The 126,941-nt window shown below is 48.0% G+C and overlaps 3 protein-coding genes across 6 annotated transcripts in view; 1 reads left to right on the forward strand and 2 right to left on the reverse strand.

The window, feature by feature from the left end:
* CLU (clusterin) overlaps positions 1–5,257 on the forward strand; it is a 17,035-nt gene extending 11,778 nt beyond the window's left edge. For both annotated transcript variants that reach the window (XM_036104424.2, XM_036104423.1), the window contains exons 6-9: positions 313–417; positions 3,439–3,668; positions 4,593–4,768; positions 5,008–5,257. In XM_036104424.2, the coding sequence (XP_035960317.1) occupies positions 313–417; positions 3,439–3,668; positions 4,593–4,768; positions 5,008–5,017 (521 nt within the window). In that variant the 3' untranslated portion in view covers positions 5,018–5,257. The remainder of the gene's footprint in view (positions 1–312; positions 418–3,438; positions 3,669–4,592; positions 4,769–5,007) is intronic.
* A 7,837-nt stretch (positions 5,258–13,094) lies between these two features.
* LOC118543406 (L-gulonolactone oxidase) lies at positions 13,095–44,420 on the reverse strand. 2 transcript variants are annotated; one of them, XM_078069489.1, is made up of 13 exons: positions 44,070–44,420; positions 43,042–43,143; positions 42,110–42,194; positions 40,701–40,826; positions 38,668–38,762; positions 35,324–35,414; positions 32,524–32,709; positions 22,797–22,904; positions 21,802–21,878; positions 17,112–17,261; positions 16,118–16,282; positions 14,584–14,674; positions 13,095–13,816 (listed from the first exon to the last, which is right to left on the reverse strand). In XM_078069489.1, the coding sequence occupies exons 2-13, from the start codon at positions 43,137–43,139 to the stop codon at positions 13,688–13,690; spliced, it is 1,401 nt and encodes a 466-aa protein (XP_077925615.1). In that variant the 5' UTR covers positions 43,140–43,143; positions 44,070–44,420; the 3' UTR covers positions 13,095–13,687. The 2 variants fall into 2 exon arrangements, with proteins under 2 accessions (XP_077925615.1, XP_035960322.1); XM_036104429.2 differs by lacking the exon at positions 42,110–42,194 and having other exon boundaries at positions 44,070–44,415.
* Positions 44,421–46,598: 2,178 nt separating this feature from the next.
* EPHX2 (epoxide hydrolase 2) lies at positions 46,599–118,434 on the reverse strand. 2 transcript variants are annotated; one of them, XM_036104426.2, is made up of 19 exons: positions 118,241–118,434; positions 104,092–104,176; positions 97,487–97,646; positions 96,056–96,246; positions 94,457–94,579; positions 91,218–91,292; positions 87,807–87,902; positions 86,964–87,042; positions 84,057–84,091; positions 78,961–78,987; positions 76,704–76,789; positions 72,916–73,027; positions 60,776–60,850; positions 58,760–58,793; positions 56,753–56,855; positions 55,775–55,844; positions 51,700–51,780; positions 50,000–50,058; positions 46,599–49,822 (listed from the first exon to the last, which is right to left on the reverse strand). In XM_036104426.2, exons 1-19 carry the CDS (start codon positions 118,336–118,338, stop codon positions 49,744–49,746), a joined length of 1,668 nt encoding a protein of 555 aa, XP_035960319.1. In that variant the 5' UTR covers positions 118,339–118,434; the 3' UTR covers positions 46,599–49,743. The 2 variants fall into 2 exon arrangements, with proteins under 2 accessions (XP_035960319.1, XP_035960321.1); XM_036104428.2 differs by lacking the exon at positions 104,092–104,176 and having other exon boundaries at positions 118,241–118,424.
* Between the last annotated feature and the right edge of the window lie 8,507 nt (positions 118,435–126,941).

Here is a 126,941-nt window from a genome sequence, read left to right on the forward strand (position 1 = left end):
TCAGATGCCAAAGAGAACGGCATATAGCTATGGCAGTGTGGAGGCAGGAAGGGCTCATCGGATGGAGATGGTGGGAGGTGAGGTCACACCTAACTGAGGGAGCCCCGGGAACCCCCTCCTGTCCCTCTGCAGGGAGCCCTGATCAGAGAGGCCTAGGTCTGCAGGCAGACAACCCATTCCCAACCTGCTCTGCCCACAGAAGCATCTCAAAGAGGCAAACAGTAGTGTGGAAGGGGTCGGAGGGGAGGCCCATTCCTATATTGCTCTGTGTGGTCCCTCAGCATGACGCCCTCTTCCCTCGTGTGTCTCCAGAAGAGAACCAGGACGGCGCCGTGTGCAAGGAGATCCGTCACAACTCCACTGGGTGCCTGAAGATGAAGGACCAGTGTGAAAAGTGCCAGGAGATCTTGTCTATGGGTGAGTCGGGGAGCCTTGGATCCCTGGTACCTCACCGGGGCTCCCTTTATGGGGTCAGGCACATGGGACTTGAAATTCCAGCTCCGCTGACTTCTAGCTGTGGCACTGGGGGGAGGGGGCTCCTTGGCCGTGCTCCATGTGGGCCCTCATCTGTAGACAAGGGCTAAGAGGTAGGGTTGTCCCTGAAATTGGGAGACATCTTTTTTTGATTTCCCCAGCTACTCTCTTCCCAAGGGCCATGCCGGGTAGACCTCCCTATTTTTTTCTGCAGATGATGGATTTTTAGATAATATGTATTCTGTTTAACAAACTCTTACCATGTTGGTACTGTTGTAAACACTTTGCAAACATTTACTCATTTCCTCAGAATGACCCTGAGTTGGGTACAGTGACTGTCCCTATCTTACCGAGGTGAAAAAGCTCATAGTCACAAGAAGGTTGAGTAACTTCCCAAGATGATAGGACACCCATATGTTGGAGAGCTAAGTGTATGGGATGTGTTCTTAACCAGTGTTTGGTGTTCTGTCCCCAGAACACGTGGATCACAGGTGCCTTAACTTCCCAGCAAAATACCCTTTGGTTGGTCGGTCCCCAAAGCAAGGGAAATATAGTTGACCCTTGAACAGCGAGGGGGTGAGGGGAGGCGATAACATAAACCATCTGTTAACATGCATTTCATATGTAACGTGTATCATATACTATATTCTTATATTCTTAAAGTAAGCTAGAGAAAAAACGTTATTAAGAAAATTATAAGAGAAAACTATGTTTACAGTACCATACTGTAAAGAACTGCGTATAAGCGCACATAGTTCAAACCATGTTATTTGAGGGTCAACCGTACTTCCTTTTAGGGCATCCCTCAGCTTTATCAGATCTCTTCATTGGCTCATTTCTTCCTACTTTGAGTAATAGCTATGAAAGCATCTGGAATGGTTCCTGGCACACAGCAGTCTCTGCTCGGAAAGAGTTAATTGTTTCCCTTGGATGTGGCAGATCGATCTTGTGGCTTTGCTCTTACTTAATACGTTTGGGTTTGCCAGGGCAAGCCTTTGGAGTCTAGTTAAATATTCCTAGCCTCACTCCTATAAGTTTTGAAGCCACTGCGAAATAAATACAAGTGTGGGGGGAAGGGCTGATGTATGAAGTGCAGGTGAGTCCTCAACCCAGCCTCCCGGGCTTTGTCCATCAACTACCATAGTTAGAGAAGCATCAAGTGTGCGGTTCCCCACCACCGGAGAGTCACGCGTCGGGCCAGAAGAAGAGAGACATAGATGCCCCTGCTCAAATCGGCGCCCCGAGCCCTGATCTTAACGGTCACTGATCCCAGCTTACCCACACTGCCTTCTCTTCACCGAGAGAGAGTTACCGCCTCTTATTTCAGGCGCGGGCCTCCAAATGAACACGCACTGCCCGAACGTTCTAGACCAGGGTTTCTCAGCTTTGGCGCTGTTGGCATTTTGGACTGGATTGCTTTTTTTTTTTTTTTTAAGATTTTATTTACTTATTTGAGAGAGAGAGGGAGAGAGAGAGTGCGTGCACGAGTAGGGGAGGGGCAGAGGGAGAGGGAGAAACAGGCTCCCCCCTGAGCAGGCCTCCCCCATCCACCCCGGACACGGGGTTTGATCCCAGGACCCCGGGATCATGACCTGAGCCGAAGGCAGATGCTTAACCACCTGAGCCACCCAGGCGCCCCCCGACTGGGTCACTTTTATCGTGAGGGGCTCTCCTGTGCGCTGTGGGATGTTTAGCAGCACCCCTGGCCTCTACCCACGAGGCACCCGTAGCCTCCCCACCACACCAGTCGTGACAACCAAAACTATTTTCAGACCTTGTCAAATATGCCCCTGGGGCAGCAGAGCCCCCGGTTGAGATCCACTGCTCTAGATGGAGTCTCAGTTCTCAATGACTTTTCTCACTTTTTAATTTTTCCCTGGTGAAAGAGTTAAGATTATTCATTGTATTATCTTTTCAACCTGGCTTTTATTTCTTGCCCCACCTAACATTTTTGAGATTTTAATACAAATACACTATAATCATTTATGGTAATCCTTTATAGTAAATGCAGTGTGCAAAGATCTGTTTTCCCCTGACTTGCTAGGGTTTGATGTACCATCCTTGAGATATTTTTTGAAAAAAATCAGGGAAAGAAAATCAGTAGTTTTTAAAGAGATAGTGGGTAGTTGCCAGCTCTTATTGATCAGACAACCTGCAGTGGGCATTGCAGGACCCAAAGCAGTCCCCTGTGTCTTCTCTGCCCCCCTGGTGAGCTGGGTGACCAGCCATGATGGGCAGATGGACCAAGGATCCTGGCCAGCTCTCTATGTCATGGACTGTTGGCACTAGATTTTTAGCTTTGCAGATATGCTCAAAAGACAGGCTTGGAGAATTTTCCAGAGCCACAGACTCAGAGGAGGAAGAACCTAGGTTTAGGAGTTAAAGCTCTGGATTCAATCCTGGCCCCATAAATCATTCTATGTCTTTAAGCAAGTGATTTACTTTTGTGGACCTCAATTTCATCCCTGGTAATACTTAAGGTAGAAGAGATGTGATTATTGGAGAGAGTGGATATCCACAGCACCTGAGTCGTGTGTGGTACCTAGTTTCTCTCCGGAAATGATCCCTCGGGGGACTAGCACAGCGAGAGTAGCTCCAGGTCTGAGCACGTAGACTGAGAGCAGTGTTTCTCAAAGTGTGGTCAACGTCCTTTCACCAGTCTCCAAGGAGGTAAGGGCCTTGCACCCAAAGGTGAATCAGTGATGTCACTAAGGACACTGGTTAGTCCAGGTGCCAATGTTTTCCAGAGCAAGACTTTGTCGATGAAGGAAGCTGCGTGTCGATTTACATCCTGGGGCGAGCTCTGTATTTTGTTACAGACTGATGACACACGGCACGTGGCTGGGCATTTAGAGTATCTCCGCTTTGGGTCCTGGCTCCATGAACTGATTCCCATTCATGTTTTTATCCTTTTTTAGCCTTCCCTTCACATTTCTGCCTTGTTTTTTCCCCATCTCCGGGCAGACTGTTCTTCCAGCAACCCCGCTCAGGCCCAGCTGCGACAGGAACTTAATAATTCCCTCCAGATTGCCGAGAAGTTCACCAGGCTGTACGACGAGCTCCTGCAGTCCTATCAGGAGAAGATGTTCAACACGTCCTCCCTGCTGAAGCAGCTGAATGAGCAGTTTAGTTGGGTGTCCCAGCTGGCTAATCTCACTCAAAGTGAAGACCCATTCTATCTCCAGGTCACGACGGTGAGTCACGTCCTGGCCACACACTGAAGCTCGGTGGGGCGGGTGTGGTCTGGCGGCGATGTGACCCTCCCCTGGAAGCAAAATGGGAGGAAGATATTCAAGGGGGCACTTAAGCTTTGGATCGAGCATTTGCCATATGGCAGGAAACATAAAAACTTTGAAGTACACTGATGCATGGAAGCCTCATCTCCCAGTGAGGTGTAGAATGCCATGACCCCATTTTTTTTTTTTTTAGAAAGGGGCAAAGGGAAAGGGAGAAAAAGAACCTTAAGCAAGCTCCATGCCCCAGCGTGGAGCCCAAGGTGGGGCTCGATCTCACGACCCCGAGATCATGACCTGAGCCGAAATCAAGAGTCAGATGCCAACAGGCACCCAGGTGCCCCCATTGTGACCCCATTCATGGTTGAAGAAAGTGAGAGATTCAACAGCTTGCCCTAGGTTTAAGAACTGACAGGTGGCTCACCTAGGCATTTGAAACTGTCTGCCTGGCTGAAAAGCCTGTGCTTTTCCCACGAGGGTGCCTCGCTGCCCTGCGCCACATAGCTTGGCTCATGAATTGGTGCGTTATCCTCTACCAGTAATAGAAAGCCTCTCTCTAGTGCTGGGAACCTTTTTTTTTGTTTTTCTTTCCCCGATTCCTTTTCTGCCACTGGCCCAGCCAGGGGCTGCCCAAAGAAAACATGGTGGCTTAAAAACCACTTTTCCTCTGGGAGTGCTCCCCATGGGCTGGTCATTTGCAGATAGGATTGACTCCTACAAACAAGTGTCTCTGAATTAGGGCCCTCCTGCTCATGGAATGTTACGGATGTCAAACTGAGTAAAAAGCAAAGGGGTCACCTGTCCACATCTGAGGCTGTCTTTTGTTGCAAAAGGAGTCCATTTTGACCAATATTTCAGTCCTTCTCTTACCCTTTTTCCTCCTAGGTGGGGTCCCAGACTTCTGACTCCAGCGTTCCCACTGGGGTCACTAAGGTGGTTGTGAAGCTCTTCGATTCCGACCCCATCACTGTGATGATCCCAGAAGACGTCTCCAGGAACAATCCTAAATTTATGGAGACTGTGGCAGAGAAAGCCCTTCAGGAATACCGCCACAAGAACCGGTGAGTAGGCAGGCCTCAGCTGTGCTCCCTCCCTGCCCAGCAGGGCCCTGGGACCCAGAAAAAAGGCCACGCAGATCCAGCCTGGGAACGATTGCTCCTATAGCCAGAGCCCAGGCACGAAGCCAGAAAAATCTCTGGAAATTCTAATTTTCCTTTGGAGGATGTTCTTTCTTTGTTGAGAAGCATTTATCCGTGAGTGTCCAGCCCTCACCTTCCATTCTCCTCCATTTTGTTTTCAGGGAGGAATGAGATGTGACCACTGCCTCTCCAAATAGGGGGCTGCCTGAGTTCCGTTGCCCCCGAGATGAGCAATAGGCCCCTAGAGAGAGCTCCGCATGTCACCGAGTGGACCGGGCCTTGCCTCGAGGCCCTTCTGTCCCCTCACCCAGCCTTTCCTCCCTCCGGACTCCGCACCGTAACGCCGCGTTCGCTGATCATGGGAAGAACTCCTGTGTGCCACTAACTCAATAAAACCGCCAGTAATCTGAACGCTCTGGGGTGTCCTGCTTTTATACTGGGTTTTTCCATCTCCCATGCGCCTTCATTTTGGTATGGAAAAAAAAAGTAGAAAAGAAAAGCACTAGCTAAGATGGTATAAGGACTATCATGTAATTGAGAATAAAAGGAGTGCGACAAAGTTAAACCAAGGATTTCTTGCTTTTAGGAGCAGAAATGTGTTCTTAATGGCCAAGTAAAATACATTTCTGAAAAGTGAATCTTGTCCATTCCATTATAAAACGGTTGCTGTATTCTGATTAGGGTGGGTGAGATCTCCTGAAGGAACACATTGAAAATAAGATTGAAGAAGCAATAATAGGGGCTCCTGGGTGGCTCAGATGGTTAAGTGTCTGCCTTCAGCTCGGGTCATGATCTCGGGGTCCTGGGATCGAGCCCTGCATCGGGCTCCCTGCTGAGCGGGAAGCCTGCTTCTCCCTCTGCCTCTGCCTCTCCCCCTGTTTGTGCTCTCTCTCTCTCTCTCTCTCTCTGTCAAATAAAAAAAGAAGAAGAAGAAGAGATAATAAGGCATTCTGGGTATTTTAATACCCAGTTGGCATTTTCTTAATGGAATCTATTGCCCCCCAAAGACAAAATGAGGCAATTTCCTTTTTACTTGTAAGGGTTTGGAATTCCTGTGACACCTTCCTGACTGTGGCATTGTTTGTCTGCTGTCAGTCCATAAAACCTTCCTATCTTGCCCTCGACCACAATTTCTCGTCTACTTGGATTTTTCCTGGTGGCGTATTTACCACTTAGTCGATATAGCCGGGCTGCAGTACCCCGTGCTGCCAGAAGATGGCCCTGCCTAATCGTGGTTCTTCCCCCAACATTAAGTTAGGAAGCCTTACCATCTCTGAGTGTTTTCTTTTTTTTTTTTTAAGATTTTATTTATTTGACAGCAAGAGACACAGCGAGAGAGGGAACACAAGCAGGCGGAGTGGGAGAGGGAGAAGCAGGCTCCCCGCTGAGCAGGGAGCCCGATGCGGGGCTCGATCCCAGGACTCTGGGATCATGACCTGAGTCGAAGGCAGACGCTTAATGACTGAGCCACCCAGGCGCCCCTTCTGAGTGTTTTCTAACTATAGAATTCTTTTCATCAAATATACCTCACATGAAGAAAACACATCCGGCTGCATTCCAGGTTTGTAGCAAAGTCCACATATTAATTAAACGCTTAGAATGTTCTTAGGTCACTGTTCCTCATCTTTAAGTTCTAAGTACCTCTGCCACACAAGTAACACTCCAAGGCTGAGCTCATCAGAGAAGCTGCTATTTTCATATTGCTCTCAAGGAAATTCAGAATCAAGTTAGTATGAGTCACTTAATGACATATATTAATTAGGGGCATGGGTTCAGAAGGCGTTTGCTTAAATGACCATCTTTGTAAGTCATACATCACATTAATGTCACATCCTTATTTCAAAATTTACTTTTTATTTTCTGATTATGTCACTAGCTTCTGGCAGCCACTCTATCCAAATGTTGCTTCTTTTTATGCAATCTACTTCACACTGTCCTAGGCTAGCACCTTAAAAGACAGACTAAAGCTGACTCCAAAGTTTGCTGGGAGCCCATGTGTCTATCCTCTTTTCCCTTTTGCTCAGTGGCCTTGTTGAGGGTGCTTGGATGTCTCTCCATCCCTGACAGGAGTCCTAGCCTGAGGCACTACAGACCAAGGCAGGGCACAAGATCACCAAGGTGCAGGGCTCAGATGTGCGTGGGGAATTCTGGCAGGGAGACGATGGCTAATGAGCCCTTGGTTTCTGGCCTCTAGGAAGCTCGTGGCAAAGGGGGAGCGGCGCTTGATGTTCTCAGAAGAGAGGGCTTGGCACCTGACTAGCAAGGGGGGAGTGCCACCAACCCTGCGGTTAGACCCTATGGTGACCCTCGGTGTCCTTCTGCCAGAAAATTGTAATAAAAAATAATCTCTGCTCACTGCATGGTGAAATGACACCAGAATTACGCAGTGTATGGCTTGTGCAACTGTACCAGTCCCCCTGGGCCAGCCAAAGCACTTCTACCACCTGAGCCAATTGTTTCATGTCATCTCATTAGGTCCCACAGTTACTCTCCAGGCAGGGGTTATTTCCCCCACATTACAAAGGCTTCCAGGAGTAGCTTTCATTAGAAAAGCAGAAGGCCTAGATGAGAGAACATTGACCATTGTTCCTCATGGCCCCCAGAGGCTACTGAAGGGGACCTCAGGTTGCCACCCTTCACTGTGAAGTGGCGGGGAATAGGGGAGGGGAGGGAGCCAGGAAGCTGCCCATGTGTGCAGAGCAGAGCTCACCACTAAGTGGTGGGGTTGGGGGTGAATGAAAGGCCATTTGGCTCAGGCTTCACTTTCCCAAAGGGCCTCCAGATGGGCTTCGACATCATCCCCACTGGGGTTACACTTTGGTCATGAAGTTCTAGTGACAGGATCAAAGGAAAATGCTCATCATTTAACAGTACCACTGTCTCATCCAGAGCGGGCTGGAGGCTTCGATGCTGGCAGGGGCTTAAGGAGGACACAGGGGCTGCTCTCCAAGGGTGCCCAAGTGAAGTTCAAAGCCAGCCCAGGGAGACCATCATCTGGCAGTAGCAGTCTTGGTGGTCAGAGCAAGATACCACCCCACCTCAGATAACCTCAGGCAGCTTGAGCAGGGAGAGTGGCGGGGCGGAGGGTCCAGAGCCAGACCGTGCCCCTTCCCACTCTGCTCTGGACTCTCAGAACCCGGGGTGCAGGGGTGTGTGGGAGGGGAGTGTGTGAGAGGGTAGAGTGTGCCCCTCACCTCCTTCGCCCCCACCTCTGATGGGGGAGGGGAAGAGTTTTGATTACGATGTTAGTTGACATTCTAAAGTAAATAAAACCGCCTGTTTTCTGAACTGTGATGTTTCCAGGAAGTAGAACAGTGTGATTGAGATGTGATTTAGTGATGGGAACAGTCCTTAGAATGAATACGATTATTTCATGTTTGTGCCCCTAAATGAGTTGAAACTCCACAATGGACAGATTCCAGGAGCTCTTAGCCACAATCAAGCACGAGGCTCAGACTGGAGCCCAGACCTGGAGTGTGCCGGGGAGAGGGCATTAGCAGTGAGGGTGCAGAGAGAATGGGGACCATTTATTCACAATCGTGCGGCTGGAAAGTGGCAGAGTTGGGACCGAACTCGGGTCTAATTCCGGGGCTCGCGGGGACCTCACCACCACCTTTTAGCTGCTCGGGCCTCCCACCTTAATCTCCTATCCAGACCCAGCATTGCCTGTCATTTGCTAGCTGTAAGAGAGCAGCTCGGCAAACCCAGGAAATATTAAATAGTTCTAAAGACAGCGTGGGAAGGACTTGGGTCGGCAGATCTTATTGATAGAACCGATGGTAACCAATGATTGGCAAATCAGTTAGTGCACAATCTGTTAAAGCCGGACCTCAGGGAACAAATGGACAAGGTGAATAATGGACTCTCCATATGCCTCTGGGATATTCTCAACCCCTTGGTCATAATCCTCCTCGTTTATGACATGGCTCAGAGCAGGGTGGGCAACAGCAGCTGGGCCGGTTCCCTGATGGTCCACAGTTGCCTTCAGCCCATCTGGGTCACTCCAGGGTCAGGGAGGCACTTACTCAGGCTAGGAAGGGGACGGAGAGGATAACCCCATTACCGGCCTGCCCTCATTTGTTGCCTCCAGCAACCCAGGAAGCAAAGACGCTGACTTTGAACTAGTACCAGACATGCGCCCACAACCTCCTCTTGATCTCAGTCCCTCTCTGGTACCCAATTCAGTAAAAACTAATACCTGACTCAGTCTGACCTCAAAGAAGGCACGTGTCGCAGGGGTGGGGTGACGGGTGGACCACCTACTTCATTCAGCCTTATATCCACAAGAAGACTTTGGACCTCTTTGCGTATGACTTCACGTATATAAAATCAGAGATGAGTTAACAGCGTCAAAGGACGGTATTCATTCGCCAAACTCAAGCCTGCATCCAATCGCCAGCCCACCTGCATGGAGTGCACAAGCTGTTGGCCTTTAAAATAATAGCCTGCAATGATCTTGAACCCAGGACAGCGTTAGTCAGCTCTGCGTGTGTAAAGACATTCATTTGTGGATGTCAAAAGTGAAAAAAAAAAAACACATTTTGATAATTTTCTGGAAATGTCTAGATGTCACTTGATCTTCTGAAAGGCCCTGCCACATGGGGGAGAAAACCAGGGTCAAAACCAAGATAAGGCAGTCTTTACAGCTTTGCTCAGACCCTGCCTTATTGCATTGCTTCCCTTTTAGTCCGGGGGGGGGGGGTCCCTCAAGACCCTTGGGATTAGGGTGCTTGTAGCTATTTTTCCAGCTTCCACTCTCCCTTCCTTGGATAGCTCTTGCCTTTGGCCTCATTTTAGTAACTGGAGACCTACAAGTGAGATCTTCCTTGTAGGGTGCCCAGATACCTCTTCTAAATTTGAAACCTAGGGTTGCATAGAGAACCCTTCCCTCTCAGCAACCCCCCAGTGGCTCCCTTCCCTCAGGGTCTGCTCCCTTCCCTGTGGCGTTCCTGGCCCCTTTAAAGTTGGGGACTAGCCCCACACCCCTGTGTAGGCCAGGCACAGGCTGCTTTGTTTCCACCTGGGTACCTTGGCTGGTTCCGGACAGCTGCCACCAGGGGACGCCATGAGTCCCTGTTCTGTGGCTGACTGTGCGTGCCGACCCTGCGAGAAGGACCAGTTCTGTTGCAGCTCTATCGGCCAGGCGGCCAGGCGGGTGGGCTTCGCTGTCCCCTCCCTCAAGTCAGCCCTACCTATGCACCCCCTTGTCTATCTTCTTGCCCCTGTCCGTGCAGGTGGCCAGGTTGACTCAGCCAATTTGGCGTTATCCCCGTGCAGAGACTCCTGCAAGTGAAGTGAGGGGGCATCTGTCTTGGGCCTTTAAATGTCTCACATCTTTGCATTTGGGGAGACTTTCTGGGCGGAGGTGCATCCTTCTGAGACCCCCAGAGCTCACGCGGACCCCTCCCATTCTCAGCTGTGCCCCTGTGGGGCGAGGGGCCAGGTGGCCACCCCGAGGGGAGAAGCCGCCCACAGTTCAATTACTCCACTTGGTAAGATTTGCACCTTTTCTTTTGGCTGGTGAGCTCGCACCCCAAATTTAACCTTGAGAGCCCTCATGGCCCAACGGTGGCCCTGATGTTGTGCTGTAATGTAGCTTCCCAGGGGCCCAAGGGAGACGCCATTCCTCAACCTTCCATCTGTCTCTTGAGATGGTGTGGGCAATCACCGTCCACTGTTAGAAGCCCAGCGTCAGAGCACAGGTTTGGGGCCTCAGCACCCGTGATTTTCCAAATCTCTTGAGATGAGAGTGTTTGCCACCGAAGGCAGAGCTGGCTTCTGCGACCTGAGGCTTCCACTGGGAGAGAAGAGAGGCCAGCCAGTGGGAATCTGAGACAGAAGCAGCAAGGAGAAAATCGGGAAGGAGAGAAAAAGTGGCTCTGTATCAGCAATGCCCTCAGGAGCCCAATTTATGGCTTGCGGGACACAACGTTCAATATCGAAAGGATTCTGCAATGATAATTTTTTGGGAAGGGTGACCTTCAGGCATCAGAAGATCCCAAATCAAAGGAAGAGTAAATTATATTCATCAAAAGCCTGAGCCAGAAAAGACATCTGAGTTCTCGGGTAATTAGAAAGTCTATTTCCACAACATTCTTTTGCCCTAGCATTCCAGAACTTGAAGTTTTACTGCATCTCAAGGTTTCAGACTTAAGACATTGCGCTGTGTGTCCCTCAGTATGGGTACTTCTCCCGCTGGGGTCAATGTGAGCTGCCAGAAGACCCCAGAACAAACGTGCCACTCTTTCCTAGAGCGGAAATGTCATTTAAAGATTTGGAAAGTAAAATATTACTCAAAACTTTAAAACACAGTTACATAATGAAATAGAACGAAACATCTGTAGATTTTAGAAATGAAATTCAAAAAAATAAAATTCAAAAAAAAAATAGAAATGAAATTCAAACTCTCAAAAATGTAGGGCTGCAAGACAGACCTCAGTTGAAAGGTTTGAAGACGCTGCTTTTCCTAACTTGCTGTGTGATGTTGGACAAATTTCTTCACCTCTCTGAGCCTAGGTTTCCTCCTCTGTAGAACCTGAGAGTGATTGGATTTCCAAAGCCTCAGAGTTTTGCCTGCTATGCTTTTCTTTTTATTAACTTTACTCATTCCTTATGTATCAGTCAGCGTCCTATGGAGAAACAGAACCAGTGCACAGTTCATACCCATTCAAGAAGTCAGCTATTGGGGCGCCTGGGCGGCTCAGTCGTTAAGCGTCTGCCTTCGGCTCAGGTCATAATCCCGGGGTCCTGGGATCGAGCCCCGCATCGGGCTCCCTGCTCGGTGGGGAGCCTGCTTCTCCCTCTCCCACTCCCCCTGCTTGTGTTCCTGCTCTATCTCTCTGTCAAATAAATAAAAAAAATCTTAAAAAAAAAAAAAAAAAAAAAAAGAAGTCAGCTATTATTTTCCCAAGCCTGAAATCCGTGGGGCAGCCCCACAGTCTGGAAACTCAGAAACTCTTGAGGCAGAATTCATTCTTCTTCCAGAAACCTCAATTTTTGCTTTTAAGTCTTTCAACTGATTGCACAAGGCCCACCCACGTTTTCGAGGGTAACTTCCTTTACGTCAAGTCACTTGATTGTAGGTATTAACCACATGTACAAAACATCTTCAGATCAATACCTAGATTAAATAACTCAGTATTGGAGTCTAGTTGACAACATAAAACGAGCTGTCACGCCTGTCATACACACTTGGGGGGGCCAGGGAGGGCATGACCTGTGTGGTGCTCAGAAGGACCCTAAGCTTAATTCAACCATCACCACCGTCCATCTCCAGAACTTTCTCATTGTCCACGACTGAAACTCTGTCCCCAGTAACTCCCCACTCCCTCACCACCAGCCCCCTGCAACCCCCATTCCCACTTTCCAGCTCTATGAATCTATGCTAAGTGGGATCACAGTGTCTTTTTGTGCCTGGTTTATTTCATTTAGCATGATGCCCACGAGGTTCATCCATCTTGTAGCCTATGTCAACATTTCCTTCCTTTTCAAGTTTGACCACTACTCTGTGTGTAGACTACCCATTCTACTTATGCATTCATCTGTGCACAGTTGGCTTGCTTCTTCCTTTTGACAACTGTGAATAATGCTGAACATGCTGTACAAATCTGTCTTCAAGTCCCTACTTTCAGTTTTTCTGGGCATATACCCAGGAGTGGAATTGCTGGATCATGTGGTAACTCTGGTTTAATTTTCTGAGCACCCGCCATACTGTTTTCCAGAATGGCTGTGCCAGGTTATGTTCCCACCAGTGAAGCCCAACAGTTCTTCCCACGTCCTTCACACTTGTTTTTTTTTAAATAATAATGATCCTAATGGGTATAAAGTGATATCTCATTGTTTTGTTTACACTTCCTTAATGATTAGTGATGTGGAGCATCTTTTCTTGTGCTCATGGGCCATTTGGAAATCTTCGGTGACGTGTTTATTCAAGTCCTTTGCCCATTTAAACATTTTTGTTGTTGAATTTTGAGATTAGAGTATCAATTTCTTGAGGCCAGGAACTGTTTTACTGTCCTGCCAATTCCCCAAAGCACTTGACACCCTAGTAGATATTCAGTGAATATTCACAAAAGAATGGCCACAGAGGGTGATAGGTCAGAGGCCAATTGAAACTAAATTTGTAAAAGGATATGAAGAACATTTTCCAGGCAGGCCCAAGACCATTACCTCTGGAGGGAAGCCAGGAAACGAGTGAGGCTCCTGTTCCCAAAGAATAACGTGGAGATGAAGAGATGGGGGGCAGAGAGTGAATAATTCTTGGTCTTTATTTAAAGAAGGCGAGGAGTAGGCCCACTCCCCACACATCCCCTGAAATAGACGTTTGAAGGTCAGGTGATGGAAGTCAGGTGGACAGACAGAAACTGGAAGAGGGCAGCCCCAGAGCACTTAAGAAACCCTCAAAGGTGTAGGAGGAGGAGCATAGTACACACGACAGCTGTGCCCAAACACATGTTATTAGGGGCCCGGGAGTCACAGACCCCTAGCTGGAAGGCGGGACCCGTGAATGACCAAATCCCCAACCTCTTAAGCGTAACATTTTGGGGTTTCTCTATTTTCTGGGAAAACAGAATGTGGTGACTGTAGGTTCAGGAAAAGGGACTGCCGCATATAAATGAAGTCCATGGAGACTTGGGTGCTCTTTGCGTGGGCTTGTTGTGAAGATATAGAAATTAGGAAAACAAGGAGCCCTGCGCAGATCCAGGCTCATGGCTGGGGGTTGGTCGGCAGCAGAGGGCCCGCAGAGAGAGGTCTGCTCCCCTCCAGGCCCGTGGGACGTTGAGCCTTCAGCCTCACTGGAGGTGGGCCTGAGGGATGAGATGGGGTGGGCTCATTTCTGCTTCAGTAGAACACCTTCTCCAGATACGCATTCAGGAACATCCCGGTGGGGTCCAGCTTCTCTCGGATGGCACAGAACTTCGAAAAGGCTGGGTACATTTTCTCAAAGTCCTTCCGGGTGCAGTTGTGGGCCTGTGGAAGCAACCAGACACAACTGGCCTTATTCCCTGGGGCTGGCATCTCAGTGGGGCTGCAACCGGGCAACCCTGGGTCTGTACGCCTGCATACATGACACTCCTATCCCCGGACACACGCGTGCGTGCACTCACGCACACATGCAGGCAGGCATGCAAAATGCACCCCTACCTACCCGTACACGCGTGTGTGCACACACATACCCAGGCACAGGCGTGCATGTGCGTGTGCACACACATAATGTAGAGACCCAAACAGGAGAGAGGAAGTTCTGGGAAGGTAAAGAAGGAAGGTGTTACAGTGTTTACATGAAACTCTGCATTCCCTTTGGCACCCCACAGTGTGACAGTGGAGAGGGCTCTGGTCCCAATTCTTCTGCTAATTAGTAAGTCAGTCTCATCATCTCTGAGAGACTCTCAGTTCCCTATCTGTTAAAGGGGTTCACGGACTCCTGCCTTATCCTGCTCATGGGGTTTCTGTGGGAATCAAAGGCAATTTAGGATGAGAAATTTCTCTGAACACTCCAAGGGAGTTGTCCCCAAGTACACCAAGTACTGAGCTGTTGGAACATGGATGCAGGGGGCAGCTGGGTCTGGGTAATGCGGTGGAACCCTTCCTTCCCGTGACTCGCTCAGCCCCTGGATCCCAACTTCTGAGCCTTGGGCAGGCCGAGGACCAGGGAAGAGAGGCACCCTCTGGGAACCCCCAGCTCACAGCAGCTGCCCGGCCGAGGGCCCCGTGAGACTCTCGCTGGCAAATCCTACCTTGGCCCAGTGGGGCCTGCCCCCGACCTTCTTCATGATGGTCTCGTAGGTCAGCCAGTAGTCCAGCCGGGGCACGTCCTTGCCATAGGGCCTGGTGGGGAGCAGAAGGAGGTGAGGCCCTGTCCCTGCCCTGAGCATCCCAGCACAGTGATGTGGCACCTTCTCCCTGCCAGGCCCAGCATGTGGTATAGAGATCAAGCCGGTGGCTCGGCCCACAGGACATGGACAGCAGTGCAACCTGAGGGTTTTTGCTCATTGCTCATCACCAGAGGGATTTCATAAAGGGTTGCTTTCTCTCACATGTTTTATAGCTGGCATTGAAAATTACCATGAGTTTAAATATACATACACAAGAACACATCTTTATGGTATAACATATAAAATATGCCATCTTCTTTTTTAATGCCATGGAAATCTTCCTTCCTTCCTTCCTTCCTTTCTTTGAGAGTAAGAGAGAAAATGGGGGAAGGGCAGAGGGAGAGGGAGAGGAGAGAAAATCTCAAGCAGGCTCACTGAGCACGGAGCCCGACTCGGGGCTCGATCTCACAACCCTGAGATCATGACCTGAGCCCAAATCAAGAGTTAGACGCTTAACCGACTGAGCCACCCAGGCGCCCCTACATGTGCCGTCCTTTTGACAAAGCCTAGGAATCTCCGAATCCCCTCATTTGATGTACGGATAGCATGGCCATATCACCTAGTCCGTCAGTCCTCACTGCCCATCAACCAAGTCAGACTTACTGACAGAAAAAGTCTAAGTCAAAACTTCTTAAAATTCAAATAAACACGATGCATACCCATGGCAACTTTCTCACTTCTGATTTGCATTCACAGGTACGGAGAAGACAGATAGAGGGACAGACAGGTAAGGTTGAGCCAGAAGTCTGTCCCTGAGTCAAGGAAGCTGCTTCCCACTCAATGCATCTTTCCAAAACTCTCTTTTCTGGCTTTTCATGACACCTTTCTGGAACAGTGCATTCTTAAATCTTCCCTTAGGCATCCTCTAGGTTTGAGGTTTTTACAAGCTGGAGAAATACATCATAGTAAGATTCAAGCTGGGCGAAAGCTATTTTTTCTTTTGCGAGGTCAGAAGAGGGCTATTATCAATGACAGGTGGGAAGAGGAGGCAGAAGGAAGACACATTTTACAGGACATTTTTTAAGAGATGAACTTCTTAAACTGTGCACGAGTCGGTAAGCCTTCTCCTGGAGACTGCTACGTACAACTAACTAGGAAAAAGATAATGCCGCTGTGAGCGTTGGGTATCTGCACAGCACCTGGAGGTGGTGGTCCGGATGGGCAACTGCATCCAGGTAGACAGCTCGAATGGAGCATGATCCTCTTTTCTGCTAAACCTAAACCTGGCCTCAGAATCCTTCTCAACACAGCGTTCCAGGCTCTCAGAACCATCAACCAGTGTAAGCACACGAGATCGCATGCCTGAAAGATGGGTGAGGAGAGGGGTCCTTCCAAAGTGGAGGGGCTGCCTCCCGCACCCCAGCCCCAGCCCCACCGCTCCCAGTGAGCCGGTCACCTGTACATGATGATGTTCATGTAGCAGCTGTCCCTCTGGAAGCAGGGGCTTAGCAGGATGTCATCCCCGCGGGTGAAGCGGACCTCCACGGGGTAGTGGGCCACCATCTTGGGGTGGGCCTCCAGCATGGCCTTCAGTTCCAGCAAGGCGTCCTTGGTCTTCTCTCTGCACTCGGCCGGGGGGACAGAACCCAGACCTCAGGGAGGGGTCTCCAGGAGCCCTCACACAGGGCTCTGCCAGGCCCCCCAGCCCGCGCCGGGGACGGGGGCTCCCTTCGTGGAAGGAGGCCCACGCCGGTGGCTGCTAAGGAGAGCCTGAGAATGTGTCTCCTGGGAAGCTGCTACGGCTCCTGGTTCGGCCCTGGACCCCCACCCAGTCACGGGCTCCCCTTGGGTGTCTGGCCACAGCTGTCCCACACCCCAGGCCTCTTCCTTTTCTGACAAAGTCAGTCCGATTCTAATACTTCCACTTGTTCTAATATCCCCCCTGGGACAGTAATGCCTCAGGCCTTCAACACAGTGACAGGGGCATCCCCTAAGGCCTGGGCACCATCACCCCCTTTTCCTGGAGAGAGATAGAGAGAGGGGACCAGTCTGAGACAAAGCTGTCATGAGTTCTGGGGCTATAGACCTAGCTTAGGTCCTCACCGGGCATCCCTCCAACAGCAGAGTACCTGCCCCTAGCATGCCAGGCGGGCTCTGTCCAGAAGCTGGGCAGGAAGGCCCACACTCCAAGCCCATATGCTGGGACCCACCCCCGGGGCTGGAGAGGGACTGACAGGAGAACAGAGGGCATTCTGTGACTGGTGTCCCCTCACAGGAAGAACGGCTGGGTACAAGGGTGCCAGAAGGGGACTCAGCCTCCAGTGCGCCCCCTACTGATAATGGGTAGGACTGGGAACCTGGCTGACAGTGTATGTGCCGGGGCTGTGGCGAGGACCCAAGGGGGTCTCTTCGACCCCGACCCCCTGCAGCCTGGCCCACACAGTCCCCACCTGGGGATGGCCCAGTCCTGGACGTGCTGCTTGAAACGGCACTCGTAGCTGAAGATCTTGTAGCTGAGGTTGCTGCTCTCCTTCTTCCTGGTGAACAGGAGCCAGAAGAAGCAGCGATTGATCCAGCCCACGAGGCCCGGCAGGAAGGAGCTGGAGGGGCAGCACAGAGGGGCAATTAATAATCATATTATCGGGGCGCCTGGGTGGCTCAGTCGGTTAAGCGTCTGCCTTCTGCTCAGGTCATGATCCCGGGGTGCTGGGATCGAGTCCCGCATCGGGCTCCCTGCTCAGTGGGGAGCCTGCTTCTCCCTGTCCCTGCTTGTGCGCTCTGAAAAATAAAATCTTTTAAAAAAAGATAATCCTATTATCCAGCATTTAGTGAGTCCCAGCGGTGTGCTTACAAACCATGGGCTGAGTTCCTTACAAACCTCCTCTACGGACTCTGTCGCTTCCCCTTCTCCGGAGCTCAGAAACCTTCCTGGGGACACAGATGTGGCCCCACGTCACCCTCCCAACCCTGCTAGGAGCCCGTTCTGGATGGCCCACAGGCATGCCCTACTCTGTCACTGACGACTAGCTTGTTTTCAGTGTTTGGGTTTTTTTTTTTCATTCTTAATTGTGGTAAAAAATACGTTAACATTAAATTCACCATCTTAGCCATTTTTAAGTATGATGCTGAGCAGTGTTAATTATATTCATGTTGTTGTGGAGTGAATCTCTGGAATCTTGCAAAAGCTGAAATTCTGTCCCCAGTAAACAACTCCCCATGCCCCTGTCCCCCTGCCCCTGGCAACCCCCATTCTGCTTTCTGCGTCCATGAATTTGACTGCTCTCGGGGCCTCACACAAGTGCAATCGTACAGTATTTGCCTTTTGCTCCGGGCTTCTTTCCCTCAGCATCTTGTCCTCCAGGTTCATCCATGTATGTAGCCTGTGTCACAACTTCCTTCCTTTTTAAGGCCGAGTAACATGCCATTGTAAGTAGAGACCACGTGTCGGACCCGTGGGCTGCCTCCACCCTTTGGCTAATGTGAATAATGCTGCTGTGAACATGGGTGTGCAAATCTCTCTTTAAGTTTCTGCTTTCAATTCTTTTAGATACATACCCAAAGGGAACACAGGCCCTGAGGCTGATTGTGGGGGCCTGTCCAGGCACCCCATTCATGAACCCAGTTCCTGCTCGCTCGGGCTCCTGCGAGCTGAACTGGCTCGAATCACGTTGGTGGTAGTTCATGCCCTCCTGGAGTCACTCAAGACTCCTGGTCACAAGGCTTGGTCTGGCTTCTCCCTGCCTGTGGGTGGCTTCTGCTTAGAGGTACCCTCTCCAGACACCTGTCCCTGTCCCTTGTCGCTTCCCTGCCATCTCATTGCCTGTCAAAAATCCATCCCAGCTGCTCAGAGCACCTCGCGGGGGGTACAGATAACAGCAGACTCAGGGCCTTTGCATCCTGCCCCTTGGGTGGGGCACCAGAAGCTATTGTGAGAAGGGAGGGAAGTAAGGTCTAGGGAACACCTTTCATGCAGACTCGATATTGACTCCTCCAAACAACCCAACTGTTGCTGGAGGCTCTACTTTATATATGGGTAAGCCACAGCTCAGAGAGGCTGAGTGATTTACCCAGAGTCACACAGCAGGAATATGAAGGGGTGAGGATCAGAGTCCAGGTCCACTTGAATCCATAGCTCATGCTCCTCCCATGGTCCCAAGCTGCCAAGTTTCCTGGGACTCAGAAAGGGTACCTGGGTACATGCTGCAGGGCGGGGTGGGAGAAGGATGTCGTCTGTTTCAAGGCAGATGCTCTCTGGTGTCTCAGAGGCCACCTGGCCGTGGTGGGGCTTCCAATGGCCTCTGGGCACAGGGTATTCTAACCAGAGGAGCTGAGCTTGGCCTCAGCCCTGGCTCACCCTCCAGGGACCTGTTCCCAACGGACAGCCTGCCCTTTTGTCCTGGTCAGCTCTGGCCACCACCATCACTCCTACAGTGGACCATCACTGAACTCCTCAAAGACAGGCCCCAAGCTTTTCAACTGGCACTTCTTTCTTTCTTTCTTTCTTTCTTGTTTAAGATTTTATTTATCCATTTGACAGAGAGAGAGCACAAGCAGGGGGAGCGGCAGGCAGAGGGAGAGGGAGAAGCAGGCTCCCTGCTGAGCAGGGAGCCCGACGTGGGGCTCGATCCCAGGACCCTGGGATCATGACCTGAGCCAAAAGCAGTCGCCCAACCGACTGAGCCCCCCAGGCACCCCTTTATTTGGTGTTTCTTACACAGATATCCCGGAGCCTCCCCTAAGTGCCAGGCACTGTTTGGGGCACTGGGGACCGAGTGTGATGGGACAGGCAGGGTCCCCACCCTTGCAGGGACACAGTGAGTCTTGTTGAAAGCAGCCATTAAACCACCAAGTACAATCTGTTATTCACTTCTCATTCCCGCCCCTTCGGGCACACAGCTTAGTGAGCGCCGCAGAGCTGCCAGGGTGAGACGGGTGGACAGGTTTCCAGAAGCAGCTAAGCCAGAGCCACATGGGCTGAGCTCGGAGGCTGCGAAGCTCTCACAGAGCATCCACTCAGGCCCGGAAAGGGCAGCAGTGATTTAGAGCCCAACTTATTTGGGTGCTCACTGGGCTCAGGCTCCCCGGACACACACATAGAAAGCTGCTGAGAGGCCATGATGGAAAGTGGAGAGAAAGCCTCACCCAGCATTTTCCACACGCTCCCATCCATATTCTGCTGGAGCAGTGGCCCCCAGGCGGGCTTCTTCACGGCTCCCTGTCCCTTCCCTGCTCAGATGCAATGAGTCCTGGCTTGCATTTCACTCTCTAACACCTTCCAAGCAGTTAGTCACCCTAGCGTGGGTCCCAGGCGGTGTCACCTGCAGCTCCCCCACCCCAGGGGAGGCCAACTCTTCCCCAGATGCCCGGATGCAGACCTACGGTGCCGAAGGTCTCAGCTGCGTCCAGCATCTAGGACTGACAAGAACTCCAGCTAGTTCCGCGCGTCCTGTCATCAGTCCCACCCTTGATGGGCTTTTATGCCCTTTTGTTAGGGAAGGATTTCTTAATAAGACACAGAAGTCCCCAAGGTGAAAGAAGAGATGGCTAAATTTCACTATATTAACATTAAATACATCTACACATCAAAAAAAGAAAAAGCCATAAAAGTGAAAGACAACACAAACAGGGAGATGGTGCAACACAAAAACTGAGTGCCCAAAATATATCAATAAAACCCTACAGGACAGTAAAAAAAAAAAAAGTAGCCACCAAATTTTTTAAAAGGGCAAAATACATAAATAGGTGCTTCACAGGCGAGAAATCCGAAGGATCAATAAAATGAAAAACTGTGCACCCGTACGAGTAAGCATGGAAATAAGAATTCAAAATCACAGTAAGATACTATTTAATACATGTCACATGAAAATGTAAAAGCCTGACAATTCCAATTTTGACTGGCTTGCGGAGCACAGAGAATCTGTTAGTGCCCAGCGAGGTAACTTGGTATAACCACTTGGGAGAACAATTGGATTTGGGAGAACAATTGGATCTGATTAAGGCTGAAGATACACTCGATGGCCCAGGAATTCCACTGGTGAGTATTCCACGCATGACAAATTCCACTCAGGACAAAAAAAAGAAAAAGGGGCACCAGGAGCAATAGTCGAGACTGTTCACAGTAATATCGTTTGTAACGGAAAAAAAATAATCCTGGAAACAACCCAAATAGAATCTGAGTATGGATAAACACATCATGAACAGTGTAATATGAGTAATTAATAGCTATCCATATCAACATGGGTAATTGTCACTATTGAAGCTGAATTACCAAATTAAATTATTTCAGGATTCATAAAACTAAAAAGCAAGGGAATGATAAGCATGAAGTTCAGGGCGGTGATTACTTCTTGGTAATCCCTTGGAGGCTGTGATTTGGGACTTCACAAAGAGCTCTCCAATTTTATTTGTGTTGTTTCATTTCTTAAGCTGGTGGTAACCACATGGGTGCTTATTACATGATTTTTTATACTTTATGTTTTCTGTATTATTTTGCATGTATAAACTATTTCAAAAAATTATAAGATGCCATTCCATGTCTTGGCTGGATGCAAAGTTACCATTCAAGGCCCCATGAAACCTTCCCCATCACTCAGAGTTCCATGTCTACTGGCAGACACGGGGCCTGAGCATAAGCACAGATTTTAGGCTGGGAAGGAGGTAGAAAATAGGACAATATGAGAACATTTACATCATCTGGGGGCCAGATAGTGGAGCCTGAGCATTGGTATTTTTTAAAAAGCTTCTCAGGTGATTTGAATGTACAGGCAGGGTTGAAAATCACTGATCTAGACCCAGGACACAGAACCAACTTACATGCATAAAGGCCAGGGTGTCATTCTTCTTTTTTTTTTTAAGATTTTATTTATTTGTCAAGAGAGCACAAAGCAGGGGGAGTGGCAGGCAGAGAGGCAGAAGCAGACTCCCCGCTGAACAGGCAGCCCGTTGTGAGACTTGATCCCAGGACCCTGCAATCATAACCTGAGCCGAAGGCAGCCATTTAACCGACTGAGCCACCCGAGCTGAAGGCAGCTGCTTAATCAACTGAGCCACCCAGGTGTCCCCAGGGTGTCATTCTTCTGATGGACCACATCCTCAATAGCATATAGCAGATACTGGAAAAAGGTACCCTTGCATTCCTACCTGACCCAGAGCAGGAACTCCAGTAAATAGAATCCGATGGCATAGTCCCAAAACCAGCTGGCAGAAGAGGAGGGGGGCTGGGAAGAAAAATCTGTGATCAGTTCAGGGCCAGAGCTCAGCTGCCTTCATATATATATAAATTATACATATACATATACATATACATATACATTTAAATTTTAGTTAACATAGAATGCATTATTGGTTTCTGGAGTAGGAATCAGTGGCTGCCTTCTGACCTATGCATCACAGTGTCCCCTTGAGAGAGATGTGTCCCAGGAGTGGCTGCATGTGTGTGTTTGCGGGGGGGTGACCCACCTATCAGGACAATTGAGAGGCTCACTTCTTGGTGACACAGCCAAATCTCATGCCCCTTTCATTTTATGTGTATTTATGTATGTATTTATTCTGCACAAGACAAAGATGTACATCTGTCCCTCCTCTTCTGGGCCCATGAGGCAGGTGTCCAGCGAACCCCTTGCCAGCCCCTAACACACAATGAGTGTCATTGCTTTTGCTTGACTTGTCCCATGAACATTCATCCTAAGTGATGGCTTTGTGTTCTGCCAAGAAGCAGCCCATTTGCTAAGGGGAGAGACAAAACTATTGATTCCTTCACTTGTCCGGTTGGGGGTGGGAAAGATGGGGATGTTGGAGGGAAGGTGGAGGTGTATTAGGTGGTTAGAGGTATAGCCCAGCTGCTTTGAACTCATCTTATCCTATCCTGTCCTGCCAATACTTCTTCCCTCTCCCACATCTAGGCTGTCCCTTGACCTCACTCCTACACATCCCTACCTGTGGTCACATTGCACCCTTATGGGCCAACTTTCCTTCCTCCTTCCACCCTCCCACCTTTTCTGTTTCTGTCCTCATGCTCAGTAATGTTCACTCTTGCTTTCCCTCTCACACCTCACTGATCATCGGGACAATGACAAATGTCAGCCACCCTGGGGACTGCAGGCTCTGTGTAAGGATGGGAATGATGCTGTTGCTACCTTGTTGGTGTGGTCCTGGTAGATGACGCTGACGTTCTCGCTGTGCGGGAACCACAGGAAGCGAAAATATTCAGATTTCTTCAGGTGGCTGTCCAGGTTGTTAAGAACCTGACCTCGGCAGGAGAAAGGGAAGACTGTGTTAGTTACAGGATGATGGTGGGAAAGTACTGGGAGTCAGGGCCTGGGGGTGCTTCAGTTTCTCCCCGTCAAGAGAAAATACTTAAAATTGTCCTAACATTGTCAACTGACATGGAATGTGGCTTGTAATATGCCGGACATTAAAATGGTCCTTTTGCATGTTGACTTCCCCAATCAGCTCAGAGGATAGAAATGATTTCTTATTTGTCTTGGCTGGAACAATTCCTAGCCATATGAGTTTGGGCGAGGCACCTAACATCCCTGTGCCTCAGGTTCCTCATCTATAAAATGGGACTAATACCCATACCCATGTTGGGACTGGTATGAAGATGAAACTCACTAATGGTGTCACAAACATGGTAAGCACTGTACAGGTGTAAGCTGCTGCTGCTGCTGCCCTCGTATTGTCATCATTGTCATCATCATCATCCTTGTCACCATCATCCTTTATCCCCATGATGCCTAACACATCACAGGTCCTTAATAAAACGAACAGAAGAATCCTGCTCTACTATGACTCATCATTGCACTCCTGGAGATGACACCACGGAGCAAACCATGTCTCCCTAAAACCCATCAAGCAGACACAGGACAATTTCTGAGACAAGGGTAGATAGACTGGGGCTTTGACAGGGAGCTGGGAGGTTGAGGAAAAGCACCACTGGTCTTGGAGTAAGTTCTGGATTTGCGCCCTGGTCTGCAGCTTACTAGCTGCATGACCTTGAAGGAGCCATGTACCCTGAACTTTGGTTTTCCCATCAATAACAGGTGAGCATTTGTGCAACGAAATGACAATCTACATCAAAGCTCCTAAGTACAGTGACTACCATGTGGCATGTGCCCAAGGAACAGTTTGGTTCTGGATTTGATCAATGCTGGGACACACACATCGATATACCAAGTCCTATTCCCCCAAAATTCCCTAGCTGTAACTTACAGAAGCCCTTTGAGGCCTGTGGGTTGCATCTCCTCATCTGTAGAATGAATACAGTAATACCTTTCCTTCCTTCCTTCTAGGGCTGTTGTGAGGAGCACGGGAAATCATGGATTTAAAAGCACTTTATAAGCTGGAAACTCAACATGTGAGTGAGGGAGGACAGAGTGTCAGGAAAAACAGGAAAAAAAACAAAACTTATTGACCAAACACACTGTGGGGAATTTGGTACCTAGCATAGACAAATGGCTGGATCCAATCATGCGTCAATACAGTGTCTAAAGAGTTTGGTGAGCTTGAGAGAGGCTGGCCACATCTGATCAGCAAGGAAGGTGAAATCAAGATGAAGCACTGAGATGAACCCATCTAGAACTTAAGTTTGGCGTGTCTGAGAGCAGTGGAACTTTGGAATTCTGGGTCTTTGTCATGACTGTCAGGGAGGCCCCCTGACTTGCTAACCAGTGCATGGTACAGCCAGGGATACAAGGATGGGTGGACGATTGTTGCATTCAAGTGGCGTGGCTGTCATCCTAACCCTCCCCCACCCCACTCCGACTCCAACCTGTTGGTCCCCTGTCGTATTTCTTCAAATGTCTCCCCAGCTTCCTCTTATGACCCACTGCCGCTGCTGTGATGTAGTACACGCCCTTCTTAGCTGTCACCCATACTCTTGCCCTGGCCTCATAATATCCCCCCTTTCTCATCTCTCCAGACAACATCTCCAGAGAACATCCAAAGCACAGCTCAGAAATCCCCAGCAGCTCTCGATTTCCTACAGAATAAAACCCACACAACTTTGTGCAGCGTCTGTGACCTCCGTCCACGAACACTGTCCAATACAACGGCCACTGGCCACAAGTGGCCATTGAGCACCTGAAAAGTGACTTACCTGAATTGCGATGTATATAACTGAAATGTTCCTCATAAAGCCATCTCCTCCCATTCTAAGTGGCTTCTACCTATATTGCATCCATCCCAGAACTGTACTGTAGTTATTGAAGCTTCCATCTGTCTCTGAAATTGGGCAACATTCTCTTGTATGTCAGGGACTATCTCATCCAGCTTTGGCTCCCCCTGCTAGAGCAGAGATCAGCAAAATTTTTTGTAAAGAACCAGATAGGAAATATCTTAGGCTTTGGGGGCCATATGGTCTCTGTTGCAACTATTGAACTCTGCCGTGGCAGCGTGAAAGCAGCCACAGACAATACATTAACAATGAGCGTGGCTGTATGCCAATAAAACTTTATTTACAGAAACAGGCAGTGAGACAGATTTGCCTGTGAGCTGTAGTTTCTCAATCCCTTGCCTTAAGCTGCCAGCACAATGCCTTGCACAGAAAATGTTGGAGTACCCTATCCCTCCGTATTTGAAGAGGAAGGCCTTTTCTGCTATGCTGAAGGCCCAGGAAAAGTTTAGGATGAAATCCCAGGGCCCCCGTCGCTATCACTTCCATCCTGACAGGGTGTTGGACCCATGGTCCACAGGCTCTCAGGTAGGAAGCCTCTGGGCAGAGCTGATTTTCCCCCTGGGAGAGCCAGGAACACAGCCTGCTGGCTTGGCCTGGAGGATGTGGCTGGGACACTGGAAAGGAGAAAACCCCCCAACTCCTCATGGTTTGCATCCCGGACCCTCCCACTCTATTGCCCAGAATCCCAGCAGTAAATGTAATGGCATTTTCAGCTTCCTACCGAGAATGGAGTGATGAAGAGTCAAACCCCCATTACATTTTGTGCCTCTCCCTGCCATTGTTTTCCTCCCTGCATGAGAGAAACAAGACTTATCTCCCCTGCCCCCCACTCACACACATAATTATAAGCTTCTAGAGGCATGAACCATTCATAATCAAGCTCTGGACTCTCCGTCGCCCCTAACTGAGCCCGAAGTGGCTGCTGAATGGTGGTGGAATGGTGACCCCCACCCCTACACACACACTGTAAATTAAACTCTCTCCTTCAGGACCCACAAACCATCCTAACTGGAGGAGGATGGTCCCTAGGATCATCGACTTCCTTGATCTGACTTGTGTTTCCTGGGAGCACTATCACAACCATCTGGGTCCCAAAGGAATCCTCCCTTGGCACATTACTGACATGAAGGGTTTTAGAGGTTCTGTCCCCCTCCCGCCCCCCCCCCCCCGATTTAGATGTTGTGGCACTGCTGAGTTGGCTTTTGGGAACTGGCTATCAGGCTGTGAGCAGAGGGCTCCAAGTTGACTGGGGTGGGGGGTGGGTCTCAGCCTCAGCGGACAGCCACGCCAGGGAGTGGCTGTCTTCCGGATGCTGCTGACCAGGTCGGTGACACGCTGGGACCAATCCTGCTTCCTGGGGTGCTCCAGGAGGGGGGATGTGGCAGCCAGCTGTCCTTATCACATCTCATTATGCTTTGGGGGGCATAAAGGGCAAAAAGGTTGACAACAATTTCGAAAATCTTCACGCCTTCTAACTGGTTGAGATCCCATATCGACCAAATGACAGGAGTCTAAAATGCTGAGACTTTGTCAGAAAAGCCGTGAAGGCTGCCCCTTTCTTGGCACCACGAAACTGGATGAGCCAACTTTCCCTGCCCCACCTGCCTGCATTTAGAAACACTGATTCCAACTCTCCCTGAGGCCCAGGAATGACCGTTTCCCCTCATATAGCTTTGAGCAGCATTCAGAAATCATGTTGTAATGTATTTAAGGGACTCAGTAATGTTGTATCTGAGATGGACCACCACACAGCATGGTGGGAGGAGATGGGGAAAATCCCAAGGAGGATGGATTTTTAATAAATTGCTAATCAACTGACCTTGAGTTACCTTGTACTGAGCAAGGCCATGTATTTTGTGGACGCTTGGGAACAAGAGGCCTCAGATAAAATCCCTGCCCTCCAGAAACGAATCACTGAGCAGCAGAAGGGGGGGGGGGGGACATTTCAAGAAGTGGTGACAATGTCCATAAGCAAAGCAGTGTGACCAGCACCCCTAGCCTAGAAAGTACAGCATTGACTGGGATTCTGGGCTCTACCCACACAGCAGGTGTCTCTGGGTAATATTCTCTGTGAGTAAAGTCAGAGAGAGGAGGCATTGGGGGTTCCTCTCTCTGACACTCTAAAGAAAAGCAAAGGCAGAGGGTTCACCTGCTGTGTTTCCTTGAGTCCTGACATCCCATGGGGACAGTGGAGCTCTTATCCCCACCACAAAGGTGCAGAATCCAAGCTCAGGGATGTGAGGGGACTTCTCCAGACCCAGACAGGGTCAGTGGAGACACCAGGCTTCAAACCTGGTGGTGTGACTTGGAGAGGTATTCCCAACCTCTACACCACACCCCTCATGCTGGGTGTATTTGGGCTCTTCTGAAGATCAAGGCTAGAAGACCCATGGTAGGTTATATTTATAGACACGTGCTGGATGGAAGGCAGGGAAGGAGGAGAAAAGGGAAGGAAAGACATGTAAGGGAAGGAAAAATGGTGGAGCAGCTAGCTCTTCAAACCTAACTTTATGCACAAGAAGCAATTGTCATTCTCCTTTGTCCTGGCTTCCTGTCATCCTACTCCTCAAATGCTCCTCCTTAGCTCAGGACCAGCCAACCTGGAGGCCTTGGCCACCAGGGACAAGCCCGTGCCCAGAGAGGACATGATGCGGGGGAGCTGCCCAGACATAGAGGTAAACACTCAGGGCAGCAGTCTGCCACCCCAATGGAGGTGGGACAGTTTCCGGGAACCTAAATGGCCAGAAATTATGGGGAGCAAGGCCCGTGTTGTGTGGCTCTCTATATCCACTTAGCTCTTCTTCCTAAACATTCAAAGCCTCTCGAAGGCGCCCTTTAAAGGCTGCTTTGAGTGGAGAGAGCAAAAGCAAATTGCATATGGGGCCATTTACTGCACACACCCCTTGGAATAAATCACAGGGCTGCAAATGCCACTGACCTTCTGTGGCAGTCCTTTGTTTCTGTCCTGAGAGTGTGGGGAAGGCTGTGGGCGGAATTTGATGGAAGCCGATGATGGGCTTCTCAGAGAGCCAGGCTGGCTCTGTAGCCCTGTAGTTCATAGAAAGGGGGAGATCCACAGAGAGCTTGCTGCTCCATGAGCCCTCTCGGGGTGAGCTGGGGTCTATGCGGGAGCTGTGGGGGTGTTCCTCACGGGGCTCGTGCCTTTCCCTGGGGGTAGGGCCCAAGCACTTGCTCCAAAGGAGAGAAACAATAATGCCAGAGGTGACCCTTGCCTCCAGGGTGTGGCGAGCGGATGGGGGGAGAGCTTCGCATCCAAGCACTGCTCTGACTTACAGAATGTCGGGGCTGAGAAAGACATTAGGGGCCATCTGCTTTGACCCTGCTTTTAAAAGGTAAAGAAATTGGGCACCCCAAATGTGAGGTATTTGCTCAGTCAGGGTGGCAGGGGACCCTATTCAAACAGGGTAGCAGCACAGCCAGATGGGGGCCCTGCCTCCCTCCCTGGAGACCTTTCATTACATCCTGTTGAGTGTTTACTGCTGTGTAACTGTGTGTGTGTTTATGTGTGTCTGTGTGCGCCTACTTTGTCTTTTAGGGGAGGAGACTGCAACTGCTATTTCTCATGTGTTATCATGGCTTTTCAAAATCAAAGAAGTTGGAAGCTATGAGAAGAATGTAGCCCATTGCCTAGAGTCATTTAGAATTTTCAAGGATGTAGTGTCTAAGTTAGAAGTCTCCATGTTGAGGTAAGTTGAAGGCAAAAAAATCCTTGAGCTCTCAACGACACAGAGGCCAGCCAGCGTGTGTGTGTGTGTGCGCGTGCATGCATGCACGTGCATATATGAGTGTGTTGGGGTAGGGGAGGACGGTCTGAGATAGGCTCCACTAGAACCAGGACTTGGCTGTAATCAATCTTAGTCAATCTCAGCTGGGTCAGAGGAGCAGCAGAAAGAGAACAGACCAGGTATCAGGAGACCAACCATCCACTCAGCTACAATATCCTAGTAGGAACCTGAGGGCCAGTCCTACTGGCAAAAAGCAGCATTTTTTTTTTTTATCTCTGGGTCAAAACCTTCAGCTTAACAATTAACAAGTGCTAACCTAAGTGAGAGGTAGGAAATTAGATTCAACAGTAGAGGACATTACAGCCCCTTTCTGCTTGAAAGCGGTCTGTGCTGCCCATCTCCCTTCCTCATTGGTGATGTTCATCCATCCCTTAACCTGCCCCATGCTCCCCACTGAAACCATCCTCACCAAGGTCAGCTACAGCCTCCCGATGACCAGACCAGTCAACACTCCAATTCCCCATGGCCTTGGACCCTGTTGACCGCTCCATCCCAGACACCGGGCATCCCTTGCCTCTGTGGTCATCTTCTCCTCATTGGCTTCATTCCTCTATAACCCGTCCTCCTCGGTCTCCTCCTTGACACCTTTCCATCTTCTTCTCCGCTCCCTTATCACCCAAATTCACTGTCTCTGGGTGATCTTGCCTACTCCATGACCACCTAGGGGGCTGAGGACCCCTACTTTGGCCTCTAGTGTGTCCATCCCACATTCATATATTGAAATCCTAACCTCCACTACCTCATAATAAGACTATATTTGGAGACAAGGACTTTAAAGAGGTAATCAAGGTTAAATGAGGTCATTGGGTGAACCCTAATCCAATATGACTAGTGTACTTATAAGAAGAGATTAGGACACAGATATGCATGGACAGGAGACCATGTGAGGACACGCAAAAAGATGACCATCTATAAGCCAAGGGGAGAGTCCCCACAAGGAACCAACGCTGTAACACACCTTGATCAGTCTGTGCTATTTGTTACCGCAGCCCTAGCAGACTAATACAACCCCTCAATCTCTACCTCCAGACTCTGCCTCCTGAGTTCCAAACATGCAAAGCCAGCTGCCTTCCCATACCTCCACTTGAGGCACCTCAAACCCGAGTTCCCAAACTAAACTCATCATCTCGCTCCCCATACCTGTTGTGCTTCCTGGATGCTCCACCTCAGTGGTAACACCATTTCTGCCTCCTGCCTCCGACTCCCTCAAACCCACACTCAGCTGCCAAGTCCTACTGGTTCCTCATCTTAAGTATCTCTTGAATTTGTGCCCTAAAAAAAGTGGGCTTGGCTCTGTATTTCAGCCCCTTGAGTACCTCTCCAGTCTATACCCACTCTACCTCATTCTCTTCCAAATCTCTCTCCCAGAGCATACTTTGGCCAAAGCGCTCTCTGCCAGGCTCCCTTGGGACTTGACAGTTGTTATGAACCATTTCTTTAGCTCCTGTCTGGGCCATCTGCACTGGCTACTGTCTTCAGTTTCAAGCCCTAGAGCAGGCTGCCTAGTCTGTTGGTCCTGGAGCCCCAGGTCCAACACACCTGTGCCTTTGTTAGCCATGTCAGCATATATGGTTAATCTCAGAGTGGGGACCAAGATGATCTATCTTTGTAACCTCCCCCTGCACACATTTCTGTAATTCACTGTTAAAAATGCTTTGGCTGAGAAGACTGGAATGCTTGGTTCAGAAGCAACAGGGATGAGGGAAGTTGGAGCATCCATGATCTCCTCTGCAGCCAGTCCAGGGGCAAGACAACCTGGAGGGTACAGAGGATGGATGGTGGCAGATGCCAAGGGTGGGGGGAGAAGCAGACTGCCACTGGGTCCATTGAGGAGAAGAAAGGGGTACCCAGGCTTCCCAGCTGAAGCCTGAGAAGAATGCGTGGGTTGTATCTCAGTGGGGGTCCGTGCCACATCTTGCTGTATGACCAGGATGGAGGGGTCACCCCTCTAAGTAGTACAGAAGGGAAAGCCTGAGAATACTAGAGGCAAGAGGGCTGGAGGGAAAATTGATCTTTGCAGTGGGTGCTCAGAATGTTATTCCATGGCCTTAGGAGTTAGCCCTAGTGTCATATGAGTCTCAAATGCTGACCCCACAGGAGGCCTCAATCAGTATGTCTGGCACTGAACAGAATGTAGGATGCTTTCTGAACCCTACTTGGAGTGAACAAGGGGTCTAGACCTGCCCTCTAGTAGTGGTCCGGAAGATTGTAGCTGGTTGAGGTAGGCCTAGGTGGCCCCAAAGATCTCAGAGTCTGGTTCCAGGCAGAGTCATGTGGACCTCCAGCCAGACCCTTGTGGGACTTCCTAGCCACACCTTGTCCCTGCCAAACAATTCCATGAAATGTCCTTGTCCCAAACTAGTCCTACTTTCTTGGGGCAAGGCATCAGGCAGTTCGCTTGCCAATTACTGTCCCATCAGGCTCACTATTGGTACTCCAGGGATCGATGCTGCCTCCCCTAGAGCCGTGGAATCACTTTTTTACCACCGACTGGGAGTTCTAGGGATAAATTCCCACCAAACACCATGCCTCTTAGTAGGGGACCTTCTGGATTTAAGGCCTTTGCCTTGTGGCTTCATGCATTAGAAATTCTGAGGTCAGGATTTTAGACCTGGTTCTAAGTAACAATATTTTCCTTTTATCACTGACCAGGTGCCACTGGGGGCATATTTTAATACTGAACTAGATAATTTATGTGTGTTATCTGATTTCATCCTCAGACTCAGTACTTTAAGGTAGATATTATTAAACTCTTGTTTTGGATGAGGAACTAGGGCTTAACAAGATTCAATGATAGGCTCAAGGTCACAGGTGAAAAGTGGCAGAGCCAGCATTCAAGGCCAAGTCAACTGGATCGCCAACCCCACCTTACCCACACTGGGTCAGTAGTGCTTACATCATTGCCTATTGCAACTGTGCAGAGGGTCTACTCATCTTGAATGATAAGGTGACCGTGGAGGAACTCAAAGACCAAGGAACTTGGAACCATAAATTTGAGTCCCATAGCTTAGTGATTACAAGGCATTTCAGCACTGCTGCCTGCTACCCATCCAGCCATGCATCCATCCGTGCATCTGTGCATCCATGCATCCAATTATCCATCCATCCATGCATCCATCCATCATCTATCCAGTCATCCAGTCAGCCAGCCAACCAACCAACATGCTTTTCATTCATTCCCAAAACATTACGGAGCACCTGGGTGGCTCAGTTGGTTAAGTGGCTGCCTTCGGCTCAGGTCATGATCCTGGGGTCCTGGGATCGAGCCTTGCGTCCGGCTCCCCACTCAGCGGAGAGCCTGCTTCTCCCTCTCCCTCTGCCTGCCACTCTGCCTACTTGTGCTCTCTCTCTATCTCTCTGTCAAATGAATAAATAAAATCTTTAAAAAAAAAAAACATTGCTGTGAGTCAGAAGTCATCCTTTCCGCCCTCCATCATCTAGATCCACATCCCCTGCATGTGACCTTAGGCAGCCAGCCAGACGGAAAATTAGCCCACCCACTTGGTTGTGAAGAAGCCATTGTAAAGAGATCCTGGGTACCTTCTATCGCTCAGTGCAGTTGAGAGTTAATGCCTTCTCAGAAGCAGTCAGCTCATGCCAGCACCGTATCTCCCCCCGCAAGTCTCTACCCAACCTCCCTTCTCGCCCAGACGTCTGCCAACCCCTTGCAGTTCCTGAGCTTCACTGACCTGCTCAGAAAGGGACCTGGCCACAGTATCCTTGGGCCAAGGAAGACCTAGAGAGGTCAGCCCACTCCCCTATTCAGGGGGCCTGCAGAGCCCCTCCCCCCCTCCCCTGGGGCTGTCAGTGGAGCACGGTCTATTGGTCAGCATCCTCCATTTATTTTCTGAGGTTGAGCGGTGGCGAACAAGACACCCATACCTCTTCCAGGGTTGAGGGGAAGGAGATCTCCTGCAAGTGGAACTGGGGCACACACTGCAGGGTGACGGTGAGGATCACTCCCAGGCAGCCCAGGTGCACCCTCGCCGCCTGGAACACCTCTGCGTTGCTGGACTCGGAGCACTCAAGAATGGTCCCGTCGGCCGTCAGCAGGGTCAGCGCCACCACCTAGCCATGGGAGAAGAGCACTCAGAACCAGGGGGGCATTTCCCGTAGACACCCTGCTCTCTCTATCCTGGAAGTGAGGCCACGTGGCGCCTATCCCCGGAAGATCAATGCCATCTGGCCACAGGGCTACGGGGCAAGGAAGGGTCTGGCATCAGCCCCCGTCTCTTAGCCTTGGCCCCCATTTCCAGAGGAATCCTCTTTTAGGACCCGTTAAGTACTTCTCCACATTCTGCTACCTGCTAATTCGGATGCAAATTGCTTTTGACATGTGTAGTTGGCTGCTGGGGGCTCGGGTGAGAGAACAGAGAAAGCTGAACGAATCCCAATTTACAGCGACCAAGACCAGAGGGGAGAAACTGGCAGAAATGGGGCACCATGGCCATCTGTAGGAGTGAGGGCATCAGAATGGTTTTTACAGAAACCAGATTCTGTCCACGATCCAGAGCTGTGAGAATTGGTCAGTGAAACCCCTCAGCAGGGTCCAGCAACAAATAAAGGTAGGCACTGCTTTACTCGCTGTGTGACCTTGGGCATGTTACCCAACCTCTCTGTTTCCTCATCTGTAAAATGAAGACAATAACTGTCTCAGAGACAGTGTAGGTAGTATCCAGCTGAGTCTCTGGTGTACAGTGGACACTGAAATGTCGATCCCCTCCCCTCGCCCCCAGCCACTGGTTAATATGTAAAACAAAACAGCGGGGCTCTCCAACTCCTTTCCAGGTGCTGGTCCTGCTCAGCTGAGCTTCCTAAGAAAAGGGGCCAGTAAATCTCATGCGCATTTTGATTTGTGGCCCTTCAGAATTATCCCATACTCTGCTGAACGTTTTTGTAGCAACTGCCATCAGCCCTGGATAGTAGACCAGGACTGTGGCCTAATCTTGGGGGCGGCTGTTGTCCGTCACCCCCAGTTACCACTGGGCTCTCTTGGGCAGTGAACCCAGCTTTGAAGAGGTCATGGCATGTCCACAGATGGCTCCAAGTACCTGGGAATCAGGTCCCACAAAGCCCAGCATGCTTTGCTGCAGCAGCTCTTGCCTATGGGCGGGGTCGAGCACGATGAACACAGGTGCCCTTGGTCAGTTTCCCCTTTCCTGGCTCACGCCCTTCCCTCAGGACACCCCTCACCTGCCTGGGGGTTCTGTGGGGCTTTCATGGTAGAAAGAGGGAGGAGAAGGACAAGAGCAACCAGAGTCCGTGCACAATGCTGATGAGAAAGCAAAGTGAAGTTTTAAGGCCAAGTGTGAATTAGGTTTCCCTCGTGGTGTTCAGGAAAACAAATACCCCCGAATCCCCCCCCCCCAAAATGAATCTCTTAGAAATTGCTTTTGGGCTGTTTTCCTTTGATCTCAGAGCTGCTCTGAGACCGGAGCACTTGGGACCCAGTCCCCAGAGGTCACATTCAGACAATGCTTGCTGGGGCGTCTGTCTACCTCAAGAGAGAGCCATACACCTGGGTAGTTGACTGGGGGTCACTTAAGTGATCCCCAGCAATCCTGAAATTTCTTCTACAGCACAGAGTGTGAGCTCCGGAAAGGGCCCTATCTTATTACACGCAAAACCCATCACAAATGTTTATTGAGCATTAACTGTGTACGCTCTTCTAATCACCCCAGATGCATTGCTGTTGTGACCATCCCCATTTTCCAGGTGAGCAAACTGAGGTAGCCAGGTAGAGACTTGCCCCAGGTCACACAGACCATACTGGTAGAGCTGGGATGCAAAACCCAGGCCCCAGTGCTTAGCCGTAATGCTCCAGGGGCCGGAGGTCCCACGGCCCACAGTGCAGATGAGCCCCTGCAGGTGGAAACAGAAGGCGAGCTGTGGAGTGCCGCCCGGGCACAGGGGATCTCTCCCGGCCCCGAAGGTGAGCGGCCAGCCTCCCCGTGCGCACGGCCGGGCCTGTTAGGAAGCCCCCCCAAAGGGAGGCTCCCGACACAGGAATCACGCACTGCCCTTGGCTCAGCCACGGAAGTAACATACGCCAGCTCCTTCGCTCCTCCTGGGTTGAGGATTGTTCTCTCCGAGTTACAGATGAAAACACGGAGGTCCAGAGGAGTTAAAAACTTGCCTACAGGTGCATGCCTTCTACACGTTGGGGGCAGGATTTGAACCCAGATCCGAGTCCAGAATCTGTGTTCATAACCAGTTCCCCAGACCGGACTCTCAATAAAGTTTAAGAAATGCTTTTCAATGGCGATCAGGGGCAGATCCGGGCCCACACAGGCTGGACTCCGCTCCAGGTAGCCCCCGCTCCGGTCCTGGCCCCTCCCCGACTTGCTACCCTGGGAAGACCTCTTGCCCTGTCTGGCTCCTGGCTCAGACCTTTCGCCCTGCTTGCCCTTTTCCACAGGGTGGCCAGGACGCTCCTGAGAGGCGGGGGGGTCTCATCACTTGTGTCCGTTGTGGACGACGAGGCTTAGAGGAGATAAAGTGGCTGGACGGCACCTGCCAAGTGTCTGTCAGAGGCAGGAACAAGGGTTGGCTTTGAGACCTACGTGGAGCTGAGACGGCACTGCCCATGGAGCCCCTGATTTCCCGGGAGCTGCCGGGAGGAGGTGTCCGTCCCATCCCCCACCCGCTGGCAGTCGTGGAGCAGCCAAGCAGGGGAACTCACCTGGGTGGCCAGGATGCCATGTTTGATCCCTGTGTTGTGCGTTCCGGACCCGATGACACCCCCTGCGGTCACGTCTGACACAGCTCCCAGGCTGGGCTCAACAGGAGGGAGCGAAAGGGACACAGGGGACCGGTTAGGCTTCCCTGGGACCATACCCACCCCCTCCACTGGGCTGCAGGACAAGGCCCCTCAGAGCAGAGTAATAGATTCATCCCTTGCCTAGGTTCTGACCCTGAAGGTACCATGACTTAGCTTGTCTGACTTGGTGGCCCTTCCCCTCTCTGAGCCTCAGCCTTATTTCAGTGGCCTGGTGGGGGCATGGTTCAGCTCTGAGGGGGGGCCTGTGTGTGCACAGGAGGACCAGAGTCCTGAAGGGGAGCAGGGGCGCCTCTAGAGGTGTGCTCTGGGGGCAGGAATTAGAAAGATGTGCCCAGCACTCAGGGTCAAGGGAAAAGAGTGATCAAAAATCTTACTTCCTGGGATGCCTGGGTGGCTCAGTCAGTTAAGCATCTGCCTTCGGCTCAGGTCGTGATCCCAGGGTCCTGGGATCGAGTCCCGCAGGGAACCTGCTTCTCCCTCTCTCTCTGCCTGCCACTCTCCCTGCTTGTGCTCTCTCCCTCTCTCTGACAAATAAATAAAATCTTAAAAAAAAAAAAATCTTACTTCTTAGGTGAGTCCTCTGAGACAACCCAGCCCTAGCTTAAAGGAGAAGGAAACTGGTATTTTACTAACGGCTCCCCCGGGTGCCTAGGGGTTGGGAGCATCATGTGCTACACAGTATCTTCACCACTTGAGAAATGGGCTCAGCAGCTGACGCCGTGTGCCCACCCCCTCACACACCCTGGCTCCCAGCACAGACCGAGGGCCCCTGAGTCGAAGTCCAGCCTCAGACCTTCCCATGGAGGCGGTGAGACCTGGGGGCCGTCCTGGCAGAACAGGAAGAACGGAGAAACCCAAGCCTCTCCAGCCTCCCCTTACTCACCCCCAGCACCACCTTTGTGTCTTGTCTTGTCTCTCTATCCACATGAGTTGGGTTACTTCATTTTTTTTTTTAAATAAAGATTTTATTTACTTATTTGAGAGAGACACAGAGCAGGAGCAGGGGGGAGGGGCAGAGGGAGAAGCAGGCTCCCCACTGAGTGCAGAGCCCAACGCGGGGCTCCATCCCGGGACCCTGAGATCATGACCTGAGCCAAAATCAGATGCTTAACCGACTGAGACACTCAGGCACCTGGAAAATACCAGAATGTTAAAAGAGGATCATGGAATCCTGCCCTAGGGAAATCCTCCAACTCGAGGAAAGTCATAGCACGAAGACATTCGTCACATTACGTAGAATTGTGACAACCTGAGAAGGACCTCAGTGCCCACAAAGGGGTGGCTAATGGAACTGCAATGTGTCTCCTCTTTTCCACGCAGCCTCCCAGACTAAAAAGCAATATGGAAACAGGTTTGTGACCACCCATGTTCAAATAAATAAATAAACTGGATTACGGCGAGGCCCTGAGGGAGAAAGGTCAAGGAAGGATGGATTACACTGGCCTCCGAGAGGCTGGAAATAACACGGCCAGGGGAAAGGTCATCTCCAACAAAACCTGAGGAGCGAGGCACTCCGCGGGCGCCTCGCCAGAAGGTCAACGAGCACGGACATTTACTGAGCAGTTCTGTGGGCCATCTTTAACTCCTCCAGGCCTCTGAGCGCCCTGTTTTAAGACCCATTTTCCAGGCCTGAGGCCCAGACAGGTCAAGGAACTTGACTAACAGCGAACAGTAAGATTTGCGCCCAGGCCGTCTGCTTCTGGAGCTGGGGTCCATACCACACTGCTGTCCTGCCTCCTCTGGTCCACCACATGGTGGAGTGTTCCAGAACTTTCCAGCTGTGTGACTTTGGTAAGCCACTTAGCTTCAGACCCCGGTTTCTTCCCCTGTAACTAGGCTTCTATTCCTCACCTGCCAAGCACCCAGCATGGGGCCTGCCTCAGCTCTGTTCTTCTCTTCAGCCCCCCAGCCACAGATACTCCTGGAGTCCCCAGAGCATCCTTGGAGCTGTCCACCCAGGCTCCTCTGCGGTACACAGGACAGGACATCCTAACTCCCTCTGAGTAGCAGAAGGGCCCCATGCAGGGAGCCACATGAGGAGGACTGGGTCCCCAGGGGGGAGAGACACACCATGAACAGGGCACAGAGATGCCAGAGTCCAGAAGCTAATGCCCATCGTTAATAGACCATGTCTCTTCCTGTTGTCACTGGTCACAGATTCTGTCCCACTATCTGCTCATCAGCCCCCGTGTGCCCCACACACTCCCCCCATCCTGGACTTTTGCTCGTGCTGGTCCCTCTGCCTGAATCCCTTCTTTCCTCTTTTTTTCTGGTTTAGGACTCAATCCAGAGGCCCCCTTCTGTGGGCTCCCTGATTCCTATCCCCTCACATGGTCTCCTGCCTGCCAAGGCTGAACCCAGGGCCTCCTAAGGGCCCCACAGTGCCCTGAACACTTCTCTGACATTGAACGTATTGTCTTACATTATGCTGATCATTTTGGATGTTGGTCTGCCCCTTGCCAGGAGTTCCTTGGGTTTTATTCGTCTTTGCCTCTTAAGGGCCTGAACAAGACCTACACATGGTAGATACCTCATAAATGTTTGAGTTGCCATGATCTTTGGATGGTTCCCAGAGTAAATAGGTGCAGCCATACCTCTGGGCCTGTGATAAGAGAGCTAAGGCAAATGGATCACCCACACTTAAAAATAGCAGGCTTCCATGGGTACAGTTTCCAGCTGCAAAGAGATTGCTACCCAACTATCCAAAACACCTGTCACCTTTTTCCAATGGTTGAAATTCTAAAGTTAGACATTCAATCCTTTGGCTATATTTGATGCTTATTTCAATGGAAATCCCGATATTTAAACCCGAGCAATCACTGACACGTTTGGCTAGAGACGAGTACAGCCATAGGTAAGTATATCCCAAAGTCCTGTGGCTCAGTCAGCATGCCCTTCTCTTCCTCTGTGCTTATTTTGCATACCCTTCTGTCTGGGTCCATGCAGTTGGTTACTGCAAGTTTTAAGAAAAATTTAATCCATAGTTTTTCCGCACCTTTACAAGAACTTTACTTAATGCTCGGTCCATCTCTGGCCTGTTTCTTTTTATTCTCGCATGACAGTCCCTGAACTCATGGGGGATGGGAGACAGGTACCCCATGGGGAAAGAACAGGGGTCCAGAGAAAGGGGGTGTGCCCTGCGAAGTGTTTCTCTCTCCTGCCAGATCCTTGAGTGTCCAGCCGAGACCAGGGCAAGGGGTGGTGGGCAGTGTTGGCCCACCAGGAATGGGAGAGGTGGTTCTTACTTGGACAAGGCCAGGCCGTGCTTGCCCAGCTGTGGGTGCAGGTCAGCCAGGAGGATGCCAGCCTCCACAGTCACCTGCTTCTTCTCTGTGTCCACCTGCAAGAGACCAGCATAGGCTGGGGTCAGCTAGGCTCTCACCCAGCCCCCACCTGGCAGCCAGTCCCACGAATATGAACATGTCTGTCCCAGCCTGTGGTCAGCTCAAGCTGAGTGTGGGCAGAGCCCTGGATTTGCTGGAATTTTGGGCATACAGTCATTCCCCCCTTATCTACAGGGCATACGTTCCACGACCCCTAGTGGATGCCTGAAACCACAGGTAACACTGACCTTTACATATACCTGTTTTTCCCTATATACTCATACCTATGATAAAGTTTAATTTATAAATTATGCACAGAGTAACAACTATAACTAAAAATAAAATAGAACAATTATACACTGTAATAAAAGTTACATCATTGTGGTTTCTCTTAAGGTATCTTATCATACTGTGCTCAGCCTTTTTTGTCCTGCAAGCATGTGAATGATAAAATGCCCACGTGATGAGCTGAAGTGAGGTGAAGGATGTAGGAATTGTGGATTAGGCTACTGTTGACCTTCTGATGATAGTCTTCTTGTCTTATGATCCCTCTGATCATCTGCTTTCAGATGGTGGTTTACAGCAGGTCTTTGAAACCACACAGAGCAAAACCATAGGTAAGGGGGGACTAGTGTGTTCTGTGGAAACCCTTCTTCTCGCAACGGAAGGAAATGAGGAGGAAGGAAGAGAAGGGGTTCGCTCAAAGTCACTGGCAGAGATGGACTAGCATTCAGGTCTCCCAACTGCCACAACTGTGCTCTACCCCAATCCCACGGCCCCCCAGACTAGGAAGGTGGGATTCCTACAGAACTGTGCAAAGTCACCAACTAAGGAGGGTCTAATCCTGCAGGGGCTTGCGTTTGCTAGATGGGAGTCCAAATTCTCCACTTGCTCTCCCGGGGAGGTCGAGGGCGAAGACAGGGGCCTGGAAGGGGACGGACAAGATTCCCGCCATGTGCAAGAAGGGCCCTAGAAGATTCCCCACAGCCCAGGGAGATAGGAGCAGATTCTCTTCTTTCACAGGGAGGAAACTCAAGTTTGGGCACTTTAAGTCACTCGCCCAAGGTCACACAAGCACCGGGGGTGGAATTGAGAGGAGAATCCACATCTGTGTGACTCCAAATCACATCCTCATCAGCTCACTGCACTGACCCTGAGCACAGAGCTGGGCAAAATCAATTGTGGGAGCCAACCCTCACTAATTAGCCATCAGAGTTCATTACTGCCATGACCGACATCTTGACCAGAACATTTTCTACAGCGTGGAGATCGTCAGCCTGAGCAAAGAAGGAAATAACAGAAAACCCAGAACCTCTGCTAGCAGGGCTGGGGGGGGCGGGCAGGAGTTTATCCGGCAAAAACTATAGCTCAGGGGAGCTGGCCCTGTGAAGGGAGAACAGGAGTGCTCCCAACGTGCAGGGCACCTGTCTGACCTCTACGCCCTGGCAGGTGCCTTCACCAAGTGCTAGCTGAATTGCACGGACACTATCTCAGCACCGTGCTGCTGGCCGACTCCTGAGTTTGTGCCCAGCTCTGCTACTGATTGGCTGTGCAACCCTAGGCAAGTCACTCACCCTCTCTGATCTTGTTTCCCCATATGTAAACAAGTTAAGTGTCAGTCCTTCTGGGTTTGTCATTGCAAATGCATCTTTGGGGGTCTGGCTTGTCATTTTTCTAGAGAAGCAGAGAGGGGGCCCTGACAGGAGTGGGTGAACATCCTGTGGCCACAAGGAAGCGCCCACACCTGACAAGAAGCCTGAGGAGGCCCACAGAGGGCTCTGGGGAGGGGTGAGATCACGGGGCCATCAGGAATTGGGGTGTCACTTTGGATTCAGGGACAGGGAATAGGATGAGGCCTGAGGGCAAAGGCTAAGGCATTTCCTGGGGCCTGGGGTGGAGGCTGAGGCTGCCAGGCTGGGGGCCAGCAGAGGTGGGGAGCTGAGGGCCCTGAGTACCTGGAGAACCCGGTTCATCTTGCCCATGTGGATCATGAAGCCATCAGTGCAGGCGATGTCGGAGGGCGAGTGGCCACCGCCCACCACCTTCACCCGCTTGTTCTGCTGCCTGGCCAGGGCCAGCACCTGCCAAGACCATACCAGAGTCAGCCCCCGCTCAGGCCTTTCTCCCTGAGGCAGCCGGAGACCTTGCAGGGCCCGCAGGGGGGCGGGCCGCCCAGGCTTTGCACCCCCAGGCCTCCAAGGCCCCTGCCCGGCTGGAGGCTGCTGTGCACTCCACTCCGGGAAAGGGAACCAGAGTGCAGGGCCAGGAAGTGAGCGGGATGGAGAACCAAGGGATCATCCTAAGGTGGGGCTCCCGTGCGCTCTCCCCGCTGCTGCTGGGCACAGCTGACCGCGTTCTTCTCCAGCACAAAACCTTCCAAGGGCACCCGAGTGCCTTCAGAATAAGGTCCCGGCTGCTCCTCTTGGCCTACTTGGGCTCAGCTGCCTCCTGGGCTGCAATGAAGGCTCCTGGGGGTGACAGGGGCTTAATTTGACTTGGTACCTGTGTCTACCCAGCCCCACTAGTCGCTAGTGATCACTGAGTGAACGAATAAATATGTGCCTGGTATCACTTAAATGAATGCATTCCCTTTCACCCTCACATCCCTGCTCAAAAAACCTCACATGTGGTCCACGGAACTCTGGTTTGACAACAGGTACCACAAGGGGTTCCATGAGCAAGTGAGATTGGGAAGTGCTCTGTCTTCACTAGCTCCTTTCTCCACCCACAATGCCTGTGGCATGTTTAAGGCTACAGGCTCTACAACGAAGAGATCTGTTTAACATCATCTTCCGTGAGCCCCCTTGACCACACAACGGTTTTAGGGCCCTACTAGCCCTCCAGGGAGATGTCGGCCCTCAGTGGCCTCAGCCTGTCAGGAATTCACAACTGTGTGAGCCAGCACAGCTGAGGGATGGCCTTGGCCTACGGCCATCTCAGCGTACCTCTAACTTTTCCCTCAGCTCAGAAGCCAGCCAGAAGGAAGCCCTCTGATCCCACCTTCCCAGCCTTCCTCTTCGGCCCTCCGCCCACTCATCCCCTCCAGGCATGTCTGTCCCCACCCCTGACCCGTCCCCTGAGTCCCCAGGCATGCTCCTCACTTTCCCTTGTTCGCAGTGCCCTTCCCCAGCCCCCTGTGGAGCTTTTATTCATTCTCCTGGGCCCAGCTCAACCACTTTTCCAGTGTGTAGCTCTTCCTGCGTAAGAAGGTGGGGGCTTTCAATCAGACAATCCCCCTGTGTGAATCCTGGCTCTGATACTTACTAATATGGGAAAATAACAAAGCCTCTGTTAGCCTCAGTTTACCCATCTGTGAAAGAGAATAATGGCGAGTGATTATAAATACGCAGTGAAGGAAACATACACAGGGACAGAGAACACTGGGGCCATACTGCATGCAGATAAGGTGGTGTGGGAATCCACTGAGGAGCTGAAGTTTACCCTGAGACCTAAAGGACGAAAAGGAGTTAGTTGTGTGAAAAGTGAAGGGACAGGCATTCCTGGCGGTGTTTGGAATAGCAAGTACAAAGGCCCCGAGGTAGGAAAAGGTTTGGTTTGTCTTATGAACAAAGGGTGAACCAAGGTCAGGTGATACATGGCCTTGGGAGTCGAGTTACAGTTTTACTCCACGAACAATAGGGAGCCTCTGAAGGGCTTGAAGCAGGGGAGTAGCCCCATCCAGCTTACATTTTAAGAAAGAAAACTACTTCTACTGATGTGGAAATTACATTCCAAGGAAGTAAGAACTGAAGCAGGGAGACCAGGGACAAGGCCACCGCAGGTCATGGTGGTTAAGGAAGGGATGGCGGATTGGGCATGGAGAGCGGCAATGGTGCCTTAGAGAAGGGGATGGATTCTGGAAGCTTCTGGGGCAAGACTTGCTGATGCCAGATAAGGGTAATGCCTCACTTCTTGGCCTCCAATTTGAGTAAGCAGGTGCCCCACGCAGAGACAGGCACAAAAGAGGTTTAAGTCAAAAACAAAAGAACACTGGAAGTGTAGTTTGGGGCATGGAGGTCTGTGATGACCTTGAGACACACAAGGAGAGCGCCCGGAGGAGAGGTCTGAGCTGGAAGTGCAATGCCCGCCATCACTGGTGAACCAGACAGTTGTAACGGGGCGCTGAAGCAGGGGAGGCCAGGGCCCGGACTGCAGCCGGCTTCGTGGAGCTCTCGCCTGGCCAGCGGTTCTGGGGTGGAGGGGGTGTGGGGGTGGGGGGTCCTAGCCCGGCACGTCCCCAGTCCCTGCCCCCTCTCCGGGGCAGGGCCTGGTCTCCAGCCGTAGATGCACACTCACCTCTCTGACCTCCTCCACGGATGTGGGCTGATAGTATATTTCTGGACAACAGCCATAGGTCCTAGCCCAGTTCTGGAACTTGACTCCTTTGTATCCATGGACCTGTGAGGGCAAGAAAGCTGGGAGGCCACAGATATGTGGCCGCGGGCTGCCCGGACGCCCTCCCACGCTCCCGCCATCATAGGACGGGAGGCTGGGGCCCGGGCGCCCAGCCAGGCTCCTCTGCCCTGGTCACCTCTCAGGGCCAGTGGGAAGATGCAACACGCGTCGGAAGCTCTGAAGCTGAGCAGCTACGTGCGGGGCTTCCTGTGATCTCCCTTGACCCCTCGCGGCCACGGGGGCGGATCACACGGGAAACATTGTCCGTTCTCAGTAGAAGGGACGGGGTCAGGGGTGGAGCCGGGAAAGTAGGCCGCAGGGCTCCTGTCCCCCGTCTGTCTGGGGCACCTCTCGGAGGGACCCAGCAGGTAGACTCTGGCTGAGCAGGGTGACTGGGGAAGGGCCGGCCTGAGCTGGCCTGGTGGCTCCAGAAGGACTTGGAGCTGGCCTTCAGCTCTCCCACCGGGCTCCTCCTGCCAGGAAGGGCCGAGTCTGGGAGACTCCACAGCAGCCTTCCTGGCCTCTAGACCAAAGCAGGGAGCCCTGGGGATAAGCCTCCCATTTGCTGGATGAAGCCTGTGTACGGAGCACTGTATTGAAATCCTCTATACATTGTTCTTACAGACCTTATAATAAAGTCACAAAATAGGTAATATTACTCCCATTTTCAAGAGCAGAAACGGAAGCTGAGAGAGGCGAAGTAACTTCCCCAAGCACACACAGCAATCAAGTCAAGACACTGGAGTCCAACCCAGGCTTTCCTCTCCCATGCTTTCCCCAACACCCCAGTGCCACCCCTTGAGCCTCAAGTCCAATTCAAGAGGGTCCCCGAGGCCTCCCCGAGGCCCCAGACGTGACCTAATTTTGTCCTCCCGTGCCTGGTTCATGGGCCCAGCCTGCTGGGCTGACCAGCTGTGCCGTTACCCTACCATGGCTCCAGTGGTGGGTCGGTGGCCTCGGCTGATTGTGGCTTCCTCTGGGAGCCGAGCACTGGGCGGCAGGGTGCAGAGGTGAGGTGGAGCGAGGGTCTGGAGCAGGCAGCACGGCAACCTCTGAGCCCAGGGCTGGCTCCGTATCCACCGCACACCAAGGGGCTTTGGGCCCCCGGCAAAGGTGGATAAACAGTGTTGCGACAAGCTCCACCCAGACAAATAGCAGCTCAGGCCTGCCCCCTGCCTCAGGGGCCCTTCTCAGCCTGCAAGGTGGAAGAGCAGAGTTTAAGAGGTGGCTGCTTTGTTGTTGGAAGCTGTTGGTACTCTGACCCCAACTCTAGGCATTCTGGAACCGAAGGACCCCGCCGCTTCAAACCTGGGTCCTTAATTCCATAGGTCAGGGGAGGCTGTGATGTGGGAGGCCCGTGGGGGTCTTAACGTAGGAGCTCCCTCGGTGCCTGCTTGGAGGAGGGTCCATGTGGCATGCGGTACAGACGGACTCCGCGTCTGTGTCAGGTAGCCCATTTGTCAGGCTTGGGCCATGCATACAGCAAGCCGTCCATCGCTATAGGGAGACAGGACAGGAGGCTGGTGGCTTAGCCCAGGGTGGGGGAGGGGAGACGAGAGACACAGCCCAGGCAGAGTCTTCTAGCAGAGGCCTTCCCTTCCCCAGGCTTTAGGGCAGACAGACCCGGGTTCCTCATCCACGCTTTGCCTGTTAACCTCTGCGAATCTCGTTTTCCTCCTCAACAAATCTGGGGCACTTTTGCCTAATTCTCTGGGTCCATATAAAGTTTGGAGCAGATGGATGAGGAGCATCGGGACACCATGGGAACTTGAGATGGCAGCAAGCTCTTGCATCTGCCCCAGCAGGGAGCTTGCCGGTGGCAGGATTCTGGGGACACTACCCTCTTCTTGCCAACCCTTAGCCAGGGTCTGGCACAGAGGCAGCGCCCAAAGCACATCTGTGCAATGAACAAACAAATCAGCCACTGAGGATCTCAGCTTATCAGATCCCCCCAAGCCAAGGGCTGGCGTGTAGCGGGAAGCATGAGCAACAGCTCTGGAGCTGGGGTGGAGGAAAGACTGGCTGAAGGAGTGGAACTGGGGTCAGAGATGCGGGAGAAACGTCCTGGAAAGGGGGAGTGTCGGAGTCACATCTGTATCCCCCAAACCAGGATTCCCACCAAGCTGGCGAGTGCACGTGCGCGTGAACGACTGCCCCCCACCCCAGATACAAACGTCTGTGTATGAGGTGGGGGTGGCAGCCATGTGCTCACCTCGGGGAAAGCCCACCCAGCCCAGGACGTACTGCTTTCTATGGTGGCTCAGTACTCGGTCATAGAAAGGGGAGTCCTGGGGCCACAGAACAGAGCTGACTTTCGGGGAAGGGCTGTTAGAGGCTGAACTGTGTTCCTCCCAAATTCCTATGGTGAAGCCTTAATCCCCAGCACCTTAGAACGTGACTGTATCTGGAGATAAGGCCTCTAAAGAGGTCCTTAAGTTAAAATGAGGTCTTTAGGATGGGCCCTGATCTAATAGGACTGGTGTCCTTATAAGGAGAGTAGGACATAGGCACACAGAGGGAAGACCACGTGAGGACTCCGGGAAAAGGCGGCCATCCACAAGCCAAGGAGAGAGGCCTCAGGAGACCCCAACTCTGCTGACAGCTTGATCTCTAAGTTCCGGCCTCCAGGACTGTGAGAACATAAGTCTCTGCTGCTGAAGTCACTCGTCTGTGGTACTTTGTTAGGGCAGCCCAAGCAAATTAACGCCCGGTGGCTACTAGCTCCTGAGGCTGGGGGTCTCCACCGAGACCTTCAGGAGACAGAAGAGCAAGGCCTGGCTCTTGGGCTGTCCCTGATGGAAGAGGTAGGGCCTGTGCCCTCTAGTGTGGTGGTTCTGTTGTCTGGAGAGAAAAGAGATGGGGAGGGAGCTCCCCATCCCCATAGAACCTCAGATTCCCTGCTTGGGAAAGGCAGGGCTTGGTGAGGGACACAGTGGTTGGAGGCCTTGGGACTGAGGGGTGGAGAAAGCTCCTGGTTGGCTTGGCTACTGTCCCAAAGCCCTGGAATGAGGCCCTGGAACTGTGGCCCACAGATGAGGTGACTATCAAGCCTGGTGGGGTGGGGGCAGAGAGGTCCATGGCAGGGAGGAGAGGGGAGCGCTGAAGGTCAGCCTCGTGTCACCCCAAATAAATAACAACTCATTTCCCTCCGTTAAGCCTTGTCCCCACAACTTAAGGCCATGTATGTCCTGTCCCCACCACAAATGCCCCATTCAACCACAGTCAGACTCACGGTTTCTCCTTTTGGTGAATGCATTCTGCGCTGAGACATTCTGGAAGCCAGGTGCTGTGGGGAGCGGGTGGGCCTGGACTGTGCCCCCGAACTGCCCGAGGGGCTCCCATCCCTCCCCTGCGGAGATTTCCCTGAGCCTGGAGTCACGCACTGTTTTCTTTCTTCACCTCCTGCTACTGCCCTTGGATGGAACGCTTTTCCCCCCAGCCCGCAAGCCAGTCACATCAATCTTACAAATTGCCTTTATTGAGAAACATAAAATGACATGAAAGGAATATAAAAATCAGCAAAAACAGTGTGTGTATCCGTTAATTCAATCTGTGCTGCCACCATCCCGGGGTTGAGGGTGATGGTTTATTGCTTATTTCCTCTTGCCTGAGGGGCTCAGCTAGTTCAATAATTGCTGAGTCTTAATTTTTTCAAACCTTTGTTGGCAAGGGAAATTAATGTGACTGCTTCAATGGTCACTGAATCTTGTTTTGTGACCTTCTCTCCTCTCATACTTGTTCATCGATCTGAATGAGCTCCTTAATATACAATTTATACGTGGTAACTGAACACTTCTTTGAAATAGTGTGAACATTTGGAAGAGTGTTTATTAGATTCCTGACCTGCGGATATTACTTCCTTGTCTTACTCATTCTCTTTAAAATGTGATGTGGGGCATAAAATTCACTCAATACATAAGACAAAGAGGAATGACACTGTCTAAAATGTCCCCTGCTTCTGAGTCCTTTTTCCACTCGAATCCAGGATAATTGATCGAGAAAAAGACCAAATATCCATCTCCTCAATCTATTCAAATGGCAAAAAAGACTAGTATTTGGGGGCTTTCTCTGGAATTTTCTGAGTTGCATAAACCAAGAATTGTTTCTGTCTTTGAAATTCTGACATAAGCCAAATGGTCACACCTACTCTCCAATGCTGATACATTCAGCCCCATTCTGGGGGGGGTTTGGCACAAACATCATGGAAAACAGTGAGGAACTACAGAAGAAACACAAGTTAGGTCTTAACCAAGGCCTTTTAGATGTGGGAGTTATTTTATAATTGATTAAAAATGGGTTTATGACCCATGGAATGGGTGAAAATATTTGTAAATCGTATATCTTACAAGGGATTAATATCCACAATATATAAAGAACTCCTACAACTCAACATGAAAACAAACATGAATTAAAATGGGCAAAGGACTTGAATAGACATTTCTCCAAAGGAGATATACAAATGGCCAACAAGCACATGAAAAAATGCTCAACAACACCAAGTATTAGGGAAATGCAAATCAAAACTCTAGTGAGATATCATTTCACCTCCATGAGGATGGCTATTATCAAAAACTCAGAAAATAACAAGTGTTGGTGATGATGTGAAAAAAATGAAACCCTTTGCATTGCTGATGGGAATGAAAAATGATGCAGCCACTCTGGAAAAACAGTATGGTGGGTTCTCAAAAAATTGAACATAGAATTACCACATGATCCAGCAATTCCACCTCTGGGTATATACTCAGAAGAACTGAAAGCAGGGAGTCAAAGAGGTATTTGTACACCATGTTCATAGCAGCGTTATTAATAGCAGCCAAAAGGTAGAAGCAACTCAAGTGTCAACCAACAGATGAATGGATCAACAAAATGTGGCATATCCAGACAATGGAATATTATTCAGCCTTAAAATGGAAGGAATATCTAATACAGGCTACAACATAAATGAGCCTTAAGGATCTTATAGTGGGACGCCTGGGTGGCTCAGTCATTGAGCGTCTGCCTTCGGCTCAGGTCATGATCCCAGGGTCCTGGGATGGAGCCCCACTTCAGGCTCCTTGCTCAGTGGGGAGCCTGCTTCTCCCTCCCCCTGCTGCTCCCCCTGCTTGTGCTCTCTCTGACAAATAAACATACAAAATCTTAAAACAAAAAACAAAAAACAACAAAAAAAGGATCTTATAGTGAAATAAGCCAGTCTCAAAAAGACAAATACTGTATGATTCCATTTGTGTGAATTAGCTAGAATAGTCATATTCATAGAGACAGAAAGCAGAATGGGGGTTGCCATGGGTTAGGGAGAGGGAGAACGTGGAGTTAGTGCTTAATGGGTATGGTCTATGTTTGGGACAATGGAAATGTTCTGGAGGCAAATGGTGTGATGGTTGCACAACAAAGTGAGTGTACTTCATGCCACTGAACTTGTACACTTGAAAATAGTTAAAATGGTAAATTTTATGTATATTTCACCACAGTGAAAAAAAGAGTGCTTATAGGAGTACAAACATCATTGATATTCTTTCAAAAGTAAGTACCAGCCTCAAAACCCTTGTATGTAAATATGACAAAACATATTTAGGTAAACTGACAAAGTGATCCCACTCATAAATGCTAAAACTGTAAGCATCTACAGTAACCATAAATACTTCAGCTGTGTTATTACAAAAATTGCCTTTCTATTCTACGCAGCAGAAACCCACTGATGTACTGTATCCAATTAATGCTAAGATTCATAGAGGACTAGCATCTGGAGGTCTTCTCCTTCTGCATTTAGCTCCATTAACAGATATGCCGGGAGTCATTTTAATAAGAGTCTTTTTTCTACACTTTATTTATTTATTTATTTGTTTATTCATTCATTCATGTTAAAGTAGGCTCCACGTCCAACATGGGGCTTAAACTCACAACCCTGAGATCAAGGGTCACACGCTCTACCGACTGAGCCAGCCGGGCGCCCCAAGAGTCTTGTTCCATCAAGGCTTTGTATGGTGGACACAGTCATACAATTGGCCATCTACCTCACCCAGTAGGACATCAAAATCAAGAATTTGAAATGAACCCATTTATCTATCCATCCACCCATGCTTCCATTCTCTGATTCATCCAGCAAACATCTAATGAGCATCTACAAAATGCCAGGCATCTGTTGGGTTAGGATCAAGGATGGATCACCTAGACAGGCAGCCGCCAATCTCACGGGCCTTACCGTCTCGCAGGGCAGACAGTTAACAACTGCGTGCGGTAGCCAACACTCGGGAGAAACTTCTACAGTTGCTAAGAAAATATTTTATCATGTGTGGCTAGATGGATTCCTCTGAGCAGTGAGGCATGGGTATTTCCCACCCAAGTGCTGCACGGCTCTGGGCAGGAGATGATGAGGGCTTGAAGCCTCGGGGAGGGGCCACACCTGGAGGAGACGTGGCTTCTGGACGTGGCTGGGGAAGGAACGGCTAGAGGGAAGGTTTGGGTCTGCCCTGAGCCACCTGGCAGCTATTGCCTGCCAGACAGGACCATTCAGATTTATATTAACTAAAATTAAATGATGGGTTCCAAGAGGAGCACCCAACAGAAGGGCCTGAAGGCCTGCTGGGGGCTGGCACGAGCCACACCCTAAAGCTTCGAGACCACCGGTGGGTCCCTGGCATCAGTCTCCAGCCACTCAGTGAGGATCTGATTCAACTCGGTGGGCCTGGAAAGGGAAGAAAGGGCAATTCACACCTGTCCGGACCCACTCACCCCATGTGAAAGCAGAGGTGAAGAAGGGAATGGCCAAGCCGGGAAAGGCCTTATTGGAGGTGAACAGGAAGTCCTGATCTCCAACCAGGGGATCCCCCCCCAACCCCGCTACCCTGCCACATCTCCTTACTTCTCCATCTGTGTCCAGTGTCCACAATCCTTAATGTGTCCCCTTTTCAGGTAGGGGATCTGCAAGAAAACCCCACCCAGAAAAGTCAATGGCAGAATGCAAATGAGTCTGGCTTTTGGTTAGTGCTCCCCACAGGCCACCCCCGAAGACCCTCCGTTATTTAGGAAAGGAATGGGCATTTATTGAGTTCCTACTATGTGCCAGGTACTCTACATGCATTGCCTTCTCTAACTGTGACCGTAATCCTATGGGGTAAGATGAAGGCTCAGAAAAGTTAGGTAACCTGCCCGAGGCCACACAGCGGGTAGTGGAGCTAAGATTCAAATTCAGGGCTGCCTTGTACTGATCACCACAAATTGCTTCTTTAGAATTATTAGGACACGGCTTGTTCACCGTCTGGAAAATCCCTGGTTGTTGTGTGGCTCCTGCCATGCAGACGTGACTGAGTGCCCCCCTCTCAGGCTGCCTCCCTTCTCCCTGGTGGTCTGCACGCAGGGCTGTTCAGCCTCCCGTTTTGGACCCTGAATCCCCACAGCGGGTCAGAGCAACGAGCCCCAAGGATGGAGAGGGAGCAGCACTGCACTCAGCACATGCGGGCTCCCTCCCGACACAAGCCTTGAACTGTGCAATATGATGTAGAAAATGCTGGGGAAAAAATGTGGCTTTCCTCCCAGAGGCAAGTGCAGCCCCTTCCAAGCACAAACCTCAGCAAGGTTAGCAGTCAGTTGCCAGGGCTGGAAAGGGCCAGCTGAAGAACTGGAAATTCTACAGAAACCTTCAGAGGGTAGGGCCAGAGAGAATGAGCACCCCCCAACCCCCCAATGGGCTCATGGCTTTCTGCAGCCCTCTGTCAGTGGGCTCTAGAGCCCACACTGCATCCCACTTAACACACTGTCTGCTGTGTCTGATGATGCTCACAAAGCCACAGCCAAGTGTGCATGGAACTGCTCCCAGCAGCTGGGCAGGATAAATGAGCCAGCCCATGGTCACCCCACCTGCAAGCCTCCCCACTTCCTACCAACCTCCACATTTGTAGCAGAGTGAGCTTCCAACCCACAAGGTTGTCACCTGTCAATCCCCTTCAGTGGCTTATGCTCATGGATGGATGTACAAAGCTCAGCCTGGCCCAGTGGGCTCAGGAGAATCTTCCAGCCTTCTGGAATTCCTGCCATTCTCCCAGCATGTCCCGAATGTTCCCTGCCTCTCACCCTGCCTCCATTCTCTCTGCCAGGCAAGCCTTAGTTGTTCACCAAGGCCAGATGTTCACCAAGGTCAGCACCTCTGCAAAGACCTCATTCCTAACCGTGCCCTCTCCTTCACTCTCTCCTGGGTTCGGGATTAAATGCCGACAGTGGGCTCCCCAAGGATGGGCTCTGTATCTTATTCATCCTTCCCGTCCCAGAATCTAGCACTGTGCCAACACACTTACATGCACGGTAAAAGCCCATGAAATGAATGAATGAATGAACGAACGAACGAAGGCAGGAGTGAGTGAGTGACAGGCCACGCCGGTGCAGGGGAAGGCAGCATTGGTCATGACAACAGCTCCCAAGAGGTGACAGTGATGCTATGGAGAACCTTGTCCAGCAAGTGGTTCAAGCAGATCTCCTGCTCTGTGGCCTCAGCTGCCATCTTTCCTCGGCTGCCCATGCCCTCTGCTGGGAAGCGCCGATGACCCCAGGGCAGGACCGTTCCCTTACCCAGTCCTCCATATGCTTGGACATCTCAGGAACGAGCACGGGGTCCTTCTCCGCGGTTACCATCAGGGCCGGGACCAGGATCTGAGGAGGGAGGAAACGTTCCCTTCTTGTGCCCCTCTCCCAGGGCAAGGACACAGTACTTCATGTTCATGCTTCGTGCCTTCCTCCACTACTAACGCTGCCCCCATCCCCCCCACAAAGACCCACTATGGTGCTGCCGGTGTGGCCCTGGCTTTGTTTCCCCGGGCTTTGAAGGGAGGAGGCATCGCTATTACTGGAGATCTGAAAAGGATGGTCCGAGAGGATAGAAAATATATATATTCGTGTCTGCCCCGGTTCCTGGCACAGAGCTCCTGAAACCCTTGTAATTTCCTAAGTGATGAGGACATTGTGAGCATCTTGTGCTAATATTTGGGCTTTTGACCCCATCCCTGCCTGACACGGGTCTCCCAAAACCCTTGTAAATTCCGAAGAGATAGAGCACCGGGAGTATCGTTTGTTCTATTGAGGCATCTCTGGGTGGGCTCCTGGATGGGGGCTGGTCACCAGAAGGACCAAGCCATGATTAGAAGCTTGGAATTTTCAGCCCCACCCCCCATTCTCTAGAGAGGGCAGAGGGGCTGGAAATGGAGTTAATAATTGATTTTGCCTACATGAGTAAGCCTCCATAAAGCCCCCCCAAATACCAATAGGATGGGGTTCAGGAAGCTTCCACGTTGGTGAACACATCCACACTGGGAGGGTGATGCACCCCCAACTCCTGCGGGCACAGAAGCCCCTCTGCTTGGGACCCTCCCAGACCTCACCCTATGTATCCCTTCCTCTGGCTGTTCATCTGTATCCTTTGTCATCTCCTTTAATAAACTGGCAAATGTGCTCCCTGAGTTCTGTGAGCTGCCCTAGCAAATTAGTTGAATCTGAGGAGGGAGTCATGGGAACTTCAGATGTACCACCAATCAGTGAGAAGCACAGGTGACAAGCTGGACTTGTGATTGGCATCTGAAGTGGGGGCAGTCTTGGGGGGACCCTTGCCTGCGGGATCCGGCGCTACCTCTGGGGAGACAGTGTCAGAATGGATTTGAATTATAGGACACCCAACTGGTGTGGAAGAGAATTGCTTGGTGGGGGGGAACCCCCATATATCTGGTGACCAGAAGTGTCAGCGGGGTGAAGCGTTTTGTGTAAAAGTAAAGGAGACACACAGAAGGACAAGACTGGGTTTTTCTAATACAGACGGAGTCAACAGTGTAGTGACCAATGCGGGTTTTGTGTGCATGTGTGTGTACGTAAGAACATGCGTGCTGGCCCACTCTGTGTGACTGATACTCACAGAACTGTGAAAAGAAACCCGTAGGCCCCAAATGATGTCACTTGGGCCAGGCCAAATTACTAAACTGGAGCTTAATACCTAACCTAATTGCAGTTCCAACCTCCTCCAGAAATGTCTTAACTGGTAAGGCAGGAATTTTTTTTTTTAAGATTTTATTTATTTATTTGAGAGAGAAAGAGTGATCGAGAGAGAGAGAGAGAGAGAGAGCGAGAGAGCGAGCACCAGCAGGGGGAGGGGCAGAGGGAGAAGCAGACTCCCCACTGAGCAGCTAGTCTGACATGGGGCTCGATCCCAGCACCCTGGGATCATGACCTGAGCCGAAGGCAGATGCTTAATCGACTGAACCACCCAGGCACCTTGAGGCAGGAATTTTTTTGATTAGCACTGATGAGGTTATCTGTCACGTGGGCCCTCTCTGTCCCCCCCACCCCATACGAAGGGGAGGGAACGTGCTTAAGACCCCTGCCCTTCCCCCTAAGGGAAGGTGACCTTGCCTGAAACAATCCTCTCTTTTCTTTTGCTTAGAACTTTCTAGCCACCCCCTCCTACCTATAAAAACTCTCCCCTTGGTACAGCTCCTCAGCGCCCCTCTCCGTGCTAGATGGGATGCTGCCCCATCCAGGAATCATTTAATAAAGCCAATTAGATCTTCAAATTTACTCAGTTGAATTTTGGTTGTTAACAGAATGGAAGAGATGACACCAGGAAGGAGGAAAGATGCCCTTGGACGGAGATCAATATTCCTTTTCTTTGAATTCAATGAATGCTTAAAAAGGTCAGCCAGGATTCCAGAATGAACGGGTCAGCCCCAACCATTATCAGTGTTAGCGGTGGCAGAAATTACTTTACTTTCGTCTGCTGACATATGGGACACTGTGGGCTGGAGAAAGCCTCCTCTAGCCTCTTGGTTCTCCCTCCACCATTATAATTTTCAAACAGCATCGGTTTGTCCCTGCCTAAGGGACTCGCCCAACTGTTTCTTCCCTACGTGCAAAACCATGGGCTTCTCACTGCATCCCCTCTACCAGACGAGGAAGAGCCAGGGGATGCTCAAACGTGATTTTGTTGCAGAAACTCATCCTGAGGCTGCTGTAGACTCTAGAATATTCCAAGTCACAATGTAAACTGGTCGTGGGGGCATGAGAGGAGGTGGGGAGGAGGAAGATCTGGGAGGCAGCTGCAGAAGAACGGGGTTTCCAACGTTGGCACCCCTGGTGTTACCTTCCCAAAGACTCTGTCATTATGTCCCTCCATGCTGGGAGAGATTTTTGCCTACCAAACTGTGGTTTTGTCATTTTGGTCAGTCACAGATGAGAGAGACAAAGATAATGAGCCTGAATGGAACTACTAGTATGTGCTAGGCGCTGGTTTAAGCATTTTGCGGGCATCAACCCAGTTTATCCTTACACCCACCTAAGAGGTAAGCACTATTCTTGTCATTCCCATAGTCCAGAAGCAGCAATGGAGAACAGAGTGGTTAGGTGCCTTACCCAAGGTCACACAGGGATTAGATCCCAGGCCGAGTTGCTGCCCAGCCTGATCTTAACTACTGTGTTCCATGTCCTATTGCCTCAAGACATCACCCCACGAGGTCAGGACCTCATCTGTTTTAACCGCCATGGGATCCCTAAGGTCCAGCCCAGTGCTTGGCACATAGAGCATGCTCATGTTTTAGTGAATCGACGAGATAACCAGGGTGATTGAGTGAGCTGAGGAACGCAAAAATGAAATTTCCCATATTTTTTTTAACATTATGAGTGTAACCTGGGGACCTGTTACACGTTTCCCCCGCTCCCCAAAAGTAGAGCATTCCTGTGAAAACTCCCGTAAGCCAAAATTGTGTAAGGCGAAGAAGCAATCACCATTAATTTATATGAAAAAATTTTTGAACTTTCCCAGACCCTCTTTTTGGCTTTTCTGATACCTTAGGAAACATCTTGCTAACGGATGCACAAAAGAGAGCAATGTCAAGGCCAGATGCTCAGAGACAGGGTTCAAAGCTACGGCAGCTTGATGCGGAGATGCTAAGGGGAGTTCCTGGGAAGGGGCTTGGCAGGACCCCTCTGGCTTGTGAACCGCCTCTATAATGACTCACTGCAAAAGAAATGCTGAATGCTATTTCTGCTTTTTGCCTTTTTTTCTAAAAGCAAAAATCCTCTTTGGATTTCTTTCGGTTCGCGAAAACCCACTACTAAGGTAGGTCTTCCGTAAAAGCGAACTTTCAAAAAGCGGGGCCTACCTCTACTCCCTTTGCAGACCCAGAGACTGGAAACGCATCTTCTGCTTGGCAAACGAGGACACTGAGACTCAGGTTGACTTGGGTGAGGTGACACAGCCAGGGCTAAAGCCTGTCTCTCTGAGAGCACCTCACGCTCCTCTGTGAAATGGGGGCTCCGTGATCCTCCTCCGCTTTGGGAGTCATCCTGGACTTTCTGCGGCCCTGACCTGGGGCACGGTCAGGAGACCTGGGGCCTTCCACAGCAGCGCTGTGGTCACCTGGCCAGACCCCTGTCCTGCCCCAATGCCACCCTCAACCATTCCAAGGAAAGCATCAGCAAAAGTCCTCGAGGACCCCCTTGAGTGGAGGGAAAGGACAGAAAGGAGAAAGACGGCAAGTCAGACTGGCCCGCCCATCCCCCCACCCCAGCTCTGACCCAAGGGCAGATTCACTGGGCCAATGAGAAGCCCTGAGAGGGGCTCATAGGGGAGCGCAACCACACTGAACCACACTGAACCAGCACTCACCTTCCATCCCACAGCTTTGCAGCCCCACTGCCAGTTCAGCTCCATGTTTCGATACCAGTTTAGGGGACCTCTGGGGGTGGGGAAGATCAGGGAACAAAAACAAGAAAGCTTAGTAGAGGACTCTGCTGCAGACCTCCCAGGGAGCCAGCTCCGCGCAGAGCCAGTCTTCCCAGTGGGAGCAAAGGTTGCTGCAGAAGGGGAAGAGAACAGAGCCCAGGGTTCCCATCTGGTTGCCCAACACACCTGCTAGGCTTTAAGGAGCGAGGCCTAGTGCAGGCATTCAGGGCTCGGCCGAGACAGCCTCTGAAGGGGGCTTCCCGAAACACACAGAAGCTGGCCCTGCAGGGCTCGCCACGTTCTCTGAGGGCTGTCGTGTTAGATAATGGGGAGCTTTGTTTCGTTCCCTCACCATCTAGAAACCACTCCCCGGCCCCGGAACCTACTGAAGAGGGACTTTGTGAGGTGGATATGGTGCGGACGCACCCTCTTTCCACTGGGATATAGGGAGGGGGCTCAAAGAGGCCTCTCTGGACAGGTAAGGACAGCCAGGCCCGGACCTGAACACTCTCCCAATCCTCAATACAAACCAACCAACCAACAAACACCAAGAACAAGAGAGGTCGATAACCCTCCTCTGAAGATACATGCAACTTCTGAGTTTAGGTAGGCTTTGTGTTTTTCTGAAGAAAGAACCCAGAGCTGTCCTCTGGTCCTCTCAGGGGTTATGACTGAAAAAATGTTTTTAACCATCTGTTCTGAGGGGGCCTATCAGCATAAGGGGAAGCAAGCCGAGTTATCCTACACTAGAGCAGGCCGAGTATCTTCAGGAGTGAGCCTCCTGACACCGGAGGTGTTCAAGCAGAAGCTGGCCACACATTCACAGGAGGGACAGCCAGGCCCCACCCTGTACCCTGAGAGCAGAAGAGCCCCTCTTGGCCGATGGGCTCTCTACTGTGTTTGGGGCACTGTTGTCTTTACCTGAAACCGGACTTCCGGAACTGCTGCACATAGACCCGGATGTCCTCCTCAGTGACGATGCTGCTGAGGCTGGGCTCTTCTGGGGCCCTCACTAAGAGTCCTCCTGCAAACAGCCACTTGTTCGCTCCCAGCCCGGGGCCAGGCACCCGAGTCCTAACTCCGGCGTGTTCCCAACTGAGGCTGGGCACCGAACTGCCTCTCCTGTCACATCTGAACTCACAGGGAAGGGTCTCGTGTTCCTTCATTCATTCTCTTTTTCTCTCCACAACGAGCCCATCTCCTCTCGAGCTGCACATCTATGCCCTGGCTGTCGTTCTGGAACCCAGTGATATCACACACACAGACCTCCCCTTCCAGGATGAACTTTGGGACAAACCATATCCCTTTCCTCAAAAACTCACGACGTAATTCCAGGATGACACTATTTACTGTTTACCAGGTCCCACCAGCCCTCCAGCTACCCTCTCCCCCGCCACTAAACCTTTTCTAAATGGCCTAACTAATAACGTCCCTCTTTAGATACCTCCACTGATTCTCAGAATTTTCAGAAGTGCGTGCTCTGATTTTTCTCTTAGGCTGGAGGAAAATCCAGGACAGGGAGCACGCATTCTGTTGCCTTCTGATGCTCATGATCCTCTGCACACTGTGGAATCCTATCTTGTCCTCAGAGGTGTACCCTGTGTCCTGACAGTCCCCAGTCCCCTTGGCGGCCACCTTGCGATGACAATGGGCAGCCTGGGGACCGCTGCTATTTCACAGGGGACAGCCACAAGGGCTAGTAACACTGGCGCTTGAACAGGGCTGACTCACCATTTTCAGGCTCTTGAAGCCTCAGAAGCATAGGAACTGGGTAATGGAGACTTTTGTGAGATGTATCAATGGGGTATGTGATCAGGGTGCCTCCCTGACCCGGCGTGGGGCTCCTGGCTCACTCAGCACCTCTGTAAGAGCCCCCACCTGCTCTCCTCCCGTGACCACTGCTGTCTGCCACACTAAGGCAGCGGCTGTGCTTTGTGCATCTAGCTATCCGCCCCTGCCTCACATCAAGCGTGGGCTCCACATGCTCGGGGAATGAAGGAATGAACAAGTGACTGCATGACAGGGAGGGAGGGAGAGAGGGAGGGAAGGAGGGAGAAGGCGTTCTTGACCAGTGAGAGGAGTATGGCCTTTAGCGTAGGAGGAGTTTAAGACCAGCCTCGCCCCTTTGAACAAATACCTTAACTCTTCCGAGATCCATTTTCCTCACCTGTAGAATAGTGGTAACAATGGGATTTTTAAAGGCTGTCATGAGGACGATAAAGAATAGATCTCCAGGGGGCCAGGCCCGTGTTTGATGCACACAGTAGGTGCTCAAACAAGGGGTAGCGATCGTCTTTATTAACACGAGTGCATGCTGGCAAGGCCACCGTGTGGGGGCAAAAGCAAGGTTCTGTGGGAGCAGTGCTGGATCTGGGCACCATGGGGATGAGCTCCTAACTGCTCTCGGCTTCGACTCTGCACTTACATCCAACCCAGGAGGGAGAACAAAGATGGTCTTCATGTGGGGGAACTGGAAATGACGGGAAAGCAAGATAGGGATAGAGGAAAGGCCAGTGGATTATGACCAGAGGAGTTCTGGCTTGGGGTCTAGCTGACTTGGGCTCCGTGTGCACCAGGTGATCCTGCAAAGGTCAGTCCCTATCTTAGGTCTTGGTCCTTATCAGCAGAGGGTGGGATTGCCCTGATGAGCTCTAAGATTCCTCTAAGCTCTTATGGTTTAAGATCGTGGACCCAAAGTTCCCTGGGGCGGCAGGAACCAAGGCCGTGTGGTCAGCCTAGGGCTAAGGTGAGCGCTATTCACCAGTGGGGGCCTATGTTAAGTCACAGTTCAGAGCTGGAGCGGGGGGGGGGGTGGGGGGGTGGGGAGAATGGTTCTGCTCAGAGCAGTCAGATGGACACTTGTTTAACCTTCAGCTGATTCTTTCCATGAGCCTCCTGCCCCCTCTCCCTCCTAAAAATCTCTCTTACCCATTTCACGGACTCGGCTCACGCTGAGAAAAGCCTGTAAGGAAAAGGAAGGTTAGAAAGTTCGTCATGGATGAAGTAAAGGAAAAACGTTGAAACAGGTCACGTGTAAACCCTGTCACAACCAAAGGCCTACGAGTGCCATCAGGTCACACAAACATGCTCAACTCCCAAGAGAGCTAGAGACATCTTCGGGGGTCAGAGCCGAGGTGGTTAACAACCAAAGCTCTGTACCAAGGCTGCTCCTGGGTGCTTCCAGGCCTTGGTCACGTAAGAACTTGGGTTGACACAACCCATGGGAACAAGAGATGAGACCTTAGACCAATGGCGGGTGGGAAGTGAAACAGGAGATACTCTCCACCCCTCTACTGCACACCCAGGAAATCTGCAGTCCTTGGCGAAAGGGTGGGCTAGAAAAAAATCCAGCCCTCACGTGGAGCAATGTCAAAGGACTTGTTCCATTTCAGTTTGGTACGAAGAGGAAACCACAAAAGCTCCCCTAGGAATTCATAGCTATAAGCCTGCCTTCATAGGTGGTCAGGTTCAAACCTACTCTACCTACAGGACCTGGAAACCCCCAAGATGTGAGGTAAACAACAAGAAAAGTGGGCCTGGGCTGGTAATGCCCCCGGGACGCCTGGCAGAGGCAGCAAATGCTAAAGCACAGGAGGATTTTTTCTCAAGCCCAGCGGAAGCAGATTGGTGCAGTTTCAGGGCTGCTGAAGATGAGCTCGCAAAGCAAAATTTCAGAACACTCCGCCACACCCCCACACCCTTCACGCACACACAGGCCCCTTTGCAAGAGACAGCAAACACAGCAAACAGTAAAATCACAGTCTCCAACAATATCAAGTAATAGGACTTTCAGAGAAAGAGAGAGAGAGAATGAAAAAAATAAGTATGCTTAACATGATTAAAGACATAAAAGAAGGAACTAGAACACAAGACTCTCTCACAAAAGATTAGAACGATTTGAAAAAGAGCCAAATACAACTTTCATACATAAACAAAAACCCTGTTTGTGGAAATTAAAAAGAAAACTTCGAAGATGTATTGAACTGCCGATTAGACATCACTACAGAAAGGAGGAGGGCAGACCTCGGGCTGATTTTTAATAAGCAATGACAGAAGTTTCTACCTAGAATTCCATCCTTGGATGAACTAGTCTACAGGACTGAAGATCAAAATAAAAATATTCTCAGGCCAAAAATTATAAGTTTATTATTAACAGACTCTCAGAGAGAGAACTACCTAAGAAGGTACTTCGGTGAGGAAGAAATTGCACGAAACAGAAAGCGAAATGCCAGGGGTGACCAGCAAAGGTGCTGGCAAACACGGGAGTGACAGGACGACCCACACACAAGACAGCGGGCTGGGGTGGGGGCGGGGCGCCTGGGTGGCTCAGTCGGTTAAACATCTGCCTTTGGCTCAGGTCATGATCCCAGGGTCCTGGGATCGAGTCCCACATCGGGCTCCCTGCTCAGTGGGGAGTCTGCTTCTCCCTCTCTCTCCCTCTCTGTGCTCTCCCTCCCTCTCAAATAAATAAATAAAATCTTAAAAAAAAAAAAGACAGCTGGCTGGGGTTATGGAGTTAAAAGTGTTCTAGGCTCCTTTTCAAGACAAGGGTTAGTGGTATCAATTGATTTAGGACTTGGATGAACAATTCTGCGTGTGCAAATGGTAGCAGCAGTCACAGCACAACTTCTCAACTGTTGCTATTAAAATCCTTTATAATCCTTCTCTGATCTTCATCCCAAAGCCCTACTGGTGTGGGACAGGGAGGATGTAACCTTTCCCCATGGCAAGGGGAGCGGTCGAGTGAGGACCTCGATGACCCTGACTACAGAAGTCAAAGAAAAGAAGGCCACATTGTTCATTTCCAGACCCTGCCACACCCCAGGACCCTTCCCTCCCAGGGAAGCCTTCCAGAGGCCTTCGAACCTCTGCAGCTCCCCATTCCTCCCCTCCCGTCCCCGCCCCCCCCCCCCCCCCCGCCTTCCCACCCCCTGCAACACTCACCATATCATCACTTGCTCTGAAGAAGCTTTTGAAAGTCCGACTCAGGTTCTGTTCCAGTTCGGCCTCAGCCACTCCCTAAAACAAATCAAGAAAGCAAAAGGAAGGACTCTGCAGAAATCTTGGGAACCAGAGCCCTCCCCGATCTGACCAAAAGCCGGAAGCTCCCAACCTCTGTCCCATCCAGCCCACGTTTCATTAGAAGTGCATTAGTTTGGATTTTCCGTTGAAACACGTTTTAAAAGCTTCAAATAAAACACAAGATGCTAACAGCGGTCCCCCCCGGGAAGTGGGTTTATGGTTGTTGCTTTCTTCTGTTTTTCAAAATTCCTACAGTGAGTATGTCTTACTTGTAATAAGCCCTTTAAGGGACTGGGGGAGGGCTGGACAGGAGTAGTTGCTGGTGAGGGGACGGTTCCAAGGATTCCGAGAAGCCAAGTGGAAAAGCCAAAAGTTGTTCCATTCACGCATCTCATTTTGCTATAGTAACTTCAAACCCAACCTCTTTGAGTTGGGCCTAAATTATTATAGACCGACTATTATTCCATGCCCATGGATTGTCTCCCAAAGGTCAGGGCAGCAAGGCTGCCTTGGGAAGAGCTGGGACCCATATCCTTTGTGGTGACAGATTACCAGGTCTCCCCGCTCATGGGAGCGTTATTACACATGATGCCTAACCTAACACATGGTTCTTTGGTCATTTCCAGGTCTCTGACTGGAACTTGCTTCATCTGTTCCATAGATACTGGGCCCCTTCTCTTGCTGGAAACTCAGGGTCTGGATTCCTCAGCTCCCCACCTCCCCTTCTTCTTACCCAAATCCTCCATCTAGGAGCACGTACAGACACTAAAACGGGGTGGCAAAGGGCTTCAAGATCCATCAGTGGATGCTAATTTACTGGCTAGTCTCCCGGGATGTGATTTTTTAGGGCATAAAAGGAACATTTTAACCCAGTCTTTCTTTTCTGGAAATTGAACGCCCTTGGACCTGAAAGCTGTTATAAAACCTGTGCAAAGAAAGATAGCTGTCCCTGAGGCAGAGACCCCCCCACCCCCACCCCAGGGCAACTGCTCGGAAAGAATCAAGATCCTTCCCCAACACAGTCCCGAGGAGACCAGTGCTATGGCAGGACACTGAGAAAGAGTATGGCGGTGTCTTAGTCCGTTCCGGCTGCCGGAACGGAATCCTATACACCTGGGAGCTTGTAAACAGACATTCATTTCTCAGGCTGGAGGCTAGGAAGGCTGAGATCAAGGAGCCTGCAGACTCCCTGTCTTCTGACCATGCCCTCACATGCCAGAAGGGGCGAGGGAGCTCTCCTCTGGAGAGGACGCTCCTCCCATTCACGAGGGCACTACCCTCATGACCTAATCGCCCCCCAAAGGTCCCATCTCCTGACACCCTCACAGTGAGGATCAGGATTTCAATATGTGACTTGGGGAGGACACATTCAGTCTATAACCCAGTGCCAATCTACTTCTTTCTCCTGCTTTCCAGGGGCTCACCTGAACGTGCCCAGACACCAGCTGAAATGGACCACAGAATATTTTCTGAGTGGGCACCCTTACTTTCCCAGCTCCCTGATTTAGCAGACTGGAACTTCCATCAAGAACACCTAGCTCCCAGGACGCCTGGAGGGCGCAGTCGGTTAAGCTTCAGACTCTTGGGTTTGGCTCAGGTCATGACCTCAGGGTCCTGAGATTGAGCCCCCATCGCACTCAGCGGGGGTGGGGGGGGTCTGCTTGAGATTCTCTCCCTCTCCCCCTATGCTCTCTAAAATAAGTAAATCTTAAAAAAAAAAAAGGACACCTAGTTCCCTTAGTGTGGCCTTCAAAGAACCTTCAACACCTGTCCCCAAAACTGCCTTGTCCACAGAGTCCTGCCTTCAGCCATCCCAATAAAATAACTGTATTCTTGTTGGATCCCATAGTGCTTTAGCGTGGCCCCCTCAGGCCACCCTGAGGGCAGGGAAGCATCCACTTGGGAGCATCTGTGACTGGTCGTAGGACAAGCAGGGGCTGAACCTGTATGTTGGTTCCTCTCCTCCCCTTCATGTTCTCAGAGAGGACGGTGCTATAGGCCAGGTCTCTAAAGCGTTCTAGTGACCCGCGGCCCTCCCCGCCCCGCACACATTAAGAGGCCCCGCGATACAGCACTTCGTTTGTTCTGCACATCGACACGGTGAGGGCTCTGGATCTATGAGAAGGCAGCAGGCACGAAAGGAAACATTTATCTTCCGCAGCGCTGGGTCTGCAGTTTGAGATTTTCTGATGCGAGCAATGCCAATGTGTTCATTACAACCCCCCTCCCATTTGTCAGATTCAATTATGATGGAGATGCGGTCGTGACCTTCTGCTCTGCGATCAAACGCCACGGCAAGAAAAAAGCCACGGAAGGAAGTATATTTTAAGTGATCGATAAAAGCCTCGGTCAGCCCTGCCTGTCATATGGGTCATCGCTTTTATTTACTGGGAGCCGTCCTCATCCCAGAAACCGCTGCTGTTCACGAGCCCAGGGTCTGGAGGAGTCTCCACAGGCGCAGAGGTCTGGACAGGGCTTTGACCCGCAAATTGTCCTTAGAAGAGCAGATGGATGCCAAATGGGTCAGTAAAAAATCAAAGGGATCAAAGGGATCAAAAAGGTAAATAAGTCTGTCCACCCACATGAAAGTAGATCAGATCAACAGGGAGAACGAGGACAAAGGTGAGGGCCAGAAAGGGGAGAAGATGATAACATTTGTACTCTGGTCATGTGCCCTGCTGGTATCATCTGACTCTGTAAGTTTTAAAGGTGATACCATATTTTTAAGTCCCACAGACCAATGACAAGCTTCCTGCCTGCCCCGAGGGAGGGGCTCCACCCTCTGTGCTCCTGAGTGGAGCCCTTAGGGCATGGACTTTGGAATCCAGCAAACAAGACTGCAAGTCCCTGTCCTGATACTTAACTGGGCAACTTAATATTTCGAAGCCTCAATTTCCTCATCTATAAAATGGGAGTTTTGTAAGGATTCTACAAGATAATGATAATGCCTATTTCTGAAATGCCAATAAATGGTAATTATTATCACTAATAGTATCCCCATCTTTAAAGTTACTGGACTGCACCAGAAATGTCTATTTTGGGATCTGGTCCCCTCACCAGCCTGTGAGTCTCTTACGGACACACACCGTATCTTATTCATATTTTTGTTCCCATGGTCATAGCATGGTAATAGTAGGTCCCAGGTGGGTAGGAAGGAGAAAGGGAAGTGAGGAAAAAAGGAGACCAGAATAGGAGAGAAAGACTTTGGTGGGCGTGCCTTCTAAATGATTGTGGCTTTTATTTTTCTGCTCTCCACCACGAGCTCATATTCGCCCCAGCTTGCGGCGGGGCTGAGCAGTAACCTACAGAACAGAGACAAATGGTAGAATCCGCTGTCTTATGACCCAAAGCTATCAGGGGGCAGGCAAACTGAAGACAGCTCTGGGTTCAAAAAGAAGCTCCTAGAACAAAGCCTTTGGAATTCCATGAATCCTGGAGCTTTGTGTCAAGAGTACTCGGAGGCTGTTTAAGGGGGACTTCTTACGGTGTGAATGACTAGAAGTGTAAGGAAACCCACACCTGGGAGAATTCATCAGAATTTCTTGGCCTTTCCAACTAACCACCTCGGCCTCCTCCCTCTCTCTATTTTAAACTTGAAACCACAGAAGCTCATAGCTATGAGGAAACTTCTAATTCTCTTCTCCTTGCTTTCTGTGCCTTCCAGATTAGTATCCTTCGCTTTGTCCTTACTCCTGAGACCTATTTCCCACTGCTGGATAAACATGTCTGTGTGGATATCTTGTCACACTCCTCAATCTGATCCTTAAAACTGACCTGAAGAACCAACGAAGGAAATGTAGTTTTTGGTGAGATACATTTTTATTCATACCCCAGTGTCACCACATGCCACTAGAGTGGGTTGAGGAGTGGTCCCCAAAAAGGCATGTCCAAGGATCTAATACCCAGTACCCGTGAATGTGACCTTGTACGGCAATGGAGTCTGTGTGGATGAGACCATCAGGATCTCGGATGAGTGACAGATTACAAATCAAGGAGTGCCGAGGGTTTCCGGTGCCACCAGAAGCTAGGAGACAGGCATGGAATGGATTCCCCCCCTCAGGCCCCCCAGAAGAAACCAAACCTGCTAACAACCTGATTTCGGAATTTAGCCTCCAGAACTGTAAGAGCGTAAATTTCTGTTGTTTCAAGCCACCAAGGGTGTGGTAGTTTGTTATAGAAGCCCTAGAAAAATAATACACCACTTCAGGAAATCTCGTGATTGGGAGGGTGGGTAAAGAGGGAAAGGGACTAGGGCCTATGTAACCTTGGGTTCAGGGGGCCCGGGCACCTGCCCCCCGCCCCCCAGCAGGATGACAGGTGTGCTGAGCACAGGGCGCGGGATCTTGCCCCCAGCCCAGCTTCCTCCCCAGGCACGTGTTTCACTCACTGTTCGAGGAACCCCAGATATGTCGCATACAATGAAGGAGACCAAGTTCTGTCCCCACTCTTCACCCAGAGTGCTGACAGGGGAGGAGCTCTCAATCACCTCATCTGCCAGGGAGGTTCCTACAGCTGGGAGGGCATAGCAGCATCTTCTAGAACTCAGACCTCCTCCCAGAGACATCCTCCTCCCGCGTCCCTACCCAGTGGGATTTCTCCTCTCTCATCTCCCCTTTTGCTCCTTCCAAGATGTACAACAGGTCTCTGCCTCAGAAGATGCACTTAATTGGGTCTATGGTTTCATTGCCGAGACAGCGGAGACAGCAAGAGGCAAGTCCATCAAAGCAGGAGCTCGGGCAGCCTGGCTAAATAAATGATGGTCCACCTGTATTCTGGAGCATCAAGCAGCCGTTGCGACGGATGAGGTAAATCTACATGTATTGGCAGGAAAATCTGTCCGCGCTCTAGTAAATGAAAAAGCAGCACGATTCCAGTTCTATAAAAATCACATGTACGCTCATATGCACATACGCATGCCCCCCGCCCCGCCACACTTAAAAGCATCTTTTAAAAAACCGTCTGGGAAATACTCACTAAACTATTCATAGTAGCTACTTCTAGATGAGGGAAAGCGGAGCCAACTTTTTATTTTATACAACTCAGTACTTTTTTTTTTAAAGTACCAAGCATAAATCATCTACAAAATACGGGCAGCAACAAGTCACCAGCTGTCCCCGTAGCCTGGTGCCTGATGGGGGACAGGATGCGGGGGCATTACTGTGGGTGTTCCGGGGATGAAGGGAGACTCTGAACACCGTGAGGGAGAAGGAGGAAAATCGTTTGTGGATGTCGGGGTGCCCTTCTTGACTGCTACCTATAATTTCCTTTCTCCACATTTGCTCTCTATTATCTAGTTTCTCAGCTGGTTAAATACTAAAAAGTGGGCTTTGGCTTGCTCTGGTATATACACCTACGGCGGCTGTACGGTTCCAGACACCCACACCACACACACAGGTGCATGCCCCACACCCTTCTTCCAAAAAATAAAAATACACGTATACTATTAAGGAGGAGTAAAGAGGGTCCAGTGTTGGCAGCAGGAAGAGGGCATGCACTAACCATGTTCTGATTTCTGGGGCAGAGGGACTATGAAATATCCCCAGGCTAAGCAAGGACGTGAAGAATCTTAAGAATTAAAACATGGAACTTGTCACGTTCAAATTACCCAGCCTGATTCTAAAATTTCTTTGCTGCCCGGAGCTGCCTCCTCCTCTTTCTTACTATACAAATGCAAAGCCTGTCGGCTCTTCACTGAGAACAAAAAAAACCACACACACACCTTTTAATTTTAGTTTCCACCAGACTTGGCAAATTTGCAGGACAAGACAGTAAACACATTGGCTCAGGGTTCAAAGAGCTAGAGGAACTGAATCTAAACTTGGGGTTTACCTAAACCACACCCTGTCCGGCTCAGCAAATGTGAACGAGAGGTGAGAGGGACGGCCACCGGGGCTCAGTCTGGAGGCTTTTTCAGGCTGAATGCATCCACGGTGACCTTGAGCGCTCATGGTGACTCCTCCTGGCTGGGGCATGGTGGGGGCAAGTTTGGAAGGAGAGAGGCAGGAGGGAGGGGGTTCCAGCACCCACCCCTGAGTGAAACAGGTGCTCTCCACTTTATGCTTTATTTACTGGCCTGAATTCGGCTGCAGTTTGAAGCAGTTACCTATTTGAAAACCATCCAACTAGACCACCCTCTTGCAGCGGAGGAAACTGCGGGCCCAAGGTAGGAAGGGACTTCCCTGTTGCTGAGTGAGGAGCAGACATGCTGGCAGGACCCCTGTGCATGGTTTCTCCTTGAGACCCAGCTCTGTGCCCATCCAGACCAGCCTCAGCAGCTGAATTCGCCCCACACCCACACCCCCCCCACCACGCCTTCACTCATTTGAATATTTAACATTTCCCTACCAAGAGGCTTTGTTCCTTTTTTTTTTTTTTTATAGAACAAAACCGTTCTCCAAACTCTTCCTGCGATTTAAAACCCAGCAGCTACAACATAACAATAGGGGTACTGATTTTTCCACAGTGACTATAATAACCTTTGAAACCAAAAAACGTTGCCCTGCTGGGGGGGCAGTTAATAAGCATCTTTCCCCTGAGGTCACTTTTGTCCATGGGGCTTTGAGCTTATCTTGGTTTGCTCCTTCCTACCTTGTTTGGATGAGCACACACAACAAAGTCCAAGCTCCCTCCCAGCGGGGCTTAGGGGGAGGCACGTAGGCTTTGAAGTCAAAGCTAGGTCAAACCCAGTCAACCTGGGCTTGGGCCAGTGAGTGAACCCCCCAGAGCCCCTGTCTGCTCAGCTGAAAGACAGAACACCAGAGTGCGCTTGTGAATAGAACCACTTGGCATACCGTGCTCAAAAAAAAGTAGTAGCTACGGGGCGCCCGGGTGGCTCAGTCCATTAAGCGTCTGCCTTTGGCTCAGGTCATGATCCCAGGGTCCTGGGATCAAGCCCTGCGATCAGCCTCTCTGCTCAGTGAGGAGACTGCTTCTCTCTCTCCCTGCCGCTCCCTCTGCTTGTGTTCCTTCTCCCTTTGTCAAATAAATAAATAGATAAGTAATCTTAAAAAAAAAAATAAAGTAGTAGCTACAACCCAGTGTCCACGGAAGGATGGACAGAGAAACCAAATATGGTCTACACGTACAATGGAATATCATTCAGTCCTAAAAAGGATCGAAATTCAGACACATGCCACAACATGGAATAGCCCTGAGGATGTTGTATAAAGTGAAATAATCCAGACCCAAAAAGACAAATCCTGTATGACTCCACTTCTATGAGGTTCCTGGAGTAGTCGGATTCAGAGACGGAGAGTGGCATGCTGGGTGCAAGGGGCTGGAGGAAAGAGGCAATGGGGAGTTTGTGTTTATTGGGCACAGTTTTGGATCTGCATGATGAAAAAGTTCTGGGGATGGATGGTGGTGATGGCTTTATGGTAAAGCGAATGTAATTAATGCCACTGAACTGTACTCTTAAAAATGGTTCAGATGGTAAATTTTATGTTATGTGTGTTGTTAAATAACAAAAATTCAACCAAGTATGTTTTGAAGATCTATTTGGCTTTATGAATCAGACAGCATCCCGTCTGGCCAGCAGAGGGCGCTCAAAGGGCTACAGAAAAGGAAAGGTTTTTAAGGATAGAGAAAGAGTGGAAATGAGGAAATGCATCAGCAGAGAATCCATTGTTTTAGGCAAGGTCACCCTTCTGAGGGGAACGGAGGGGGCCTCTCAGTGATTTCCTTGTGCTGACCAGGAAATTCCCATGTTGACTGCTTAGAGGTTATGTTTGTGGGGCTGAAACTGCACTCAGGTTGGGTACTGAGTGTTGGTTTACTGACTTGGGGCCTTCACCTGAGTGATGCCATTTTGGGCCCGTGGCTTTCTTTTATTTTATTTTACTTTATTTTATTATTTATTTATTTATTTACTTACCTATTGAGAGAGAAAGAAGGAGAGAGAGAATATGCCTGGGGGAGAGGGAGAGAGAGAATCTCAAGCAGGCTCCACGCTCAGGGCAGAGCCCGACATGGGACTTGATCTCACAACCCTGAGATCATGACCTGAGCCGAAACCAAGAGTTGGACGCTTAACCGACTAAGCTACCCAGGTGCCCCCTCATTAAATTTCTGAAGGAAAATATTATCTAAAAAAATGTGTTATTTACATTAACATGGGCACATTATTATTATTTTTTAAGTGAAATAATAAATATTTTAAATATTCAGTATCTAGTATGATAAATACCAGTAGACATAACCCACATTAACTAAAGCTCTTTGAGGTCCTAACCCTCGGCTCCAACTGCTCCTAGCTTGTACTGAATTCTCACAGTTGTAATAGAAATGAGGAAGGAACTCCTGCCCTGGGAAAATGCATGCATACAGTACATTGTGCAGGCAATTTCAAGATGTCCCAGACCTTCTGAAACCTATCTTCAGGATCACTGAGTATGTTGTTTGGAACTCTCTTATGTCCCATGATATTTATGGGAGATAAATAACTTGTCTGAGTGAAACAAGTTTCGTATGCGTTTTCAGTCCTTTGTCCCCTCAGGCTCGAATGCCCTTCCCTCTCCTAGTCACCCACACAGATCCTATTATTCATCTTCCGAGGGCCAGTTCGAACGTCTCTCCTCTGGTAAGAGTGACCTGTGTTTTCTTACGAGTTCCCAGAGTAAGCTGTGTCTTCAGGCCGGTCCTGTATGGCTGCCTTATTCTCCAGGTATGTGTCACCTGCTTGCTTCTCCAAGAACTGTTTCAATAAGTTGTCGTTTTTTTTTTACGATTTTATTTATTTATGTGACAGAGAGAGACACAGTGAGAGAGGGAACACAAGCAGGGGGAGTGCGAGAGGGAGAAGCAGGCTCCCCACCGAGCAGGACCCTGGGATCCTGACCTGAGCCGAAGGCAGACGCTAACGACTGAGCCACCCAGGCGCCCCTCCAAGAACTGTTTCAATCCGTACTTGTTGTTACTCAGCCCTGACACTGGCACGCAAGAGAAGATGCAGAAGCATTTGCTAGATGAATTCATGGATATTAATTATTCCTAAGAAACACCAGTCAAAACATTCTGACATTTAAACGTATTTATAATGCTCAACCCCTCCCCCCCATCAGGGGCACCTCTGTTCTTATGAATGGGGAATCCAAAGGGATGAGAAAGAAAAAGGAAGAAAGGTGGAAGAGAAAGGAGTGGGCATGAAAGCGCATGCCCTCCCTTGTGATCTGCGTCCCCCATATGGTGTAGCCTGGCAGCTGGGGCCTGAGTGTGGAGGGCCTGTTGCCCATACCTGGGGCATGGGGGCTGGGTGAGGGTGGAGGGAAGAGGGTGAGAAGTAACTATGAAGCATGGGGCACTGGTGATGGAAAGGTCTGTGGCGGTGCGGGGGGGGGGTTCCTCTGGAAGGGCGTACTCTGGGCACAGAGGGCGGCGGGAGGGGGTTGGGCTCTTGGAGGGTGGGGGCCAAGCAGAGCCAGAGATTGAGAAAGGGTCAGATAAGAGGTGAGAGGAATCCAGACACCAGCTTCCCAGTTTTGGGTGGGGCCCTATTCCCTCCCCAATTCCCAAAGGCCAAGGCAGCTGCCACCAAGACACCTGCCACCAAGACTTTGTTTCTCTCCCCACCACCAGAGCCTTCTCCAGTGTGAGATGCACAGGGGCGAAGCAAACACCTGGGAAAGGGTGGCAGGCAGTACGTCACACCTGACATTGGGATTCTGACTTCCAATCCAGCTGGAAGAATTTTCATGGGGCCATCTTTGACCGGGCAATGAGCCTACAAGGATTCTTCTCTACTACTTTTGACATCAACTACAGGCCCAGGGCTTAGTGTCCAGACCACAGGGACACTTACCTCCTTCCTCTCTCACTTGTCCAAGCCTTCCAAAGAGGCCACTTCTCATCGTCCCTACCCTTTCCCCTCACTGTCCCCATCCTGTCCCTGTCCTCCCATTTCTCTCACCAGGGGCACTGTTCGTTTCCCCCTTACCCACCTGTTACAGGCTGAACTGTGTGTCCTCCTAATTCCTAGGAAGTCCTAACCCCTAGGGCCTCAGAATGTAACGATATTTGGAGATGAGGTCTTTAGAGTAGACCCTCAACCACTATGACCGGTGTCCTTGTAAGAAGAGGAAATCTGAACACAGAAACACACAGGCACAGAGGAAATGCCATGGGGGACACACCAAGAAGGGGGCCATCTACAGACCAAGGAGAAAGGCTTTAGAAGAAACCAACAATGTAGTCACTCTGATCTCGGACTTCTGGCCTCCAGAACTATGAGATAATAAATTCTATTGTTTATGCCCCCCAGGCTCTGGTACTTTGTTACGGCAGCCCCAGCTGACTAATACACCATCTAATCCATCCTTCAAGCTCAAGACTACTTCAAACTAATTAAAGACATGTTGATTAATTCAAGCCGAAGGGAGCTCACCACTTCCCACACTCTGGGCACAGTAGGGCCTGGCCTCAGTGGAGGACCTGATACATGGAGCATCATTTCACGATGTTGCTGGGGCCTTCTGGTGTCTTACTGAATGAGTCTTGCCTGAATCAAAAAGTTCCTCTTCCAGGAGTGCCTGGGTGACTCAGTCAGTTAAGCGTCCGACTCTTGGTTTTGGCTCAGGTCACGATCTCAGGGTTGTGAGATCGAGCTCTGCGTCGGGCTTTGTGCTCAGCATGGAGTCTGCTTGTCCCTCTCCCTCTGCCCCTCCCCTGGTGATCTCTCTCTCTCTCAAATAAATAAATAAATAAATAAAATCTTTAAAAAAGAAAGTGTCTCTTCCAAGGCACCAGCTTATCAATTAAAATAGTTCTCTGTGTGTGTGTGCTGTTTTTTTTAAAAGATTTATTTATTTATTTATTTATTTATTTATTTATTTATTTATTTATTTTTGAGAGCCAGAGAGAGAGAGTGAGCACAAGTGGGGGGAAGGGCAGAAAGAGAAGCACACTCCCTGCTGAGCCACAACCCCAGGACCCTGGGAACATGACCTGAGCAGAAGGCAGACGCTTAATGACTGAGCCACCCAGGCGCCCAGAGATTTATTTATTTTAGATAGTGGTGGGGGGAGGAGCAGAGGAAGAGGCAGAATCTCAAGCAGACTCTCCGCTGAGCATGGAGCTCAATCTCACAACCCTAAGATCATGACCTGAGCCAAAATTAAGAGTCAGACAACCGACTGAGCCACCAGGCGCCCCTAAAATCATTCTTAGAGAAGAGTTACTTGCCAAATTGTAACTGGGGTGGTTGTGACCCTCGCTGGGGATGGTACCTCCTGGGAGCAGCAAGGGCAAGGCCTGGGTGAGAGAAGGGGGGGATGTTCTTGTGTTCTTTATTAATTCAATCCATCCTTCTCTCTTGGGAGTGCTCAGGAAGCATCTCTTATCCTCTCTGGAATTACCCAGATGTAGCTGGACATTGGGGTCCTGAGTCCACGAGTGGACGAGTGGCAGGTGCCCCCTACAGATAGGGCCAGATGATGCTGACTCACAGTGCTGCTCTCAGCAAATCTCCCTGAAGGTGGCAGTGACACCCCATCACCGGTGTCAACCCAGCGTCCAAGGGGCATCTTTGAAGGGCACCTTGGGCTTTGTGGCACATGAGGTGATACCCAGAAACCTCCTACATATCTCAAAGCACACTTGGGGCCTGGTGCGGGTCTTTTAGGCTCTGCTGCTCCTGTAATCACAAACCACACTCCTCAGCAAGTGAGGGGCCAGGTCCCGAGCAAGAGCCCAGGAGCTGTCCCCAACCAGAAGTGGGCTTCACCAGCCTCTCAGCCGCAGAACTGAGAGAGGGCAGCTCCAAACCGGCACTCAGCCCCACCCCACTCCATAATTTTGGAGAACCAGGAGAATCCACTGCACCATCACTCCCACTCCCTTCCCCTCGCCACCCCAAATACACACCCACAGAAATGTGTCATCACCTGGGAAGGACCAGCTGAGCTACAGAGCCAGTTTCACCTGAGCCCATGTATAAAATCATTTCTGATTAATGCCATGGAAAATTAAAGGGCAGAGAGAAAATCAAGCCAATGGGGAGGAGGGGAGACAAAGGAGAAAGAAGAACAAAAACCTTGCTGGGTTCATTGCTCTCAGGGTCCCCAACTTACTGGTTCTTGGAAGTAGAGCTGGTAATCAAAAACAGGATTGGCTTTGATCCTCTCCATTGGGGACACATTGGGATTTGCCGGTATGAAGGGAGTATTCAAGCTGGCCACTGCCCTGTGGAAAAAAAGACACCAAGACACAGACCTTGTAAGAAGACAGTCTGTAAGAACCAGAAAGGACCTTACACATCAAAACGGAAGCTCGGAGCGGGAAAGGGATGTGCACAAGATCTCACATTAGCCATGTGTGTGAGAATGGGGTCAGCACTCTGATTTCTTGACTCCCAGCCCAGTGGTTTTTTCCCACTAAACTGCAGTATTTCTCACCCTCTTGCCTGAGACAAAGACACACTGACACACACATACACGTTATGTGCAGTATATCAACCTTAATTAGATTATAGTTTCTAAAAATGCATTCATTTTTTTCCTTCCTTCCTTCCTTCCTTCCTTCCTTCCTTCCTTCCTTCCTTCACTCACTTAACTCTGTGTTAATTCCGTGCTATATTCTAGGGGAAAGAGGATATAAAATCATACTCAAAGAGCTTATTATAATTTAAAAAGGCTAGACAAATACACCCATGACAAGACAGACTGTGATATGAGCCATAAGAATAGCACAAGCACCATGGGAGTTCAAGGAGACAAAGAGTTTCTAGATTTGGGCATCATGGAAGGTCTCATGGAAAAGAGAGCATCTGAACTTGGCTTTTAGGGGTGGAAGAGCGTAGGGAAGGGGAGACTATATGTAAGGGCAACATCATGACGTCGTATGAGCAAATTCTAGAAGGGGGCAGAGCTTGTGGCTGAGTTTGATGTAACAAAGAATCTATGTGGCCAGAGGCCAAGCGTTTAATGGGGCCTCTTGTGAAATAAGGCCAGCGAGGCAAGTGGGAGCCTGGACATGAAGGGCCCCGAGTCTGGATTCGATGAGGCAGACAACCAAGGAAACCATGAGGGCTTCTGAGAAGAAGGCAGGAACAGAATGAAGTTGCAGTCAGGAAGTGATGTATCAAGCAGTGATACATGACACGGGGGCAGAGAGGGACACCAGAAGCAGGGAGAGGGCCAGCACACTACTGCATTAGTCACCCAAGAGCAGCAGGATGGCAGCGAGAGGAAAAAAAGAGAGGGGTAGATCTGAGCGACCACATGAAGGCAGGGCTGACAGAAGGCAGCCAGGACCACGGTGAGCCTGGCTCATCAGTGAGGGATCCCGTGCCCACTCTGATCCTAGGGTAACTCCTTCCCAAAAGAGAAATATGGAGAAGAGAATATCTGGGGGAGAGATAAACTAGGAGGAACGGGATAACTAGGACAAATGAAATTATCAGGGAAAGCAGTGCTGAGGTTTAACCAGTGCAACCAACAGAAGCACAATGTGAGCCACACGTATCATTTAAAATTTTCTACCAGCCAATTAAAACGAGTAAAAAGAAACACGTGAGATTAATCTAAAATAGTACTTAATATCAATTATATGTTAATTAATATTAACTTACAATCTAATGTTGATTTAAATAATTTAATATTTGACACAATATATCTAAAATATTAATAATTTCAACAAGTAATAAATTAAAAATTATTAATAAGATATTTTACTTTTTTTTTTTGGTATTAAGTCTTTGAAATCTGGAAGGTATTTCCCACTTACAGTCATCTCAGTTTGAACCAGCCACATTTTAAATGTTCAGTAGCCACCATTAGACAGTGCAGCTTAGGCTACAAAGTAAGTTATACCAAAGTCGAAAGGTTTCTAATGTTACCAGAGTGAACCTATTTTAAGCATTACTTAAATCACAAGTCAAGAAATTCTAGCTTTTTCTAAATATTCTGAGCCGACTAAAGTTTTCTTTTCAATCGCCTTGACACACAGTTTATTCCATATATAAGAAAATTATCATCACCACATGAGATGTTAGCATATCAATGCTGCTGCCAACCACATTAAGATTGGAAAACGCTAAACCACAGCCTCCTTTTGCGAACAGAATCTCTAGATGATTATCAAAGAAAGGATATAAAAAGGTATTCTTGGCCAAACACGTGAGTAGACCATTACATTAAATAGGTCCCTGCAGTTTATCTCAATAGAATGCCAAAACCAAGGATTTAAAGAAATATTCCACATTAATGGTGGGCTTTTTTCCCTCCTTCCCTTCATTTTCTGGCCAGAAAGGTGAAGATCAACGTCAAAAATATTCTTAAAATCAGCTTTGCCCAGGCCCAGATATGCTGTGTCCCACCACGGACAGCCCTGGAAGGGGGTCTTGGCTTCCTCCTGACCCCCAGGAAGCGAGTAATAGGGCCATTTTCATGAGCACAGAAAGAGCAACTACTACCGAACTAATGACAGTTGGGATGGAAGCAGAACAATGAGAGTAGGGACAGGAATGCACAGCATGTTTGCCTGTCTCAGACCTAATGTTACTCTGGGTACAACTTCACTGGGCTCATGTTAAGTATTCTCAAATTCTCACGGGAGAGAGAGAGAGACTAAGTTTAATAAAACAACAAGAAGGCGTTTCACTTCCTTCAAGGTAGAGACCGTACGTCTGTTGCTCTATTTCCTTTGTCCCCTTCAAGAAGCATCTACCACAGTCTGCACAGTCACTTTCTGGTGACCCGATTCCAAAGAGCTGAGCTCTTACTTCAACTCTGAATGAGAGGACAGAGAGAGAAGCTAAAGAGATCAGATGCACAAGAGTGCAACAACTTTTACAGTATTTCAGGCAGTGGGATGCATGGGTGGCTCAGTCGTTAAGCGTCTGCCTTCGGCTCAGGTCATGATCCCAGGGTCCTGGGATTGAGCCCCGCGTCGGGCTCCCTGCTCAGCGGGAAGCCTGCTCCTCCCTCTCCCACTCCCCCTGCTTGTGTTCCCTCTCTCGCTGTGTCTCTCTCTGTCAAATAAATAAATAAGATCTTAAAAAAATATTTCAGGAAGTGTTTGAGTCTTTTTGGTCTCTGGTATCATCCTGCCATTTGAGCTGATGTTGGGATGAACAAAGTTCTCCAGTGTTTCCGTTCTTGTAAATGCCACCAAAGAAAAAGTGAGCAGATTAGTCAGGGAGATACAGGTGGCTGTGAAGGATGGTGTTTGTTTAATTCGCTAAGATCCCAGGCTGAAATGGGAGGCCACGCAGGCTTTCACTACAGCTGCCAGCTCAACGGGGGCGTGGCCACAAAGACCACCTGCCTCTCTGGGTTCAAAACCTGTCCTCCGAAAGCTGCTGCCGGAGCCCTGGTGCCATTCTAAGAATGATTATGAATGACGTGATGGCCGTCACCAAGTGCCATTCTAACCTGACACCCGCACAGCATTCTGCAGGTTTTACAGTCAAAAGGAGCTACCGTTACCGCTCTGTGGTTGAGGAAACCAAGGCCTAATGGGGTGAAGTGAGGTTTCACACAGTCAGTTCACAGGGCAAAACTGAAAGCCATGCTTCCTAGCTCCCAGTTCAGGACTGAAGTTTCTTCTGACACTCTGTTCTATGACCCTGCCACCCTCGCTGCCTCACCCACTCCCCCCGAAGTCTACCACCATTCTCCTGCATTCCCACTGGGCTACCCAGGCCCTGAGTTAGCTGTCCTGGGACAGGCCTTGCTTCCTAAGACATGAGCTCATTAAGTCCTCCTTATTAATGGGTCAATGGGCACTAGCAAGCTAGATGTTCGGTGCCTTCCCAGACAACCTATCTGTTTTCAAGAAATTTACTGGAGTTCAAGACCTGAGGAAGGATTCTAATGGGAATTCAAATCCAAATTCTTGGTGCCTGAGGCCTAATTACCTCACTCTCTCGGGGTAGAAGAGAGCCATGTTCCACACCAGCATGCCTCCCCAGTCGTGGCCAATGAACACCGCTTGAGGGATGCCCTAGAGAAGGACAAAGACGGGAGCTGAATGTGAGTGGGCTACCGGGTTGGGGTGCTGAGAGCCCTGAGGCCTTGTGCTCCCTGTAGGCCCAAACCCTCAGTGCCGGCAGGGACTCCCCCTCCACCGACCCCGCAGTGTCTACTCCAATGTCCACCCTCTTCAAGCCTCCCTTCCCACACATAACGGCCCCACAGAACCTCTACAGCTGACTGATCTTTTATATTTTCTCAGAAGCCTAAGGCCACAGGCTCCAAATGCCCTCTCCCTCTCTACTTCCCCTCAAATTGAAATTTGTTTCACCTCTTTTTCTACTTTTTGTCTTAAAGTTAGTATGACTCACCTCCCTGTGCTCCATGTTCATCTTTCATTGAGTGATTATGATTCTACTCCCCACTCTTTTGGGATCTTTCCTCCCTTAACTAACCACTGAAACCTCAAAGGCATCTTTAATCCCTCCCTACCTGCAGCTTCCTTTCTTCTGCTGCTACCAACAGTGAATGACAACAGCTCCCTTTTGTGGAGGACCTACTAGGTCAAAGGCACTGTGCTAAGTGCCTACACCTCTTGTCTGGAACTCCTCCATAACCTTCTCATGCACAATAGGGAGACAGGCTCACAGTGGTTAGGCGACCTGCCCGAGGCCACATAGATGGTCATCCAGACCCATGCCTCCCCAACTTAAAGTCGGACTCTCCCCCCCCACCCCCTGCTGGCCACATTCCTCACCACCACCGTGGAAAGTGGCTCCCTGACTCAGCTCCCTGCCACGCTCTGTCTTCACTGTGTCCAGCTTCTCACAGTGATCTACCCCAGTGGCCTCCCTGGAGACCTTCTAAGTCCCTGCATCCTGACTTCTTCCCTGCGACCACTGAGTCCACTGAAACTTCCCTCTTAAAGGCTATTTAATCACTTCTAATAGTTTTTTTTTTCCTCTTGGCTCTCACTCTTCTGACTCTTCTGCGGCATCAGACATTTCCTTTGAAATGTTCTTCCCTGGGCTTCTGTGACACTATGCTTTCTAGACTGTTTTCTCACTTCATGGAGTCTACTCCTTCCTCTTCTGTCACACGGGAGCACTTCACGGCTCAGCCCTCAGTCCTGTCTGGGGAACTCCTCTGCTCCCATGGCTTCAGCCACCACCTCCAGGTGGAAGACGACCACCTCACCTGCGATGGGCCCAGCTTCCTTCCCCTGCATCCCAGGAATGACGGGGCCAGGGAGGGACACCTAGCCCGACAGCAACCCCACGGGGGCTCTCTTTCAACAGAGTCAGAGACTGTCTCAGCCAGCCGGAAATCTTCTAGATAGGAGGTCACTCTAGAGTCAGAACTGGGGTGGCCACACTGGGCCATGTCCTCTTAGATGTCCCTATCATTCTCAAAAGGTCCAAAGCCAATTCTGTGGGACTGAGAATTTGGAGAGGGCAGGGACCGTGACATCTTTGTCTCATTTCCTACAGGGTGGGCCCCCAGGCCCTGCTGCTGAACTGGAAGCCCTCAGTCATCTCAAATTCTCCTCCCAACTCTCATATCCAATGAACAGGCACTAAATCGCTGTTTTCAGGTTCTCTCTCAGCTGTCCCTCCACTGTCACTGTCCTGGCTTAACCCTTCTCCCCCTCAGTCCAGGCTGCGTGACCTAACTCAGGGTGGGAGAAGTGTATTACCTAATTGCAATCTCAATCTTCTGTAAGTAAAAAGCAAAAGTATAGTCTCTGATCACCATCGCTGATCTGCTTTTTGTTTGGCATTGCCATTCCAAACAAGGTTACCTGAAGGCACTTGATTCGAGGTATTTCTAAAGGGATGTCAATCTTAAAAAGTTGTAAAATATTAGCCTATAGGATAGTTTCCAAACTTCCTGACGCAAGCAAAGCTCTTTACCCTGACTTAAAGCCAACAGAGGGATCCTGTTCCCTGGAAAATGCTTTCCGTGAAACAAACAAAAAAAACGAAACAAACTTGGCTCTGCACTGTTCTCCACATACTTTGCCACCTCTGTGCTTGTAATTCCTCCTGACCACCGACCCTGCCTCCCACGGCCCCAGAGTGGACCATTCCTGCCCTCGCCACTCTCCTCGGGGGCTCTAACAGTGGAAACCTTCAAAGGCTGCATCTTTAACTGCCCACCCAAACGGAAGTCTCCAGGGATCAGTTCAAAATAATTACTTACCAACTTATCCAGGAAGGTTACCATCTCCTAAGAAAGAAAACACACCAAAAAATCAGAAATTGTACGCACCCACCTCAGCTGCTTCCAGATGGGAATTCCTGTGTCTGCTTTGTTAGGGGCTGCATTGTATTCACATGCTCAAGCCCTAACCTCTCCCCTCCAGGACCTCGGAATGTGGCTGTATTTGGAGGTAGGGTCCTTAAAGGTGATCAAGTTAAAATGAGGTCATTAGAGTGGGCCAGGATCCAAGCTGACTGGCATCCTTACGAGAACAAAAGATTTGGACACAGACCCACACAGAGGGAAGCCCATGTGAAGACACAGGGAACAGGGAGAAACGGCCATCTGATGAAACTCTGCTGTCACCTTGATCTCGGACTCCAGCCTCTAGAACTGTGAGAGAAGAAATGTCTGTTGTTGAAGCCCCCCAGTCTGTGGTCCTCTGTTATGGTGGCCCGAGCACACTAATACAATGTTCAGTCATTTCCCGAGCTCGTGAGCTCTCTCCCTTCCCTTTCCAGCATCCTCTCAGGAACCAGGTAGACCCCAGACACACACAGCAAATTTCCCAGGGTCTGTCATTGCACATCCCTAACTGGGCCAGATCTGTTGTAAGAGAGAAATCGTGGCTTCTTCCTGGGACAAAGAGAGGGGAAGAAAACTGCCGTGGAGAGGTCTGGCTGCTTTCTTGCCCCAGGACAGCAAGCACCTGCCCTTTGTCCCGCAGCACAGAGGCGGACGCCTGGCCACACTCGTCAGCAAGCACGGGGTCTAGAAAAGGTGTCTAAGATGTGTGGAGGTGTTGGAGATGAGGGTCCTCCAGAATCGGGGCTGGGGCTATCATACTGGGTGAGGTACAAAATGAGCAAGTAGGGGAATCCTGCTGGGAACGGGGTGGCGGGGAGGGCAGAGCAGAGGTGTGGAGAAAATGAACCAGAGACCTGACAGGCCATTCAGCCCCTCCAGAAAGCCACATCGGCTTCCTGTTTCTCAGCCTCACGCCTCCTAAACGATCGCATCTCATTTGTCAACATTACCCCCTATTCACCTGAGCCCGTATGAGAAGCTTCTGCTTGCTATAATAAAAAAGTCTATGGAGATGCTCATCTGTGCAGCCCTAGCTTGGCCCTAGGTGTAGTGTGATGCCCCTCACATTCATCACTTCCTTTCCCCTCACACGGACCTGCGGGGAGGAAGGGGTAGCTCCACTCTACAGATGAGTAAACTGAGGCTCACACGGGTCAAATGATGTGGCCAAGGCCATGCAGCTAGTAGTGGCAGAACTGGGACTGATTCCAGATCTATCTGATTTCAGAAATTCAACATCGGAACATTCAAAGCCATCCTCTTTCACCATGTAGACCAACAGCGTTATTTTAAATCGTTTCCAGTCCCTTGACTCCTCCCCTTGGTCTACCAATTGAGAAGTAATCCTAATTTGCTTTCGATTGCCCAGATCAATGCCTTCACTGGGGGCTCAGAGATTGCACCATGAGAGGCCGAAGACTTAAAAAATATACGTGATTGTATTTCCAACATCTACTCTTGTAGGTGTTTCCAAAATGAAAGGCGATTTTCTTCTCCTTCTCTAGGCTGGGCCTATTTCTTGTTCTACATTAAGCAAGGAGATGGAAATTTCAGGACAGTAGGAGGCAGGGAGAAGACATAGGGCTTCCCACAGCCCTTGTATTCACTGCCCTAAGAGCATTAAAAAGTGTTCGGATGTTCTCCCCTCTGGTCTCAGTTCTGCTGGGGAAACCCACCAAATATGGGCACCCTTTTCTGTGGGGGCCAGGGGGGCACAGAGCTCTGCCTACAGCCAGTGCCATTTTCAAAGAGAAAGAATTGTAAAGGAGTTCTGATTCCTTTTGCTACCCCGGCTCCCCACTGCTCCCCAGAACATGAGAAGGCAAGAGCAGATGACAAGTTCCACTGGTTAAAATACACACCACCTATTATTTTTCCAAGATGTAGATACACAGTATTGATGTAATTACCTAGTTTATTATTTTAGCAGTTTTTATTTTCACCTTTCCCCCCAAAGATAGGGAGAAAATTACTGGATGGTGTCAGGAAGACCGTTCCCCCCAAAGATAGGGCGACAATTACTGAATGGTGTCAGGAAGTCTTGTTCTGGACTGAATGTCTTTGTCCCTCAAAATTCACAGGTCAAAGCCCTAATCCCCAGTGTGACTGCATTTGAAGACAGGGTATTTGCAGAAGTCATTAAGGTTCAATGAGGTCATGAGGGTGGGGTCCCGATCAGATAGGATTGGTGTCCCTTCCTTAGAAGAGACACCAGAGAGCTGCTTTTCACTTTCCAATTAACCACAGAGACTGAAGATTAGCTCAGTGTGATTTCCACATCCTACTGTTAAAAAGAAAGCCACAGGCCCAAAATGGCATCACTCAGGTGAAGGCCCCAATCAGTAAACCTACACTCAGTACCCAACCTGAGTGCAGTTTTCAGCCCCCCACAAACGTAACCTCTAAGCAGTCAACGTGGGAATTTCCTGGTCAGCACGAGAAAATCACTGAGGGGCCCCCTCTATCCCCCTCAGAAGGGCGACTTTGCCTAAAACAATGGATTCTCTGCTGATCATTCCCTTCTTTCTACTCCCTCTCTACCTTTAAAAACCTTCCCTTTTCTGTAGCCCTTTGGAGCGCCCCTCTATTGCTAGATGGGATGTTGCCCGATTTATGAACTGATTGATAAAACCATTTAGATCTTTACAATTTACTTGCTTGAATTTTTGCTGTTTAATGCTACAAACTGAGACTCACACTCAGGGCTGGAGGGGTCTAGGAGAACACTAAGTCCATCCACCTGCTGCATTTGATACTTGATGGCATGACCCGAAAAGGTTAAACGACTTACCCAAGGTCACACACAATGACGGAGACAACTGGGTGTAGATAAGCCTCCCTACGTTAATGAACTTGAGAAGATACCATTATTGCTATGTTGCATTCCAACATCCCTAATTTGGAATCCTAAGACTATAGACATACAGAGAATAGGTTCATGGTTCCTTAAAGGTACCTATTCTAAAACAAATAACAGTTGTATGATGAACTGGCACACAATGTTAAGGAATTGTGGTTGAGAAAAAAGAGGTTTCAATATATTTGGGGGGATGTAGTTGAGAAAAGGGTTTTTGTGGGCACTGAGGGTAAGCAGTATTATAGATCTTCATTCAGTTTCCTATAATCCTCTATTTCAAGATTATACAGGTTATTTTTTTTTTAAAGATTATGCAGGGTATTTTAAATAAAATTTTACATTAAAAGTATTGTGCTAATTTTTCAAATGACAGCTCTACTGAGATATGATTCACATACCATAAAACTCACCCTTTAAAAATGTATAATTCAGCGGATTTTTAGTGTGGTCAGAGCTGTGAGGTCATCACTGCTACGTGGTTAGAGAACATTTCATCACACCAAAAAGAAACCCTATACCCATTAACAGTGACTCCTATTCCCCATTACCCCTAGCCCTTGGCAACCACTAATTTCATTTCTGTCTCTATGGATTGACCCTTCTGGAAACTTCATATCAATGCAATTATACAATGTGTGGCCTTTTGGGACTGGCTTATCTTAGCATAAGGTTTGCAAGGTTCATTCATGTTGAAGCATGCACCATGATTTCATGCCTGCTTATGGCGAATAATATTCCATTGTATGGATATGCCACACATTTTTAATCCATTTATCACTTGATGAACATTAGGGTAGTTTCCACTTTTTGGCTTTTGTGAATAATGCTGCTGTGAACATTCATGTCCCGGTTTTTGGGGGACATATTTTTTTAAATTCTTTTAGGTGAAGACCTAGTAGCAGACATACTAATGACTTTAAAGGGTAGAGTTGGAGGACTGGAGCATCACATTTTATCTTGCTTGTCTTAGTAAAAGGACCTTCCTCACAAGGGCAGTTATGTCAAGTGACCCAATTTATCTGCCTTGAGAACCGATTTTGACAGAAACAAGCAGGGGTCCAGTGAAGGGACAATAGAGGGATGGGGAGAGGCCCCACACAGGGTTGCTGGTGAGATCTTGGTAGGATTTGGGGGGGGGGGTTACATGAGCAAGATCAGAAGTGGCAGAGTGGAAGAAGTAAAGACTTGGAAACTGAGGAAGGAAGGACAACCCTAACTGGAAAGTCGAGTTTTATCAAGGCTCCTCTCATGAGGCGCCAAAGCCTGCGTGCGGGCCTGGTTGGAGGGCAGTCTGAGCAGAGCTGTGACTTCTACATGGAGCCTTTTTGTAAATTTAGCATAATTAGCAGCATCGCCAGTTTTTTTTTAGATTTTTTCAAAATTTATTTATTTGACAGAGAGAGAGAGAGAGAGCACAAGCAGGGGAAGTGGGAGAGGGAGAAGCAGGCTCCGCACTGAGCAGGGAGCCCGATGCGGGGCTCGATCCCAGGACCCTGGGATCATGCATGACCTGAGCTGAAGGCAGATGCCTAACCAACTGAGCCACCCAGCCGTCCCTAGTGTCGCCAGTTTTATGGCCAACCAGGACACTGTTTCTTTCCCTCGGCCCCTCCAGCCTTGGTTTCTGCCCTAGGGCTGATGGAGGCTTGGCGCCCAGTCTCCTCACCTCAGCCTTGGCAAGGTCTGAGATTAGGGCCCCTCCCCGATGGTGCTCATGCTTCACTTAGAATAGGAGCGCCATTACATCCACCAAGCCACACTGACTCCCTCAGTTTGGCCAACAACATCTCTACCAAAATAAGGTGATTTTTTTAAATTCTCAGGACAGAAAGGCGAGATGGTGGAGTGGCCACAAGGAGGGACGTGGGAGCTATTTCAGGGTTCAGACCTGGCTCTACCTGCTGTTGACCTCCGGCAATTACTTTACTTCCTCATGACTCAGTTTCCTCTTCCATCAAATGGCTTAGAACAGTAACTGATAGACAGTAAATGTTGGCTATCATTTTTAAAATACCATCTTAAATTTCAGTACGACTTTTATACCCAAATGCTTTCCTAGGATTTTAAATGAATACCCACACTTCTGTCTTATATCAGTAAAAACACCAGGATGGAAAAAATGTTACAAATGTTACCCAAAGATCTTTCTTACCTGGCATAACACTTCCATGGAATATTCTTCTATTTCTGCAATTAAAAAGAAATACAGTTAATTCACATGACTGAAAATTACCAACAAACTAAAAGGGCCCTTTTGCCCAAAAATAGATATCTTATTAAATCTTTAGATTGATGTAGTCTACTTGTTTATTTTTGTTTTTGTTGCCTGTGCTTTTGGTATCATGTCCATGAAATCATTGCCAAAATCAATATGTTTTCTTCTAAAAGTTTTAGTTTCAGGTCTTATATTTAAGTCTTTAATCCATTTTGAGTTGATTTTTGGGTATGGTGCAAGGTAAGGGTCCAATTTTATCCTTTTGCATGTGGATATCCAATTTCCCTAGCATCATTTATTGAAGAGACTGTCCTTTCCCTAGTGTATGTCCTAGGCACCTATGTCAAAGATCAGCTGACCATACATGTGTGGATTTATTTCTGGGCTCTCTATTCTGTTCTATTGGCTATATGTCTGTCTTTATACCAATACCACATTATTTTGATTACTGTAGATTTGTAATATATTTTGAAATCAGGAAGTGTGAGTCCTTCCAGCTTTGCTCTTTCTAAAGATTGATTCGACTATCTGGGGTCTTTTGTGGGTCCATATGAATTGTAGAATTTTTTCTGTTTCTGTAAAAAAACGCCATTGGGATTTTGATAGGGATTGCACTGAATCTGTAGATCACTTTGGGTAGTATGAACATTTTAACAATAACAGCAATTCCAAGAGGCAAAAAAGAAAAGAGAAAACGGAAGAAAAAAATTATCAAAGAAATAATTCAAGAAACTTCCAAGAACTTAAAGATAAATGTACCCAGAAAAGTGGATGAAAAGAGACCCACATCATGGCACAATATCATAAAATTTTATAACACAAGAAGATAAAGATCCTAAAGGTATTAAGGGTAAGGAGAAAAAAAAAAAAACAGGCACATAGAAAGCCTCGTGGATCCGAACAGCATGGGATTTTTTTAATAGCAACAAGGGAAGATAGAAAATAGTGGGACAACAGCTTCACAGTTTTAAGGGAAAACAATTTGTTACTTAAAATCTATTGCCAAATGTATGAAATTTATACACAAATGATCTGCGACGTGTATGTATGCATTCCAAATCATCATGCTTGGCTTTAGAACTCATGTTATATATAATCTTCAGCAATGGTTAACATGTAAATTATTGTTTTCTCTTTTTTTGAAGATTTTATTTATTTATTTTAGAGAGGGGGCGAGAGAGAGAACGCGAGCACGGGGTGGGGGGAGGGGCAGAAGGAGAGGGAGAATGAGAATCTCAAGCAGACTCTGCGCTGAGCATGGAACCTCACACGGGGCTTGATCTCACGACCCTGAGATCATGACCTTAGCTGAAACCAAGAGTCAGTCGCTCAACCGACTGAGCCACCCAGGCACCCTGTAAATTATTGTTTTCTTAAAAAGTAGTTATAATCAGAGTATGTATAACCACAAGTCCCAGTTCATCCAGAACAGTTCTATTTATGTGTGTTACTACTAATAGTGTTTCTTTTACTTTCAATGGTGTTCTAGTATGAATAATAAATTAATTACTAAGTTATCCCTAAGGGATTCAGGGAAGATCATAGTCTAGATGAATGAAAATAGACATTTTAATAATTAAATTGGAAAAAAAGAATCCTTCAATGTCTTTCCTAGATGTCTGGACTAGAAGCTTTCTTTTTGTCTAAAAGGTAGACCATGCAAGAGGTAGTAAGCAGCCGCTGAGTGGGTACCATGACATTTCGGGAACAATCATGGCTGCACTCCCCGGTCAGGACAGGCTGAATGGCCTCGTTGGTGGTCACCTGAGTGCCAGTTCATGTCAGCTGGCTTCAAACTCGACAGGCTTGACGTGAACATGGGGGAAGCAGCTCAGAGAAGGGTGGTGAGCGGCTGGTTTGGCTCACTGAGCTACCGCTGTCAGCAGCATGGCTGACACTAGGAGGGACAGGGATTCTGTTACATGTCTGACTGCATCATGTTCCTATCTCTCCCTGGGGAGCTGAACAGTGTGGGACTGAGAACCCCTCTGAAACCCATAAAAGCAGTAGACTCCCTCGCCCCAGGAAGGTGCTCATAAACCCACACATGGACTTGGTTCATAGGCCCCCAATGCCCATCCTTGGATAGATGCCAAATGGGATCCATAGACACTGGGTTAAGAATCTGGCCTACCAATTACCATACGATCCAGCAACTCCACTTCTGGGTATATACCCCAAAGAATTGAAAGGAGGAAGTCAAGCAGATATTTGCACACCCATGTTCATAGCAGCATTATTCACATTAACCAGAAGGTGGAGGAAACCCAAATCTCCATCAATGGATGGATGAATAAACAAAACGTGGTCTATACATACAATGAAATATTATTCAGCTTTAAAAAGGAAGGAAACTGTGATATATGCTACAACACAGAGGAATCTTGAAGATGTTATGCTAAGTGAAATCAGCCAGTCACTGAAGGATAAATATTGTATGATCCATTTAGAGATACCTGGAGTAGTCGAATTCATAGATAGAGAGCAGAAGGGTAGTTGCCAGGGGCTAGGGAAGGGAGAACGGGGAGTAAGTGCTTAATGGTACAGAGTTCTGCAAGATGGAAAAAGTTCTGTAGCTGGATGGTACTTCCTATACCCTACATCCAGCACGAGACTTCCTCAGGCCACTGGGTTTCTTGTATTCATTCAGAGTATGGGGAGCAGAGACATCTGAGCCCAAAGAGTATAGACAAGGGTCACTGCAGGAGAGGGGAAGGGCAAAGTCAGACCCCCCTCAAGGGCTGTCTGCTCTGACCTGGGACCAGGGGCTGACAGTGCAGTTGGAGAGCTCAGGCAGTCAGAAGGCATGACCAACATAGGACAGCTGTGAGACAGCTAACCTACCAGGAGGAGCAGATGACTCTCCATAGCCTTTCATGTCCAGAGCTAGTACCCGGAAACCCGCCTGAGCCAGAGCAGGGATCTGGAAAACAAACAGTTTGGGAACACTCAAGTGTGGTCTCAACAGTCTTTTGCAGACACTCCTTCTTTGCTTCCTTCTATCCACGTTCTTGTAAATGGTTCAACTCAAAGTGCCATGTGGCACTATCTGGGATCCTTGCCATGAGGCTGGAATGAGCCCATCTGGATAGGGCTGCCACGGACAGTGGTAGGGTCTGTGTACTGCATCTAATACTACATCTAAGAGAGCACTTTTCTTAGCAAAGACTTTACAGATTTCCATATTCATTACAAAGACTTCCCAGCAGGTGGCATAAAGTGTCCTGAAGAATCTGCCTTCTTCTAATCTGCAAAGATGGGATGTGGGCTAGCACAGCCCTGAGGTCTGCACCCATCTCTGGCTCCAACACTTCTGAGGTAACATGGTCATCGTTGGAGACAATGCTCCATTATAAGGTTTCAGCTTCTTTTTAAGATTTATTTATTTATTTATTTAAGAGAGCGAGAGAGGGAGACAGAGGGCATGAGAGAGAGTGAGCATGAGCGGGGCGAAGGGCAGAGGGAGAGGGAGAAGCAGCCTCACCACTGAGCAAGGAGCCCAATGCGGGGCTTGATCCCAGGACCCCGGGATCATGACCTGAGCCGAAGGCAGACACTTAATGGACTGAGCCACCCAGGAGACCCAAGGTTTCAGCTTCTTAATGGCATTCTACACTGGGCCACACCATCTAGACCTCCCTCTCCCTTCACCTTGACTAGGGCAGACCTTCCCCCAGTTTCCTTTACCTGGTACCGCCAAGAGAACCAGCTCTCAGGAAATCCATGGCAGAGACACACAGCAGGTCCGGAGCCCAGCTCCACAAAATGCAGACGCACCCCAGGCTGTAGAAAAGAGAGGTGAACAGAAAGTGACCACAGCACCAGGCTGGACAGAACCAGCTCGTCTTCTGCAGATCACGCTGGGCCATCTCTGGGTACTGCCGGACCTCACAATTTCTCAGCCCAAGACCCCGATGCCAGGAGGAGATGTTCAAGAAGACACAACTGGCCAAACTGCAATAAAACTAGCAGCTTCTATAGGAACATAGGAGGCCTGAAAAGAAGGTTATAATGTTGGAAAACAAAAACAAAAACAAAAGCAAAACAACTTTGCCTTCCTCCCTAAGAGGCCCTAATAGTGTCAGAGTTTCCAGTACTGTTTGACTGGTCTGTCTTCCGTATTTTAAACTGGGGCTGATTTTGTGCACAGCATAATATTCATGTTAACATGCAGAATACCAGGATTACTTTGTTAAAAACTGTTTCTCTCTTGAATGCAAAATCTTTTCCAAGCTTTGCTACACTTGGAGTGCTTTCTGGGCTGTGTGAAAGAGCCTGCTAGAGCTCCATGTCTGTGCTCTCTCCCTGGCACATGACAACATTTTCCAGACCTCCCCCCACTTCCTTGCAATGGGTGCGGCCATGGGACCGAGTTCTGGCCAATGGCCTATGAGAATGAAGAAATGTGTGCTACATCCTGGGCTTATACAAACCTCCCACGCGTGGTCCTCCCTCTTTTCCTATCTGCCCCTGAAGAGTTTGGGCCTTGGGTGAGGTAGAGCCAGCCCAAAGGAGATGGGCTACTTGATGACTGCATGGAGACAGCCCACTCCTACCCCACACGGGACTGTCTGGCAAGCAAGGAATAAACTTGACGTTGAGCCACCGGAAGCTTGGGATGGTTTGTTTTGGTACTTAACCTATTCCAATTATTACCATGTGGTCTAAGCACATGAACTAAAGCAATATCCAATCAGAGTGCTCTATTTCCCCCAAAAAGTATCTCCAACTTTCTAATGGAGATAAATGGGAAAAATAAGCTTTACGTATGGAAATTCACTTGGTACAATTCTATGTAGCTGCATCTCAGATTACTCCAAGCTCGTGTTCTAACCGGAAGTTTCATTTATGATTCCCAGCGAGTTATTCTGCTCAAGAAAACATTAGGCTGACATTTCACAAACTCTTTCATGGTCTACAATCTTATCAGAATATGTTCCATAGTCTTCTCATTAGTACTTGGCAAAGGAAGGGATTTAACTTGAAATTCTATTCCTTATATTGAAAAGGGTTGCAGTACTGATGTCCAAGGAAATGATCCTAACATGCCCCAGCTCTAAATGGATCCTAAACTAAGAGTCTCCCTTTTGCTGCTCAGCATATGCACAGACTTTCCCATCCTTTAAATGATATGTTAATAAAATTGCCATAAAGCCAGAAAACAAGAAAGACCTAACCCAGCTTGTGTGGCATTAGTATTCAGTGGAGATCGATGGAATAGTGCCCCGCAGAGTGGGGCTTGGCTGGGACTCCCCAGAAGTCGCTCCCCAGAGGTCGCTGCCCTTTAATTTGGGGTGAAGACAGAGGGGGTGATAAAGCAGTTCTGATCACCCTCCTTCAAGGTCAAATGAGAAAGGTATTGAAACTGACTGGACCTGTGAGCCTCAAGAGGATTATGGAATAACCCTGTCCATGGGGTTGAAGACACAAGGTCACACCCCAGATCCCAGGCCGAGAGCCCCTCGCTCATCGGTACTGGAGACGAGGTCTGAAGGGACCTCATGAAGTGTTCACCCCTTCAGGAGTGCCCAGGGTTACAGGAGGGGCTGGGCTGACCCTGACAGTAGCTTTAGCCCTTTCTTACTACCCAGCTCACACTTATCCTTTCATGCCCACTTCACCATTGCCGCTAAACATTTCCCAATGCAGCCTCCACCCTCACGGAGCCCATCTCCAGCGTGCTGGGGCACCGCCATCAGACAAGGACCCCATCCTGGGTTGTAACTACAGGGGCTGGGGATGTGTATCTCACTAGACTGCAAAATTCCTGAGGTCTTAGAAGATACTCCATTCATCTCGGTATTTCTCTCTGTGCCCCGAAAACAACAAATACTCAATAAATCCTTGAGGGGCTGTCCTCCAAGCAGCAGGACTTCCCCTGGATCTGGAGACCTGCCCCATTCATGCCACCAGCTCTCCTCTTCATCAGCTACAGTTTATGGAGCACAGAGGTGCCGGGTACAATGCCCCATGGTCTACATACAGTATTTCAATGACAGTTGACCCTTGCACAATGTGGGGATAAGGGGCACTGACCCCCACCCGTGTAGTCAAAAATAGCATATAACTTCACTCCCCCAAAACTTAACTCCTACTAGCTTCCTACTGACTGGAAGCCTTACCGATAGCGGTCGATGAACACCTATTTTGCATTATGTGTATTATATACTATAATCTTATAAAGTGAGCTAGAGAAAAGAAAATGTTCTTAAGAAAATCCTAAGGAAGAGAAAATACATCTACAGCACTGTACTGTACAAAATCCTCAGATAAGTGGACCCATGCTGTTCAAACCCATGTTGTTCAAGGGTCAAGTGTAATCCATACAAGAACACTGAAGGGAGGTATTAGCATCACCTCATCATAAAGCTGTGTACACTGAGATTCAGAATGATAAAAAAATGTACCTAAATTTGCAAACTTAGTGCCGAAGCCAGGATTCACACTGGTTCTATCTGGCCCAAAGCAACTGTCCCATCTTGTTTTTTTATGAGCTGTTCTAGGTCTCTTCCCATTTAAATGGGACCAATGACAAAGGAAGAAGGATTCCAAGGTGAATCCACAAAGACATTCCACCACCCTGCTCTGTATCCTGGCTGGCTCGGGAGGCGGGGCCGCTCTGCACGTGGCCTTGGCCTTGCCGTAGCCCTGACCACAGCTGTTTTAATGACTAATTCTGTCTCTTTATCCTCGCTACGGGTTCCTTGAGGATGGGTCTGTCTTGTTCCTCACTGCATCCCTCGTATCTGGCCCATGGCTGACACCAAGGCAGTGCTTGATAAATACCTGCTGGATGAAAACAGGTTCTCCCCAGATCACAGGCCAGACACAGATGCACGTTAGCACCCCCGGGCTACTCAAGGCCCCGTGTGACCTGTTTTTCCATGGGAGTCTGACCGCATCCATACACTGCTTTGTATATCCTAAGGCATGATCCATGTCTTGTGATTTTGGAGGAATGATTATATGGAGAAATGTTATTTCCCTATGAACAGCGGATGTTCAGCTACCCTTGATATTTAACAAATGTCTCTGCAGGCCATTGTAGGTGGGCTGGTCAGGGAGGACTCGGCTGACTGGGAGGGAGTGCTCACATACCTTTATCGGCACGTACCCGTGGCTCACATCGCTCGGATTGCACGGGATTGACAGAGGGGCTGTGGCTCCGAGAAGCTGGAAGGAAAAGAGGACAGGGAGAGAGGGAGCAGCCTCCTTCTGTGAGAAGTTCTCAGACAGAGTTTCCCAAAGTCCAGAGTGCTGGCTCCAGGCACCTGTGTCACGGGCTCCTGAGTCCTCCAGGGGACTGCCCAGCCCTGTCCCTCTCCTGCAAGCACAGAGTTGTACTCATCTCCCCCTCCGTTTTAGTTCAGTGCAGCCCGTGACCGGGTCCTTCGGACAGAAGAGCGTGGCCTGTCAGCCTGACCCCTTAAAATCCCCACGCCGTTCTCTACATTCTCTACCGCCCCCCCGCCCCCTGCCTTCCGGCTGAGAGCCTGGTGTGACCCGGGAGAACACAGCGGGGAAAGACGGTGGGTCCTCTGTCAAACCCAGGTCCTTGAACAGCTGCATGAAGCAAAGCCCCTGGCCACCACTGCCTGAACTTTACATCAGCAGGAAAGAAACACCACCTGCTCTAAAACGCTGAGCTTTCGTACTTCAAGGACTATAATCCTTCTCTATGGCAGTTCCTCAGGTGGTCACCCAGGCTCACGCTGGACACCACTGGGAACGCAAAGTTCACACAGCAGCCATCCCATCACTCTATGGCTCTGCTGAAGGGTCTCTCCTTCACGCTGGCCAAAGTCAGACTCTCTGGGCCTTTGGATTTGTCTGCTCCAGCTGCCATTACCATGCGCCACAGACTGGTGACTGACACAACAGACATTTATGTCTCAGTTCTGGAAGCCGGGAGTCCAACACCTTGGTTGGTTCAGGCTTGGCTCCTCCTGAGTCCTCTCTCTTTGGCTTTGCACCTCCGCCCTGGGCCCTCACATGGTCTTTCTTAAGGGGCTTCTTTACCTTATTCATGTCAGGTTTCTTGAGACGGAAATGACAAAGGACAGGATGCTGACACATGTAAGCGAATTTATTCACAGGAAGGGACATATTAGCGACTCCTACTACTAGATCGCTCATCTTTAGTCCCAAATATGTGACCTAAGGAAGAAGTGGCTCCGACGTCTAAAGTGGGGGAAGTAAACCATGAAATTTATCTTCCTTTTTTAAACATGGAAGAATCTGCCTGGATGTCCTCAGCGGGGGAATCAGAAGGCAAGCCCCCTATCTCCATCGCACCTGGAGAGGATTCAAGGTGTGGTGGGAGGGATGGGCAGCTGGGTGCCCTCTGATGGCAATGAGCCTTGTCTGGCCTGAGGGAGCCAAGACACTAACCAAGGACCAGGGTCCCTTGGGGCCCTTCTGCTGAGGTATCCCTGGCCTCCTAGGGGATGTCCTACTCTTTCCAGGGGTGAGGGGATGGGGGTTTCCTGCTCTCACCATTCTCCTGCTGTTTTTACAATTTACAAGGCCTGTTCAGGACTGAGTCCCATAGCCTTCCTGAGAGAGAGAGGTAAGTCTCCTCCATTTAAAAAGGAATAGTTCTCATTCTTCCTTGTATCCTCCCCCTACTCCGGAGAAGACAGGTGAGGCATGGCTTACTTTCCCGATTATGGGACAGTTTTCTGTGACTCGTATGTGACGAGGGGACAACTAGTAAGTGGGACAAGCAGGTGGATGCTGGGATTCCAAGTCTGGGTGTTTTCTCCTCTGTTGCATGAGACTTCCAGGCTTGCTGAAGGACAGATCAAGCTTGGGCAAGACAGTTTATGGCTGTGAAGTCATTAGATAGATTTTATTTATTCGTTAAAGATGGAAAGTCAGGGGCACCTGGGTGACTCAGCCGGTTAAGCGTCTGCCTTCAGCTCAGGTCATGATCCCAGGGTCCTGTGATCAAGCCCTGCATTGGGCTCCCTGCTCAGAGGGGAGCCTGCTTCTCCCTCTCTTTCTGTCCCTCCCCCCACTCATGCTCACTCTGTCTCAAATAAATAAAATCTTAAAAAAAAAAAAGATGAGATGGGTTAGCTCAGTGATGGGTATTAATGAGGGCACGTACTGCATGGAGCACTGGGTGTTATACGAAAACAATGAATCACGGAACACTACATCAAAAACTAATGATGTATTGTATGGTGACTAACGTAATAAAATAAAATTAAAAAAAAAGATGAAAAGTCATTTGTCCCTATCGTGGGGGGCTAAATTGTGTCCCCTCCAAATTCATCGGTTGAAGTCTTAACCTCCAGGGCCTCAGAATGTGACCATGTTTGTAGATAAGGTCTTTAAAGAGGTCATTACGGTTAGAGGAGGTCATTGGAGTCAGAATCCAATCTGGCCGGTGTCCTTGTAAAAGAAGAGGACATTTGGACACACCCGGGGGAAGACCATGTGAAGACACAGGGAGAATGTGGCCATCTACAAGCCAAGGAGAGAGGTCTTGGAAGGAACTGCCCTTGCCAACACCTTAATCTTGGACTTCTGGCCTCCTCGTGAGACTGTTGTCTCGACCATCCAGTCTGTGTACTTTATGGCAGCTCAGGGAAACGGACACCAGTGCCCTTTGAGAAAAAGCTGGGATGGCTGCACCGTCCAGCTAGCTCAGCCAGGTGTATGCCCCCCCCCGGTGTTCCCCCCCCCCCCCAACACAAGCATTGCATTCCTGAAAAAGCCTTGTGTAACTGGCCCTGGGACTCTGGGGCTCAGTGGGATGGAGATCTTAGGTAAACCCAAAATAACAAAAGGGGCCTCACTCTGGCACCACAGGCTAATCCCCAGGCAGCCCCCTTGGGGCATCATTAAGGGCGTCCCATCCTCTCTGAGGGATGGTTTAAACCACTCCACCGAGTCCCAGCAGTATAACCAGGCAGACCAGGTGAGGACTGTGCTCCCTACCCCCACTGGGGCAGACCTAATAGCTAAATTCTCAATATTTACTCTAAAAAGTCAAGTCTAAAAATAAAAATATTTTTTAACTTAAAAAATTAAAATAAATAAATAAATAAATAAATACACTGAAGTCTGGTGGCTTTGAAAGCTTCGCTCCTGCCTTGGGTCTTGGTTCCTCCGACTCTGACTGGTATGGGTTCTTGCTCTCAGAGCATCGTTTCTCTGCTCATGATGGCAGAGAAAAAAACAAGAAGTTCTTCAAGGACAGCATGCTGACGGCCCATCGGGGAGCAGCGAACTCCCTGAACCGGTCCCCCTCTCGCCTGCTGTGTCTCCTGCACCCCTAACACAGAGAAGGGGCAGGAAACCCGACCCGGTGCAACCCAGAGAGTTACCTGCACCCCAGTTACTTTCTCCAGTTCTGCCAGGGCTGTGTCTGTGTCACGGACGAGGATGGTGACCATCCCCAAGTCACGGGCCGGCTTCAGATTAGCCCCGACGTCATCCAAGAACACAACCTGAATCCAAATAGCAGGGACACTAGCATCACTTTAATCCAAAGCAAAACTCACCAGTGAGGGACAGCACCGGAAAGACACACATTAAAATGTGAATAGTGGTTATTTTATGACGACAAGGTGAAGAATTATGTTTTCCTCCACATATTTGTTTACTCTTAAAATTAAAAATATTGAATTACATCAGCGTACCCATAAACACACAGAGACATGTACAGATTCCCACACACACTTGTGGGTTTCAGCCTGAATTCTGAAACTGTAAGAAAATTAAGGAGGGATATAAAGTTATCAGGGTGATATTAAAATTCATCTAGGAAATCAACATGTATGAACAGATAAAAAAAAATCTGGAAAAGAACTGTAATGATATTAAAACAAATTATGAAGCTACAAAAGGTAAAATTAAAAAAAAAAGTGGGGAGCTAGAAGAGATATAAACATATCAAATGAAATAGAAGAGAGTCGAGGAATGAACCCAAATATAAATGACAATTTGTGTTGTCCACCTCGTGAGGAAAAATAGTACTTAAAAGATTATATAATTATTTTAACTGTTTGGGGGAAAACAGTGGATGCTTCCTTCACATCTTCCCCCAAAATAAATTCTGAATGGATCAAATATTTAAATTTTAAAATAAAAAAAATCCTTAAAGTTGTAGAAGAAAGCATAAGTGCATTATCATCTTGGATTAGGGCAGGCCCAGACTTCTAAGCAGCTCATCTGACAACCCAAAAGCCAGAAATGAGAAGACATTTATTTATAGGTATACTAAAATTCAGAGCACTGTTACAAGGCTTAATCCAGGGGTTGAGAAGAGCAGGAGCAAAGTTTAAGAGGAGAGAGGAAGGGTTCTGGGATTGAGCCCGGTAAGGATTCCCCGTGAGGAAGTTCAGGGTTTCATCTGATCAGCTTGTGGATGAGGTGGGGCCAACAAGAAAGGGTCAGAAACATCAGGGAAAGGTATTTAATCTTGGTCTAATTGCCTTTTTGAAAATTAGAGGTGGGGAATACAAGGGAAACAGAATTTTAGAATAGATACTTAGAGACAGTATGAAGACAGAATTTAGGGGTTCCTAGAGGAGATAGCTCTAATATTGGAGCCCACTTCCACTCACCCTTTGGTAGGGTGACCGTGACCCTTACCCGCCTTGTGGTCTTGGGAAAATCTCCCAGGGTCTACGTTTCTTTATAGGCAAACTAAGGCAGCTAGTCTAGCAGTTTTGACAATACCTGTTTTGACCTATAAAAGCCACAGAGAGGGACCACATGCCCATCTCTTGTAGAATGTTCTAGACTGAAGGGACAGGTAAAGTCCTTCAGAAGTCCTGGCCTGGGAGAATGGGAACCTGCCACTGGACCTAGAATCAAACCACCAGGCCCCAGATGTCCTCCATCTGCTCACTGCTTCTCAATTTTTCTTATTTGCAATATCTCTAGAACATTCTTTTTCACTAAAGGAAGTGTCTACATACCTCACTGGGGCTGGCCTTCATGGTGTCCAGCACGAACCTGTAGATCTGCGGATCAGGCTTGGCCATTCTGATCCTGCACGACTCTATCAGGAAGTCAAAGTGCGGCCTCAGCTGACACAGCAGCTGGGCCAGGCTGCCCCTCTGAGCGCTGTCATCCAGCCAGTTGTTGGTGAGGATGCAGGTTGTATATCCTGAATGAGAAGTCACCAGTGACTAGACCAGATACAGAACTTTGCTCCAAGAAGCTCAGGATAACCCCACAGGGAACCCCAAAGAAGGGGTCACGCAGGGTTCTTCTTTGCATCAACCTCTTGATGCCCAGCTTCTAAACTGACAGATGGGACAAGAATCATCTTTACCCATAAGCACCTCCTGACACAGAGACAGGAGAGTAAACAGACCGGGTACATGAAGGGCTTTCAGAAGCACTGATAGAAACACTACATCCCTTAATTCCTTGCAATTGTAGAGCAAGAGGTTGTGATCTTCATCAGCTCATGTGATCCTTACCACTTCTGGAATAGGCAGGACAGATCTTACCAGATGAGCAAACAGAAGCTCAGACAAATGTGGAGCTTCCCAGAGCCACACAGTGAAGGCAAAACTGGGCCAGGCCCAGAATCCTGCCTTTGGACTGCCCCTCCAGTGCTCCTTCCAAGTCTATGTTACTGAAAACTCTGCTCGACTATCTTTCAAAATTCTCGCCTTGGCTGTCGGAGACCATTCCCATTTCAAAACTAGAGGAATGTCAGCAGAAATGGCATTATCCCTGGCTTTCTCTCCCTAACCAAGAAGGGCAAGAAGCAGGGGGTGCTGGAAACAAGGCACTGATGAGTCAGTGGTGAGACCCTTTCCATGGAACATGAGTGAGAAACATGGACATGGGATGGCTTAGCCATGACCAGGTAAGTCTGCTGATAAGTGGGTAGAATGATTTCGAATATACCTGTGAAGAAGAGCTGGGCTCCAAAACTACATAAATCCCTACTGGATGAACATGATCTCATGTCCCAGACCATTTGACACCATCTGAATTCATGTCAGCCAGCTCATAGCTCAGTCACTTTGACACTCGGAGGCTGAGACAATCACAGTTGCTTAAAAGGCCTTGATTTTCAATCACTGTGACAAGAGGTTGGGTCATTACTAGTGTCACTGGAGGGAGAGAACTTAGCTCACAAGGCAGTCTCTGGTACACATTGCTTTATTAAATAAAATTCTTTCATTTTTTTTTTTTTTTTCCAGCTATTCTGATAGTGCTATTTTTTGCCATTTGATAAAACTTACTTCAGGGCTATGTTTTTAAGAATGGCTTCCCATCAAGGTCCAGAAGATCTATGCTCTCAGAACACATATAGATGTATTCTGACCTAATCCACCCAAGGGCTCTAGTGTGGTTGGTTCAGAGAACGGCCAGTATTGGATCCTTACCCTTCTTTCTGAGGGCAAGAGCTGCCTGAAGCATGGGGTGGTTGATCTTTCTTGCTGCAGCCGCCTTGCCAAAGATCTGGCTTACAGAGAAATTCTCAGGGAGGCGGATTCCAGAGTCCTCAGAATGTTTCCTGCAGTCTTCTTCCATGAGTGGCACCCACTGTAAGAGTGAATTGATGAGGGACGATCAATTGGTACCATCCTTTGGAAAAGCTTTTGGCAGCATTTACTAAATCCGATCATATGCATTCTGAGCCAGCAATTCCGCTCCTAGACCCACACCCAATGGAAATGTCTACATATGTTCACCAAAAAGACATGTTTGTGTATGCACTTGCAGCAGCATTATTTCCAAGAGCCCCGAAACTACAAACTACACAAATGCCCCTGTTTATGGGCTGAATGGGGTTCCCCCAAAATTCATGTTGAAGTCTTAAGCCCTCACACCTCAGAAAGTGATTGTCCTTGAAGGTAGGGTCTTTAAAGAGGTGATTAAGGTAAAATGAGGTCATGAGTGGTCCCTAATCTAATCTGACTGGTGTCCTTGTAAGAACAGGAGATTAGGACACACATACACACACACACACACACACACACACAGAGGAAAGACTGCAAAGACAAAGAAGATGGCCACTACAAGATAAGAAGAGAGACCTCAGAAAAAACCAACCCTGCCAATACCTTGATCTTGGGCTTCTAGGCTCCAGAGCTATGAGAAAATAAATTTCTATTGTTTAAACCACCCAGTCTGTGGTATTTTGTTATGGCGGCCCTGGGTAACTAATACACTTAATAGCAGCAAAATGGATTGTGATATGTTTATACACTATCATAGCAGCACTATTTGTAATAGTTCAAACTGAAAACTACCCAAACCCCAATAGCAGAATGATAGAGAGCTCATAAATAAACCCATGCATACATATATGGTCAACAAAGAAACCAAGAATATACAATGGGGAAAGGACAATCTCTTCAATAAATGGTGTTGGGAAATCTGGACAGCCACATGCAAAACAATGAAACTTGACCACTTCACCATACACAAAAATCAACTGAAAATGGATGAAAGACTTCAACACAAGACCTGACACCATAAAACCCCTAAAAGAAAATGTAGGTGGTAAGTTCCTTGACATAGGTTTTGCTGATGATTTTTTGAATCTGACAACAAAAGCAAAGCAACAAAAGCAAAAATAAACTATTAGGACTACATCAAAATAAAAAGCTTTTGCACAGCGACAGAAGCCATCAACAAAACAAAAAGGCAACCTACTGAATGGGAGAAGATATTTGCAAATGATATATCTGATAAGGGGCTGATATCCAAAATATATAAAGAACTCATACAACCTAACGGCAAAAAAAGCAAACAACCTGATTAAAAAATGTATGGAAGACCCGAAAAGACATTTTTTCCAAAGAAGACATATAGGGGGCCAACAGACACATGAAAAGATGTTCAACATGACTAATCATCAGGGAAATGTACATCAAAACCACTGTGAGATATCACCTCACACCTATTAGAATGGCTATTATCAAAAAGACAAGAAATAACAAATGTTGGTGAAGACGTAGGGAAAAGGGAACACTCGCACACTGTTGGTGGGAATGTAAATTGGTGCAGCCACTATGGAAAACAGTTTGGAGGTTCCTCAAAAAATTAAAACTAGAACTACTCTATGATCCAGCAATTCCACTTTGGGTATTTATCCAAAGAAAACAACAACACTAACTCGAAAAGATATCTGCACCACCCCCATGTTCACTGCAGCATTATTTATAATAGCCAAGATGTGGAAACAACCTAGATGCCCATCAATGGATGAATGAATGTATAAAGAAAATGTGGTATATAACTTTAATGGAATATTATTCAGCCATGAAAAAGAACAAAATCTTGCCATTTGTGACAATCTAGATGAACATCAAAGGCATTATGCTACGTGAAATAAGTCTGATAGAGAAAGACAAATACTGTCTGATCTCTCTTATATGTGGGAATTAAATTAAAAACAGAAACAAAAACAAAAAAAACACAAAAAAAGCCAAACTCATAGATATAGAGAATGTGGTTGCCAGAGGCAGGTGGTGGGGGATGGGGTGGGAGAAATGGGTGAAGGGGGCCAAAAGATAAAAAGAAAAAAAAAAGATACAAATGCCAAAACTGATGCAAGATAAAATATAAAATGTGAGTAGACTAAAACCATTAATGAAATTGGAAAAATAATGGAAGTATTCACCTTTCCGTAAAAATAATAAAACTCTTGCAGCCTTAGACTGTTACACAAGGAAAAAAAAAAAATATATATATATATAGTTAAGTGGGAGAGTTACATAAGTAGATTTGCATTTTAGGGAGGTCATCCCAGAAACAGTGAGGAGGATTGGAGGAAGGGAGAATAATTAGAAGAGAATTTTCACAAGTTCTCACCATCACTATCCACCTACCAGCATTAGTGGCCAAGAACTCCATCTTCCCTTCTGTTACCATGGATAATGGTCCATTGCTCTTATCAAAGCTCAACCCCTCCATCTAGATTCCATCCCTTTCTGTTTCAAGGACGTGGCTCCAGTGGGTCTCCCTTCCTTATTCCTTTATCAGCAATCTCCCTCGCTATGGGACCATTGCCATCAGCATGCAAGCATATTGTTATCATAAAGAAAACCTCTTTCTTGACCTTATCCCCTCCTCCTACTGCCCCATTTTTCTACCCCACTTTGTATCAAAATTTCACATAGTCTTCAAACCGTTTCTCTCATTCTTTCTTGAACATAGTCTGATCAGGCTTTCACCTCCACATTCCACATTCCACCTTCTCTCGTCAAGGTTATCAGTGACCTCCATGTTGTGTTGCTGCATCTAATGGGCACTTGCCAGCCTTCATTTTGCCTGACCCATCAGCTGCATCAACACAGATGGCCACTCTCTTCATCTGAAACTTGATAAATCCTTGGCTTTCAGGACTCCACACCCTCCTAATTTTTCTCTTATCGGTGGAGATTCATTCTCCATCTCTCAATCCTGGGTCCCCCTCATCAACCTGACCTTTAATACTAGAGTACCCGGGATTCTGGATTCTCCATTTATACTCCCTTTCTCAGTGATCACACTGAGTCCAGTGGCATTAAAAATGCCATCTATATGCTGTGTGTGTGTGTGTGTGTGTGTGTGTGTGTCTATATTCAGCCACACACTGAAGGAAGATGTTCCTTCAACTCTGGGTTTGTATATGCAGCTGCCTCTTGCACGCTCTATTTGGAGATCAATAGGCATTTCAAATTGAAATATCCCAAATCGGGCACCTGATTTCCCAGCCCCAGAGCAGCGAACAGCAACTGATAACTGTCAGTTGGTTCTGGTCAGAAACGTTTGTTATCCTTCATTCCTCTCTCATACTCATACTCAATCTATCAGGAAGGCCTGTGGAATCTACTGTCAAAATATTCCAGACTTGGATCACTTTTTACTGCTTCCACCAATATAACCTTAGTCCAAGCTACCACCATCTCTCACCCAGACCTTCCAATAGCTTCCTTAATTAGTCTATAATGATCCTTGCCCTTTTGATCTATTTATGCAGCAGCAAGAATGAGGTTTTAAAAATATCAGTCAGGAGGTGGATTTGAGGCTTGCCTTCCCATCTCCTTGTCTGGCTGCCTCTCGAATAAACCTTTTCCTTGGGACGCCTGGGTGGCTCAGTGGGTTAAGCGTCTGCCTTTGGCTTGGGTCATGATCCCAGGGTCCTGGGATCGAGTCTTGCATGGGGCTCCTTGCTCAGCAGGAAGCCTGCTTCTCCCACTGCCTGCCACTTCCCCTGCTTGTGCTTGCTCGTGCGTGCTCTCTCTCTCTCCCCGACAAATAAATAAATTAAATAAAATTAAAAAAAACCCTTTTCCTTGCTGCAAATATATATACATAATGTCACTTCACTGCTCCAAATCTCCCAATGCCTTTCCATCTCAGGGTGAAAAAAAAATGGATAAACAGATCAGAGTATCTTCATACAATGGAATATCATACAGCGATGAGAATAAAACTATTTATGACTGCATACAATGACATCTATGATTCTCACAAATACAATGTTGAGGAAAAGATGCCAGACACAAAAGATTTATTGGTGTGGTTCCATTTGCATAAAGCGCAAAATAGGTAAAACTGATCTCTAAGGTTGGAAGTCAGGATGGTTAGTTACTCTTGGAGGGGTAACGTTAGAAGGTGTGTAAGTGGGGTGTCCATGGTGCTGATTATGTTTTATTTCTTAATCTGGGTGCCGGTGACATGGGTGCATTCAGTTTGTGTGAAAATTCATTAAACTGTATACTTTGTGTACTTTTCTGTTTGTATTGTACACACAAATGAGAAAAAATTTCCCACCCAGGTGCCCATATACACAAATGAAAAATTAAAAGACGACATTCATTTTCAAGATATGATTTCTGAAGACAAATTGAACCTAAGTAGCCTTTGTCATAATATATAGTTGGCCCTTGAATAATGTGGGGGTTGAGAGCCCTAACCCCCCACATTGTTGAAAATCCACATATAATTTTTGACTCCCCAAAAGCTTAACTACTAATAGCCTACTGTTGACCAGAAGCCTTACCAATCACACAGAGTTGATTAATATATATTTTATATGTTATATGTATTATATACTGTGTTCTCATAATAAAGTAAGCAGAGAAAAGAAAATGTTATTAAGAAAATCAAATGGAAGAGGAAAATGCAGTTACAGCACTGTATGTGTATTTATTGAAAAAAAAAAAAATCCATGGATAGGTGGACCCGTGAGTTCAAATTCATGTTGTTCAAGGATCAACTGCAATTTGCTATTTCAGACCTCATCTGCTAACCATTCAAGTTACCTAGAAGCTACATACGGACGAAAGAAGTCAGAACGGGTGCAGGGTTTTCATAGCAATTACTAGAATTTCACTCTATAATTCCTATGTTCATTGAAAACACATTGTACTTCCTTCTTTCCTTCTCTTCCAACAATACTACTGCAGATTTCTTATTGACTTCACATTTATTCTCAGCAGTATCACTAGTTTTTCAGTCACCAGCCACTGTGTGTGTGCAAGCGCGTGTGCATACACGCACGCTCTGTGCCTTCACAGAAAAGGCGCACTCCTGCTTTCTCCTACAGTGGGCCCTAAGTTCTCTGACAGACCGATAGGTGGCTCTAATTCATAAAAAGTGTTAAAATATAGACCATGTTCTCTGTGTGCTTATAGATTCTCAATAGCCTTTCTTCTTCCAGACACTGAGAATTCAAATGGTTTCAGATCCTGATCACTTTGTTAAAAACCAGTGGAGGTTGTAGTCACAATGGAGCTGTTATTTATTGAGCAGTTGCTATGTGCCAGGCACCATGCGAGACACTTTCCTAGCTTCCTAACTATCCATGAAGTAGACTGTAGATCACCCTCATTTTACAGATGGCAAGACTGGGCCTTTGGGAGGTTAAGCAACTTGCTGGGGGGACACGGTCTGTAAGTGGGAGCTGTGATTCAAATCCTGCTCTCTGACTCCAAAGCCCACCCATTATCCAGTTATTACTTAACAACCCCTCCCCGCAGTTGGCCCTGTCTGAAAACAGCTACTCTCAAGATGACAACTATCAACAACAACAGAACTAATAAACAACAAAACAAAGACTGACGAGGATTGGCGAAGATGTGGACGAACTGGAAATCTTGTGCACTGCTCAAAGGAATGCAAACTGGGGTAGCCACTCTGGACAACAGGATGGAGGGTCCTTAAAAAAAATTAAAAACAGAACTACTGTATGATCCAGCAATCCCACTTCTGGGTCTATACCCAGAAGAACTGAAAGGAAGGTGTCACGCAGATATTCGCAACCCATATTCACAGTGGTATTATTCACAATAACCAAAAGATGGAAGCAACTCCGGTGTCCATTGACAGAAGAATGGACAAAATGTGGTCTATCCATACAGTGGAAAACTATCCATCCTTAAAAAGGAAAGAAAGCCTTTCACATGCCACAGCATGGACGAACTTTTAAGACATCATCCAAGGGAAATAAGCCAGGCACAAAATATCCTACTTCTCTAATGTGGCTAGAGTAGCCACATACATGGAGACAGGAAGGTTGCCAGAGGCTGGGGGAAAGGAAGGATGGGAGTTTTTGTTTAAGGGGTATAGGATTTTAGTTTTGCAAGATGAAGAGTTCTGGAAATGGATGGTGGTGATGGCTTCACAATGTGAATATACTTTACATTACACAATTATATACTTAAAAGTGATCAAGGTGATAAATTTTGTATTATGTGTATTTTACCACCATTTAAGAAGAAAAAAAAAAAAAGCTACTCTGCCTGGTATAGATTTTCAAGGGGTTGGCAATTTTCCAGTCATGGGGTGGATCCTGCAAAGAGACAATAAGCCAGTCTTAACTATCTCTCTGTGGGTCTCTAAGCCCCCATCCCAGTCCTACGATGGAAGTGCTAGACAGGGTACATCGGTGAAGCAAACATGGGTCTGCCCTCAGAGAGCTTCTAGTCAGTGCGGGAGATGGGCATGTGGCACAGAATGCCTTCTTGAAGGGGTCTATGAAGTGTCCCTTTACCTGGGAAAACGTGATCTCTCCCCTCATGAGGCGGGCACTGGAGCCATCTGGGCCTCCTCTCCTGAAAGCTTCTTTCAGAAAGCCTCTGGAAGACACAAAGGAACAACAGCATGGGTGTTTGGAAGACTTCATCACAGCAGCATGTAGGGGACAGACACTATTTCTATCCATAGACAAACTGCTGTTAGAAAGGCATTCTGCCATGGAGGGGGAAAGGCAATGTTCAAGTTGGGATCTTAGCCTGAAAAAGCAACCTAACCAGGACGTGAGACCATAAACTCACGGGGGACCACCTAACAGAGACTCTTCAACTGTTAGTACTTCTGGCTTTGCCACTTAAGGGACAAACTCAAGACTGGATATGCATTCACTCCCATCTTCAGCTCATTTGCACAAGGCACTGCTCCAAAGGACTGCTTTATTAATACATATTCTTCAAAGGGAATGAAATATTTTTTTCTTGTTTTGATTCTGAACATATAGTTTCTATTTCATTTTAACCTTATTTAATTTTTAAAAAGTTTCCCATGTTATGAGCTAAATTGTACCCCCCCACCTCCAATTCATATGTCGAAGTCCTAATCCCCAGTACTTCAGAATGTGACTGTATTTGGAGACAGGGCCTTTAAAGAGGTGATTACATTAAAATGAGGTCATTAAGGCGGGCCCTATGTAATGAGTGGTGTCCCGAGGAGGAAATCAGGACACAGACCTGAACAGAGGGAAGACCACGTGAGGACACAGGTAGAAGGCGGCCATCTACAAGCCTAGGAGAGAGGCCTCAGGAGAAACCAACCCTGCTGCCATCTTGATCTTGGACTTCTAGCCTCTGGAACTACTGTTGAACCCACCCAGTCTGTGGTACTTAGTTATGGCAGCCCTAGCCATCTAACACACCTCAGCTCATATTCATCCCTTGTACACAGACCCAAGGAGTAGCAGACACAGAGGGAGAGAGACAAGCTCATTACCCTCTCACCTCCTTACATTACAAAATACAAGTTTCTATTCCATTTTCTTGATAATTTCCCACCCCCTGTGGTGGATCTGCTACCTTCACATGGCCAGCTGGGTGTCATCGGACAGATAAAGGATGGTATGTATGTGACACACACACACACACACACACACCTCCACCCCCTTGCACCCCCGGCGGATGTTGATAATCCATTACCACATCCGATTCCACTGAGTCCAGACGCTCATGTGCAATCCTTAATATAGTGCCCCAGGCAAATATTTACAATGCACGGGAATTGGTGAGCCAGTTAAAATTATTTACCATTCCCAAGTAAGATGACAAATATGTCTGATCTGGGAGTTTCATTTCTGAAAACAGTCAACTCCCTTCTATCCGACTAACCCTCTTGCAGGTAACAATTATCGACTTTGCACGAAATGTGGAAAGATATATTCCTACTATAGAAGCCTTGCTCAACTTTCCAGTAATAGCAATGGCTTTGCTACACCTTTGCCACCAGTTATTATTTACTTATTTATTTATTTGAAAGATTTTATCTTTAAGTAATCTCTACACCCAATGTAGGGCTCAAACTTACAACCCTGAGATCAAGAGTCACATGTTCCATTGACTGAGCCAGCCAGGCACTGCCCTGCCAGTTGTCTTTTTTTTTTAAACAGAGTTATTAAATTGTAATTACATACCATCAAATCCATGTTTTAAGAGGATGATTCAATGATGTGTAGTAAATTTACAATTGTGCAAACATCAGCACATGCCAGTTTTAGACCATTCATCACCTCAAAAGGTCCCTCATACCCTTCTGCAGCTGACCTCCAGTTTGAAGAGTCAATATACAATTCAACTCAACTATCTTGTATTGAGCACCTAGGCATGCAAGACATTGTGCTGGGTGCTGTGATATAAAAATGGAAAAGTGTGACTGCATTCTTAGGGAGCTCACAGGGGACAAGGGAGTCAACATATAAGCAAGTAACTGTAACACACTGGATGGAAAGCAAAGGGAGGATTATTTTTTCTGCCTGGAGAATGGGGGCTGATAGAAGAACAGGAGCTGAGGCAAGAATGTAACTATAGAGAAAGGAGATACCAATGTATCTATAAGACAAATCAGGCAGTAATAATAATAAAGGAAGCAATTTGAAATATGAATATTGTTGGATTGGAAAACACGAATTCCAAATTTTAAGGATGGCTAACAAAAGCAGTGAACAGTGAAATGGCCATCACACAAAATGAAATTAGTGAATAAAAAGACATGATACAGTTTTCAAGAACAAAGAGTAAAACGATGAAGCAATTGAAGTTAATGAGAAAATGATAAGACCTAGGGAGGCCAAATTCCTTTAATAAGCAAACAATAAGAATTCCAGAAGGATTGGGGCGCCTGGATGGCTCCGTCGGTTGAGTGTCAGACTCTTCATTTCCGCTCAGGTCATGATCTCATGGGCCATGTAATCGAGCCCTGCATGATGCTCCTCGCTCAGCGGAGAGTCTGCTTGAAATATTCTCTCTCTCCCTCTGCCCCTCCTCCGGCACCTGCGTGTGCGCGCGCGCGCGTGTGTGTGTGTGTGCGCGCGCTCTCTCCTCTCAAATAAATAAATCTTAAAAAAAAAAAAAAAGAATTCCACTAGGATTGATCAGAGAAGCAGGAGAACACTTCTCTGTACTGAAGAAAGATTTGAGTCCTTAGATCAAAAGTATACCAATTACCAAGGCAAAACTAATAAAAAACAAACAAACAAACAAACAAAACCCCCACAATAGGCATATGTGGGGGAACTATGTCAATTCCTAGAATAAGAAAGGGTAACAACCTTTTGTGTAAAAACAGATTATACACAAAAGAAAAAAAATTTAGAGTGACATTAGTCTTTTATCTGCAACTTTAGACGTCAGAAGATTGTGGAAAAATATTCACTAGACATGGAGATAAAAAGAAACAATGGCCCCAAAATTCTATCCCCAGACAATTTATTATACATTTTTGAAGGCAACAGAAAATCCCAGCCTGTAAAACTAATGTTTACCATCACATGCATTTCCTGGAAAAAAAAAAAGAAAGAAAGAAATTCAAGGAAGATTTCCAGTCAACTTAAAGATAGATCAAAATAGAAAGTTGAGAACAGGACAAATGTGGTTTAAAAGAAATTGGAAATGAAATTTCTTAAAATACCACTTGCCACAGCATTAGAAAAAAACAGAAATAAACCTAATGAAAGAGGTTTAAGACCTCTATCTGGAAAACCACAAAACTAAGAGAAATTAAAGACCTCAATAGATGGAGAGATCTATATCAAGTTCATGGATCAGGAGACTTAATATGGTTTGGGCAAAAATTCTCACCAAACTGATATAAAGATTTAATTCACTCCAATAGTAATCCCAGCAGATTTTGTGTATAAGTGTGAAAATTGATACACCGATTACAAAATTTATCTGGAAACTAAAGGACACAGAAGAGCCAAACAAATCTTTAAGAATAAATATGAAGGATTTATATGACATGATTTTAAAATTTACTATAAATTAAGACAATGTAGTATTATTGCACAGACCTACACATCAACTTAGCGTAACAGGGAGTCCAGAAATAGACCTCTCTATATATGGTCATTTGATTTTTTCAACAAAGGCACCACTAAAATTTAATGTGAGAAAGGTTTTTTTCAATAAATGACTTTAGAGCAACTGGATATCCATTGGGGGTGGGGAGACTTCACACCATATACAAAATTTGTTTTGAAGTGGATCATCCACCTAAATGTGAAAGTTAAAACAATCTAGCTTCTAGAAGAAAGTGGGATATCTTCATGACCTTTAAGTAAGCAAAAATTTCTTAAAAGGACACCAAAAGCAGGGGCACCTGGGTGGCTCAGTCAGTTAAGCATCTGACACTATTTTTTTTTTTTAAAGATCTTATTTATTTATTTGAGATAGAGAGTGTGAGAGAGAGAGCATGAGAGCAGGGTGAGGGGCAGAGGGAGAAGCAGACGCCCCGCTGAGCAGGGAGCCTGATGCAGGGCTTGATCCCAGGACCCCAGGATCATGACCTGAGCTGAAGGCAGATGCTTAACCGACTGAGCCACCCGGGTGCCCCAAGCATCCAACTCTTGATCTCAGCTCAGGTCTTGATCTTGGGGTCGTGGGTTCAAGCCCATTTGGAAAAAAAAAAAAGGACACAAAAAGCACTAACATAAAACAACAAAAAAAAGATAACTTAGTTGTCATTAAAATCAAGACTTTCTGTTCATCGAAGATATCACTGAGAAAGTGAATGAGTAAGCCATATACATGGATATGCTTGCAGTACATATGACAAAGGACTTGTATCAAGAATATCCCACTCTCCCTGCTTGTGTTCCCTCTCTCTCTGTCAAATAAATAAAATCTTCTTAAAACAAACAAACAAAGAATATACAAAGAACTCCTAATATCGATAAGAGAAAGACGACCCAATTGAAAAATGGGCAAACGACGTGAACAAGAGTTTCACTCAAGAGAATTATCAAATGGCCTATAGGCATATAAAAAGAAGCCCAGTATCATTATTCACCAGGGAAATACAACTTAAAACCACAATGAGATGCCACTATATACCCACCAGAATCACTACATTTAAACACCCTAAGCATATCAAAGACTAAAGAGCATGTGGAGAAAGTGGACCTCTCTTCTACTCCTGGTAGGAGTATAATTTGATACCAGTTTAGAAAATGGCAATCTCTATTAAGCACTTTTATATTGACAAGAGGCACAAACCTTTGTGTAATAAAGTTATAAGGCACACACCTTTATGCAACAATTAAGATAGCATCAAAAAATGCAAAATGAAGGGAGTGGGGATTATATCAGGACAGCACACTGAGCATGTATCTATTTCTCTCTGCCTAAAATCCCACTGAGATTATACAAAAGCTATCCTTAAAAGATTTAAAAAGACAAACAACTTCAATAGTTCAGAAAACCAAGAAAATGTAAATTATTGGACTAAAAGATATGAGAAAATCTTGGAAGACAGATGTAGCCTGGAACATATTAATTTAAAAAAGAGAGAAAGGAGGAAAACAAGAGCCCAAACATGTGAAAAGAAGTCCACTGTTGCTTTTCCCCCACTAAGCCCAAGAGCAGGTTCAAAGTCACTTCAATAAACTCCACAAGTAGAAAGTGGACTTGGGGGCTTCTGACAGCTGATCTGCTCTCTCCCCTTCCTTCTACCATTTCATTTATTCATTAGCAAATATTCATTGTGCACCTTCTACAACAGGCATTGTTGTAGGCACTGTGAAGGAAGGATTGAACAAAGCTCTCTTTCAGGAGCTCACATTCTAGTGGGGGGAGAGGGGGGAGAAAGAATAAGCTGGTAAATTATATAGTATTTTAGTGAGAAATACTGAGAAAAATTAATCTGTAAAGGAGACAGTGTTCCAGTTATTATTGCTACATAAAACATCAACCCAAAATCCATGGCTTAAAACAACCACAGTCATTTTATTATCTCTCAAGGTTTCTGTGGGTCAGGAGTTAGAGAAGGGCTCATCTGCGTGGTTCTGACTCAGGATCTCTCCTGTGTCTGCAATCAGATGGCAGCTAGAACAGGATGGGGGAAGGGGAGAGCTGAAGCAGCTGGGGACTGACCGGGCATGTCTCTCTCTCCCAAATAGTCTCAGGGCCTCTCCATGTGGTCTTTCCAGGTCAGTTAGCATTAAAAAGAAAACGACATCTCAAAATGGAGTCACTTATGTTAAGGCCCCACATCAGTAAGACTTCATACTTAACTAACTGCAGTTTCAACCCCCCCTCGCCCCGCCCTTACCACGTAATCTTTAACGGGGCAAACTGGAATTTCCTGGCCAACACTAGGAAGTAAGCCCCTGATGGACCACTTCCATTCCCCTTAGGAGGGTGAGTTGTCTAAAAAAAATGCATTCCTTGCTAGTAAATTCCCCTTTTCTGCCCCCTTTACCTTTAAAAACCTATTTTGGACAGCTCCTCTACTTAGTAGATGGAATGCTGCCTGACTTATGAATCATTTAATAAAGCCAATTAGATCTTCAAATTTACTTGGTTGAATTTAGGGTTTTTTTAAGCACTAGTTGGGGATTCCTCCCAGCATGGAAGCCTCAGGGCACTCAGACTGCTTATCCAGTGGCTGAAGGCTTCAAGAGTGATATTTCAGTGAGCAAAGAGAAAGCTGCAACACATTTATAACCGAAACTCAAAATCACAGGGCAGGGTATCACTTCTGCCATACTCTGTTGGTCATAAAAGTCCACCCCACTTCTAGCAGAGGGAGTAAAGAGTGCACCTCAATGGGAAGTGTCAGAATCACGGGTAAAAAGTGCACATGGGTGGGAGATATTGCTGCGGCCGTCTTTAGAAAATATAACGTTATGGGTAGAAAGTCATCTCTCTTAATTAACAACTAAAATACAATTATTCCAATCACTTTATTTTTAAAGATGGGGCCCAGAGAGCTTAACTGGCTAGTCCCAAGTCACACGGCTAGTGGTGGAGAGGCCATTTACATAATGGCTCCCATTCCAGATTTAAATATTCTACTGTATGGAGACTGTAGAAGACTCAGAGCCCTATGAGTATAGTTACATACAATTTAAATTAAAAGTCTGATTCCAGTTTTTTTAAAGATTTTATTTATGAGAGAGAGAGAGCATATGTGCACAAGGGGGCGGGGGCGGCGGGGCAGAGGGCGAAGCAGACTCCCCACTGAGCAGGGAGCCCGATGTGGGACTCAATCCTGGGACGCCAGGGTCATGACCTGAGCCGAAGGCAGATGCCTAACTGACTGAGCCACCCAGATGCCCCTACTGATTCCCATTTTTAATAACATTGGAAATTTAGCAATCATCCTCTTTGTTTTAGTAAAATACACATAACATAAAATTGACCATTTTAACCATTTATAAGTGTACAGTTCAGTGCCATTAAGTACATTCCCATTGTTGTGCCACCACCACGGCCATCCATCTCCAGAACCTCTTCATCTTCCCATCTTTGCAAAACTCTGTGCCATTAAACAATAATTCCCCATTTCCCTTCCAGGCAATCATTTTAAACCAGATTATATTTCATATATGTTGTCACCTCCTCAATCTTCCACAAAATATCAACTATATATGAAATTTAATCTTATACCATTAACTACGAGAATCTTTGTTAGTGGTTTTTATACGACGGAACCCTTGAAACCTCCCACTATGTCTAGGATTCATTCGCTGTCCCCCAAGGGGATTCTTCTTCACGCGCTGAAAACACACATTCATAGCTAATAATGAATGAGTCAGAGCAGCTGGAAGCAGATGCGTCCCATGATAAAACCGGAGTGGAAGTGATCCACCTGCCTGGGGAAAGTTCTGGTGTGAGTGAGCACCAGGATAGCTAAGCTGACCTGGGCATGGCAGTGTGGGGTGTACTGCAGTTGAGTTCTGACGCTCACGACCCAGAGTTTGCACAGACCCCACAGGTTGAGGGCAAGTCCTCCACAGAATGAGCTCACTTCAGATACCAGCCACAAGTCTCGGGGAGGGGGGGTCTCCAGTCCACCCATACTTCTGACCTACTGGATATAAATTTGGAGGTTCCCACAACCCTCTAGGTCTGATAATTCACTAGAACAACTCAAAGAATTCAGAAAAGTGCTATACTTACTATGATCACAGTTTTATTTTTTTAAAGATTTCATTTTTAAGTAATCTCCACACCCAACGTGGGGTTTGAACTCACAACCCCAAGATCAAGAGTCGCACACTCTACCAACTGGGCCAGCCAGGTGCCCCTACAGTTTTATTTATTTATTTTTTTTTTATTTATTTATTTTTTTTTAAAGATTTTATGTATTTATTTGACAGAGACACAGCGAGAGAGGGATCACAAGCAGGGGGAGAGGGAGAGGGAGAAGCAGGCTTCCCGCCGAGCAGGGAGCCCGATGCGGGGCTCGATCCCAGGACCCTGGAACCATGACCTGAGCCGAAGGCAGACGCTTAACGACTGAGCCACCCAGGCGCCCCTACAGTTTTATTTTAAAGACACATGAGACAAGTTCTGGGAGGGCATGCAGAACATCTGTGCCCTCTCCCTGTGAAATCAGAGCATGTCACCCTCCAGGCAAATCAGCGTTCACTAAATAGGAAGCTCCAATGAGCTAGAGTGTGCAGAGATTTTATCAGGGTTTCATTATGTGGGCACGGTTGATTAAATCATTGGCTATCTGATTCAACTCAATTCTCAGCTTCCTCCCTAGAGATCTGGCTGGCCCAAAGTCCCAAACCTCTAATCACTCAGTTGGCTTTGCTGGTGACCAGTCCCAATCATGAAGATTGGTAAGCGCCCCCATGAGTCATCTCACCGTAACAATGGCATTCCTTTCCCTCAGGAAATCCCAATGGTCTTTAGAAGCTCCGCGCTAGGGGCGCCTGGGTGGCTCAGTCATTAAGTGTCTGCCTTCTGCTCAGGTCATGATCCCAGCGTCTTGGGACCGAGCCCCGCTCTATGGGGAGCCTGCTTCTCCCTCTCCAGCTCCTCCCTTCTTGTGTACCCTCTCTCGCTGTCTCTCTCTGTCAAATAAATAAATAAAATCTTAAAAAAAAAAAAGAAGCTCTGTGCTAGGATAAACACCAGACAAATTCTTCATTACACAGAAAATAAAGATACCAATAATTATGCATGCTGACAGAAAAGGTTGTGTTAATAGAATAAATTACTATCTATGCACATTAAAAAATCATAGGTAATCGTAAAGAAACTAGAAACAAAATGTACCCATAAGAAGACGAGAAATGTTTCCCCAAGAGAAAACTGGAGAAAAAGAAAACTTGATCAATACAACTATAGACAGGAAAAAGAAGAGGAATAAAAGGGGTGCCTGGGTGGCTCAGCCAGGTAAGCGTCTGCCTTCAGCTCAGAAGTCCTGGGATCGAGCCCCACATCGGGCTCCCTGCTCAGCAGGGAATCTGCTTCTCCCTCTGCCTCTCCTCTCTACTTGTGCCCCCCACCTCAAATAAATAAATAAAATCTTAAAAAAATAAAAAGAAGAGGAATAAAAGAAGGAACATAAAACACAAAACATCATGGTAGGAATCAACAGTTCAGAGAAATTAAGAAGAAAATGACAAACAATCCAGTACAAAACCAGACACTACCATGTTGTGGAATACCACGGAGCGGTTAAAAAAGGAAAGGTAGATACATAAACAGACACAGGAAGATGTCCCATTGTTAAGTGAAGTAAAATCATTAAAATTAAGTAAATGAAGTAAAAAAAAAAAAAATTAAGACCTAGAACAGCATGTGTACTATGATCCTATTGTTTTTTTTTAAACTTATCTATCTTCCAAACTACCTACCTACCAAACTGTGCATAAACGTGCCTGCAAATTCATATAAGCAAGTGACAGACTGACAATCCCTTATCTGAAGCCTCAGAACCAGATGAGTTTCAAAAGTCAGGCTTGTTCAGACCGTAAAGGTAAAGGGGGGCTATACCATATAGTAAGTAACACCTCCAGGAGGGTCCGGGGCAGCCCTCTTAATCAAACTCATCGTATTTCTGTCGGGAAATGCGTGACTACTCACAGTAGTGGGACAGATAAAGATGACAAATAGCCCCACACTTGTTCAGGTCACGTTTACTACCCAAATGAGGTCAAGTCAGATTTTGTGGTGAAATGAAGTCAGGTCAGGTTTTGCTATAAAGAATTATGGGGGGTGGGAACCTAAAATACCCCTTGGTTCTGCATCAACCATGATTATATGCGGGGTGGGGAGAGGAAGAAGGAAGGGTGAAGAAGGTCTGACATTCCTATTCCACATTATTCTGTTAGTTTGAATATTTTCAAAGTAAGAATGGATTTGTGTATTAGTTGAGGAATTAAAACCCATGTGTAAAAAAAAAAAAAAAAAAGATGGCTTCAGAGATGATATAAAATCCCAGAGGTGGTAAATAAGAGGCAAAAGGCCACTACAAATCTGGGGACTGCCCCAGGAGCTCCTGGAAGCATGCAGTAAATACTTCCTGAAATAGTACACAGGACATGGATAAGAAGTCCTGATTCTCAGATACCCTTCCTGTATTTGCTGACCGCGTGTCTGTCTTGCTACGAAAACATTTACTGAGCATTGCATAGGACAAGCACCTGAGGTTCTGGAACACACATTTTTGATAGAACTGATGCTCTGCCTATCCCTGTTGTTCGGTCCAGTGGCCCCGGGCACACCTTCCACAGTGAGGCTGTGTGAGAAGGTATTAAATGAAGCACACACCTGTCTACATCCTGCTACCCTCACGGCCTCAGCACCGGGCTCACAGGCTTCCTCTGTCCTCCCCCGCTGGGCCCCGCAGCCTAGGTTCTTCACCTTCATGTCACACTACGGAGCCGGCCCCCCGCTTCTCTCTCACGACGCTCCTCCTCTCTGGCCACACTGGGATAGTCACTGTTCTAGTGCGCACTCCATGCTCTCCACCCCCAAGCCTTTGCTCATGCTGCTCCCTTCACCTGGAACGTTCTCCCTTCACATCTCTTCCCACCAATCTCTTTAACCATCTTCTCAGGCTCTGCCTCCGTTAAAGCTTTTCTGGTTCTCCCATCAGCCCTAATCCCTCCCTGCTTTGAGCCACCTAAGAACTTTTCCTTTTATGGCACTGCCTTTGCCTTGAACTCTGGCTATCTGTGGATGCCTGAATTCACATACCAGATGCCAAGCCTGGTGAAAATGCCCCGTGCAAGGCAGGCCCTTCAGGCTCACCTGCTGAACCAACACCTTCACGGTTCGTTCACAGACTCCAAAAGCTAACAAGGTCAAGGGCTTGGAATCAGCTAGCTTTGCTATGACCCATTTTATGGCTGCTGGGAACAATCCTAACCCTGGTCATGGAGGGAGTGTGTGAGTCTGTGCAACACTAGATAAACAGAGTGTGCCCAGTGCATCTCGTGCATATGCACGAGACTTTTATAAAGAAATGTGTTGGAATACAGCTGCCCATCCACCTGTGTTACCTGATGTAACCCTCACAAAAATGTCTAGAGGAAGGTATTTTCCTATTTCAAAACTAAGACTAAGGTTTTAGACGAGTTGACTAAGACTGAAACAGATTAAGCAAGGCTACCCAGCAGTCAGTGTTAGGACTGAGATTTTTAATCTGAGTCTGACTCAGAGACCAGCGCTCTTTTAATTACCCCACATTTGCAAACTTGTATACTTGTGACTTTTATTCTTACAGTCATGTTCCCCCCCACATTGATGAGGTCACAGACACAATTACACCTCATAGCTCACGAGGATAAGCTCTTTTTATGTCTTTTTTTTTTTAAATCAAATTTATGAGTCAAAAGGAAGTAAAACAATGCTATTGTTAAAAGGGATTCTAGGAAAGCTCACTGGTCCTTCCTCAGCTTCTCCCTCCTGCAAATGATCTGAATTGGACAAACCTGGATCGAGGGCGGCCCTCCATTTTCAATACTTCTCTCCAATCCTAATTACCTGGGATGTGATTATTCTTATTGTGGACTTTGTAGGCACCTTATTTGTATTTTAATGACAATAAATAATTATTGATACACTAACTATTGGTGTTGACATATTGATATCAATTTACTATTGATATACTTATTGATGTATTTACTCACCCCCTACAGATTGACATCTTTCCCAGAACAGTAATAGCCAAGGGAGGTGGGAAGTCTCGATGAATCAGAGAGGAAATAACCCTAAATTGTGAGTCAAAAAAAACTGGTTCCATAGCTCCCGGTGACTAATTACTATGTATTCAAGTTAATCTCCTGCTAGGCTTCAGTTTCTGATCTGTAAAAGTTAAGGGTGGCTCTAGATTCTGAGACGCCTTTTGGCTTGGCATGCTTGCAGACACCAGTCTTTTATAATATATAGTATAATAGGTTAGACAGCCTGTTGGCCTTTGGTATCACAAGAATTCTAGAATGGGGCATGTTCTGTATTGGTTTGATGTGATTTGAAATCCACTTGTTCTTGACAAAGGCTAATAAAGTGAAGCTGTTGTTAGTAGTTGTTTTGCTGGAGAGTGAGGTAAACTGTACTGAAACAGCATGTCACCATCTGGTCATCTGCTCCTTTGCCCTTGATACTCAGTAGCTCAATTGCTGAGGGCCTCTCTGGGTGTCTATCAATAAAAACATGAAGGAGCAATACCGAAAGTTTGAAAGGACCATCCAATGGGTGAGGGGACTCGGCCCATTAAACCAGCACTCTGAAGCCCTTGGGGCAATTAGCTTTTGCTTCAGTAAAGGCGACTCTACTCTTTCCAGAGCAGCCACCAGCTGGGGAATAAAGAGTACACTTCAGGGGCACCTGGGTGGCTTAGTCGTTAAGCGTCTGCCTTGGGCTCAGGTCATGATCCCAACGTCCTGGGATCGAGCCCCAGTCAGGTTCCCCGCTCAGCGGGGAGTCTGCTTCTCCCTCTCCCACTGCCCCTCCCCCCCAAGCTCGTGTGCTCTCTCTCTCACTCTCAAATAAATAAATAAAATCTTTAAAAAAATAAGTGAAAGTACATCTCAACTGAATTTGGGCTTTATTTCTTTCAGATCCCCCTTGACTGGACAATAATGGGATTAATCTATCCTTGTTTGGGAGTATGTTGTGTATGGGTTTATGAAGCGGCATTATCCTGTATGCTACAGGCTTGTGAAATACCCGTGGTGAATCTGGGTTAAAGAAATTGCTGCCAAAAGAAACAGTCTCTGAGCATTAATTTGCCATGAAACAAAACAAGACCGAACTCTCAAAGCTTCCACCCTGCTCCTTATTCTTGCCAGTAGTTTAGAATTTAGTCTTCCTTGGGTGTTGCCAGGGTGATCTATCTATCCTTCTTTCTTAAATGTTTTTTTTATTTGAGAGACAGAGAGTAAGAGAGCACATGAGAGCGGGGAGGGTCAGAGGGAGAAGCAGACTCCCCGCTGAGCAGGGAGCCCGATGCGGAACTCGATCCAGGATCAAAACCTGAGCCAAAGCCAAAGAAACAAAGCCACCCAGGCGCCCGTTTCTTAATTTTTTTAAATTATTTATTTGTTAGAGAGAGAGAGGGAGAGATTGCGAGAGCACAAGTGGGGAGAGGGGCAGAGGCACAGGGAGAAGCAGACTCCCCAATGAGCAGGGAGCTCCCTGCGGGGCTTGATCCCAGGACCTGAGCCAATGGAAGGCAGACGCTTAACCAAGTGAGCCACCCTGGCGCTCCCTTCTTAACTTTATAAACAAATATGCTTTCCTTCCTTCTGACTATAGAAGAAACATATGTTCATAAGCAGATAAACTGGAAAATGCAAAAAAGTAGAAAAATGAAGACAATCATTCATAATCTCATCTGGGATTAACAATCCCAAACATATTCTGGGATATTTCTTCCACACATTTTTCTACATGTAGCTTTCTTCCCCCCTATAATTGAAACCATGTTGTATAAATTGTTTTACATTCTGGTGGGTTTGTTTTTTTCAATTGTCATTAACAGGTTTTTTCGGATCTGAAAGCTCATCCTGTTTCCTGGTTTACTGGTGACGCTTCCTAGTTCATTTCTCAGGGATTAGGCTTTGGGGCTGTTTCTCTAGTTTGCTATTATAGTTAAGTAAACCCGCAAGGCACAGAACTTTTTTTTCTCTTCTCAACTTCCGCGCAGCTTTAAAGATTTTATTTATTTATTTGACAGAGAGAGACACAGCGAGAGAGGGAACACAAGCAGGGGGAGTGGGAGAGGGAGAAGCAGACTTCCCGCGGAGCAGGGAGCCCGATGCAGGACTCGATCCCAAGACCCTGGGATCATGACCCGAGCCAAAGGCAGACGCTGAACGACTGAGCCACCCAGGCGCCGTTTTAAAGACCCACTCCATTACACAGAATTAGGGGGAAGCGGTTAGCGCGGAGAGCAATTCCTCTCACTTTACGAAAAGAACCCAATATAGAGGGCAATTTTGGAGTCTTTAGAGAGATTTAATTACTTAGCATTTAGAAAGACAATGGGTCTAGTCGCATACATGGGTATTTTTAGGGCCGGGTAATTGTTTTAACCTTCGCAGGGCTCCCGCCCTGCAGCAATGTGAAGTGCCCAGAGGCAGCTTCTCAGCGGGGGCGCTCGCCCCCTGCGGCGCCGACCCTCCAGCTCCGGCCCGGCGCCGGCTCCCTTACCTGGGCAGCGCCGACTCCGCCGTGCGGTCCAACGCGTCGGCCACCGAGGGCAGCGCCAGGACTCCGTCCAGGTCGAACACGGCCGCACGCAGCGCCATGGCGACCCACCAGGCACAAAGCGCCCGGAGCTGCACGGAGGCCGGGAGCTGGATTGGAGCGGCTGGCCGCCGGGCCTCCCCTCGCACTGGTCCACCCGGGCCCCGCCCCGCCGCCGCCCCGCCCCGCCCCCTGGCCAGGTCCCGCAGGGGTGGCGACCCACGGGGTAAGCCCGGGCTCTATCTCCACCGCCTCCAGGCATCGAGTTCCCGGGCTTGAGTCCCCTGATGGCTGACCGCGTCACACGAATTTGCCAGACTTTCACTGGTCCGGGGGCAGACCTCAGGGTAGGGGTCTGAGAAAGAGCCAGGGGCCACAGATCCTTTAAAGTGTGTGTGTGTGTGTCCCTCTAAAGTGTAAGTGTGTGTGTGTGTGTGTGTGTGTGTGTGTCCAAAAGCTTCATTCAGTGTTTGGATCCTTACATGTTCCTTTCCGTTGGCATATCCACTAAACTAATAGCTTTGTTGCCCCTCCTTTTGGTGCGTATATTTACAGATGCCTCACCATCCTGACCACCCTCCCCTTGTCACACACTTATCTGTAAAGGCAAACTGTGTTTCAAGAATAAAATATGCTCCAGATACCGTATGTCAACTCAGAATACATCTACACCAATCTCTTGTTGGGATGAGGCTTAGAAGTAAATTTGGAGTACTTATTACCTGTTGGTACATTCTCCTTGTACTAATGCTGCCTAAAAATGTTCCAGCTTTGTTTTAAATCACAGATTCCACACTATTGGCTCCTTTGTTTCTGGACTTTGCTTAGGAGTGTCTCAGTTGTACTTGCCTGAGGATTGCTGGACTCCTCATGCCTGTAGTGTAGCTCTGTGAATTAAAACATGCTTTGGGCCTAGTGTCCCAGCTTGCCAGGAGCATGCCTCAAGATACAAACGCCAGAGACCTCTCTGTCGAATGTGTCATCTGTGAATTTATCCAAGATATTCTGCCCCATTTAGCTAGAAGAATGTTGTGAAAGATCATCAGATACCTTACTGAAATCAAGAGGTATTCATCTACAACATTCTTTGTATCTACCAATTATCAATCTGGAGAAGAAGAAAAATGAGTCCACTTTGGGTGTTTTGCTCAGGTGAACTATGACCATGCTTACGTCTCTTGCCTCCTACCCTCATCTGGGATCTGCCTGAGGCTGTTATTAGTGCTTTCTGAAATCCACCCCTACAAAGTAGGAAGTAGGAAGTATGTAGTCAACAATGCCAAATTTAGCAGAGGGAACTGGAAAAAGCCATTCGATTTTGGATTTGGATGACACTGGGCGACCTCCTTCAGAACACTTTTATTAGTGGTTTTGGAGATAGGAGCTAGATTACCTGGGTTTGAGAGAGGTAAAGAAGTGACTACAACAATCTCTCATGAAGTTGGTGATCTCAAAAGCAAAACTGAGCCTTAAAAAAATAATAATTAAATAAACAAATTGCAACATGGCTTGTAGAGTATGAACCCTCTTAAATTAAATCTCCAACTTAGACTTTCCTTTGGTCTCCAAACTTGCATATCCAACCTCCTACTCCACATCTCCTCTTGAATGTCCAACAGGTATCTCGAATTTATCATGACCAAAACAGAACTCTTGCTACATTCCCACCTCTCAAGCTTGTTCTCCCCAGTACGCTCCTAGTCTTACTCAATGGCACCCCATTCACTTAATTACTTAGCCCAAAGAACTTGGAGTTGCTTCTGGATTCCCCGTTCCCCTTTAAGCTGTGTGCTCTTGAACTCAGTCCCAGTGGTGTCCCGTTGATTAGGGCAGAGGTAATAGCTTCAGGTTCAGTGGTGTTTTTTGGCCGTCTTTCTTAAAGGCTTACCCGGGAGCTGACTCCTCCACTACTTTCAAAGGTTTTGTAGGTTCCTGATATCCCGTATTAAAGCTCTCTCTATTTAATAACTAGAGTGATTTCTGCTGCCTCACTGGTGTACCATTTAGGAATACATATCCGTATATGTTTGTAAACACAACAAAGCAAAGAGGAAGGACACATTGACAGAATTGGATTTTATAAATCCCCCTTTTGAGAGGGAAAGTAAGAAACACAGAACACGAGACCCCATTTTAAGATGGGGATCATTGCGGGTTAAGAGGAAACTATGAAGCTCCTACAGGGACCTTTGTTTATTCAGGGGCGGTTACACCGATAAAGTGATCTGGTCTGGAATATTTGTAATACCTTATGAGTTACAGAACTTCCTGGCTGAACTGCTTAGGCAAGGTTTAGCGGTCTCAATCCTTTTACTGTGCTCTGCTCTTTCTCATGGGTCACACTTCCCCTAGGTTTTCTGCCAGCCAACATAGAGGAAGGTTAGAGCTCACTCAGCTGGGCTCTGGAAACAGGGTATCTTTTTAAAATGTAAATCGCAACACTTTTGTCTGCTAATTTTAATATTTATAAAATGCATTTGAGGTGATAGCATGAAATCATAAAAACATGGAGAATGTGGTAGTGCAAATGCAGAAATTACACCTCATGCTAATCACTAGATTCGCAATGAACTCACATAAACTTCTATCTGGTTTTGTTTTGGATTTCCTGCCACTGCACCCTTTCCCACCACCTGCTAGACCTTGGTTTTCCAACCCTATTTTAAAACTCTATTTAATTCCTGCTGGTTGAGAAAGGATCTCACACTGCTGCCTCTCCTACTGTAGGTGTTTGAATCAAGCGAAATTAAAGTTGTCTCTGGTAGTTTTCTAAACCCACATTCCACCTGATGCTTTGTCTTTCTTTAGTGCAGCAAATGAGTTTCTTTAATTCATTCAGAAAATTATGTATTAAGCACTTTCTGGGCACTTGGGATTCATTGGAAAATACAACAGACAAAATTAGGGACAAAGAAGCTTCCATTGTAGTGGAATGATGAATTCAAGGAATTTCTAGTTGCTTCTGGGGCAATGAGAATGACATTAGTAATATTTATCGAGGCTACTTGTCATTTTTCTTAGTTGGTTTTTTGTTTTGACTGCCAAACATCTATAACCTCTTCCTATATTTGAGAAATTCTACTCTACAGTGGACATCTGTCGTTCAGAGATGCACAGTGTCCTTCAAACATCTATTTTGATAGTTCTCACATTTTGAGTTCTACCTTCGCAAGCTAGACTCCACAAACACCATTTTTCCTGGGCTTCCTTAATGCTGCTCATATGACTTGGGCTCTTCCCATCAACCTTCTGGCCTGAGATTTGGGTAACAAATGTACCAACAATGGCAAAGCAGACACATCTAGTTTTTCTGAAGAGGATAGTATGGAACTTCTCCAGTCTAGTCCTGGATACTTGATATGGATGCAGTGGCACAATGATGGCTTCGTAAAAATTGTACCATGGCATGGTTTGCTGTCACTACGTTGTTCTTGGCTGTGTAGTTTCCAAGCCTGCTTCTCTTGTCCTCCCTGAGATTCTGTGAGCCTGCCTTGAGCTAGGGTGAAGGTCTGTGAGTTAGGCTCAGCAAATCAGATGCACCCAGATAGCAGGAGCTGGTAAAGGGAAGAGGGACAGAGGAGAGGGTTTGGGTTGGCAGTTTGGGGACAGCAGCAGTATCCAGGGGTCCCAGCTGGCAGGAATGATGCAGGCCTCAGCATTCAGCAACAGGAACAGCGGTGTGTTCCCAAGGCTGGTTCTGGTGTGTGAATTTGGTGTTGGCCTTCTCTACTGCTGGTTTTCCAAGTTTGGTCCTCCAAGCTTCCTAAGAGCCTCACCAATAGCCTATCATTAAATATATTCTCTGCCTAAATCAGCCAGCATAGGCACCTCTCACCCCTTACCAATTCCCAAAACCCTTCTTACTGTGCCTTCTGGAACCTTCTGGAACTCACCATGCCCTCTGGAACTTCAGGGTCATTATCAGCAAGATCCACTCTTTTCCTCAACCTCTTTTCTATTCTCTTGCTCTTCTTGCTCGATCTCAAATGTGGCTCTCCTCTGAGGCACCTACTTTCCCTCTTCTCCCTTCCTCCCCTTGTGTGCCACTGACAGGGGGAGAGGGGGAAGACCTTTTTAGTCCTTATCGCTGCTCCCAAATCCTCCCTAAGACCCATAACATTAACCTCACCTCAGCCGATTGTACCACTCTGGACCCAACTACTCTACTACTCTTCCCTAGTCAGCTCTCTCTCCTGATCTCCTGGGAGACCAAAGGACACATTCCTTTCTCCCCTCAGTCTCCAATGCTTTCCATCCATCCTCGCTCTCGGCCAGTCTCTTTGCTTCCCATTTCACTGAGAAAATTGGAGCAATCAGAGAACTTCCACAAACTCCCACCTCTCTGTTGATTCATCTACCTGCACCTGTGCCTTCTCTCCAGCTACCCTGAACAGCTGCCTCTGCGCCTGCCTAAGGTTGACTCTTCCACTGAGGCACTGAATTTGGTACCCTTGTAGGCAGAAGGACAACTTCTCACTCCATCATCCATGATGTCCTCTCCTGGATCATCCCATTCACGTGCCAACTGTTATGGACTGGATGTATGTGTCTCCCCCCCCCCAGATCTGTATGTTGAAGCCCCAATCCCCAATATGATGGTATTTGGAGGTAGGGCTTTTGGGAGGAAATTGGGGTTAGATGATGTCATGTGGACGGGCCTCATGATGGGATTAGCGTCCTTATAAAAAAAGACACCAGAAAGCTTGCTCTCTTGTTCTGTGCAGACACAGAGAGGTCATGTAAGCACAAAGCAAGATGATGGCCACCTACATGCCAAGAGGCCTCAGAATGAAACCCCCTCTGCTGGCACCTTGATCTTGGACTTCCAGCCCACAGAACTGTGAGAGAGAAATTTCTGTACTTTAAGCCCCCCAGTCTTTGGTATTTTGTTATGGCAACTCAAGTAGACTAAGACACCAACAGTCTGTAACTTCACTTATTAAAAAAAAAAATGAATAAATCTATGGAGAGCCCACATTTCTCTCCCACTGCCATCTTATTTCCTTCTTTTCCAGCAAAAGTCTTTCAGAGTTGTTGAGGCTCATGGCCTTCTTGGCCCATTCTCCCCCAAACTCATTTGAATCATGCTTTTGTCTTTATCCTTTCCTTGAAAATCCTCTTCCTAGCATGACAGAAAACCTCTGCATTGCCAAATCTGTAGGTCATTCTATACCTTAACCATGTCTGATTTGGCATTAGCATTTGGCCTGATTGCTCATTCTTCTTCCTGATGACACTCTCTGTACTTGGCCTCTAGTACCCTCTCTTGCAGGGGGTGGTCTCACTTGCTCGGCAAACTGCTCTTGCTTGGTTTCCTCTGCTAGCTCCTCCTCATTTTCCTCATCTCTAAATTAAAGTCAGTCCTTGGACCCTTTCTTTTCTTTATTTACAACCGTTCTCTTGCTTATCTCAACTGGCCTTCTCTAAATTATTTGTCCCGCAGTCTTCCTCACATGGGACCCTCTGGCCATAGTCAGCTCCATGTAGCCCTTGCAGGGGCTTGCCAGGGGAATCTGGACAGGTGGCTCCACGCAGGCTCCCTGGGTGTCTGGTTTGTGTGTCAAAATGGCTGCAGAGACGTGATTGCCAGGCTGAGGCTGAAAGGTGCCCCCACCTGTGCTAGAAATTGCAGGAAACCTCTCTCTCATCCCCCTGCAATGTCCCTCTGGAGCTCTTCACTGAGAAAGCTTACTATTGTGTACACTTTAAAGAAGAAATGCTTTAAAAAGCATATATTGAAGGTACATTCAGAGAGGACAGGCAATAAATGGATAACTGACAAGATGGTTACAATCCAAGTTCAAAAGAATTTGATTTCAAAATCCTGTGATTTGCCTAATTATTGCATTGGTTTAATTCATAGCACTGATGGAAAAGAAGTGAGACTCTAAGAACCGGGAAGAGTCCCATGACAAAAACCAGGAAGCAGGGGAAGTTATTTTTCTTTCTCTAGCTGATGAACTTGTTCCTGCCTTAGCTGAAATTCCTACAACAGCCTCACCTGAAGGATTTATCACGGGCCAGGTAAGCCAACTTTCTACATGCCCCACCCTACCCCTCCTCATTGCCTCTGGACTTGAACCAGGTTTAGGTCCCCACATGTCTCAGCAGACAGGTTCCAGGGACAAACCTGGGAGGAGACACAAACCCACCCCAAAACAGCAGGATTCTGATCATTGATATTCACAATTTGGTGATCATGCATAAAGATGGATTATCAGGGGCAACTGGGGGCTCAGTAGGTTCAGCATCTGCCTTCAGCTCAGGTCATGATCTCAGGGTCCTGGGATAGAGCCCCATGTCGGTCTCCCTGCTCAGTGGGGAGTCCGCTTCTCCCTTTTCCTCTTCCCCCCCACCCCACTTATACTCGCTCTCTCTTTCTCAGATAAATAAATAAAATCTTAAAAAAAAAAAAAATTAACCATCACAGGGTGGTATTCACAGTTTGTTCAATGGCAGCCCATGCAAAGTTTCTATGAGACACCAGAAATTAGTATAGTGGAAGGGAAGACTTGTCGAAACAGAAATGTTGGAATGGATTTTTTTTTATGTATGACCTTCTTCCTAACGTGAGAGAGCTCATGAGACACTCCTCCAAGGCTTTGAGAAAAACACTGGTGTGGGAGGACTATTATCTTGATTATAGGAGCCGTGGGAAGTGGTTTGACCTTGACAAGTGGTGACAAGACTTGAGTTAAGAAAACTTCTCAGTACGTGGCACATCATTGTCAGTCTTGAGAGGAAGAACCAAGATGAAGCCTCTATAACAAAGTAATAAATAAAATCCATAACATGTCTCTGGGAGAATCCTAAGGGTTAGAACCACCATCAAAGACCAGAATTATGCAGACTTTTGATTACCAGACTTTTGATTACCACCAAACTTTACCTAAGATGGATGCATCTTGCAGAGTGTCAATTCATCGTTGTAAACTTAATTAGGTGATTCTAATGGCAGATGCCATTCCCTATGTGATCCCTACTGCTGCCATTGCCAAATTCCCAGCTCCCCAGCAGCAGTGACGAATCCCAAGCTCTAGATAGGGTGCCTGAGCCCAGAGGCTCAAATTAGCCAGCTGGTGGCAACCTGATTACAATGAACTCCTTCCATAATGGAGGGGGTAGCAATTTATCTTTTATGGGATAGATGCTTCTTCTGGAGAATGGGTGAAGGGGAAAGCTGTAAATACCAACTCTAACCTAATGATCTTTTATAACAATGAGGGCTGTACCAGCCAATATTTTCTTCCTTACTTGGTTAATTTATTTCATTTTCTGCCCACCCCATTACTTTATACGCAGTATGCTTTTGATGAACTTTATGATTTACTCCATAGGAGACAGAATTTCAAGATGGCATTGTGTCAGGATGAGAGCAAGTTTGGGCATTGCTCAGAAAGGCTAGATATAGAGTTGGAGGGAGTAACTGATGAGCCCTAGGGATACGGGCACTTTTATTTCTGTGAGGAATGGCTGCCTCATGTTAGTGCTCTAAATGTGTTTTCTTAGATTCTGTGTTTGTCTAGTTGGCAACGACTACTGATGAGGCCAAACTAATGGCCACACTTGTTCACATCATCCCTGTGATCCTGTTTCCACTGAGGCACAAAAATCATATTACAAACCCTCCAAACAGTCCTGAGTCAACATCTCCAACCACTTCCTTTATCTCTCGCACACCAAGCCAACATTACCCTGCACAAAAGCACCCGACAGCCAGGTACTGGACAACTAGAGACTGTCCCTATACCCACAGCCTGCCAAAATTGCTCAAACCATCCAATTCTAAGCTGCTTACCCTGGCCTGCCTTGCCTCTCTTGCAGAAACTCCAATAAATACTCTGGGCCATGGGGACGCCTGGGTGGCTCAGTTGGTTGGGTGTCTGCCTTCAGCTCAGGTCATGATCCCAGGGTCCTGGGATCAAGCCCCAAATTGGGCTCCCTGCTCAGAGTCTCAGCTCTCCCTCTGCCTGCCACTCCCCCTGCTTGTGCTCTCTCTCTCTCTCTGACAAATAAATTAAAATCTTAAAAAAAAAAATGCTCTGGGCTATGCTTTCTCCTTTGCCTTTTCTGCCCCCTGGCTGAGCCCTGGTGCTTCCCTGTGTGGCCCTGTGTGGCACACTGTGATTATTTCCAGGGATCTGTGAGTATAAACTTCTTCCTTCACGACAATCATTCTTGTGTCTGCATGTTTTGCCATACCGAATTAAAACAAATTCCGGGGACAACTTTTTGAACATTAGATGTAAGCATTCTTTTTTTGAAGTGTAATTGTGGAAAGTTGGGTGTGCACTGATGTTAGGAGCCAAAAAGCTGGATTTGGGGGAGCTTTCCAGCATTTAAAACTCCTATCAAATATTTTGGGAATATTCTCACCTTGAAGGTGGCAGGGCCCACTTTCCACAAGGAGCTCAAAACCCCAGATTCCTGCTTCCTCAACATTCCTTGCACCTCGTTCATAGGCACATGCTTAATCAGATGCATCTGTCCCCCCTGCTGTGTTGGGGGTTAGTGACACAAAGAAGCAGGGACAGGGGAGGATTAATTCTGGCAGCAGCAGGAGAGGCTTGTTTCCACAGATAGCAGTGACAGCAGTCCTAGCGACAGACGTTGCGAGGCTTTGCATCCAGTCCCACAGCAGCACAAGGCCCATCATGCAGGTGAA

Source organism: Halichoerus grypus, chromosome 3 (genome assembly GCF_964656455.1).
Source record: "Halichoerus grypus chromosome 3, mHalGry1.hap1.1, whole genome shotgun sequence".
NCBI classification, from domain to species: domain Eukaryota; kingdom Metazoa; phylum Chordata; class Mammalia; order Carnivora; family Phocidae; genus Halichoerus; species Halichoerus grypus.

Excerpts from the sequence above, each read along its gene's own strand:
- LOC118543406 (XM_078069489.1), bottom strand. The coding sequence starts at position 43,139 with ATGGATACAAAGGAGTCAAGTTCCAGAACTGGGCTAGGACCTATGGCT. Across the intron at positions 38,763-40,700 it reads AGATGAACCGGGTTCTCCAG|GTGGACACAGAGAAGAAGCA; the intron begins GTACTCAGGGCC and ends GGTCTCTTGCAG. Across the intron at positions 14,675-16,117 it reads ATGAACATCATCATGTACAG|GCCCTATGGCAAGGACGTGC; the intron begins GTGACCGGCTCA and ends GCTCCCCACCAG.
- EPHX2 (XM_036104426.2), bottom strand. The coding sequence starts at position 118,338 with ATGGCGCTGCGTGCGGCCGTGTTCGACCTGGACGGAGTCCTGGCGCTG. Across the intron at positions 91,293-94,456 it reads AGAAAGTAACTGGGGTGCAG|CTTCTCGGAGCCACAGCCCC; the intron begins GTAACTCTCTGG and ends TTTTCCTTCCAG. Across the intron at positions 58,794-60,775 it reads TCAGAGCAAGTGATGATATG|GCTTTTCTCAGCGTGAGCCG; the intron begins GTGAGTGTTGCA and ends TTTTCCTTACAG.